The sequence below is a fragment of the Pleurodeles waltl genome, chromosome 10 (genome assembly GCF_031143425.1).
Source record: "Pleurodeles waltl isolate 20211129_DDA chromosome 10, aPleWal1.hap1.20221129, whole genome shotgun sequence".
Taxonomy (NCBI): domain Eukaryota; kingdom Metazoa; phylum Chordata; class Amphibia; order Caudata; family Salamandridae; genus Pleurodeles; species Pleurodeles waltl.
The window spans coordinates 157,717,422-157,861,600 of record NC_090449.1 but is presented as its reverse complement, the minus strand read 5'-3'; the positions used below and the strand labels follow the sequence as shown (position 1 = coordinate 157,861,600).

The 144,179-nt window shown below is 44.5% G+C and overlaps 1 protein-coding gene across 1 annotated transcript; it reads right to left on the bottom strand.

Moving 5' to 3' along the window:
• Nucleotides 1–26,474: 26,474 nt before the first annotated feature.
• Nucleotides 26,475–137,964, bottom strand: DRG2 (developmentally regulated GTP binding protein 2). The gene is made up of 13 exons (XM_069210093.1): nt 137,759–137,964; nt 125,318–125,478; nt 116,472–116,561; nt 115,399–115,459; nt 103,271–103,361; nt 100,045–100,117; nt 73,341–73,431; nt 67,966–68,063; nt 62,594–62,670; nt 60,011–60,099; nt 42,628–42,686; nt 27,314–27,367; nt 26,475–27,227 (listed from the first exon to the last, which is right to left on the bottom strand). The coding sequence occupies exons 1-13, from the start codon at nt 137,820–137,822 to the stop codon at nt 27,141–27,143; spliced, it is 1,095 nt and encodes a 364-aa protein (XP_069066194.1). The 5' UTR covers nt 137,823–137,964; the 3' UTR covers nt 26,475–27,140.
• Nucleotides 137,965–144,179: the final 6,215 nt, after the last annotated feature.

The following is a 144,179-nucleotide window of genomic DNA, read 5'->3' as shown; positions in this document are numbered from 1 at the left end:
TATATCAATCCAAAGCCGTAATACTGTGCCTGGAGTGGTGAAAGGCTTTTGTCTTTTTACAGCTTAGCAAGGATGGCACTGTGCCATTCCTTTCTTAAAGATTATGCTCTACAAATGGCAAAATACTGTGTCCTTTCTAGCTCTTGTGGATGGCACTGTGCTAATCCTATGCTATAAAAACATTGCTAGAAAATCAGACATTTGATGTGAGCAAATCTAGAGTGTTGCTGGTGTTGTAGGGTGCTCTTTGGTGGAGCTGTTCTCCACCTAAACTTGGGAACTACCTAGCGTTCTCTCTTATTTCTTGCATAATTTATGCATCACTCTAACCCTGAAAGGGTTTTGTTTTGACTTATGCTGGGTGCTCCATTGTGTATGGACAAAGTAAACCTCTCTGATGAGCTATAACAATAGCAAAATGGTCGCCTTTGCTCATTCTAGGTTTGCTTGGATGGTATAATACCAATCGAAAGCTGTAATACTGCACCTGGAGTGGTGAAAGTCTTTTGTCATTTTACAGCTCGCAAAGGATGGCATTGTGCCAATCCTATGCTTAAAGATTTTGCTGTACAAATGGCAAAATTCTGTCTTTTTCTAGCTCAGCGTGGATGGCACTGTGCTAACCCTATGCTTAAAAACTTTGCTAGAAAAACATACATTTGAGGTGAGCATATCTAGAGTGTCGCTGCTGTTGCAGGGTGCTCCTTACTGGAGCTGCTCTCCACCTAAACTTGGGAACTACCCAGAGTTCTCTCTAACCATTGAAGGGTTTTAAAAAATATATACATATATATATTTTAAAAAAGGTAGTTCTAGTTAGAACCATATTTCCATAGAAAAAGAGTGTTTTGACTTGCTAATATCTTTGGCACTGTTTTAGGAATCTTCATCAAAATTTTCCAAAAAAGTGCCCCGCTGATTCTTATTACGCTTGGAAAGTTTCGGGATGATCCATCAATCGGGAGCCAAGAAAAAGAGGGTGTCAAAAAAGTTGCATTTGCCATGTTAATTCCCATAGGACCTTTAGACACGACTACAGCCCAAACAGCTAGATGGAATTACAGCACATTTGGCAAAAAGCAAGCTGTCAGTACACAGATTATACTTTATTTGGTGTAAATCCATTCAGTAGTTCACGAGAAATTAAGGAAAATCCAAATTTGTATATCTCTGTCCACTATTAAATTGTGAATATTCGCGAGTGTGTGCGAATAGAAGTGCTGTAATTGGCTGGCCACAACCTCACTAGAAAGTTGGGGCATCATTTTATGTTACCAGAGAGGAGTCCCCAGGCTGGAAATAGAAATGATGAGTGGTATAAGGGGTCAGGGTAGAGGTAACCTGACGTCAGGGGTGTGGTAGGGTGTTTTAGGGTCAAATTATGGGTTTCATATTTTTTCACCATGCGCGATATTCGCGATTAATCACGAATAAGCAAAAAAAAATGTTTTTTAAATTCACACTCATTCATACACTAATTAATTCACTCATACATGCACCCAGAGACTCGTGCACCCACTCACAGACCCACTCAGACACTAATGCAGCCACTCAGACCCACTCAGACTCACACATCCACTTTCAGAACCACTCAGACACTCACGCACCCATTCACAGATCCACTGACAGACAGGCCATGTGGCCAACCCACACCGAGCATTGACAAAGGCCGTGCGCAGCGCGGGGTTGGGTGGTTATAGGGGTTTGCTTGCAGGCCCTGAGGCAAATCCCCACTGCGCAAAGACGAAGGCGGTGGTTGGATTAATTTATAATAATTAAATTTACTTTATATTAAAAAAAACATAGAAATTGACTGAAAAAAACATAGGTTACAGGGACTATATAGTTTGGCTCTGAATTACTCCTACAACACCATAGGAATTCAGCAGTTATTATATAGTTTGGCTCTGAATTACTCCTACAACACCATAGGAATTCAGCAGTTATAGAGTTATTTAAATTAACCATAACTTGCGCCCTAAGGTAACTATAACTCACGCCTTCATTATGAACAGCTAATTACTCCACATAATATATCATTGATGGCATCTTTGATATTATCACTGCAACGTTTGCAGTAAAAGTATTGATAAGAAAAGTGTGCATGGCAAGGGCTTGAAATAACTAACTATAACTGCTAAATTTCTATGGTTTTGTATGAGTAAATTCAGAACCTAACTATAATGTCCCTGTGACCTTTGTTTTTTTCAGTGAAGATAGATAGATATATAGATAGATAGATGGTTGATTTTATATCAATTTTAGCTTTTGGCTTTAACTGAACATTTTCTAGGAAGGACCCTGGTCATCTGAAACATTTTTCTTTGATATCTTTGCTGTGCTGCTTGCTACATAGCATTAAAAACAAATTGGACTTTATGCTTCCTGGCATGTTGTGTGTATTTATAACAGTAGAAAACCAGCAACTCTTTTCATTGAAGGGAAAACCCTGCATGTCTCGCTAGTAAAAGGTCTCTACCATGTGACAGGAGCAGATTTGCATTTTTTATATGCACTGTAATTCTCAGTCTTTGTTGTATCTGTATCGTTATGTCTACTATCTAGGGGTACAAGGCGCAAGCTTAATCAGCCATTTGTCCAAAAGTGGCTTAACAGAGTTCCCTCTCCTGAGACGCCCTGCCACCACTGAAGACATTTTGCACTTTAAATATAAAATGTAGCAGTATCTTTCTTTTGGTTTTCACAAATGCAGAACAACAAACACCACTCATTCCTTTCCTTTTATGCTCTCTCTTGTTCATTTTCAGAAGCAACTCCAAAGCTTCCTTGATAGAACAAACATTTGGCTATAGCTTTCATCTGTTGGTGGGATAAGTCTGAGGGCCAGGTGTACAGAGCATTTTTCCGGTCGGAAATGGCCCTTCGGGTTTGCATCCAGAAAAATGCTTTTTGGCATGTACCAAAGGCAAAATGCAACTCAGTAACTTGTTACTGAATCATATTTTGCGATTCAGTATTAGGAAGGGGCATGTTTAGGGCATCCCCTTCTTAATACCGAATCGTACTGGTATGTATGAATGTTCTGCAACCAGAATGTGGTTGAAATACATTCATTTTTTAAAATGGCCTCTCTGAAGGGTCACCCCAAACTTTTTGCCTTCCTACCTCTTCTTTTTCTGACCTATTTTTTGCTGGCTTTAGGACCCTGGACACTTTACCACTGCTAACCAGGGCTAAAGTGAATGTGCTCTTGCCCTAAAAACATGGTAACATTGGCTCATACCCAACTGGCATATTTAATTTACTTGTAAGTCCCTAGTAAAGTGCACTACATGGGCCCAGGGCCTATTAACTAAATGCTACTAGTGGGCCGCATTGATTGTGCCACCCCATAAGTAGCCCCCTTAACCACGTCTCAGGCCTGCCATTGCTAGGCCTGTGATTGCAGTTTCACTGCCACTTCAACTTGGCAATTAAAACTACTTGCCAAGCCTTAAAATCCCCTATTTCTACATACAAGTTACCCCTAAGGCAGGCCCTAGGTAACCCATAGGGCAGGGTGCTATGTACGTAAAAGGCAGGACATGTACTCATGTGTTTTACATGTCCTGGTAGTGAAAAACTCATAAATTTGTTTTCCACTACGGTGAGGCCTACTCCTCTCGTAGACTAGCATTAAGAACTGCACGCATATACTCTTTAAGTGGTAGAAGAAGGAGACATGTTGTGTTTGGTTTTGACAGAATAGTAATTGAAAATCCTGTTTACTGGTGAAGTTGGATTTAATATTACTATTTTAGAAATGGCACTTTTAAAAAGTGACCATTTCTCGGCACTTACTGCCATATCTGCCTTACAGCCTGTCTCCAATCCACATCTGGTCATGCTGGTTGATACTCCCCTTGTGCATTCCACCCAGCCAACCACAAACACAGGACACTCAGTCACATCTGCATACTGAATGGGTCTTCATGGACAGGAAGGGCGAGGGGCTCACACTTACATTTCAAAGGCCGGTGGTCTGTCCTCACACAAAGGACTGATAACCCCCTACAGGGACCACAGCAGGAGGACTGGGCTGAAAGGGGAACTTGTGCACTTCAAAACCACTCTTTGAAGTTTCCCCACTTCGAAAGGCATTTTGGGTATATAAGCTGGGTCTCTGAACCCCACCAAAACAGAAGTTCTGGACCTACACCTGCACTCTGTTAGAGGAACTGCCTGGCTTCCCAAACGACTCATCTGGACTGCTTTGCTGAGGACTGTTGCCCTGCTTGTTGCCCTGCTGGCCTCGGACTCTTCTGGAAGGATTCTGCCTTCCTCCTGAAGTGCTCACCAAGGGCATGGATTGAGCTTGCCTCCTGTGTCTGAAGTCTCAAGGCCAACAAAGTCTTCATCTCTTCAAGATAATCTTTGTGCGTCGAAAATCAACCCACCGCCTGTAGAAATCAACACAACGCCTGCATCGCGGCTGAGGAATCACAGCACCGTTGACCGGAACGACGCAGCACTGACTTCACTACTGGCAATTCGACGCAGTGCCTACCTTGCGACAGGAAGTTCAACACATCACCTACCAGATCTGCTCCTTCTACCGGCGCGTCATGGATTTTCAACGCATCCTCCCCGGGTGTCAAAATATCACCGCATCGCAGTGAGGAACCAAGACTGCGTGCCTGAAAAACAACGCAACCCTTTGTAGCGTGGAGAAAAAACGATCATTGTCTGTGCTGCGCCGGAAAATCTGACTCAACAACGTATTTTTCTATGAATCTCCTCCTATGCGGTCTCTCTGCATCGTTATTTTTGATGCATTCCAGGTACTGTGTGTAACAAAGAAACAACAATTGATTTTTAAGGACTGAGACTCTTTTAAACCTTTTAAAAGTGATATTTCAACTTGTGCTTATTGGATCTTTGTTGTTTTTACCCTATTTTATTGAGATAAACATTATCTATTTTTCTAAACCTGTGAGGTGTATTTTTGTGGTATTTTTCACTGTGTTATTGTATGATTCATTGCACAAATACTTTACACGTTGCCTTCTAAGTTAAGCCTGACTGCTCAGAGCCAAGCTACCAGAAGATGGGCACAGGATAATGGGATTGTGTTGTGACTTACCCTGACAAGGACTGTGGTCCATACTTGGACAAGGGTGTATACCTCTGCCAACTAGACACCCAATTTCTAACAGAGGTAGTAACCATTTGCAAATAGGAAAGGGAGTACCTCATGGACCAGCTTGGATTCCAAAAAGCCACACTCTGCTGCTTAGTTGCTTTGGATTTTTTTCTTGGTTTCTTTTTTTTTTGTTTTGTTAATTGTATTCGGGGTGTCATCTACTTTAGTGCAATCATGAATTCTATTAAAACAATATATAGTCTCTGGGATGGCTGGTTAGACTTCGTAGTTCTGGAGTAGACATGGGTTTCTTTTTACCTTTAACATATAGCCTCTGGGACATGTAGCTTTGTAGAAGGCTTTGAAGTCTTCTTCAATTTCTTAATTTGAAAAATGTTAGGCCATTATGCTTAATAAACTGTATTGAAGTGGAGCAGAAAAAGGTGTGTTGTTCTTCTTTACTGAAAGGACTAATGGATTCCACATTCTTCTGAACATGCCAAGGCAAGTTTTATGTAAAAGACTTTCGGCATCGGCATAGTCTGAATTAATCTATTGACTGAAATAAACGCTGGCTTATTCCCACCTCACTTAACTTTGACGAAGTGGGCTTGTATTTCAGACATTCTACTCTTGGGTCCATGATATTACCATTGATAGATGCATGATTTTTCAACCATGTTCAATCAATCAATCAATAGTTTATTCGGTCCAAATTTAGGCCATTTTTAAAAGTAAACATACATACATAGAAATAAAAACCATAAACCAATGTATAGTAAAAGAAAGGATAAAAAAGGGGTCGTATAGCTAAAATATTTCCATAAATAGTTGTAAAAAGAAGAATACTCGGGGTGGTCTCCGGATCTTGCCCTGTACATAATGCTGGACACTAAAATAATACTAATCAATTATTAAAAAGATAAAAACTGTTCTAGAACCAATCTAATCGATTATTAAAAAGATAAAAACTGTTCTAAGACCAATCACTATATAAAATCAGACATTAAAACTCCAGAAAATAGCACAGATAAAAAAAAAAAGAAAGTTAAGAGGTCGGGCCATAAGGAATGGTACCCATGATTGGTCAGTTCTATTAAATAGATTGGTCAGAATAGGATATAACTTAGCATTTATAAAATTATAGAGTTGTGGTAACCCACTAAACAGCATACTCGGGGATACAATCTAATATCCATGATAGGTCTCGGTTTTCGTTAGAGTCCCAGACTAATATGATCGAATGCTGGTTTACTGGCTGCTAGACCGCTCTTCAACTGATGGATTGGGATCTGAAATAATCCTGCTGCGAATTTTCCATGCTGCTGCCAAATATTTGGAAACAGAGCACACTGTCAGTATGGAAGTATCATATTTACATATTCTGAGTACACTATTGCGAGATGGCGAGGGCAGTGTTCTGCACAGAGGGGTAATCCACTTCCCTCGAGGACATTTATACAGAGGGCAAAAAAATAGAACGTGTTCATAAGTTTCCTTACATAGGTGACAGTTTATACATTTGTCCGATGGAGAACTGTTGGTCGACCAGCCGGCCGTGAAACTGTTGACTGCCAATGTTCCGTACCTAAGTTGGAGTAATAAGGAGCGAGCGTGGGCTGGTATAGGGAGGTCCAGGAAGCTTTCAGACAAAGGAACATGCTTTACCAGCAGGAACTCTGCTGTCAGCCGACCTGAACTATTTGAGCCGAGGGATTCCTCATAGATCTTTTCCCAATAGTGGTCTTTGATCAGGCGTTTAGCATTGCCAGGAATCATCTCGGGATTCTCCCAATAATGAGATAGACTCAGTTTGGTCCATGCTGCTTTCATCTCCCTAAGCCACCGTATTTTTTCCCATCCATGACGAGGTGGCAGTAGTTCTTTAACTGCTGCCCTGTAGGGTTCGAGTTCATCCGTTTTCCATAGTCTGACCCAGTACAGGAGTGGTCTTAGATATGCTATGTCTTTGATACTGTGTAGACCCAGGTTCAGTCTGAGGGGGAGCATTGGTGTGCCCCTCCCCAGTCTGGCTATGTGTCTGAAGAAGTTATTTTCTTTGGTTTGAAGAGTATCCATTTGTCTGTGGGATCCCCAAAGTTCTGCTCCATACAGGGCCGCAGCACGGATTTGTACTTTGTATATTTCGGAGATGAGGATCAGAGGGGGGCTTGTTGCGGTGCTAGCTTTACGTCCTATTACTCCACATCTTTGGCTGATTGTTAATGCCCCTTTCCTTATAGCTGGATCCCAACCGCCCTTGTCAGATAGTCTGATGCCCAGATAATCATATTCCGTTACTCTCTCCACAAGGATTGAATCCATCTTTGTGTTTGCGCTGAGCTTCTTTTTCCTGGCGCTGTATATCATGAGTTTGGTTTTCTTAAGATTAATGTCTAACCCAAAGTCTCTGCAGTATGCACCGAACTGGTTGACCAGATTTTGTATTCCCATAGATGATTTAGACAGAAGAATAGTGTCGTCTGCATAGAGTAAGCAAGGGACTTTGGTTCCAGCCTGCATGGGGGAGTCATTTGTGCAATTTACTAAGTACTTGATACAGTTATTAATATATAAAAGAAAAAGAGTTGGGGCCAACACACACCCCTGTCTGACTCCTCTCTCGATAGCCACTGGTTCAGTAAGATCACCATTCTTGCCATTCCTAATTTGGGCATAGGTATTCTCATGTAGTCGGGCGATAAGTTTCAAAAGGCCGTGCGGGACACCCATGTTGGCTAGTGTCAGCCATAACTGATTTCTAGGGACCAGATCAAACGCGGCTCTAAGATCGATAAAAACTACATAAAGGTTGCCCCCTCCTACTTCTACAGTATTCCATTTTATTGTTAGAAATCTTAGTACTTGATCTATGGTACTGATTGCTGGTCTGAACCCTGCTTGTAGATCAGAAATGGCATTGTTTTCCAAAATCCATTCCTCTAGACAAGACAAAGTTTGCTTTGCAAAACTTTTTTGGAAGTTGTCGAGTAAGGAGATTGGGCGGTAGTTAGCAGGGTTAGAGGGGATGCCTTTCTTAAAAATGGGAACTATCTCTGCTCCTAACCAGGAGCTCGGAACAGGTGCTCCTGCAGCTATCACATTAGAGATGAGGTTTAAATATGGAGCCCAAACATCTGGGTCAGTCTTGTAGAGATCACCTGGTATTTTGTCAAGGCCGGGGGCCTTTCCCCATTTAAGTGAGACAATCGCAGCCTTGGTTTCTGCCAGGGAAAATTCAATTTTGGGGGTCTCAGTGGTCATGATGTGGGTCAGTTCCCTGGCGGTGGCACCAATGGTCCCAAGATATAATCGGGAAAAATGATCGGTCCACTCTACAGGGAGTATTGAGGCGCCAGGCAAACAGTTAGGTTCATCGCTGGCATCAGCCACCAATTTCCAAAATTTAGAGGTGTCGTTTATTTTAGCAGATTCCAGAAGGGAGACCCATCTTGATTCGTCCCATTTCCTACGGGCTCTAGCTTGTTCCAGTTTATAGGCTTTCCTAGTTTCCCTTATAAAGTCTATCTGACCTCCTCTTAGAGCTCTCAGCAATTTGTGCTGTGCTTCTCTACATGCGGCGTTGAACCATCTTGCATTACATTTCTTTTTAGGTTCTCTCACCGACTCTTTGGTAAATAGATTTTTTAAGGAGTTAAAAAATTGTGTGTGGGCTGCTATAAGCCCACCACTATCTTCTGGAAATTGAGATATATGGTCCATATGATCTGCCAGCTGCCTATACGCCGTTGTCAAAATGGTTGTGTCAGTGTTCAGGGATTCCCATCTAACATTACGTCTATTATTGGACAGTGCGAGCTGTTGTCCGTAGGTCTTGGGACAAGAGACTTCAGGAAGGGGTAATAAATTCCTAAGAGATAAAATCAGTGGTTCGTGGTCACTTTCCTCATGTTCTACAATGTTCATGTCGACCATATGGCCCCACAAGCGGATATCGAGCAAGATATAATCTATTTGGCTCTTCTGTGACCCGCGCCTAAATGTAGGGTGGAGATTAGGGTCCGAACGGGAGCGACCATTACAGGCCTGCAAGCCATGTGCCAGTGTAATGTCCATGACCTGGTGAGATAATCTATTAATTTTTGGTCTTTTCCTTGACACCAGCTGGGGAATACCCCAATAAGCGTCTTCATCTTTATATAATTCCTGGGCCAGCGAGTAGGGTTCAAAAGTGGCGTTAAAATCTCCAGCAATGAGAATAAAATGAGAAGGTGATTTATAAGTGAGAAAACTATCCAAAATAGTCAGTGCGTCGGACTCATACTTGCTGCCCAGACTTCTATTGTAAATATTAATTATTAAAAATGGTTTCTCTCTAAGGGATGGTATTAATAAACCCATTAAATCAGGGCAGCCCAAGTCAATTATTTCAATCCGACATTTAAAAGAGCAACTGAGCCATATTAGCAGGCCGCCTGAGGGCCTCCCTGAATTCGTCTTAATTGCTGGGACCCAGTAGCTTTTATAGCCAATTCTATATTTGGGTTCCAGTGCCCATGTTTCTTGGAAAAGACATAGATTGTGTTCGTCTATAAATTTGCCCCATTCAGGGTTATTCATTTTGTTCTCCAAGCCTGCAATATTCCAACTAAGGATGGTAACTAGGCCGTCTATTTTGTCATGGGGAGCTTCAGCCACAGAGTTCTCTCTTGGAGATCGGGTACCGTGGGGAAATTTTATACCCTTTTCAATCGAATTTGGAATTCCTACTACGTTAATGCCCGGGGTGTTTCTTGCCCCATCTGAATCGGAGAGTAACCTGAGCTGTTCGGATGCCTGGAGTGGGGGCGGGTCTCTGTGTTTGCTACAATCTGGTAAGTCTGTGACTAAGTTAATCTCAGTCACCATACGCTCCTTGTCTGCACCCCCGATAAGGATTTCAGAACTCTTGGATGGATCTAACTGAGCAAGTGCGGGAATTGGGATAGGGTCACTAGTGTCGATGGTAAAAGTATGTTCAGCCGCATGATTGTTTTGCCCAACTTCATAAGTTTCAATTTTCCCAGCTATAGGAGACTTTTTATCCCGGTTGTTTGGGCCTTGGGAGTAGGGTAAACTGTACATAGTGCTTACTTTTAGTCAGTCGTTTTCAGAAAGTGTGGGCGAAGAAGCATTGCAACTTGGCCGAAAATCAGGTGACGTCTGTGCCCTAGAAGGACCTCTGGGTGAGATTGTCACCCCCTTAGTGCTTGGTACAGCTAAATGAGGGTAGAAAGCCTGGAGCCTACAGAGTGAGATTACCCCCCCTAGGGGGTTAGAATGACACGCATTTAGAGAAAGCTGTTGGACAAGGGAAGGCGTATCAAAATTAATAACGATACAATCCCCTGTACCAGGGTTTTTGAGTGGGCCCACCCAACCCACCCTCCTCACCATCAGTATTGAGGGTATCATATGAAAGGCGAATCTAGCGTGTCTGTGTAACCAATGGATGACCTTGTTTTTCAGTTCTGTGAATGATTCGGAAATGTTGGACTTGAGCTTAGGAACATTCGTAATAACTAGTACATAGGGGCAAGCTTCTGGTGGTAGATGTAAAGTTCTCAGGTTAGTTCCTGGATCCCTACACGTCTGGTCTGCTGGAATATTGGAATGGTTCCTGTGCAGTTTAGTGCCCATGTTTATGGAAGAGGCAATTTCACCTGGCCGCCTTGGGTAAAGGGGGTCACTTTTTGGGTGCCAAGTTTTAGGGGGATTGGCCAGGTTAGGTGTGGAAAGCTTCGCTGGTAGGTGGAGAGAGTCAGAGCAAGGTGGTTGAGGCTTATGAGCCGTACTTGGGGGTAAAAGAGGAATACTGGCACTGTTAACAGGGGGACATGGGAGAGAGTGATATTGCAAATAATGCAGGTCCGATGAGGAGGAGGCGATTGGCTGGTTAAATTTGATGAGAGCGTCGAGTTTCTCCTCAATGGCTGATAAACGGGTTATTATAGGGTGTAATTTTTTTGAGAGCTCATCCTTTATAAAGTCTGTAATGAAAGCTGTGTCCAGTTTGCCGTAGCAAGTAGTTTCGTCAGGTGTGAAATCCTTAGATCGAGTAGACACAGGATGATTGGGGGAGTCCAAAACTCGGGGCCGTTTGTTCTTTAGGTTCACCTCCCCTCGTTTCCTTTTACCCTTTGAGCTATGTTTTGGGGAGGATACGGGCCTGTTTGACATAGGCTGGGTAGTTTCTGAAGGGTGCATAGCTCTGCCCGGGGGTTCTGTATTGGGTGTTCGGGCAGTTAGGATGGTTAATGGTGGTGACGCTGCCGGGGTAGGCTGGGGAGCTGGTGGATAAAAAGATTGTAATGAGGTTTTCAGGGGAGCGTCAATTGATGGTGGAGCGGTAAGACGGCGCTCAACCAGTTCAATTTCTTTTTCTAATGCCCCTACCGCTTTTTGGAGGAAGCCGTCTAAAGTCTTGTTGTTGGCTACTTCTTCCAAAGGCTTCCCCCCCTTCCGTCTACCCATCTTGATTTGGTAAGGTACTCAGGACCAACCCCAAAGTTTAACAATCTATTTCCAGAGATGCTCTTCCTCGCCCTTTCTCACCCTATCTTGCTCTACTGGAGTTTTTATTAGGAGAGACTGAGAAGCCTGAAGGGCCTAGAGAACTGCTCACCTATATTACAAGAGTGACCGGGTGGGTAAAAGAAGGTCGTCCGCTGGTCAGCTGCCTTGGGGAGTCCGGGTGAGAATAGTGTGGCCCGGCCCGGGCTCCTCAAATCATGCGTTTGGTTTAGTAGGGTTTCTGACCTTCGAGACCTCCCGGGTGGTCTTGGCAGCAGCGTGCTTCCTGTATGTGAAAGAGGGGTGGCCCAGCCCAGCCTCTTTCGGGCGATGACGGGCAAGGACGGGCTTCGCCCGGGCGCCGCCCGCGCGCGTCCCGCGACGGCGGGAGCGCGACTCAAGTTTTAAAGGGCTCCTGCCCTGGCTGGACGGCTCGCGTCACTCCCGGGGCTTCCCTGGCCCCAATCAGCGCTTCCCGCGACGGCGGGAGCGCGACTCAAGTTTTAAAGGGCTCCTGCCCTGGCTGGACGGCTCGCGTCACTCCCGGGGCTTCCCTGGCCCCAACCATGTTGTTTAGTCACTTAAATACTGAATGTAACTTTGAGTGAACTACATGGATGAGTTGTACGCGATGCAGAGACCTGAAACTACGTTGGCGTGTCTAAATTGGATTGTATGGACTGAGAAAAAAAGAGGTAAGGAATAACATTGAAGCAGTATGTGACAGCCTTGAATACAATGTTCAAGGTGTCTTACAGGAAATTTATGACCAAAATGTTTCTGCCCTCTCCTAAAGCCGAAAACGGTCTGGGGCATTCGTAAGGGTCAAGGATCCCTAATTTATATGTGGCTAGCTAAATATGTTAGATCGTGAGCATAAGCATATGTGGAGTGAGTTCTCACATGCACTATACACATCACAGTTTGATATTCTATTAACTTTGTTTTCCCTTGTAGGCCTCCCTCTGACACTTCAATCAGGTAGGCACCGTATGCACGCCAATGCTTATGGTCATACTTTTCCTGTAAGATACCTTGAACCATTGTATTCAAGGCTGTCATATACTGTTTTTAATCTCACCAACAAACACCTTCATTAAAGTATCATATCTCATAGGTGACTTGTGAGGTAATTTTAAGTATCTATTTTCCCGTCAACTGGATCCGCGATTTATCCAGAAAGATAAAATCTCAGCACTCCCTCAGAGTTCATTTAACGAGGTTGAGTCCGCCCAGGTGGTATCATCTTACCTGGGTGGGGCTAGGTGGTCAAATGATGAAGCATGACACTATAATGTTTGCAAGACCACCTAGTCCGTAAAGGGAACTCCCCCACTCGCCCCTCAAACACTCAAATGTCACTACCACTTTCCATGTCCTTGATGTAGACCTCCTAACCAGAGACCTACTTACTTCTGAAACAGGCCAGACCTGTCCGAAATATCCCCCACACTCGTTGTGTCATAACTTCCTTGAGAATGTCCATATATTCTGCAGGCAAGCCTAGGTAGCCAAACTCTATAACCTCAGGAGCCATACTGCAAGGTTCAGTTACTTAGGGTCTAGATGCCTGATTTGTCCTTGATTCTGGGTGAAAAGGCACAACTTGTTGAGGAGCTTCTAATGTGGGACTACTGAAAGATCCAGGAGTGTGGTGAACTAAGGCTTGCCTGCTCAAGTGGGAGCCACAAGGGTCATGGTCAGAGATGTTTGCCTACATTTCCAAACCAGAAAGGGAATGAGAGGGAGAGGCGGAAAAGCATAAGCAAATATCCCAGAGTAACTCATCCATGGAGCGTTGCCCTTGGATAGTGGGTGTGGGTACCTGGAGGAGAAACTTGGGTATTTTGCGTTTTCTGGTGTGGCAAAAAGATCTATGTGAGGGCCACCTTCTGAAGTATGTGCGGAGGACTTGCGAGTGGACTTCCCACTTGCAGACTTGTTGCTGTATCCTGCTGAGCATATCTTCAAAGTTGTTGTCTGTTCCCGGCAGATACTCCGCCAGCAGGTGAACGCGCTGGTGAAGGTCCAAATTCCATATGGTCTGAGACAGGTGCGATAGTTGTGAAGACTGTGCCCTCCCCCCTGTTTTTGTAAGTAATACATGGCATTTATTTGTCCATCTGAACTAGGACAACCCTGTGAGACAGGTGAGCATGGAAAGCATCCCAGGCTAGAAATACCACAAAGACAAATATGTATAAAGGCCGGTACTTGGCATTCCAGAGACATTGCACTGTCAAGTCTTTGAGGTGAGCACTTTAACCTGTCTGTGGTCAATGTGATGTGAGGCACAGGGTCCAGAAAAGGCCACCCCATCCGGAGGTTGCTGGTGTTCTATCATTGCTGAGAATGGTGAGATTGGTGGTCTAACACTGGATCTTCCTTATGACCCTGTGACTGAGACCATTGGCGAGACAGACACTGCTGTAGGGGATGCATGTGCAGCTGACATGGGGAACTAGGGCAATGCAAGAAGCCATCATCCCCAAAAGACGTATAATGGTCCTTACTGTGTAGGACTGGTGTTAGAAGTGGGGTCTAGTTGGCAGTGGTTTGCACCCTGTCCAAGCAGCGTCCCTCACTCTACTCAGAGTAAGGGAGCCACACAGCTAAGATAACCCTGCTCACCCCCTTGGTAGCTTGGCTCAAGCAGTCTGGCTTATCTCAGAGGCAATGTGTAAAGTATTTGTATATACACACACACACACAGTTACAGTGGAAACACAACAAAAGTACTCCACAACAGTTTAGAAAAATAGCCAATATTTATTAGTGCTATTGGAGTAAATCAAGACCAAAATGCCAAAAGTCCAACAAAAATAAGTCAAAATAACACTTTTTAAAAGTTTAAGCAAGTCTTAAGTCATAGGAATCAGAGGATGTATCTCTTTAGCACAAAGTACCAGGGAATGCATAAAAAACTAAGACGACGTGGGCCACAGGGGAGGTGAGGCATCGGAAAAAAACAAAGCAATGAGTTGGTTCCTTACTGCATAGAAGATGTGATGCACCAGTTTTTTCCTTGTAGGTGAGACGATGCTTCGGTTCCTTACTGGCAGGAGAGGGGATGTGTCAATTTTTTCCTTGCAGAAAAGATAATTGATTCCCGAACATGCAGCCTCGGTTCCTTTCTGCAGTGCGCAGGATTGGTTCGATGGAAAAATAGAGCTCGGGACGATGCATGGAAAATTGAGACACACTGTGTTGATGGGATTGTGGTGAAACAGGTGCTGTGTCGATTCCGCGACCGAGAGATAGGCATTGCATCAGTTCTCTAGCCGTAAGACAGGCGATGTGTTGATCCTTCAGCCACGGGCAGACGCTGTCTCATTCCTCAGCCACGTGCAGGCACTGTGTCGATTCTTCAGGTGCCGCACGCTGATGAGTGTTTTTTTGTTTTTTTCCTTTAGATCACTAGCTTGCACTTCCAAGGGCCCTGGGACTGGAGTTGACACCACTTGGCAAGTTAATACTCTCAGCAGAAGAGCCCACACACTGGCAGATGAAGTCTTTGATGTCCCTGAGACTTCTTAACAGGAGGTAAGCTCAGTCCAAGCCCTTGGAGAACCTTTGGAAGCAAAATGTAGAAAGCAAAGTCCAGTCCATTCCCTCCAAAGACAGAAGCAGCAAGCATCAGGCTAGTACAATAAGGCAACAGGCAGAGTGGCTGTCCCTTCTAAAACATCCAGCTCTTCTCCCTGGCAGAATTTACTCAGTCCAGAGAGATTCTAACTGTGTGGTGTCAGAGGTCCAGTACTTATTTGTCTTTAAAGTAGACAACTTCAAAGAAAAGCCTTTGTGCTGCACAAGACCATGCCTTTCCTTGCCCTGGCCCCAGACACACTCCCGGGGGTTGGAGACTGCATTGTGCGAGGACAGGCACAGCCCTATTCAGGTGCAAGTGTCACCTACTCCCACCACTCTAGCTCAGGAAGAACCATCAGTCTGGTGATGGCCCATCAGGATTTGCAAGGCACACCTCAGCTCCCTTTGTGTGACTGTCTATGCACAAGAGTCCAAATGTCAGCCAACCCAGATGTGTCTTCTACAGACAGGCAGAGGCACAGAATGGTTAAGCAAGAAAATGTCCACTTTCTAAAAAAGTGGCATTTTCAAACTCACATTTCAAAAAACTACTTCACCAAAATATGTATTTTTAAATTGTGAATTCAGAGACCCCAAACTCCATATCTCTGCTCCGAATAGGCTACTACACTTAAAAGATATTTCAATGTAAATCCCATGTTACACTATGGGAGAGATAGTCCCTGCAATAGTGAAATACTGCTAAAGTGGGTTTTCACTATCAGGATGTGTAAAACACACCAGTACATTCCCTACGTTTTTAATATACTGCATCCGGTCCATGGGGCTGTCTTAGGCCTATTTTAGGGGTGACCTACATGTAGTTAAAGGAAAGGTTAGGGCATGGCAACTAGCTGCACTTGCCAGGTTGAAATGGCAACTTAAAACTGCACAAACAGGCACTGCAATGGCAGGCCTATGACTAGGTTGCATGGCTACTCACGTGGGTGGCACAATCAGTGCTGCATGGCCACTAGAGCAATTGGTTCACAGGCTCTGGGCACACCTTGTACAACACAGTAGTAAATCAAATATGCCAGTCACAGAGAAACCAATCACTAATACAGTTTTGACAGAGGGCATAAGCACTTTAGCACTAGTTAGAAATAGTAAAGTGCCCAGAGTCCTAACGTCAACAAAAACAGGTCAGGAAAAAATAGGAGGACAAAAGCAAAAGGTTTGGAGATAACCCTGCAAAAAAGGACCAGGCCCAACAACTGGTTTTCCTGAAACTGAGTGAAGTGTCTGAAAACTTTGGATGCAAGCTGGAATGGGGTAACCCCAATCCTAACTTTGCGTTCAAAATTGTCCCAAGATAAGGGTGAAATTGTAGTAGCTGGAGATGAGATTTGGGAATGTTGAGAGTGAATCCCAGTTTGTGAAGGAGATCTGCTGTCATCGGAGTGTGTTCTGGCTTTGATGAGCCAGTCGTCCAGGTAAGGAAACACATGGACATTCGGCCTTTGCAGGTGTGCTGCGACTACTGCTAAACATTTTGTGAATACCCTGGAGCCATAGTGACTCCGAAGGGAAGGACTATGAACTGATGTTTGCCTTTGGTGTGCAGGGTGAACAGGTATGTGAAAGTAGGCGTCCTTTAGATGTAGAGTTGTCATAAAGTTGCCTTGCTGTAGATGCTGAATGGCATCCTGAATAGTGACCATGTGGGAGTCTTCTGAGAGGATGTATTTTTTTAGAGGTCGGAGGTCTAGTACTGCTCTGAGGGACCCGTCCTTTTTGGGAATCAGGAAGAATAGTGTGCATACTCCTCAGCCTCGATGTTGCAGAGGAAAAGGTTCGATGGCCCCTTTGAGAAGGGCTTGGACATCTTGCTTGAGAATAATTAAAAGTTGCTGTGAGAGCCTGTGAGTGCGAGGGGGAAATATTGGAAGGCGTGGTAAGGAGGTCCAGATAATAGCCATTTTGGACAATGGCAAGGAGTCACTGATGATGGTTTCCCAAATGGTGTGAAAATGTTGAAGTCTTCCCCCAACAGGTGTTAGATGTTCGGGGGGAGGTGTAGGTAGTCACTGCTTGTAATTAGAGGATCCACGTGTAGCTGTACTCTTTCCTCTTCCCGTGTTATTGGATTTCCTGTAATAGCCTCCGAAGTAGACTCTAATCTAGTTGAGCATTATCTCTACCTCACTCTGGATATATTTTTAATCTTGGCCATCACCCCAAACAGATAAATAAAAATAGTATTTAGTAGGGGCCCTGCGCCAATTTTAGTGCTTGATCTCTTCTCCCCTTATTTTTTCCTCACTCACTTGTGGGGCATTAGCGGCATCATCGATAAAAGATCTCCGGCAGAGAGCCCCCCTACGGGGGGTGCCCGTCAGACATTGCAGCGCCGGTCTGACAAGGAGCCCGTCCAATGATGAAGCATGACACCCATTAAGGTGTGTGAGGACTCTTGCTCCTAATAATTAGGACTCCCTAGTGTTCACCCTGTCTTTTCTTTCTATCCTTGGAACAGTGTATTTCATTATAAAATAACTTTCATCGGAGGGTATACACTGGACCATTAATCCTCCGGATTCCCTTTATCTTTTTGCAGTAGCAATTATTCGGCCTGTGCCTTCTTGAATCTGGAGTTTGCGCTGTCTATCGTCCATTTTTCCAGTACAGGATTCACCTGAGAACGGCTGGTGAAGGACTGGCCTGACTCCCTGGATTTCAAAGTTTTTGGTTCCGAAGTCTTCAGCTCTGAAGTTTTGTGCTTTGGGAACTTGGTCAGTGCCAAGGTTGACGCTGCCAGCTGCTGGATGGGTCCCAAGGTTCAGATCTACACCGAAACGATCTCTCGGTCTGAGGTTGAAGCCGATGATATGGCTTTAGCCTTCGCAGCTATTTTTGGCACTAAGCCGGAAGGCAGGGTGGCCGAATCAGTTTTTCAGTACCGACCATGCCGGACAGTAGTGGTGGACCAGCGACCTCTATAATAGGCAGTAGGGCCTTTTTGGAGGGTTTCTGTGGGAAAGCAGGGGCCACAATACTAACGCACTGGGCAGAGGAGGATTCTTGGCTCACGATGTCAGACTCCCCATCCGACTCGGCGGTGTCTTGGATTGAAAAAGCTGCCTCTTCCTGTGTTGTCGGTTCCTCCTGAGCGTGCTCTTACCCAAAAAGGTCCTGAGTGTCTTCTGAGTCATTTCTAGTTGACGAGCCCTTCGTTTCCAAAAGGGGTTTTTCAAACGAAAAGACTTGCAGGTGTCGCAGTCGGCCTAACGGTGGTCTGGAGAGAGGCAAAAGTTGCACCCAAGGTGTTGATCGGTGTGCTGGAGCTTAGCATAACACTGAGGACAGAAGCGGAATGGAGTTTATTCCATCAGGTAACAATTCCTTTCAACATTAGAGCCACATGGATGGCAGGTGAGAGACGGGCACCCCAAACGGCAGTCAGTCGAAGCCCGAACCAACAAAAGCAGAGAGAGTGCCAAGATAGGAGAAGAGCGATCAAATACAATACCATTGGAACAGAAAAATAGAGACTGAAAACCAAACAGAGCCTAAAGATGGAACGTAGGCACACACATCAAAACAAGCCGGCGGAGAGAAAACAATCTAACAAAGGAGTCGATACCCGTGAGCAATATCACCGAGAGTAGACACTTGAACTTGTGATTCGAAACACTTCACTTGCACGACTCCAGACCCAACACTAGGTGGCAGGATTATGCAGAGAAAGTATCTACCACCACATATATGCTATTGAACATATATTTTAGTTCAAAAGGACACTGGGTGGGTGATGAGGACTGGCAGTTCTGGGAATGGATTAAACCTCATATTGTAAAAATTGTGATGAAGAAGAATGAGAATGTGTAAATTAATAATATCAGTACTCAATCAAAGCACTTAATTACCTTCTGGAACCTACTACAGGGTATAATTATTGAGCCAAGCAATAGCTTACAGAATACTCGGGGCCCAGATATAACACCTGTTTGCCATTTGGAGATGTACAAATTACACAGACTGGTTTACCAACAGGGATGCAATCTGCGATGCAACGCATCTCCTAACTGACTAAACAAATTATTGCAATTGATTAATTTGCCGGTAGGAATTTGAAATCCCCTATGATTAACTGCTAATAGAGGGTGGGGAGACGGGGACAGAGACCTTCTGTATTTGCATTCCCTAACGAAAGCATTGAAAAAAAAATAAAAAAAAAAATAAAGGAATTAAAGAAGCACGCAGATTTTCTTTTAAATCCCATATGGGAAGAGCAAGCAGTCTGCTTCTCTCCCAAGGTCGCAGACATGATTGTCAAAGGAAATAAGCTTCTCTTTGCAAACCAGTTATCACTCAAACTGAGAGAAGTAACTGCAGTGATAAACCATTGATTCACACCATTCCAAATTGTGAAGAAGAGGGGGATGCCCCATCCACTCTCCCTATTTGCGTTTTCAAAATGGTTGCAAGAGTCCCTGTGTATTGGTCTTTTACAACTCCTAAATAAGCTTTTTTACATTGTAAAAATCCCTGTTGCACTTATAAACCATATGATTTTGAGAAACAAAAGGTTTGCAGCTGCAAAAGGCCTTTGAACATTTTTACAATAGATAAAAATACAAACAGTGGTATGTTTTTACAGAGACTAAAACACATTCCAAATAGCAAACATCAACTGTTATTTTAGGACAGGGAACAAGCGGGCCCTATTTAATATGAAAAACGGCATGTTGAAGTAAGGCATTCAATTTCTACCAATCAGACTGTAAAACATTTTTTTTGCTTTCCAGCGATCACCACCTTGAAATCTACATCTGAATAAAACTGAAAATCCCCATAGGTTGAGTTGTCTAGATTGTGAAAATCTGCAAGCGACATGTAAAACTAACTCCAGTTCAGTGATTCCAATCATCAGATGTACATTTGCATGATGAACACACATCTGGATTGACACCAATATTAAACAAAATGCTCAACTGCTATGTAATATCAAGCAGTTCGACACCTTCCACTGAAAATTAAAACGCTAAAGTATTCCAGGTCCGGAAAGATTTAGCCATATTGCCACCTAAGGAACACGCTACTTATCCTGTATTTCCACACGTAATGCTGCAGATTCACATGTTCAGCATACTAATGCCATCTAGTGTTAGGCTTGGATGTTTGCAACTTGTTTTTCTTTGAAGAAGTCTTTTGGGTCATAAGGTATAGTGCCTTCTCTCTTAGCTGGGAATGCGCATGGGTCATCTCCATTGTTAGTTTTCCATAGAGAAGGGGAAATTAGTATGGGGTGGAGGGTGAAAAAGATTATATGATGCACATATGCGTTTCATGAAAGAAGATTATAAAGAGGTCTGATGTTACATTCAGACATGCCTGGGGTGGTGGGTGGGCACATGTGAATATACAGCACTACACAGTACGATTAGATGCCTACAAGGTAAGCGTTTATAACGTGTTGATGTAGACACACATGCTCTGCACAGACTTTAAAGCAGTACCTCCTCATAAGCGGTGGCTAGCATGGGAATGCCAGATGTCTGGAATAATGTCAGAAGGACAGTCTGGCCGACCATTGCTTGTTGTCTAACAAGTACACACAATAATGTTTACTAAATGTGTGATGGGTTGACCAAGTAGCGCCTTACATATTTCGGAAAATGGGCTGTTACCGAAGAAGGGCATAGATGCTGCCTTCTTTCTCAATTACAATTTGGAAAGCTTTAACCACTGGAATTTGGAAAAGGGAGGAATGTTGTCAGTTCTGCATTCACGTCACTATTGCTGCTAAAGGAAGACGCATAGAGGTATACGCTAATCCTGTGTCTTAAAGGGCAGCGATAAGCAAATCAATGTTTTTGCGGAGTAGTGGTGGACAAACCGTTTTCACTTGGCAGCGTAGCAAGCACGTGTAATGGGTCTACAAGACTCCCCCCCTCAGGATGTCAAAACATTCTTGGGATAAACTGAAGTAGCCAAACTCAACACCACAGGTGCCAAACTGCAAGATTCAGCTTTTTGGGATCTGGGTGCCTCACCTGACCTTGGGCTCTGGTGAGGAAGTCAACTCTGTTGGGGAGCTTAATGTGTGGGCTGATGGACATTTCAAATAGGGCAGAGGTCGAAGGCTGTCTCGCCCAGGTGGGCACCACTAGTACAAGTGTTTGTGAAGTTTGCAACATCTTACACAGCACTTCTGGGAAAAATAGGAGAGGTGGAAAAGCATAGGGAAATCCCCGACCAATTAAACCATACAGCACTGCCCAGGAAATGTGAGTGTAGGTAGCAGGATGTTAAATTTGGGCATTTTTCTTTTTCGGGGGTGTCAAATAGATCAATGTTAGGAGTGCCCTAGAGTTCAAAATACCATTGCAGTATCTATAGGTGGAGTTCCTACTCGTGAACTTGTTGATGCATCCTGGTTAACAGGTTCATAAAGTCATTGTCCAGCCCCGGGAACGTATTCTACAAGCAAGAGAATACAGTGAATGGTCCAGCCCCAAAGTGACTGTGCTAGGAGACAGAGGGAGCGAGTGGATAAACCCATGCTTTCAGTAGATAGTATATTGCAGTCATGTCGTAAGTCTTGACAAGGGCTACTTTATTGAAAATAAGTGGTAGGAAGGCTTTGAGAGTAAGTTAGACTGCCAGACGACCCAAGTAGCTGATGAACTTGCAGGCTGCAATCCATAAACCTTGAACTGTGCTGTGAATGAGGTGAGCTGCCCACCTGCGGTAATGGTCAGCTGCAGAATAGGGTCAGAAAATGCCTTCCTCATAATTAATTGTTACTGTTTCACCACTGCAGCTAGCAATGGTCGTTGACTATTACCAACACTAGATCCTCCATGTGACCCACCACTTATGACCGTTGTGCTGCTAGCCACCGTTGTAAAGGACACGTGTGCAGCGCAGACGGGTGTGTGGAACAATTGTGATACAAGAAGCCATTATGTCTAATCGGCCCATTTTGGTTATGACTGTGAGGTGAAGTGTCTGAAACAGAGGTACAAGCTCTCCAAAGGCTTTGTGGGCTGGGGTAAGTTCTACCTAAGATTTTAAGTTTAGACCCAACCAAAAAAGTTTTGTATGTGGAGTTGTTGTAGGTGGGATTGTGGAGAAGTGAAATGGTCTATACAATAGCAAATGTGACGTTTACAAAAATGAGCCTCTCTACTCAAAAACTCAACACTTCGAAGTCGTGGTTAGCATGAGTCCAGTACTTGCCATCATAGTGTCTATCTAGGGCGTCCCAATAAAGGATACTAGAACACTCACACTCCTAAGTTGCATGATTCATCATCGGGTCGGGCTCCATGGTTATTCACAAGGATCCCAACAAAGATTAAAAACAATAAAGAGGTCCACTAGAACACAATTAATTCAGAGGTTCCTCTGCGTCAGTCGACAGGCTTCACACCTATGTATGCCCAGTGAGGTCAACTGGTGTTTCATCAGGACTAAATCCTATTTTCACCCTACCCTAAGGGGGGCGGCAACTAATCGATGCATGCGAACCTTCCCTCCTTGGTGTTGAGTAGAGGCTCATTTTTTGGAAGATCACATTTCCTGTTGTTTAGTTGCAATTGGGAGAACATGGGACATACCAATCTAAATCTCTTTGTGCACCTCGTTTTTCCCCGTCTAGAGGGTGTTGGTATATCGAAGTGAAATGGTCACCTGTGTATAGGTTAAGGCACTGTTGGCACCTTGACATCTTGACCTGCCAGTTGTCAAGGTGGGGAAATACATGAATTTCCTTATTCCTTAGGTGTGCCACCATCACTGCCAGTCACTTGGTGAAGGCCTTTGGGGCAGTGGTGACACCGAAAGGAAGTTCTCTGAACTGGTAATGCTTGCCACTTACCACAACCACAGATAACGCTGGTGGTCGGGATGGACGGGTATATGAAAGTAGGCATCCCTACCTACGTCCACATCCCCTTGTTACAGTAGAGGTATTACATTCTATAGTATAACAATGTGAAAATTCTGATTTAATGTACCTGTTGAGGAGTAGCCTGTGGTCCATAATGAATCTGAGTGTAGAAGGATGACCTGAAATTCTTCCAGAGGCATACATTGGTGATTAATGCTAAGTCTGTGTTTGAGTGGGTAGGCGTTTGGCAGTATTGGTGTCAGATCTCGTCGATATCCCTGCAGAACTGTGCCTAGTATCCAAACTGTCTGTTAGGATTTCCTGCCTGTCGGCTAGGAAATCTTGTAGCACGTCCCAGACAAGTGTTAGATGATACACGGGAAGGCAAGAGCAGTCACTGTTTGTTCGTGGAGGCTCCAATTCCAGTTCCTCCTTTACCTCTGCACCTGTTGGTATTTCTATATGTCCCTCTAGAATAACCTCTTTAAAAAACTGTTGATGGTAGCTCTGTTATTTCTCTGGTAGGATGAGGGGTGTCTGGAGAAGTGGTTGTAGCACCGGCCCTATACTGAAGTCTGTGAAGGGAGTCCTTAGAGGGGCTGTTTGCACAGCACCCATTACTTTTGCTGTGTCTATTTCTTTCTTTTTAACTTCTTCAAAATGTGGCAAACTTTGGTTCTAAAGAGGTGTTCGCCACTGAACGGCAAGTTCTGCGAATGGTGACTAACTTCTATCTTAAAACCAGAAACATGTAATCAAACATGTCATCTAATCAGTACATGTATATTCATACCACTTACAGGATTAGCGGTGTTGGGGGCACTGTGCTTAGTTGTGTCATTTTTTTTTTCTTTCCACTACAAGTTCCTCATCCTCTGTTTATACTGTTTTCGGAGATGTTTGAGAAGATAGTGTAACTCATTCCAATGTGCCATGTCGCATCTTGAGAGCAAACCAACAGAACTTGCAATTCTCCCATGCGTAGCTGCTGGGATTGCACCCCTCTTTCCTTCCCCATCTATCTTTTTGTTCTCTGTATCTGGAGGGGGAGGGACTCTTGTGCGGTTTGCTTTTCGTGGTATGAGCTAATAATTAATTCACTGGTAACTGTTCCGGGATGTAGTGTGGATCATTTGGAAAGGCTTTATGTTGGCATCTGAGGGGTAACAATCCTAGCTCTAACAGGCTCTTTTAAGGTCTCTGTTGATGTTTTTAGCATTCCCTTGAACATGAGAAGGAACTGGATGCAATATGATTCAGAGAAAGGCTCCAAAAGAAGTCATCAGCTTCCTCAACAAAGTTGGAGGTTGATGTGTATCAAGTTAAGCCATACCCACCAGATAACACAGAGAGTCTTTCCCAGGGGATCACTAGTACATAGATAGGGGTCTAAAAGGTAGCTTGGACTCCGCCACCCCAAGTGAAGATTAAAGTGAACCCCTCAAGAGAATGCATAGAAGGTAGTGGTTTTAAAGAAGGTATGGGATCAGTGTTGCCACGATCACAATATTGGGCAGTGTAAAGATTCTCATCCTATCCTTGTATTTTCTCTGCTTTTGTGAGGTGAGTAAATTCAATCTCCTCTTCAAATATTGGCCTTCTCTTTCTAAGCAGTGTCTGTGGGCTTTGCCGGAGCCTTGGTTCCTATTCTCCCTGTTTTCTGTTAATCAAGAGCTACTGTCCGGTATCAAGCCCACCGTGCAGATGCTGAAGAATATGCTGTTTAGAATTGTCCAATGCAGTAGATGAGGCCCAAACACGGCTCCAAGGCATTGATGGTCTAGCTGAAAGTCTGTGAGGTCTGGGATTTAAAGCTTGGCCTTCATGGTGGGGGTGATCGCCCTCGGCTTGAAGCTGCTGAGCTGGGTCAAGGTGACCCTCAGAGGACCCAGTAGTCACTGTAAAAGTCTTTGATGTCATATGGATGACAGCAAACTCTTCCTGCTGTTTTTCCTCAGACTCTGAGGATAACCCCCTCAACATGCGAAAGCCACTGAGTAGTGTCTAGTTCGGATAGCCCAGGCTGTTCCTCCTGCTGTGCTTTGATGTTCTGCTGACCGAAAGTATCAATGATGTCGGATTCCTGGGGTTGCATGCTTGGGCCCACTTGCACTTCTACTGGTACAAAGGGTTTTCTTGGACCGAAAGACAAAACACGTCAAATGCGTGGTGGTGGTGTGTTCTCGTGAGAGCTAAAGGTTGAACAGTTGATACTGATCAATCCAATAGTGTTCAGAGTGGCAATGAGGACAATATTGAAAAAGCGTCCTTTCCATCACTCCAGCTGCATTATCAGCGAGAAAGTTTGAGGAAAGGGGTGAAATACCCCAAGAGGGCCCCAGTTGGGGGCCAGGAGTTTTAGCTTTCTAGTACAGTGATTTGCAATGAAAATTGGATAATTGGTTGTCGAAGAGTTTTGCGATACAACTGGGGTTGATAAGATGCAAAGAGAAGGCCCAAAATATGGAGCCCCACTGATACACGTCTGGATTTGATGGTGAAAAAACCTCAAAACAATCTAACAATGGAGTTGATGCCCAGGGGTGGAGTCACTTTACCTCATAACGTCAAAGACGTTTTAGAAGAAAAACAAGTTGCAAACATTCGAGCCCAACACTAGATGGCAGGAGTAGCAAAGCATATGTATTCACAGCAACAGATGCTACGAAAGTGAGCATTTCAAATGCCCAAAACTAAGAATGGAAACCGGTACCAAATATCAGCATTTTTACTAATTTCTAGGTCGAGAAAATAGCATGCAGAACTAGAGGGACATCGTTTTAAATGTTGTCAAGTTACACTCCTCATACAAAATGAAATAATTTGGGACTAGTGTGTTCTAGTCAACAGCATGCTTAGAAGAAACCTTAGAATATTCTTTGCAGAGTGACATGTAAAAGTAGGTAACAATTGATTTATTTTAAGCTAAAGAATTGCTACTTATTGATGGCTTGATCTTTCTTTCAATTCATAGTAAAAGATGTAGCAAGTTTCAGCTATTCGTTTGCATTTAGGGTGGAGTTGTGTGGCAATAGAGTTTCTGGGACCCAATCCTCTCCGCCCTCACATCTGAGATTTGTGGTACTGAGTTACAGCTGAAAGTGGTGTGACTGGTTGATTTCTTTGAGAAGTCAATAGGATCCCATGGTAAGTTTCTTAAGGCGAGAACTTAGGTCACATGACGTACAGCAGGTTGTGTGAGCAGTACCAAAATGCGATAAGTAGACTGCATTAAGTGAACTGAATGAAATACACTTAAGTGTACTTGTTAGCTGTATATTGTAAAGCATCACCACTGGATACTGTAAAATATATATGGTATAATAGAATCGCATAGCTCTCTCTTGCTTGAAGTTCCACTGTATCACCTCCATCAGTTTTACAGAGCTTAATGTTAAGTTGAGGTATTGGGATGTATGCTAGAAAGCAAATACAAATATTAAAACAATGTTCATGTTTGCTGCAAGATTTATTTCTTTACAATAACTGTAGTGACCAATGGCACTGCCACGGGGGGAGGGGAGGGCATGCCAACTAGTCACCTCTGAGGTGTTTATTGCTTTTGTCAGATAACCCCACTAACAGTTCTTAAGGCCTGAAGCATAACACATTTGAACTAAAACCAAACGGATGCAAATACCGTCTCCCACAAGCACATTTTTCAACAATGAAATGCATGCACAAAAATAGGCAGCACATTTTGAACAGTTTGAGCCACTGACTGGCAGGTTTAATGTAAAGGCCAGCAGAGTGCAGATTTGCTTGTGAAGCCATCAGCACTTAAGAGGCTGCTGGGCCAACTGGTTTTCTTTCCAAACTGTTTAATTAAAGGGAGAAAGCTGTGGGTCTGCTCCCATGTAAGATGCAGTGTAAATGAATTGTCTTTTGAGAAGTAAAAGTTTCACAACTTTTTGCTTATCTCTCCCACCATCCTTGAGACTAGAGCATCATTGTTGGTTATTTATCTTTTCCTTGGGCTTCATGGAAGCATATACTGATTTGTGGCTCCCCTCCTCCTTTTCTCAAGGAGGAGCTCCCTTTCTGCAGCAGGTCAGATTGGCTTGGTTACAGCAGAGTAGGGGACGTTAGGCACCAGTGATCAGCAGCAGTGGTAGATTACTTCTTCACAATCTGGATAACGTCTTCGTGTTCTATAACATGTGTCAGTCCAACTCTCTGAGGGCTGTACTTTGTGCTCGTGCCCTAAGAATGAACAGGCAAAAAGGAAGAATCAGCTAAGGAAATTTTCCTTACAAAACACCAACATCCTTGGCTTTTTAAATACTCACCCAGACCAAGGCATATTTGAACTGGTTGGCAAGTGTTCTGTGAATTCGGTGGCACTAAGGGGAAAAAATAAAAATTTAGATTCTGCGGTCACCCCTTCATTTATAGCACTTCAACATGGGAAATACCATTTTCTACAATTAAGTTGTTTCTCATAAGTTGTAATTACCTTTAAATATGTTGAAATGTTTTAGAAGTATGAGCAGGAGCATGGCAAACCGCTTCAGAGAACTACTTTAAATATCTGCTGTCTTGTTTACATTCCTTTTGCTATTTTTAGTGCTCTAGGTTGACTCATAATTTTCAAAACTATTTTTCCACTCACTCCAGTTTCCGTTATTAAGGTTTTAGCTGTAATTCGTCAAGCGGGTGTTGAAAAAAAGTTGGGGGGTCCCAAAACATGTTTTCCCTACGCAATTTCCTATTGGGATTTTAGACATGATAAAAGTCCGAACCACTGAGCGGAATTACACAAAATTTGGCAGAAAGCTAGATCTTGGTCCAGAAAGATATTCCATTCAGTAGTTTTTGAGTTATTAAAGAAAAAGATGTACATATATCTAGAAACACGAATATACTGTGGATCCACATGCCAACAGCAATGCTGTGATTGGCTGCCATCACTTCAACCAGGAAATGGTGGCAGCCATCTTGGGACTCAGGAGTCAACCTGACTCCCAAGAAAAATGCACAAAAACACACACGTGGGGAGGGTAGCAATACCCTGACCCCTATGGCCTGGAGTTGGTGTCATACCCCTGCCAGGCACAGATTTCTCATCTATAATTTCAATGTTGCAGAGATATTATCAATGATTTCATAGAAGATGCCATAATTGATGTAATATGTGGGGTAATTAGCTATGCATGGCGAGGGGGCAAGTTATAGTTACCTTAGGGCATAAGTTATAGTTACTTGGGATACCTATAACTGCTGAATTTCTATGGTTTTGTGTGCGTGTAAAATCTGAACCTAACTATTACGTCCCTGTGGATGGCCAAGAAGGCGATCGAGTGAGATGTGCTATTCATGACTCTGCGGCCTTTAGGCCCAAATAAAGTATCCTGACTTGATGAAGACTACTCTTCGCCACCCCTAATGAAAGCAGCAAAACTCCAACCTCCCGGGGACACATACCTGAGGCCTGCCACCACCGTCCAGGAGCCTGGGACGCCACCAAAGAGCTGGCCGGGAGCGGCACCTGCCGGGAGAGGATGAGGCCAGACTGCGATGATCACTGTGAATGACCTGAGCGCTACAGCTGGACACACAGACAGCTACTATACCTGCACAGACTGCTGTAGAGCAAGGGCAGCCAGCACCATACTTACAGCAATTCCTGCAGGCGTCTCAGATGCAGCACAGTGATCAGCCCTGCCTCCCCTCCTGCAATTGCCTGGTACGGCCGCACAGCGCTGTCAGAGATGTGGTAAACAGAAGGCCTTCTGCCGGTACCCTCATCTTCCACAGCACAGAAATCTGATGGTGTCCATTCAGGCCACTGACTTTGTGCTATACCCCCGTTGCCTCCCCCTAACAAAACACCACCACCCGTGGCAGGGATTCCACAGCATCCGCCTCCCCCCGCCCCCCCCCCCTCCCACCACCACCCCAAGGCAGTGAATCCACAGCTCCCACCCCCCACCAGAGATCAACCGCCGGGACACCGCAGGCCATGTGAAGGCCAGATTCCACCCTTCCTGAGCCTGGGACTGGAGCACAACGACTGCGCCGAACCCTGCAAGCAAAGTTCCTCTCCCCCCCCCCCCCCTCCACCTGTGTGGGGGGCCGTCGCACATTCAATGAATGCCCAGAGGGACACCGTCCTGAGTACCACAGCCATGATTCAACCTCCTGGGCCCATGGGAGAGCAATCGCACCCCCTAGGGAACATGACTTGGGGCCTGCCGTACCAGCTTTTACCTGCACACAGGGCGGGGGAGGACACAAAAAGCCCAAACATCACTCCCCATGACATCGGCAGGCCACTAAACACTGCAGGGCCCAGATTGCTGAAACCCTAGGAGCTGCAGGCAAGGGGGAAGTGTGGGTGAACAACAAGGGGGTGGGGAAGTGGAGGGGCAAGGGGAGCTTGTACATCGCCCAATTATATCTCCTATGGAGGCCCAGTGCACATGCGCACTGGAGTGGACAGGCCCACACTGGCCTCATCCGGGGGACATCGAGTGATACTGTAAGACTCATCCAAGTCGTCCCCTCAAGGGGGTGGGGTAGAGACAACAGACCATGGTCCATATGAAACATGACAGGAACGAGATAGTGGCACCTGGAGCAATGGCTGATGTGAAGGAGAGCGATTCACAACGTTCTGCAAAAGGGTAACTTGAGGAAACTCTAGCCGCACAGTCTCTGAGGTTTGAGGAGATCTGGACAGCGGTGATGAGACGTCAAGGCTACACTGAGATCAAGCCCTTGCAAACTGACATGGGCATCGCTCAATAGGACCACAAAAATACAAAAGAGCGGGTTACAAGCACGGAATCAACGCCATCGACCCTTTAACAGACGGTTATGGATGCCACTGCCCATATAACGACCCTGCAAAGCAAAGTGAACTACCTTAGACAATGCTGCAATAATCAAGCGGGACAGTCCCAGGCGCAATAATGTATGGATAGTGGGCCTTAGAGAAAAGGATGAAGGCCCAAACATGGAACTGTACTTGGCGGACTCGTTCTCAACGATGATCCTACAAGGCAAACACTCAACTTTTGTCTCTGTGCCGAGATTCCTGCCGCACCTGGTGGTCGCTCGCCTGCCCATCTACAGAGAGAGACCATATCCTGCAAGTAATATCAGAAAAGGGCCCTTGAACAGTGGAGGACGCGCAAGTCAACATCTTCCCCAACTTTACCATGGAGGTGCTAGGCCATAGGTCCTCCTCCTTCTCAGCGAAGAGAGGTCTATGCAACCATAACCTAAAATACACCCTGCAAATCTGGGACACACTCAGTATCATATAGGGCGACAATGCAGCCTTCTGCACTACACCGGAGGAGGCCTGGCACTGGATAGAACGGAAGGGGATAGCCACTAATTCTCGAGAAACGGCTGACGTCCCAAACAGATGGAAGGAGCAGAAATGCTGCAAGCCCAACATGGCATGGCCTCAACTGGGCCCCCACATAGCACGTCCTCAACTGGGCCCCACAAAAGAACAGGCAGCCGTAGAGAGGGTGCAGGTGGTCATAGAACAGGAACAGAGGAAACTGCCCCTCTCCCCACTGGATCAGAGGCCACAGATCTGAGGATGGCCTAGTAGACAATCCCCACACACTGGTAGAGACATTACTCAGGGGAGACCCGGAGGTTACCTCCCAAATAGCAGAAGACGTGATGTGACTGTATGCCCTTCCTTGTTGCACCAAATCATCAGAACACAACTTTGGGCCAGACGCACAGCACACAAAGGGCAGAGAGCGCTAGACAGTAGACCAGGCTGGGAGCCGTGCAACCCCAACACAATGTACCTGAAAACACTTGCTACCCACCACCCAACACACGGACAGTGTCATCACCACTGATTGACTCAAACTTTGGTTTCTTTGCTGTTGGCCAGGCACCCATTGGCATGCCGACCTAGTACTCAAAGACTGTTCTTCACTGAACTTCATATTTAATAATGTTTCCTTCTTAATTGTTTATGGAAACGCAAGTGATCCCTCAATGGAATGGGTGGGTGGGATTGGGACAGGGGGGACAAGGAGAACGCAACTCCATATTTTTCCAAAGTGCATGGCCACATTAGTAGCTAGATCAGGAACACAACAATCTACTGCTGACCTGGAATGCGAGGGGACTAGCAAGCTACATGAAGCGTTACTAAGTACACCAATATCTGCGTAGGTGGCATCTACAAGTAGCACTCCTACAGGGGACTCATCTGACCGCACCGGATTTAGACAGCATGCACAGGAGATGGCGAGGGACATTAGTGGGTACTACTTATTCCAGCTACGCAAGGGGTGCGCTTATTTGGGTTGCCCCAGGACTCCGCTAGAAGGGATACATACCAAGATAGACCCTGAGTGGAGGTACGCAATACTGGAGGGAATCTTAGATGGTTTTCCTGTTGCTTTTATTTCCCTGTATGCTCCCAACGCCAACTTCGTACATTCTCTCACCCCAGCCCTCATTCATAATGCTGTGGTGCCTTGTTCCTGGATGGGTTGGGCGGATTACAACTGCATACCTGGTTTAACCTCCGATCGCTCCCGCCCACCGGTACTGGGTGCACAATCGACCATCCTCTCCCACCACCTCACACATGCACAAGTTACAGATGCATGATGCAGTCTACAGCCAGTTCTCAGAGAATAATCTTATTACTCTGGGCTGCATAACCTACACACAAGGATAGACCTTATCTACTGCAGATGGGAGGCATTTGTGACAGTCACCCGTGCTGAATTCTTGGGGTGTACCACATCAGACCACTGCCCGCTCTAACTTCTTGGTATGGAGCATGGGTACCCCTGCATACCCACCTGGCGCCTCCCAGCAGAGGCCCTATGTGACGGACCCTCTTAGGATGCAAAATCAGCACATATCACCACATACTTCACAGACAATGAGGGCAAAGTGCCACTCCCAGGCAGAGAATGGGATACCTTTAAGGCGGTCTTGCGGGGGACACATGGTCAAAAAGGTATACCGCTCCAAAACAGTTTTGAGTCAGGAGTTACACTCTCTGAAAACTAACATCTGCATCTATTAAAAACAACTTCCAGGCGACCAGAAGGCAGCTGCCTCACTAGTGCAAACACATCTGGCCTACAAGGATATCAGAGAAACTGCGAAGAATAGATTATGAACAATACTTGGCAAAAAAAAAAAAAGACACACACCGAGATAAGACTGGCTCTGACACACCGAGGGTCCCTATCACGGCCATTCATGACAAGACAGGGCTCACACTGAACACTCAGGAGGCCACTAACGCAGCCTTCCACACCTATTACGCCAAGCTCTACTCGGTCCCACATCTGGCACAAAATTTCCTGATCTGATCTAAACGTTACTATATACCCTTCAACAACTACACCTCGAGGAGATGCACCAGGCAGCCCTTGAAGCCCCTTTATCTGTAACGGAGATTGCTGACACGATAAAACAGATGACGCAGGTCAAAATGCCAGGAACAGAGGGCTGGCCAGTAGAATTCTATGCAGCGTTCCGGCCTGCACTAGCTACATGCTTGTTGAAGGTGTTTAACTCAGCACTCCAAACCGGACCGGGATGCACTACTGATAGGATCATTTCACCCCTCTCTTTACTTAATACGGATTATAAGATCCTGGAGAAGGTATTGGCTAATCAATAGATCCCCATAGCCCAACATATAGTACATCTGGACCAGAACAGATTTATACTTGGAAGAAACACCTTCAATTTACAACGCTTATTAATGCTCCTGGACTGAGCACAGTCCTCAGGCACCTACCCATGCGTTGCCTCAATAGATTTGAAGAAGGCATTTGACACCCTTGGGTGGAACTATTTGATGGCAGTTCTCGAAAAGATTGGAACAGGAGGGAGATACCTCAAATGGATCCCCTTACTCTATAATTCTCCATTGGGACAAGTGAAAACAGGCAGTCATATCACACCCACTCGACACAGAATGCGGCACTCAATAGGATTGCCTCTTATACCCAGTCATCTTCGCCCTTGGGACAGAGCCGCTTGCATGAATGCTTCACATGTGCATCTCAGAGTGGGGCATCCGGACAGGAGACTGATTGCACATTGTCTCGCTCTGCATAGACGACACACTAGCGTACTTGAGGAGCGATGTCTCCGTGTTAACCAGACTCATGGACCTCTTACAGCAATTCGGACTGGCGTCCAGGCTAAAAGGTGAACTGGGTTAAATAACAACTGTTCCCTTTGACAGCTCAGTCAGACCCTCAGCGCATCGAGCTCCCACATGTCCCACTTCCTTGGACATACGACATAGTTAAGTACCTGGGTGTCAAGGTGTATCACGCTACTGAAGACCTGAATAATGGCAATGTAGGCAGGGCCCTTAAAAGCACAAGGACATCCCTCTGGTTCAGGACATCCATGCTGCTCTCACCAGCAGAAACAATAGCTATCGCTAAGATGCTTATCCTGCCCCTCTTGTTATACTACTTATCCGCTCTACCGGTGCTGCTACTGACCAGAATTTTTGCAAATATGCTTTTGCTCCTCACCGCACTGAAATGGGGCAAGGGCAGACAAAGGACAGTACTCAAAAAACTCTATGCTCCACTTGATCGAGGAGGACGCAGCGCCCCAAACTATAAACATTATTACACAGCTGCCTAATTCCAAGGGCCCATGAAATGGCTTGCAGGCCGCCACATGGCTGAACTGGGATACTAGCAGGATGTCCTTGCAAGTCCCCAGGTGCTTCAGTGGCTGATGGACTCAAAGAGGGAGCTACCTGGGAGCGAGAGAATCGCCCTGAAGAGGGTGGCCAAAGCCTGCTTAACTACATATGTGACCAAAGAACATGCTACAGTCCGATATGCACCAGAACTGCCACTGTGAGCAATGCCTGGTGCTGTAACATATAGACACGACTGATGCGACGGCATGGGTGAACGCAGACCTTACTGTCTGGGACGACCTGTTCACAGAAAAGATCCTCAACACGTTCGTGAGTTTAGCTGCTGGCTACGAGATACCACAGGGCTCTTTCCGGATATATACCATTCTCACTAGACACCTACACAAGATATGGCACAAAACACATGACAAACCAGTGATCTCCATATTAACACAGGTATTACTGACACAATGAGATGGCCACAGGGCTGTAACACATGTATATACCTCCATGCGTTCGGATAGGAAGTCCTGCCCTTTCATCAACTCTGAGCCTACTGGGGCACAGCCCTCACAACAACACTAACAATGGCGACAGTGCCTGGAAATGACAAAACCTAACTCCACCAATGCTAGGATCAAGTACACTCAATACAATTACCTAATCCCACACAGGTATCAAGGAACACCGGATATCTGCCCTCACTGCTGCACCACCACAGCTGATTTTGTGCATTTGGTCTGGGACTGCCCACAACTGGTCCCCTACTGGAAAGCAATCACAGGATCCACATCAGAAGCTTCGGGTTCCACCATGTGGAGGGAGGGTGTCTACTGCTTGCTAGGAGTAACTACCCGCACCGCTGTGCATAAACCTGTCAATGTATTTATAGACTCCCCCTGATATTAGTGAAGAGCAGAACACCTAAGTGCTGGAAGTCGCCACTGCTCCGTCAATCCAGCTGGGGCTCTCGGACCTCCAATCCAGCATACTGGTGGAACAACAAACACTGCGTGATGTGGGACCGAGGTGCACTAAACTGGCCACACCCACAGACTGGCAGACATATTTAGAGAATGTTGAAGGTAAATCTGATGCTAGGCCACTGTAACTGGCTGCGGTCTCCCCCGCCACTACTGGCATGAGCAGTGCGAATTCATCACATGCTTACAATACCTCGGTTATACAATATTGTGCATGCCCACTACCACCGGGCGACCCCAGATACTGACCCTGCTCATGAGTGCGACAGTGGGGCCGGGGGCTAGACTGTCCTGCCCCACAGCATTGCAACCCCACCCTCCTACCACACATGTATACTCCAACAAAGGCGAAGAAATATGTGCTGCAGGTTAATGTTCCAGATACACTTTTATATTAAGTTGGTTATAGAGTCGGAATGGTTACTGTGAGGTGCTAAGACTAATGTTGTACTCTCCTCAATCGCATTTCTACCAGCGTCCTCCATTGGTACCTCTTATGGAATGTGAGTAACCAGGCGACTGTAAAGCAATGTAACCCCAAACTTTACAAAACTGCAAGGCTACTGTAGGTATTACGATTGTTGAAAAATTAATAAAGAATTATCCACAAAAAAAAGTAACTGTATGCAAGTAACAGTTGACTTGTATGTATTATGCTCCACAGTTTGGTTCTGCAGAAAAAGTTTCCAACAGGAAAAAGATTCTACATAGTAGATACTAACTTTTGAAAGCAACGTTGAGTTATTAGAGAAAATCGTGCCAGCACGATAATGTATACTTAACATGAAAGTTTCTGCGCACCAGGTGATAACCTATGTACGGAAGCTTGTTCTGCTTCTGTAACGTTTTCATCACAGAATGAAGGGTGGAGGTAGTATGATCTTCAGCCCCTTCAGATCTAGGTTATTTTTAGCAACAGTGTTTTTTTAAACCACTGTTGCATAAAATAAACAATGTTGTTGGTAGATTCGTTTGAATACTCTGTGGTGTATTTCTCATGGTTTCACTGTTTGAAAACAGTGTGGTACAGAATTAACTCTCTCCATAGAGTAAACACTGTTTACAGTACTTAGTTCTCTACTGATATCAACCTCGTTCCTTAATGTAGGTTTGGTGCGTGTCAGGGGTTTCATACAGATAAAAGCTACCCATAAGCAGGGCATTTGTTTTGGAATTGGCATTAACTATTTCAGCGAACAGTTGTATACAGACTGAACACCATACTCAATGAGAGTTTCCCATATATCTGTGGCTGATGTTAATGAGAACTATGCTACGTGTAAAGCCATAGCAATTCATACAGAAATATGCGAGAAAACAAAGCTTGGGTGATGTCATCAATGATCTGATTTGAGATGTTATCAGTGATGTCATAAATGATGTCATAGATCACGTCATGAGTGATGTCATATGTGAGGTCATAAGCAGTGCATAACAGGGGCACAAATTATGTTTAGTGCTGCAAACTATAACTGGTGAACTTCTGTGTTTTTTTTAGTTCTACAGAGAGCGACCATATCCTGCAAGTAATATCAGAAAAGGGCCCTTGACAAACTCATCTAATTATAACCTTTAACTTTAAACTTTGGATTTTTAGTGAATTTCTAAGGTTTTTAAAATTAATAAAATACAAGGATCCTTTTATCACACTTAACTATAACACTGCATTATCCTTATTTTTTTTTTGGTGAATTTCTTGGCTTTTTGTAGCGTAAAGTAATATTTAATCACCATACATAAATGTAATCCATGGCTGCGCATGACCGAAGGCCAAGCCCTGCAGTCAACACACCCCCAATACAGGACATGGGTTAGCCATAGAGCCTAGCCCTGGGGCCCCATCCCACAGGGCTGTATTTTTTTTTTTTTTAAGTTAATGGGGAGAGGTGCATCTCAGCCCTGCTCCTCAAGCTGTTATCGGCTTGCAGACCTTATCCCTCAGGCCACTTATTTAAATGAATGGGAGTGGGCCAAGTGGCCCTCCTCTCCAAGCCTTGTTAAGGCCCGGGGAGCCCACATGCCACAGCCACTCTTATCCCCATCCCCAGGGGCCTGGCATGCTTGTTTTTGGGAGGGAAGTTTGCAGCCCCCCTCCCAGGGCCAAATTGGACCCCATTTTCCGGGGCCAAGTGCAATTTTTGCGGGGAGATGGGCAGGTGGCCCACCCCGCTCCAGGCAAGTTTTGGCCCCGTGGTCTGATATTTTTAGGGAAACAGAAGTATGTGCCCCCACCTTCCAGAGCAGATTTAAGACCCAGTGATACACCGCTCAGGGCCCCAGTACAATATTGAAGGGGGGCCGCTGGCCGATTTTGGCCCCAGCGACCCGTAGCCCGGCATCATTTTGAAGGGGGAGGAGGGCATGCGGCCCCCCCCTCCTCAGGGACCCCCACCAGAATGGTGAAGGAAAGCGGGGACGCAGCCCACATCCTGAGGGCCCGGATGTATTTTAAAGGGGGAGGGGGGCACATAACTCCTATCCCCAGGCCAATTTCGGCACAGGGATTTCATCCTGGGAGCCCGGCTCAACAAAAAGTGGGTGCTCACACATGACACCCACCATATTCTCATTGGGAGCCATGGGGGGGGTGGGCCTCATGGCACCCGCGGGCCCCAGTTGGCTTGCTGCATCGAGCCAGATCTCGCATTGCTCCTGCTCAGAGCGAGCAGCTAATAATGGTTCTCCTTGTGGGCGGTGGCAATATTTAGATCTGTTTCCCTGCCTGCATCACTGTGGGCAAGGAAACAGATCTCAAGTCTGCTCCGGAAGGTCGAAGCATTTTTGAAGGTCTGCCAGCTGAGGGTACTTGGTGTTTGCTCCAGCTTGCCAGAGATTCAAAAATGCTCTCACCAAGCGAGATCAAACACGGGATTCCCTGCCACTGCTATGCCCTAGGGGAGGGTGCACGGGACATAGCTGCTGAGCCAGTCCCGGGGTGGGCTCCCCAGGGCTATTAATGACTCTGGGAGGGGGCTGTGCAGCACCCTCCTTTAAAAGTATTGGCCCGGGAGGTGGGCTCCCGGGGCATTTTCAGGCTTGGGAAGGGGGCTGCAAGGCCCGGCCCATTTTCTGAATTTTCAGGCCCAGGAGATGGGCTCCCCAGGGCCTTCAGAGGCTATGGGAAGGGGCTCTTTTCATCCCCTTATAAAAATTGACACCCCCTGGGGTGCACTCTCCAGGGCATCTTGAGGCTCAGGGAGGGGGGCTGCATGCCCACCTCCGCACTGACCATTCTGCTAGGGGATAGGGTCCCCGGGGCCAAAACTGGACGGGGGGGATGCGTGCCTATCCCTTCCTGACCAAAATAGTGCAGGGTTACTGAAGCCAACAGCGCACAATTATTTGACCGTTAATTTCGCGCAAACTACTGAATGGAATTACACCATATCAAGATCTAGCTTCCTACTGCATTTGGTCTAATTCGGTTCAGCATTTTCTGCTGCAAACAGTCTTAAAGAAGTCTATAGAAATGGTGATGATGCGTTTTGGGACACCCCTCCCCCTCACACTTTTTTCCCCCTCAGTCACCACTTGACGGACCGCCCCAAAACTTTCCAGAAACATGCTGAGGTTGATAAGCCTTTTTTTCTGAAAAAATCGTGAAGAATCATCTTACGGGCCAAAGTTATTAGCAAACCAACAAAACACTCTTTCTATGGAAAAGCACACCTAACTATAACTACCTAATGGCAATCGCTTTTATGTATAATTTATGCGTCACTATAACACTGATGATATAGATGAAAAATGTCACTTACCCAGTGTACATCTGTTCGTGGCATGTAGGGCTGCAGATTCACATGCTATGAATATCCCTTCCGACATCTAGTGTTGGGCTCGGAATGTCATAAGTTGTTTTTCTTCGAAGAAGTCTTTTCGGAGTCACGGGATCGAGTGACTACTCCTCTCGATTCCATTGCGCATGGGCATCGACTCCATTGTTAGATGTTTTCCCGCAGAGGGTGAAGAAAGGAGTGATAAAGTATAGAGATACAAAGAGATGTCCATACAAATGTAAATATATTTACATATGTACAAATGTTAGTAACTTAAACTACTACAGGCTTCCAGGGAGGAGAGAGGGTGCATGTGAATCTGCAGCACTATATGCCACGAACAGATGTACACTGGGTTAGTGAAATTTTCCGTTCAATGGCATGTGTAGCTGCAGATACACATGCTATGCGTAGACTACAAAGCAGTTAGTCCTCCCAAAAAGTGGTGGCTACCCTGTAGGAGTTGAAGTTGTTTGGAATAAAGTCTTTAAGACAGTTTGGCCTACAGTGGCTTGTTGCTGTGAGAATACATCAACACAGTAGTGTTTTGTAAATGTATGAGGGGTTGACTATGTAGCTGCTTTACATATGTCAACCATTGGTATGTTTCCTAAAAGAAAAGCCATTGTTGCACCCTTCTTTGTTGTAGAAGGTGCTTTAGGAGTGATCAAAAGTTGTCTTTTTGCTTTGATATAACGTGTTTGTATACATCTAACAATCCATCTTGCTATACCTTGTATTGATATAGGATTGCCTGTATATGGTTGTTGGAAAGCAACAAAAAGTTGTTTTGTTTTCCTAAAATCTTTAGTTCTGTCTATGTGGCACATAAGAGCTCTGTTGAGATTCAGGGTATGAAGAGCTCTTTCTGCCACATAATCTGGCTGTGAAAAGAAGACTGGCAATTCCAATGTTTGATTGATGTGAAAAGGAGATACTACTTTTGGTAGAACTTTTGGATTTGTTCTTAGTACAACCTTATGTTTGTGCACTTGGTTAAAAAGGTTCTTCAAGAGTGAATGCTTGTATTTCACTAACTCTTCTTAAAGATGTAATGGCCACAAGGAAGGCAACCTTCCATGTTAAAAATTGAATTTGGCAAGAGTGCATGGGTTCAAAAGGTGGTCCTGTGGGCTGGTTAAGCACAATATTTAAATTCCATGATGGAACAGGTGGTGTTCTGGGTGGAATGATGCGTTTTAATCTTTCCATGAAGGCTTTGATAACAGGAACTCTGAATAAAGAAGTAGTTTGTAAGTATGTAGATATTGCAGTATGGTGTATTTTTATGAATGAAAAAGACAAATTTTATTTCTGTAAATGAAGTAAATAGCATACAATATCTTGTTCAGATGCTGTGAGTGGATCTACGGTCTTAGACTGACAATAGTAGACACATAATTTCCACTTGTTTGCGTAGCACTGTCTAGTAGTAGGTTTTTTTGCTTGTTTAATTACTTTCATACACTCAGATGGAAGATTTAAATAATCAAATTCTATGGCTTCAGGAGCCAAATAGCTAGATTGAGAGCATTGGGGTTTGGATGCCCAATTTGACCTTTGTTATGTGTTAACAAATCTGGTCTGTTTGGGAGTTTGGAAAGAGGTACTACAGATAGGTCTAATAGTGTTGTGTACCATGGCTGGCATGCCCATGGTGGTGCTATGAGTATCATGTTGAGTGACGTTTGACATAACTTGTTGACTAGAAATGAAAGGAGTTGGAGAGGGGGAAAAGCGTAAGCAAATATCCCTGACCGATTGACCATAGAGCATTGCCCCTGGATAGGGGATGTGGGTGTCTGGATGAGAAGTTTTGGCATTTTGTGTTTTCGCTTGTTGCAAATAGATCTATGTCTGGTGTTCCCCACCTTTGAAAAGTACTTTTGAAGTATTTGAGAGTGAATCTCCCATTCATGTGTCTGTTGGTGATTTCTGCTGAGGAGATCTGCCAACTCATTGTCTATTCCTGGAATGTATTGTGCTAGTAGATGAATTTGATTGTGAATTGCCCATTTCCAAATTGTTTGGGCTAGAAGGGACAGCTGACATGAATGCGTCCCTCCCTGTTTGTGGAGATAATACATGGTTGTCGTGTTGTCTGTTTTTATGAGAACATTCTTCTGTTCGATAAGAGGTTGAAATGCTTTTAGGGCAAGGAAAACATTTAATAATTCTAAGTGGTTTTTGTGTAGCTGTTTCTGTTTGACATCCCATTGCCCTTGAATGGTCTGATTGTTTAGGTGAGCTCCCGAACCAATCACTGATGCATCTGTTGTAATTATGGTCTGAGGCACAGGGTCTTGAAACGACTGCCCCTTCATTAAATTGCTGCGATTCCACCATTGAAGGGACATATGTGTTTGGCGGTCCATCAACACTAGATCTTGAAGTTGACCGTGTGCTTGTGACCATTATTGTGCAAGGCACTGTTGTAAGGGCCTCATGTTTAATCTTGCATGTGGGACTATTGCTATGCAAGATGCCATCATTCCTAGAATCTTCATGATAAATCTTACAGTGTATTGTTGATTTGGCTGTCTGAGTGATATTCAATTTTGGAAAGCTTGTATCCTTTTGGATACACTAGAACTAGTTGAGTATTTAGGATAGCACCTAGGTACGGTTGTACTTGTGCTGGTTGAAGGTGTGACTTTTGGTAGTTTATAGAAAACCCTAGTGTGTGCAGAGTTTTTAATCACAAAACGAGTATGTTTTTGGCATTGTGAAAGATTGCTTGATTTTATTAGCCAATCAACTAGATACGGAATGACATGAATGTGTTGTCTTCTCAAGGATGCGGCTACTACAGCTAGAAACTTTGTGAACACCCTTGGAGCTGTTATGCCAAATGGCAACATTTTGGACTGGTAGCGTTTTCCTGTTATGGCAAACCAGAGGTATTTTCTGTGTGCTGGGTGGATGGGTATATGGAAATTCGCATCTTTGAGGTCTAGAGCAGTCATAAAGTGTTGTTTTTGTAGTAGTGGAATAACATCTTGTAGAGTTACCATGTGAAAATGCTCTGACAAGATGTATAGATTGAGGGGCCTGAGGTCTAATATGGTCCTGAGGGTGCCATCTTTTTTGGGAATTAGGAAGTATAGTGAGTATACTCCTGTTCCTTGTTGGGACTGTGGAACTAATTCTATTGCTTGTTTTAACAGCAGAGATTGTTCTTCTTGTTGTAACAGAACTGTATGTTCGGGGACAGATTGTGATATCTTGGCGGAATGTTTCGAAGGGGTGGATATCAATTCTAGGCAATGCCATTGCGGATAATTGATAATACCCAGTTGCCTGTGGTTATATATTTTGCCAATGAGAGTGGAACTGCTGTAGTCTTCCCTCCATAGGAGATGTGTGGAATGGAAGGAAGGGAAGGAAGTCACTGTTTAGGTTGTGTTGATGCTTGTTTAGAGCATGTGCAATGGAACCGAGAGGAGGAGTCACTCGACCCTGTGACTCTGAAAAGACGTCTTCGAAGAAAAACAACTTGTAACACTCCGAGCCCAACACTAGATGTCGGAAGGGATAGGCATAGCATGTGTATTTGCAGCTGTAGATACCCACATACATACATACACACACACGTACACACACACACCCACATACACATAAAACCAGGTATGTGTGTGTGTAAATATTTATACACTGAAAGATATACTGCGCACATTTTGCTTTACTTGGTGCGTTTTATTTCAAGCTTTTGCACCACACAGTCGTGTTTGTGCTTTGTGGAAACAATATTATTCAAAATAAAGTCCCCTGCTTGGCACTTCACTGATAAGAATACTATCCCGAAAACGCTGTACATCTCAATGACTTAGAAACCTGGAGACAAATTTGCAACTTGTTTAAGGTTGGTTTGCAACAGTTAACCGCTGGACAAGGAACTGTGATTTTCCATGCAGAGTTTTTGCTAAATATCTAGAACCGAACAGACTATAAAGTGTGTGAAAAATTAGCCAAGTCAATAATTATGCAAATTATCACATGGTCACAGACGAACATAAGGACACATACCATCGACAACGATAAGTGGATAAACTAGTCGCAGTGATAGGACTACGGATGAAGTGGAATGATGTGTAAAATTAGCAGACAAAATAAGGCCATGTCACCACAAGTGAAGCCAGGTTTGAATATTGTGACAAGGTTATAAAGTAAGATATGGAATGTCTTCTTAACCTGAATAAAACAGAGCAACAGAGCCTTACCACGTGTTCAACAGTAGCTCCTTTCCGCAGAATGATGGCATCTGCAAAGTCCGGTCTTTCTGCATAGAAACAGGAAATGGAACTCAGTAAGATGACTGTTATTGAGACAAAAGGCTACTCTTCTAGAAATGCAATTATTGAATATTTGGTAGGCTCTAGTACAAGGCTTGCCAGTTATTGAAAAATTACTTTAGAAACTTTTCATAATTTTATACTTTTCAAACAAAAACACAGATGCTTAATTCTATTTTACAAATACATTTATAGAAAAAGAAGAACACAGTTCAAATAAAAGTCGAAGATAGCGACCAATTCACACCTTCTAATTTCAGAATAGTTAAGTAACTGGAGAGAAATAAGCAGACTACTATAAACCAACAACTACTTTAATATCATGAATTTGCTAAACCAAGCCACAAAATTATAAATAGCATACAGAAGGACAGGCAACAGTACACGTGGCAATAAGTACCTTTTCTGGTCTTAAACTTAGTGGACATAAAACCGAGATACTTCTAATTGGCAAACAATCTCTGGTGTGGACACGATCTCTGGTGTGGACTCCACAGTCTTTCTCTATCGAAATCAATTGTGTGGCCCCTGCCCGTTTTAATTTACTTTGAATGCTGTCCAATATTTTTTCACTCCTCCCAACTTTACACATGTAAAACAGTGATTATAAGCTATCATCACCTTGAAGACTGACTAGGGGAATTATTTTTATCCTGCAGCACCACATTACCTTCTCCAACGTCTAAAGGTGATGCAGCACATGACAGCCTAGCTTATGTCAAATATTCCCATAGAGGTCTCCATCAAAGGTCATAAGGATGCTTTGCACTGGGGTCCAGTATATATATGCACCATTTTAAAGGATTCTGTTTCATCCACAAAGCTATGCATAATATAGATCCTGCCTATATGACAGAAAAAAAAATATCACATATGATTTGCTCTCTCACCCCTTCACTCTACCTCAAATGGTGGTTCCTAAGATCAAGTCATACACACAAGGAGGTAGCTCATTTTCCTATTTGTCAACCAAACTATGGAAATCTTTTTTATTACATATTCGAAAAACAACTAGCCACAAGTTATTTAGGAGAAACATTAAAACATCTACTTTGCCTTAAATTGCCATATGCTTTTTTTTTGGGGTGGTATTGAGTCTGGTAGCTCAAGGATGCTGGCTAAGTAACAATCATGCTATAATCCAACCCAAATTGGAGCAGCGAGCTATACCTTCAACTGCACCACCCCCTTGTCCCAAAGAGTCTTTAGGTAGTGCCGCTCCCAAGGTGCAATCCCCAAGTGCCAAAGTTTGCTCAAGCCAATTGGTGGTGCATCGATGGAGTATTAAGTTAATTTACTTTTAGAGTTGTTATGATCCAACTAGTTCTTTATTAGTTTCATGTTTAAAACAGAAGATAGCCAATTTATATGGGTCAATTGGCCTTTGAGTCAATTGTCCTTGACTCAGTGACCTGGAGGGGCATTTGCCCCTTTCTGTGCTCTGCGAGGCTGTTGAAGCTTGCAGCCTCCATTTTGCTCAGTCCTTGCACGAGTGCCTTAGGAAAGAGAAAAATGGAGCTGTGAAACTTGACTGACAAACGGCCCAGAACCAGCAAGACAATTTTATAATTTCTGAATAATGCAGTGGGTGTGCTTACTGAAGAGATCTCCCATGTAGAGGTGCAGTTGTTGCAAACCCGGCATGACTTGTCTAAGAGGCTACTGGTCAATACCTGCAGGTACAATTCAGAAATAAATTGAAAGGACATATGTAGCATCATGCTCGGTTCAGACACCTAGGCAATGCAGGATAAGGATAAATCCATAATATCAGAAGACCAGCCTGAACCTTTGAATTGGATGGTGAAGCGGGGGTGGCACCAGGACCAGATGTAAAATAAGGGGTGTCACCGCACAAAATTCGTTCAGGTAATAAATCAAGGGCAAAAAGGGGGGGGGCTGGGGGGGTAACCTGTGGCACGAGGGATGCAAGTATTGGGATTTTTCTCTAAACTGAATTCTAAAATGTAATTTGCATTTGAAGCCCTCAATGCACAAATGAGAGGTTGGAGGAAGTTGCAAGTAAAATGGGTGTAACAGTGGGGTTCACTTGTGATTGTGCTGCAAATATTCTTAGTAAAATGACTTTGTCTGCTCCACTTCACCCTGCTGTTACTAACAATTTGTCTCAGGGGGGAGCCCATTTCAATTCCTCTCCTCTCTCTACAGCACTGCGTGATAGGGGTGAGAGGAACCCTGGGAATGAAAAAAGAAATTCCATAAGCACCACAACTCATGAGACCCTGCCATTAACTTAAGAGGAATCTGCAGGGGTGGATGAGGGTGGGGCCCTAACCACCCATCTAAGCACATATCCAACAGAAGGCAATAATGGTCAGATTACTGGCATTGCAGGAAAGTCCTCTTTGGGTCTGGCCCCGTGTGAAGTGACCATTTAGCTTCCTCCCCACAAGTCTGAGCCCTGGCTAAGGTTCCCCTGTCAAACAGAATGAATTGGAAAGTCACCAGCAATAAAAAAAAATAGATCGTGCACTGGCTGTCAGGGAGGGCCAATCCTAACCTCAAACAGTGCCTCTTTGATGAGATCATATTGATGCGGAATGGGTTGGATTGGGAACTGCCCAAAAAAGTGTGAAAGCAACTGTATTGTGGTGAATTTTCGTAATGCCAGGAAGCTGGGCTTTATATTGAACGATCTTATGTCCAACTCTGCCATGCCCAGCAGAATCACATTGCATTATGTTTTTGTTTTTTTGTTCTTTTAAATTAACTTTTTTACAAACCTTTGAACCGAGGTGGGGGCGCAGGCAAATACAGCAGCTGGTTGAACTTCCAAGGGCAGTCATTAAACTTAGCACTGAGCAATCGCTTTGAAAACCTGAGTAGACTCGATGATCAAGATTGACTGGGACATGAGATAGGCATCTCAGATTACACTGGAGCTACTAGTCATGCTACAAATTTGAAAATTATAAAATAGAATATCACAGGGGTTAATAGGAAAATCTGTGACGATGGAAGGGTCACAATGCTTAGCTGTTTTGATATTGTTAGTCTTCAGGAGATGTGCAAGACTGACGAGATCATACATTTGGATAGGCATCAGCTCTAAGGCTATCCCCTCTACTAGGGGGAGAGCAGGAGTTAGTTTTGCAATTCTAGTGATGCTGAACATTAAGTGTAACATGGAGATGATTGCAAACAATTCGTCTTTTTACTCAGTTTCCTTTGAGAATAAGTTTAGGATTTTGTTTATTAACATCTATAATGCTACTTTTGGACAGGAGTAAAATGAAGTGTTTAGGTATTGCAGTACGCTTTTACACGATTACTTCTTTGCCTGCCACGCTCCAAATCTAGCTCCGATAGTGATGCAGGATTTCAACTTGCTCCCCTGCTTGGATGTATTATTTGTATGACTCGTCTGATGAGGAGTGCGCTTTTAGTGACCAAGTACATTTTAGGCATACCATGCAGGGCGACATGCTACACAATTTAGTCCTAAACTTTAATCTAGTCAACCTAATGAACAGAAAATATGCTAATGCCAAAGAGGGTGCACCGACCTTTAAAGGTGCAGGGCTCGGTCCATCATTGGTTATATCTGTGTCCGCTGGATTGGAACATCCTCAGTGATCATAACCCCATCTCAGCAATCTTTCGGTGAGGTGTGAAGCCAGTAGAATCTTGTTTACATTACTCAGAGCGCGCCATTTTTTAAGACCAGGGGCGTAGACTAAAGAGGGCAAAGATTATATCAGAGGTCTTCAACTCTGAATTGCTGTCTATTTGTCAGTTGGCTAACCAGACCAGTCTGGATGAGGATGCCTTGGACCACGGCATCTTGGCAGCCTACGATTGGTTGTCCAGGTACATTAAATCTGCTCTTACAAAATCAGGGTCTGTTCCACCTCCTTCTCTTTATAGATGGCTCGATAGGAATTGATCAAGGGCACGAAAAGAGTTTGTAGTAGCCCTTAACGAGAAACCTAGAATAGAAATGAGGTAAAAACATTCAGGATGTTATACCGGAGGTTCCTAAAGGACAGGAAGATGTGGGAGAATTTGTTGGTGGCCACTGCCCAGCGGGATAGTGCTGTCTTCTGGAGAGGGGTGAACCACTTTTTTTTTTTTTTTTTTTTTTAGTTCGGAGTAGGGTTCGGATCAGGCCCTCACAGTTCTACCTCAGGCCTGGTTTAATTATTTTTCATCTTTATAAGAATGCTATCCTTTCTTTTCCAGCAGGCAAGGTGCTGGGCCCCAACGGGGACCCTGGGAACCTGTTTATCTGGGCCCCAACGGGGATCCTGGGGACCTGTTTAAATCCTGAAGTCAATCTGAGGGCTCCTAGCCTTACACAAAAATGCTGCTATGAGCGGCTCTCTGCCAGCGGGCTGGCCCATTCACTGATAGTGCCAGTGTTTAAGAAGGGGATTAGAGTGAACCCTGCCTGTTATAGGCCAATTTCAGAGTTCATGTGGAGGCTAAACTCTTAGGACAGTGATCCTGGAGAGACTTACTACATGGGCTAATTAGCATAATATTTGATCTGACATCCAGTATGGGTTCAGGCAGAGGTACACTGGAGCAGAATTTTAATTTACATCTACTAATAACTAAATATACATGAGCGGGACGCTTGGTGTATCTGGCTTTCATGGATCTCATTTCGCCCATTGATAGTGTAGGAAGTTGGCTCTGTATGTGCTATTTCAAAGTAAGGAATAGCATGTACAGAGTCCAAGGGTTCCCCTTAGAGGTAAAATAGTGGTAAAAAGAGATAATACTAATGCTCTATTTTGTGGTAGTGTGGTCGAGCAGTAGGCTTATCCAAGGAGTAGTGTTAAGCATTTGTTGTACATACACATAGACAATAAATGAGGTACACACACTCAGAGACAAATCCAGCCAATAGGTTTTGTTATAGAAAAATATATTTTCTTAGTTTATTTTAAGAACCACAGGTTCAAATTTGACATGTAATATCTCATTTGAAAGGTATTTCAGGTAAGTTCTCTAGGAACTTTGAATCATTACTTTAGCATGTATACTTTTTACATAAAACACAATAAGCTGTTTTAAAAGTGGACACAGTGCAATTTTCACAGTTCCTGGGGGAGGTAAGTTATTGTTAGTTTTAACAGGTAAGTAAGTCACTTACAGGTTTCAGTTTTTGGTCCAAGGTAGCCCACCGTTGGGGGTTCAGAGCAACCCCAAAGTTATCACACCAGCAGCTTAGGGCCGGTCAGGTGCAAAGGTCAAAGAGGTGCCCAAAACGCATAGGCTTCAATGGAGAGAAGGGGGTGCCCCGGTTCCAGTCTGCCAGCAGGTAAGTACCCGCGTCTTCGGAGGGCAGACCAGGGGGGTTTTGTAGGGCACCGGGGGGGACACAAGTCAGCACAGAAAGCACACCCTCAGCAGCACGGGTGGCGGCCGGGTGCAAACACGCGTCGGGTTTCCAATAGGAGTCAATGGGAGACCAAGGGATCTCTTCAGCGATGCAGGCAGGCAAGGGGGGGGGCTCCTCGGGGTAGCCGCCACCTGGGCAAGGGAGAGGGCCTCCTGGGGGTCACTCCTGCACAGAAGTTCCGTTTCTTTGGGGGATGGGGGCTGCGGGTGCAGGGTCTTTTCCAGCCGTCGGGAAATGGAGTTCAGACAGTCGCGGTCAGGGGGAGCCTGGGGATTCCCTCTGCAGGCGTCGCTGTGGGGACTCAGGGGGGACAACTTTGGTTACTCACAGTCGTAGAGTCGCCGGAGGGTCCTCCCTGAGTTGGTTGTTCTCCACCAGTCGAGTCGGGGTCGCCGGGTGCAGTGTTGCAAGTCTCACGCTTCTTGCGGGGAGTTGCAGGGGTCTTTAAATCTGCTCCTTGTAACAAAGTTGCAGTTCTTTTGGAGCAGTGCCGCTGTCCTCTGGAGTTTCTTGTCTTTTTCGAAGCAGGGCAGTCCTCAGAGGATTCAGAGGTCGCTGGTCCCTTGGAAAGCGTCGCTGGAGCAGGTTTCTTTGGAAGGCAGGAGACAGGCCGGTAAGTCTGGGGCCAAGGCAGTTGGTGTCTTCTGGTCTTCCTCTGCAGGGGTTTTTCAGCTCAGCAGTCCTTCTTCTTGTTAGTTGCAGGAATCTAAATTCTTAGGTTCAGGGGAGCCCTTAAATACTAAATTTAAGGGCGTGTTTAGGTCTGGGGGGTTAGTAGCCAATGGCTACTAGCCCTGAGGGTGGGTACACCCTCTTTGTGCCTCCTCCCAAGGGGAGGGGGTCACATTCCTATCCCTATTGGGGGAATCCTCCTTCTACAAGATGGAGGATTTCTAAAAGTCAGAGTCACCTCAGCTCAGGACACCTTAGGGGCTGTCCTGACTGGCCAGTGACTCCTCCTTGTTTTTCTCATTATCTCTCCTGGACTTGCCGCCAAAAGTGGGGGCTGGGTCCAGGAGGCGGGCATCTCCACTAGCTGGAGTGCCCTGGGGCATTGTAACACGAAGCTTGAGCCTTTGAAGCTCACTGCTAGGTGTTACAGTTCCTGCAGGGGGGAGGTGTGAAGCACCTCCACCCAGAGCAGGCTTTGTTTCTGTCCTCAGAGAGCACAAAGGCTCTCACCGCATGAGGTCAGAAACTCGTCTCTCAGCAGCAGGCTGGCACAGACCAGTCAGTCCTGCACTGAACAATTGGGTAAAATACAGGGGGTATCTCTAAGATGCCCTCTGTGTGCATTTTTTAATAAATCCAACACTGGCATCAGTGTGGGTTTATTATTCTGAGAAGTTTGATACTAAACTTCCCAGTATTCAGTGTAGCCATTATGGAGCTGTGGAGTTCGTTTTTGACAGACTCCCAGACCATATTCTCTTATGGCTACCCTGCACTTACAATGTCTAAGGTTTTGCTTAGACACTGTAGGGGCATAGTGCTCATGCACCTATGCCCTCACCTGTGGTATAGTGCACCCTGCCTTAGGGCTGTAAGGCCTGCTAGAGGGGTGACTTACCTATGCCACAGGCAGTGTGAGGTTGGCATGGCACCCTGAGGGGAGTGCCATGTCGACTTAGTCATTTTCTCCCCACCAGCACACACAAGCTGGCAAGCAGTGCGTCTGTGCTGAGTGAGGGGTCCCTAGGGTGGCATAAAACATGCTGCAGCCCTTCGAGACATTCCCTGGCATCAGGGCCCTTGGGACCAGGGGTACCAGTTACAAGGGACTTACCTGGATGCCAGGGTTGTGCCAATTGTGGAGACAATGGTACATTTTAGGTGAAAGAACACTGGTGCTGGGGCCTGGTTAGCAGGGTCCCAGCACACTTCTCAGCCAAGTCAGCATCAGTATCAGGCAAAAAATGGGGGGTAACTGCAACAGGGAGCCATTTCTTTACACAAGCCCCCCCCAGCCCACAGGCCAGGAGACTCAGCCAAAGCTGGGAGAGTCTTCCTAGTCTGTCAGGCGAGGAAGAGTAGAGGAAATAGGCTGGTTTGTTGCAGGGCCTACTCTGCCTTACATCCTCCTGTCCAGGTCATTCCCTCTGGGGAACTGACCCACTTCCACAGTGATAGGACCTAATCTGAACTGCCTCTTGTCTGTGCTTTTAATGTCTTCACCCATTCTCTCTATTTTGGGGTTAGAGGTATCCACCTCTGCTAATCTTATCTTAGCCAGGGTCACACCTAGCTTACCCAAAGAGGTTACCCAGAGCTGGAGTAACCCCACCATGACCAACAGGGTCAGGGGGCCTGTAGGAAGTTGGCTCTGTATGTGCTATTTCAAAGTAAGGAATAGCATGCACAGAGTCCAAGGGTTCCCCTTAGAGGTAAAATAGTGGTAAAAATAGATAATACTAATGCTCTATTTTGTGGTAGTGTGGTCGAGCAGTAGGCTTATCCAAGGAGTAGTGTTAAGCATTTGTTGTACATACACATAGACAATAAATGAGGTACACACACTCAGAGACAAATCCAGCCAATAGGTTTTTATATAGAAAAATATATTTTCTTAGTTTATTTTAAGAACCACAGGTTCAAATTCTACATGTAATATCTCATTTGAAAGGTATTGCAGGTAAGTACTTTAGGAACTTTAAATCATAAAAATTGCATGTATACTTTTCAAGTTATTGACAAATAGCTGTTTTAAAAGTGGACACTTAGTGCAATTTTCACAGTTCCTAGGGGAGGTAAGTATTTGTTAGGTTAACCAGGTAAGTAAGACACTTACAGGGCTTAGTTCTTGGTCCAAGGTAGCCCACCGTTGGGGGTTCAGAGCAACCCCAAAGTCACCACACCAGCAGCTCAGGGCCGGTCAGGTGCAGAGTTCAAAGTGGTGCCCCAAAACGCATAGGCTAGAATGGAGAGAAGGGGGTGCCCCGATTCCGGTCTGCTTGCAGGTAAGTACCCGCGTCTTCGGAGGGCAGACCAGGGGGGTTTTGTAGGGCACCGGGGGGGACACAAGCCCACACAGAAATTTCACCCTCAGCGGCGCGGGGGCGGCCGGGTGCAGTGTAGAAACAGGCGTCGGGTTCGCAATGTTAGTCTATGAGAGATCTCGGGATCTCTTCAGCGCTGCAGGCAGGCAAGGGGGGGGTTCCTCGGGGAAACCTCCACTTGGACAAGGGAGAGGGACTCCTGGGGGTCACTTCTCCAGTGAAAGTCCGGTCCTTCAGGTCCTGGGGGCTGCGGGTGCAGGGTCTCTCCCAGGCGTCGGGACTTTGGATTCGAAGAGTCGCGGTCAGGGGAAGCCTCGGGATTCCCTCTGCAGGCGGCGCTGTGGGGGTTCAGGGGGGACAGGTTTTGGTACTCACAGTATCAGAGTAGTCCTGGGGTCCCTCCTGAGGTGTCGGATCTCCACCAGCCGAGTCGGGGTCGCCGGGTGCAGTGTTGCAAGTCTCACGCTTCTTGCGGGGAGCTTGCAGGGTTCTTTGAAGCTGCTGGAAACAAAGTTGCAGCTTTTCTTGGAGCAGGTCCGCTGTCCTCGGGAGTTTCTTGTCTTTTTGAAGCAGGGGCAGTCCTCAGAGGAGGTCGAGGTCGCTGGTCCCTTTGGAAGGCGTCGCTGGAGCAGGATCTTTGGAAGGCAGGAGACAGGCCGGTGAGTTTCTGGAGCCAAGGCAGTTGTCGTCTTCTGGTCTTCCGCTGCAGGGGTTTTCAGCTAGGCAGTCCTTCTTCTTGTAGTTGCAGGAATCTAATTTTCTAGGGTTCAGGGTAGCCCTTAAATACTAAATTTAAGGGCGTGTTTAGGTCTGGGGGGTTAGTAGCCAATGGCTACTAGCCCTGAGGGTGGGTACACCCTCTTTGTGCCTCCTCCCAAGGGGAGGGGGTCACAATCCTAACCCTATTGGGGGAATCCTCCATCTGCAAGATGGAGGATTTCTAAAAGTTAGAGTCACTTCAGCTCAGGACACCTTAGGGGCTGTCCTGACTGGCCAGTGACTCCTCCTTGTTGCTTTCTTTGTTCCCTCCAGCCTTGCCGCCAAAAGTGGGGGCCGTGGCCGGAGGGGGCGGGCAACTCCACTAAGCTGGAGTGCCCTGCTGGGCTGTGACAAAGGGGTGAGCCTTTGAGGCTCACCGCCAGGTGTCACAGCTCCTGCCTGGGGGAGGTGTTAGCATCTCCCCCCAGTGCAGGCTTTGTTACTGGCCTCAGAGTGACAAAGGCACTCTCCCCATGGGGCCAGCAACATGTCTCTGGTGTGGCAGGCTGCTGGAACTAGTCAGCCTACACAGACAGTCGGTTAAGTTTCAGGGGGCACCTCTAAGGTGCCCTCTGGGGTGTGTTTTGCAATAAAATGTACACTGGCATCAGTGTGCATTTATTGTGCTGAGAAGTTTGATACCAAACTTCCCAGTTTTCAGTGTAGCCATTATGGTGCTGTGGAGTTCGTGTAAAACAGACTCCCAGACCATATACTCTTATGGCTACCCTGCACTTACAATGTCTAAGGTTTTGTTAAGACACTGTAGGGGCACAGTGCTCATGCACTGGTACCCTCACCTATGGTATAGTGCACCCTGCCTTAGGGCTGTAAGGCCTGCTAGAGGGGTGTCTTACCTATACTGCATAGGCAGTGAGAGGCTGGCATGGCACCCTGAGGGGAGTGCCATGTCGACTTACTCATTTTGTTCTCACTAGCACACACAGGCTTGTAAGCAGTGTGTCTGTGCTGAGTGAGGGGTCTCTAGGGTGGCATAAGACATGCTGCAGCCCTTAGAGACCTTCCTTGGCATCAGGGCCCTTGGTACTTAGAAGTACCAGTTACAAGGGACTTATCTGAATGCCAGGGTGTGCCAATTGTGGATACAATGGTACATTTTAGGTGAAGGAACACTGGTGCTGGGGCCTGGTTAGCAGGGTCCCAGCACTCTTCTCAGTCAAGTCAGCATCAGTATCAGGCAAAAAGTGGGGGGTAACTGCAACAGGGAGCCATTTCTTTACAGGGCCTAACTTGCTATTTGGCATGGGGTCTGACCACCATGCCAAGGATAGGGCAGCCATAAAGGCTAACACCCAGCAGAGGCCACTGACAGCTGTCAGTGCCCAGAACCACACCTTTAGCTCTTCACCTACAAGGGAAGGGGCTAAGTTACAGGCTTCTTTGGGTTCCGGGTGCCTGTCTGCTGTATTAGAGTGGGGGGTTACCACATCTTGTAGTAAACACCATTCTTCCACTCTTTCTTCTGTTAGCTGAGGAGCCACCCACTCAGGCTTAACAGTTGCCTGACTAGCCAGGACTTCTTGTGGGTCAAGTTGGACTGTACCAGTGCCACTTTTGGAGTTCTCCCCTTCTGGAGCAGAATCTCCTTGGCTTGCTGGAACCTTGGCTAAAGGTTGTCCACCTTTCCTACTCTGTTTTCTTTTCCTTCTGGGGCCTACTTGCAGTTACTGCAGTGGCAGCACTTCCAGAATCCTTGGGCGAGGACTGGCACTGGACCAGTTCCTCTCTTGGGCTCTGTCTAACCTCTGGGTAGTCATTTCCAAGGAGACAATCAAGGGGGAGGTCTGTACTGACTACCACCCTTCTCCAGCTAAAAGTCCCACCCACTTCTATGGGCACAAAAGCCACAGGCCTATCAGTGACCCTGTCTGGGCTAACTCTTACTCTGGCAGTCTCACCTGGGATGTACTGGTTTGAGAACACCAGCCTGTCATGCACAATGGTGTGACTGGCACAAGTGTCTCTCAGGGCAGTGGCTGGGATTCCATTCACCAGTAGGTGGTGGAAGTGTCTACTTCCCTCTGGAATCTCCAACTCACCTGTTGGGCCCTTTTTCCAGTTGAAGGCTATGAAGACCTCCTCATCTGAGGAGTCATCCCCAATGGCTACACTGGTCACCCCTGGGATTTTGCTAGGGGGTTTGTTTTTGGGACAAGAAGTGTCCTTAGTGTGGTGCCCTGTCTGTCTACAGTTATGGCACCATGCCTTAGTGGCATCCCAGTTCTTACCCTGGTACCCACCTTTGTTTTGAGTTGTGTCTCGGGGCCCACCTACCTGGTCTGGTTTTTGGGGGCCTACAGAGGACTCTTTTTCTTTGTTTCTAGTGTCACCCACTTTCTCCTGAGGAGGTTTTGTAACCCCTTTCTTTTGGTCACCCCCAGTGGAAGTTTTGGTTACCCTAGTCTTGACCCAGTGGTCTGCCTTCTTTCCCAATTCTTGGGGAGAAATTGGACCTAGGTCTACCAGATACTGATGCAACTTTTCATTGAAGCAGTTACTTAAAATGTGTTCTTTCATAAACAAATTATAAAGCCCAACATAGTCATGCACTTCATTTCCAGTTACCCAACCATCCAGTGTTTTCACTGAGTAGTCTACAAAATCAACCCAGGTCTGGCTCGAGGATTTTTGAGCCCCCCCTGAATCTAATTCTATACTCCTCAGTGGAGAATCCAAAGCCCTCAATCAGGGTACCCTTCATGAGTTCATAGGATTCTACATCTTTTCCAGAGAGTGTGAGGAGTCTATCCCTACACTTTCCAGTGAACATTTCCCAAAGGAGAGCCCCCCAGTGAGATTTGCTTACTTTTCTGGTTACACAAGCCCTCTCAAAAGCTGTGAACCATTTGGTGATGTCATCACCATCTTCATATTTAGTTACAATCCCTTTAGGGATTTTCAACATGTCAGGAGAATCTCTGACCCTATTTATGTTGCTGCCACCATTGATGGGTCCTAGGCCCATCTCTTGTCTTTCCCTTTCTATGGCTAGGATCTGTTTTTCCAAAGCCAATCTTTTGGCCATCCTGGCTAACTGGATGTCCTCTTCACTGGAGTTATCCTCAGTGATTTCAGAGGTGTTGGTCCCTCCTGTGAGGGAACCAGCATCTCTGACTATTATTTTTGGAGTCAGGCCTTGAGAGGCCCTGTCCTCCCTAGATAGGACTGGTAGGGGGGAATCACCCTCCAAGTCACTATACTCATCCTCTGAGTTGCCATCCTCAGAGGGGTTGGCTCTTTCAAACTCTGCCAACAGCTCCTGGAGCTGTAGTTTGGAAGGTCTGGAGCCCATTGCTATTTTCTTTAGTTTACAGAGTGACCTTCGCTCTCTCATCTGAAAGGTATTTCAGGTAAGTTCTCTAGGAACTTTGAATCATTACTTTAGCATGTATACTTTTTACATAAAACACAATAAGCTGTTTTAAAAGTGGACACAGTGCAATTTTCACAGTTCCTGGGGGAGGTAAGTTATTGTTAGTTTTAACAGGTAAGTAAGTCACTTACAGGTTTCAGTTTTTGGTCCAAGGTAGCCCACCGTTGGGGGTTCAGAGCAACCCCAAAGTTATCACACCAGCAGCTTAGGGCCGGTCAGGTGCAAAGGTCAAAGAGGTGCCCAAAACGCATAGGCTTCAATGGAGAGAAGGGGGTGCCCCGGTTCCAGTCTGCCAGCAGGTAAGTACCCGCGTCTTCGGAGGGCAGACCAGGGGGGTTTTGTAGGGCACCGGGGGGGACACAAGTCAGCACAGAAAGTACACCCTCAGCAGCGCGGGTGGCGGCCGGGTGCAGTGTGCAAACACGCGTCGGGTTTCCAATAGGAGTCAATGGGAGACCAAGGGGTCTCTTCAGCGATGCAGGCAGGCAAGGGGGGGGCTCCTCGGGGTAGCCACCACCTGGGCAAGGGAGAGGGCCTCCTGGGGGTCACTCCTGCACAGAAGTTCCGTTTCTTTGGGGGATGGGGGCTGCGGGTGCAGGGTCTTTTCCAGCCGTCGGGAAATGGAGTTCAGACAGTCGCGGTCAGGGGGAGCCTGGGGATTCCCTCTGCAGGCGTCGCTGTGGGGGCTCAGGGGGGACAACTTTGGTTACTCACAGTCGTAGAGTCGCCGGAGGGTCCTCCCTGAGTTGGTTGTTCTCCACCAGTCGAGTCGGGGTCGCCGGGTGCAGTGTTGCAAGTCTCACGCTTCTTGCGGGGAGTTGCAGGGGTCTTTAAATCTGCTCCTTGTAACAAAGTTGCAGTTCTTTTGGAGCAGTGCCGCTGTCCTCGGGAGTTTCTTGTCTTTTTCGAAGCAGGGCAGTCCTCAGAGGATTCAGAGGTCGCTGGTCCCTTGGAAAGCGTCGCTGGAGCAGGTTTCTTTGGAAGGCAGGAGACAGGCCGGTAAGTCTGGGGCCAAGGCAGTTGGTGTCTTCTGGTCTTCCTCTGCAGGGGTTTTTCAGCTCAGCAGTCCTTCTTCTTGTTAGTTGCAGGAATCTAAATTCTTAGGTTCAGGGGAGCCCTTAAATACTAAATTTAAGGGCGTGTTTAGGTCTGGGGGGTTAGTAGCCAATGGCTACTAGCCCTGAGGGTGGGTACACCCTCTTTGTGCCTCCTCCCAAGGGGAGGGGGTCACATTCCTATCCCTATTGGGGGAATCCTCCTTCTACAAGATGGAGGATTTCTAAAAGTCAGAGTCACCTCAGCTCAGGACACCTTAGGGGCTGTCCTGACTGGCCAGTGACTCCTCCTTGTTTTTCTCATTATCTCTCCTGGACTTGCCGCCAAAAGTGGGGGCTGGGTCCAGGAGGCGGGCATCTCCACTAGCTGGAGTGCCCTGGGGCATTGTAACACGAAGCTTGAGCCTTTGAAGCTCACTGCTAGGTGTTACAGTTCCTGCAGGGGGGAGGTGTGAAGCACCTCCACCCAGAGCAGGCTTTGTTTCTGTCCTCAGAGAGCACAAAGGCTCTCACCGCATGAGGTCAGAAACTCGTCTCTCAGCAGCAGGCTGGCACAGACCAGTCAGTCCTGCACTGAACAATTGGGTAAAGTACAGGGGGTATCTCTAAGATGCCCTCTGTGTGCATTTTTTAATAAATCCAACACTGGCATCAGTGTGGGTTTATTATTCTGAGAAGTTTGATACTAAACTTCCCAGTATTCAGTGTAGCCATTATGGAGCTGTGGAGTTTGTTTTTGACAGACTCCCAGACCATATTCTCTTATGGCTACCCTGCACTTACAATGTCTAAGGTTTTGCTTAGACACTGTAGGGGCATAGTGCTCATGCACCTATGCCCTCACCTGTGGTATAGTGCACCCTGCCTTAGGGCTGTAAGGCCTGCTAGAGGGGTGACTTACCTATGCCACAGGCAGTGTGAGGTTGGCATGGCACCCTGAGGGGAGTGCCATGTCGACTTAGTCATTTTCTCCCCACCAGCACACACAAGCTGGCAAGCAGTGTGTCTGTGCTGAGTGAGGGGTCCCTAGGGTGGCATAAAACATGCTGCAGCCCTTAGAGACCTTCCCTGGCATCAGGGCCCTTGGTACCAGGGGTACCAGTTACAAGGCACTTACCTGGATGCCAGGGTTGTGCCAATTGTGGAGACAATGGTACATTTTAGGTGAAAGAACACTGGTGCTGGGGCCTGGTTAGCAGGGTCCCAGCACACTTCTCAGCCAAGTCAGCATCAGTATCAGGCAAAAAGTGGGGGGTAACTGCAACAGGGAGCCATTTCTTTACAGATAGGATGAATAGATCCAAGCTTTGGGATGAACCTGGATACACGTTAGGGGGGGGGGGGGGGGGGGGGGGAAATCGATCCAGCTCTCCTTGTGCTTCTGAGGGATCTTTACACTGGTCTCTTGGCATCGATAAGGTATGGCCCCTCCGGTGAATGCATGCAACACTTTAAATTGAAGAGAGGCAGGCGCTAGGGTTGCATCCTGGCTCCCTTCCTTTTTGTTTTGTATATTAACTATCTGGAACAGGTTTTAGGTGAGCAAGGGTGTGATGTCCCATGGGTGGGAGAAAGACCACTCCCTGCCCTTCTATATGAGGACGATGTGGTCATGACAGCATGCACGGCTGAGATCCTCCAGCACCTTTTAGATCTTTTTATTTATTTTATGCATTCCATGGATTTTGCAAACAATTTTATGTCCCATATTATGGTGGTGGGCCCCAGGAACACCAAATCATATGGATTTTCAGCCAGTGGTCATAGCTTAAGTAAGGCTGACAACTTTTGTTATATGGGCAACTTACTAGATTGAGACCTTAACTGGCATTCTCTGATTAGGAGGAATACGGTCATCTTTAAGAGAGCTACACTTAGCCTACAGGATTTCCTGCAGTGCTTGGGACAAAAGCCTATAAAGATTCTCTTAAATATATATAAAACAAAGTACATCCCCATTGCTAGTTCTGGATCTGAAATCTGGGGATATACTGGAACTACCCCACATGGGGTAGCTGAAAACACCTTTATGAGAGGCCTCTTTAGTGTTGCGCAGGGTATCCCATCAAGGATTATATAGGAACAGTTGGGAATGGGTTATGTTTTAAATTTCATATGTCTCTGTCCACTTTTACTTTGGCTCGCAGTCTGGTTGAGTGGGGAGCTAAAGTTAAGCAGGCTCATCATCTGGGAATCTTTGGGCCTTGATACAATGCTGCATATTCCATGGTTGCACTATATTAAGTATAATTTCAAGGGCCTAGGGAGAACTGAGCTTTTTTCTAACCCTGGCTGCATTGTCAAAAAAAGCTTATATTTTCTCTCTGAGTGGCAGCAGAGTGTGAGGCCTCTGCATAACTAAGCAGTCAGTAACGTAATAGCATACAGTACAAAAGCTAACATTTACCAGCATACGTCTGTGACAATTCCTCAGTTTGTGACACTATGTACATTGTTCTCATCTGTCCGAGATTGAACTCTCCCCGTCACAAACGTATCAGGCCCCTGTTACTTCCTATGCATTGTTAGATTTGCAGCTTTTACCCTCAACCAATATGTTTCTATGTGACACGGTTTTTAGCTGGAGTCTTGAGCTCAAGCCAATAAAACCTTCATAGTATAAATACATGTGCAACAAATTATGCCTCAAACTATCTGGAAAAGCCCTTTATAGTGCTTATCCTGTACTCCCATTACGTCTTTATTTGATCTGACTAACTAGCAATTATTTTATCAATTGATTCACTGTAGGTTTTATTATATTATAGGTTGTATTTTTATTATGCATGAATTTGGACTTGTACACTTTTATGACTTGTATTGAAAAATCAGACTGATTGATTGATTAACGTCCAACTAATTGTAGAGGCCAACTGGACAGGCTTGACGCTACAGGACACTAAATACTGATAATAAATTAGAATGGTACTGGTACAGCGCTTACTGCTGTAGTTATCTTTGAATTCACTGGCACTCGTGGATTCCAAGACTGCACATCACAAGGACTAAATGAGTTGCTTGCTGACCTAGGTTATGTCACCTGCCGGAATGAATATTGCAAACGATGGTCTGTTAAAAAATATTTCAGTTCTAATGGGCAGCCGTTGTCCTCATAATAACACCTCTACCACGCGAATTACCTTTGTTTGAATGAACTATTTAAGTGAAACTTACTCCCGGCACTAGAAGACTGTCCTTAGACAAGTGGAAGATGACCTGAAGCAGCCTACCTAGGAAGCCGCAAAGTTTAAGGGATGATGAGGAAGGGAGATAGAGGAACCGTTGGGTTGGTGCCCAATCCACAGTCAATGTTTTCCCCGCAGCGATCTGGCCTATCCTTACACTTTAGCATTTGTGACAGCATTTCAGGCCAGGTGAGGCTCTCCTAGGTCATTACTGTTGGCCTTTGGGAGGGTGGTTAGATGACTTTGGAAAGGACCTCTTTAGATTTTGCCTCTACAGTTGTTATACACGACAAAAAGTAAAATCCAGATGCTACACCTGAAAATGGGGTACATGTGAAAGGGAGGAGTACAAGTGGAAGGGAGGGGAGCAAAGATGGTACTCCCTAAAACTCACAAAGGGCAATACGAGGTTGGAGAGAAACAGGTCTTGTAGAGTTCTGGCTCCTTTAAAGGGAAAGGAAAATGACAGACTGTAGTTGCTTTGTGGCTGGGCCGCTTTCTTCAGCAAAAATCAATCTAAAGATTACCAATTAGGCAATCCTCTTAATTACCTCCACGCTTTTTAGTGTAGATACAGGTCAATGCCAGGTCTTCCCACAGCATCTCCAGTAGGAAATCCAAGTTCAACTTCATACCGCAGCTGAAAGAACAATTAACAACAGGTCAGGATTTTAATAAATCAGAAAAGCTGCCTAGCACCAACACCAAATCCTCCATCACTGACAAACAGCAGAATAAATCTATAACCTGCTTCAAAATCTAACATATTAGTAATGCAGGCCAAATCATACAGTATGTTGTGCTGCTACAGCAGGAAACAAAGTGCAGTGAAATAACAGAACTATTAAGTTTTCAGTTTAGGAAAGTCTTCACAATGCAGATGTTTGTAGTTATTTGCATCTAATTTGCCTTAGCCAACTCCACATATGATATTCAGTACACGTACCCATCCTCCTCGGTTCATTAATCTCCTGGTAATGCCCACATCTTTTAAGGCAAATGGTGTCCACAAGCACTAATGCTCAATGTTTTCAGGACGTAATTACCAATATTAGAAAACCAAAATCCAAAACCTCTGAGGAAAATTCTGCATGTCTTCAGAGACCTGCACATGGATTTAACATGCAAAAAGGCACGAACGTTAGTGTATTTAGTTGCAGTAACACATGGTGCACAAGGAATTACACGGGTTGACATAGCCTTTTTTCCGCCTGACAGTCTATTCTGAAGCCTGGATTGTTTTCTTGCTAGATATTACTACAGTGACTATCGACTACTATGATAACTTTATTGCTGGATTTCTTAAAATCATTACAATATACGATGCAAATCAGAGGAGATAAGACTTGTAATACAATAGCAATTTCAAGATAGTGTACAAGGAAATTATACACGTTTAAAAACACTAACACTTGGTAATTAAATAAAAAAGAAGGTTGTGCAGCAGTTTTGACCAGGATCCGCATGCAGAGGACCCTGTGTTGGATGGCCAGGGATATGGCCTTACGCTTGGACCACAGGGGATTTTGTGGCAATGGCAAGGGTCAGGGGCCCGCTCAGATATTACTACAGTGGAAATTGAAGGGTGGGACTATTACCCATTTTTCCAATTGCAAAATATAGGAGCAATAGATGTGGTGTGCCACATTGTTATATGTAATGTGACCTCCTGCCAAAATATGGCTCTATTACAGTATACATACTAATCAAGAATACGGGAAATTGTTTGAACCACAAGCTCTTGACTGTTGATGTATATTTCTGATTAGAAGTATTTAATAAGGCTCCAATTTGTACGATTGTGAAATCTATTTTTGATTTCAATGCATTTTTGTTATCTTCACTAAACCTTAAGTAAATGCTGTACAAGGGTTTGAATCTCCAATGATGCTTTACAATAATTTAATTATTCGAATTGCATGTTTTAAGGAAAGTAGCCGTTAGTGTTTGGTGGGTTGAAACATCAACACTTAGAACAAATTCTCTTCGTGTGGTTGTTTGAATAAGGAATCAATTGTGCTGCATGTCTCAAGATGTTATATTGGAATATATAGATATTTTCCGATATTGTATTATATTGTAACACATTGGCCAATGAACTAAACTATAGTTGTATTTCAAGCTAACCACCAGTTCCACAGTATAGAACGGGCATGTTCCTACTCTTTATACTTTGGACAATCAAATATCTTTAAATGACCAGGACACTTATTTCAATTATTTCGTGGTTTTTATTTTTTTACTTACTCTCTATTTAAATGATATCAAAGGTTATAAATATTCTTGCACTGGATTTCTAAATTGTATGGCCTCTTTATTGAGCTTTCTGTTTGGCGCAGGTTTCTTCTGGCTAACTGAATATAAACTTCAAGCTGAACTTTGGTCTACTCCCACAATAACTAGGTTGACATAAGTAGCTGCCAAAACAAAATATTTGATTTTACAGTACCTGTTGGAGCCAAACATACCAATGAGCAAGCAAACTACTCTTTAATAATCTCTTACTCACTGGTAAAAAGAGATACCCAAGTGAAGTTTTTGATGGAATCTAGTCAAAGTGGATACATTTTTTTAAAGTATCATTGGAGTACATTTAGGGTGACAAGATATTAAAAACTAAAAAGCAGGACCTTTCATAAACACAGAAGTAGGACTGCAACTTTTGAATTGACCGAGGCCCACAGAAAGACACATTATGGAGTATACATTAAATACAATTTTTAAACACAGAATCACAAGTATTAATTAATGTGATTTCTGAAAGGGCTTAACACTAATTGTGCATTGGAACACATAAAAGCATGCCTTATTCTTTGTTGAAATCAGATGATGAAAAACTGGGACCGTCCCTGCAAAACAGGGACGTCTGGTCACCGCAAGTACATTTCACAGAACTCTCTGTGAACCAAACTGCCACTCACTGTAGGTAAGAAGCCCCTCTTACAAAGTGGAGAACACTGAAATTAAAATAGATGGGCATCAACTCTCAGCTAGTAAATTATATTTTTCATTTTTCTTTGTACACAAATGCTGCTCTTTGTAGAGAATTGTTGCATTAACCAAACATTCACATGTTCCAAAGCAAAGTGCTATGCTCCACCTGTGCACACTCTCCTAGGGGTTTAGCAGCTCACCTTATCACAACACTATTCGGCCTTCGAGCCAGGCGGTCCACATCTTCCATGGAGACCTGATCAATTTTGTTATAAACCTAGGGTAGATTAAGTAAAAAATAATTATGTATCATTTTTAACAACGCCATGTTTCATAAACAATTCATTCAAGCCATTCAAAAGGAAACGCATCTCAGAACAGAACTAATAGATCCACTCAGTCATCAGAATTTTCCCATAAGGATATAAGTCAGCCTCTGCACTCCCTACCTGTCACATATACAATCTATGTATTACAAATCTTCAGACAAGGGCAACAGCAAGAACTGTCACAAAAGGAGAATAGTAAAAAGAACAAACAGTAACTACACATGAACACCAAAGAAACCAACAGATGAACCTGAATTTAGGGTCAGAGACAACAGAACAATCTCTACTGTAGACGCAATTCAGTAAATTAAACATTTGGCAATTTAGCTCACAGGACATCCTTCCCAAAATATTTTGTGTAGCAAGTGTTATGGAGGTGTGCAAAAACTGGATTTTAAAGTTTAAATTGTACAACTTAACTTATGGAATTAATAAATGTGGATTTATACATGTAGAAATTCCATTATCAGTTTCAGACAATTGGCTATTATGATGTATTTGTCATAAGGCAAGGAAAGGGATGGGAGCAGAAGTGTTTGCGATGGGACCAGGTGCTGATTACAGGGAAAGATGGGGAAACCCAAAAAGCTATAACTTTCTGGACATTCACAAACCTCCCAAATTACTTTTCACACCCATTTTGTGCATGTACTCATGGTGGAAAGGCTTCTAGGGTGCATGACAGGTATGAAACAACATCTCAACCCACCTTATTTGTTAGGGGTTAAGAGGAAGGGGTACTGTGGTGCGTTGTCCTTAGTGCTTGGGTTGGAGACCCTTCCTTTAGCATTAGGCTCGCAGCCTGTGTCTTTTACTTAGACACGTTTTTATTAATTTCAAATGTTTTAGCACAGACAGCTATCAGCTTGTTGTTTTCATGTTTTAATCGGCTGCAGGGGGCGCAGAGGGCATTCCAGTCATGGACGTCCTGCAACATACAACATCCCATTAACAGCTCTGCTGATCCTGGCACTGACTCTTCAGCCAACCAAGAGGATTGCCATCCAGACAACAGGCAGACCTTAGGCATAGGGCATATGTCAGAATCATTTAGGATCATACAAAAACAGTGGGGCTGTTAATCTTCTTTGACCTAATCGTAATGATGATCACGGTTTCATGTTTCATCTGCTGTATTATCGCAGCACACGCTTTGTATAATAGGATGCAATTGCTTCAATAAATGTAGTAAAATCCATTTTGCATCTCTTATTCTGCCTTGGCATGTGTGAGTCTTGGTAACTGAGCGAAAAGGGTATGATCTGTTCATCACATCTTCCTTGAGGAGTCACAGTGTCATGTTTAGACTGCCACAAATCATCTTTACTTTCTAAGTTTGGGTGAGGCACTGCAGGCTAGCCAGGAATCAGGCTGACAGCTTCTAGACAGTGTGGGATTGACTTGGTCACCCACACGCAGTGGTGCTTCCGCCCTAAAACACGCAGTCTTATTACCATAGTAGGAATTGCATGACAGTATCTCCACAAGCAAAATATCTTCTATGTAGGGAAAGCCCAAATAAAAGTTATGGTAACACCATCACTTCTCCCACAAACTGGTTAAATCATTAGCGAAAAATATATTCAAAGGTTTGCACAGAAAGGGCTGTACAGCGTTGTAATGTGCCCAAAAGATTTTGTAATGGTCCATAACTGGACACAATGCGTTGACACCACTCAAGCATCAATGCAAAACCTTTATAAATAAACTCTTTGGTGTCTTTATCTGTCACATGAAAGATAGCGCTCATGCAGACATGAAGTATAACAGCAGAATCTGCTGAGCAAAATGAATCACACCAAAAATCAGTTACTAATCTGTTTCAAAAAGATATCAGAATCAAGTCAACATGTCAGCCTAATGAGAACAGTAACTCAGAATAATTGCAGAGAGATGCTATTGTCTACAAAATGACATGCAATATGGAACAAAATAAACATGTTGCCATAACTATCTCCTTTCTGTTGATCACTGTTCATTTGAGAAAAACAGACCACAAGAAGTAAAAGCCACTTCCCGTTTTTGCTGCAACTGTAATTTTGCTCTGTGACCTGCCCTTCACCTTGGCTGCAGGCAGCAGGAATTATGAGGTCACAAGTCAACTATAATAACTTATTACAGTTTAACAGCGACGTCATTTCGTTATTACAGGTAGCTAAACTAGTTGCAACTCGAATAATAAGGGAAGCAGAGATGGTCTTTTACGCAGGGATTGTACGCGCCGATGTATTAAGAAAAATGTTGACTGAAAGACAGTAGCGTCATTTTATTACACTCAAAAGGAAAATAACATCACAAGCCTTTAGATCTCACCCATCAGAAGACATCACAGAAACTGCTGAGCCAAGCTATCTGATCCTCCAACACATCATAAAGTAACATCAGATCACCTTTGGTCCAGAGTAAACCATATTAATTTGCAGAAACAAAGCAGAAAAATCATATAGCCTGTGCAAAAGTAATACAATTACTTTAAAATATCTACTCACAAAAGCTGATAAAAGGGACGATCTGTCACCATAAACAAGCACAAAGAACAGTCGCATTGCAATCTGTGGAAAACCCTACTCTGATGATGCCCATGCCATCCTTTACAGCTAGGCATATTTCTGGACCACCAGCCTCTTGCGTTTTTAGCTGGAAGTTTGTGAATTAAGGGATGGCTCATCCACAAGTTCACAAATTGTTAAACAGACTAGCAAAGGTTGCTAAAGAATTAAGGGTTTTAAATCCGGCCCCTACATGATACCCTGGTTGGCTGCTCCATGACATATTGCTTATATCAATCCTTTTGTCGCATCAACAACAAACTATGTTTTACAGCAAAAGTACGGTCTCCGCCTATGCCATTAGTCACCATCTCTTACAATAAAAGGCTGAAAGGACGGACATTGGTTTATATTCAGTCTATTTTAAAGTACAGTACTGAAGGGTATAACATGTGTCTGTGTCCGGATGACTGAATAATGGGAAGGAGAGGAAGTGTTCAAAATGGGAAGAAGTGAATCATGTTTCTTTTATGATGGACCATGGTTAGTCAAAGCCTGGAAGGCCAGCCCAACCACTCCAGTCTATCAGTTCCCGTTCAGTTTGTACTATTTGTTTGTTTTAAATCGCAGTCATTGTAAAAGAAACATTTCACAATTAAAGCGAATCATTGATGTATAAAAACAAACTTCAAAGTAGTTGGGAATCAAACTTAAAAGAAATTCAATTTGGGGCAGAAAAAGCATTACATATAAAACAACAAATTATAAGAAGTCATGGTTACTTTTCCATTTCAGGTACTTTAGCTGGTTACCTGCAGAAGTGTAAGACATTCGATCTTTATAACATGAAGGACAAATAAAAAAGCACGTCCCTCTATGGCCCAAGTCCAAACAATTTTCCAAATTAAAGATTAGATGACTAAACGGTACATATGGAAAGCTGACAAATGCCTGCCACTTAACATAGTGTTGCTCATAGATTCTAAGTCGTAGGATTCTTCTTAGTGGCCATAAGCACAGTATAAACATCGACAACATTTCTGTAAGAAGTACATTCTTTTTTTCAAATTAAAATAAAAGCACTAATGCAATAAATCAGCTAACGTACATCTATCTACCTGTTAACACCAATGTGTAAATAGCTTTTAGAAAATGAAGCACTGGCAAAGCCAATAAGTCTGACTTGCTTTTTGAGTCCTGACTAAAACATTGTAAAATGTTTAAAATATTTTAATAAGTGTACTTGGAGATGTAGAACAGTCCCACTTGCATTGTAGTGCAAGTACTCTCTTGAAGGTGGAAGGATAAACTAAACAGCCAGTAGAACAAAGGCTAAGGAAATTCTCCTACGAGGAGAGCTACAACCCACTGTATATTTGAAAGCATTGAACACGATCCCCAAACATACCTTCTGTTAAAGGTTGCTATGTTTGAGACTAAACCCATTTTCTGTTTCACTCAACAACTCAAGACCTAGTTACTTCATGTACCCTTTTTGCAAATGAAAGCATATTTTTCTTTTTCAATTATGTGTTCATTCTCCACACCGTGCTCTACCTGAAACTATGCCAGCTCTCTTTGACAGGTGTCACTTTTGTGGATAGAAGCAATCTTGGAAGGATGATCATGAGGCTGCGTCATAGGTCTTACAAATGTATTCTTTTAAGTGCAGAATCTCTTGGGTGATGCCAAATAACAAACAAGAAGGATGTTTGCTTCAGGGTGAAAAAGAAAGTTAGTTGAGCACCTTCTGGGCCTCTCTGATTATAGCACATCAAGGAAGTAATAATCCTCTCTTGTAACCTGCTCCTTCATCTACTGCCATCAGTGTTCAGCACTCCAGTAAAAGGCAGTAATATCAACTCCTTTCATGACAGAAGATAAGACGACAATGAGTATGCAGAATCAGATTCAACTGTCCTCCACCCAACAGTCCATGATGGTGTCAAAATAAATTCTCTGGGGCCTACTGGCACATACATGTTATCTCTTTTACAAAAGAAACTGGTGGGGACTGTTCCAACAAACCAAGCAATAAGCACATCTCCAGCGTCCTAGTAGTAAAAAAAAAAAAAAAATGTTTGGGATATCATCCAATTCTGGACCTTAAAGGAGCACACAGACAGGTCAAAAAACGGAAGCTGTTAATGAGGCATTTCTCCAGCACATGTAAACTCCATAGCAGTTTTTCACCAGAGTATGTGCTCCACAGAAGTGAACTTTCACATTCCTACTACTGAAAGCAGATTTATTTAGATTTAAATTTGGAAAAAGACACCACCAACACCAAGTTCTTCTGTTCGGCTCTAAACTCATGGCAGTGGCAACTGCTTTGTCTCAGAAGAAGCACGTGTTCTTCTATCCTTACTTAGGACAACTATGTGCACAAAGGTGATTCCGAAAATAAGGTGCTAAAGAATGTGCAGACAGCAATAAGCCTACTTCAAGACTTGGCACTGCAGATCTATTTGAAAAGACTATGCTCCAGCCTTTTCAAGTCATTCAGTATTAGGGGGCAAAGATGACTGGGCATAACGATTGCAAAAATGTTTCCTTCTGTGTTATTCAGAACAAGTGTAACTCGGGGGGAACAAATACTCCCTATTCATTGTACTGGTTGGAATAAATTCTGTGAGAATCATAAAAAAAAACAAAGACATCGTAATACAATAGTACAATGAGATCCACAATGAAAATGTCTGGCATTGTTTAAATTAGTAAAATGTGAGGTTAAAGTTCCTAAGTGGTACCCACATATAAACAAGGCATGTAGACCCGGTTTCCTACAATCACATCAATAAAATCATCTGGGGTGGCATCTTCTCGAAACAGGATTTCAGCATTGAATATTTCTAAGTTATGTATTGTTAAGGAGTCTATCTCATATGCCACAGACACACAGCAATTTACAGTTCAGAGTAGGGTTGTCACTATTCTTTGAATTCGGACACGTACCTGTTTTACACACAAAGCACATAAGACCAACTTCTGAAGTTAGAGCATACGGGCAGAAGAATGTGCAATTGGTAGAGGACTAGGAAATACACAACGATTCACATAATGCAAAGAACCCATAAAACTGGAGTTACATGTAGTTGTACCCGGAACAGCGGTCAAGTACTCATTCTATCAAATCTAAATGAAACACATCAAGGAAAAGCATGTCTTTAATCCAGTGGTGTTTGGTGTCATGATGAGCTCTCACTTTGACTGCACCAATGAACTCTATGTTGTCCCATCAATTCATTCGACTATACAGAGATCAGAATGCCCCTGAAAGGCTGATTTCCAGATTTAAGACATTCCAACCATTCTCTTCTCCTCTAAGAAGGATTCACAAGCTATCCAAGGTAATGTTATTTTTAAGATTACGAGCCTCGCATTCAAATGCTCGATTAGCCTAGCCGCTATCTACCTCCACGTAGGAAAGTCCCTCTTTTTGGCATGGTTAACCCACGTTTTGCCTGCTGGCAGTGTACTTTGACTGCTTTTACTGGGATCCTGCTAACCAGGACCCCAGTGATCGTGCTCTCTCCCATAAATGTGGTTAGCTTGGTACCTTTTACACCACAATTGGCCTACTGGTGTACCCCTGTAAGTGCCAAGTGTATGGTACTTAGGTACCCAGGGCATTGGTACACCAGGCGTCCCTAGTGGGCTGCAGCTTGTATAATGCCACCCATCGGAGCCCATGCAAACTGTCTGCATGCCTGCCATTTGCAGCTTGCGTGAAAAGATGCATGCAAGCTTTCACTGCTGATCACTACACCAGGTCACTGTAAGTCACCCCTATGGTAGGCCCTTTCGGCCCTAAGGGCAGAATTCAGCTCCTTGTGTGTACGGGCACCCCTGCAAGAGCAGAGGTGCCCCTTGAACTCCAGTTCTAATTCCCTGGACTTCGTAAGTGTGGGGAAGCCATTTTAGCTATGTACTGGCCTTAGGTTTAGCTATGTACTAGACCTATGGTCCAGCTACATAATGGTAACTCCGAACCTAGGCATGTTTGGTATCAAACATGTCGGAATCATACCCAAATACTGATACCTGTGTTGGTGGCATGATTCCAGGCACTCTAGAGGCTCCTTAGAGGAACCCTCCCCCAGTATTGCTCCTACCAGTCTTCCAGGGTCTTCAAACAGCCCACGCTGCTGCAGGCCCTCAGACAGGATTCTGCTCCCCTGCTGCTTGACCAGCTCAAGCAGTGGAAGGCAGAACAAAGACTTTCCTGTGGGAGAGGGGTGCAACCTCCTCTCCCTTGGAAATAGGCGTTACAAGGCTGGGCCTCCACAGACCAACGGCTTGCTTAGATGGGCACATTTGGTGCCCTTTCTGCATAATCCGGTTTGCACAAGTCCAAGGACCTCCGGTCTCTGCTCTGGAGCGAAACTGCACAAAGGAAAGCAGAGTGACATTCCCCTGTCCATCATCTCCTTCCCCCCCCAAATGTGGTGCCCACAGCTCCTCCAGGTGACCACTTGATTCTGTCATCTTAAAACCAAGATGGACAGAGGTCCCTGGGAGCATCTGACCGGTCAGGTTAGGCAGATTACATCAGTGGCCCCCTCTGATATGTGCTCACCTTGCAAAGTGACCAAGCCTCTTTTTGGGCTATTGGGGACTCTCTTGCAGGTGGGTCCCCAAATTCGGTGTGCAAGACTCCACCAGGACTCCTCTGCTCATGGCCCCCGGAACTGCTGCTGGACTCCACAGGACCCAAACAAGACAACAACACTGAGACGACCTCTCCTTGCAACATTGTTTCCACAGCTCCTGTCAGCTCTGTGCAACATTTCCATGGCTGTGCATCGTCTGGAGTTGGCATGACTTCAGCTGCACCAAAGAAGCAAAAAGGAATTTCCTTTGGAGTGAAGGAGTCATTCCCCTGCATCTGCAGGTATCTAAGATCTGCTGTCCTCTGGACCTGCGAAGATTCTCCAACACAGGTGGTGGTTCTGAGGGGTCTTCTGGGTCCTCCTTGCCTTCTGTCCAACCTGAGACACGGTGAGTTCTTGCCTCTTCCTCCAAGACAGAATCCCTGTGGAAGGCCACTGTTGCAGCAACCAAGGCTTGTTGACTCTTGCTCCGACGGATCTTCAGGCTTCAAGTAGTCCCGGCTCCTAGCACTCTACCTCTGCAAGGACAGACTCCTCTCTGCTGCTTTAGCGACGTGGGACTCCTCTTCAGGTGTGAAGCCAGGGCCTCACCGCAACGTACTATGCCTGCTGCCAGTGGGTTGCTTGTCGGGGCTCAGACTTCTTCTACTGGCTCTCCTGTCTTCTTAGGGTCAGCCCAGACTCCCCTCCACGGGTCGAGTCCCCAGGACCTTGCTGGTACTCTTCAGCTCTGCAAATCTCCAACAGCTCCAGTTACATTTGCTTGTGCTTTTTTGGTGGTCCCCCTGACCACTGTCCCATCTGCAATTCAGCGACCATCGAGGGACAGCTCCTATGTGACATCAGGGACGCCTCTGCAGCTCCAGGACTCCATAGCTGGACTTCATCCATGACCATCGACCCGGATCTTCACTCACAGAAGGGTGGGCATTGCCTCCTGCCCTGCCTGGACACTCCTCTGTGGACTGAACTCTATCTGCTTCTTTTGCAGGTCCTCTTCATCCTGAATCCACCGTTGGGTTCCACCGGCCTGGTCCTGTTCTTGCAATATTCCAATTCCAAGTCCCCATGTAACCCTATGGGACGACCAGGTAACTTACCTCTGCTCTCCTGGTCGCTGGGAGTCTTCTAGATACTTACATCTTGAGGTTCCATAACCTCGCAGCCCTTGGGTAACAACTCCATATCCTCTGGTCGGGGACCCATTCTCTCATTCCACTATTATAGTATTTGGTTTGGCCCCTTTATAGGGTCTGTGCTATTTCTAGTGCTTTTATGCTAATCCCCATGACTTACCTGTGCATATTTTGTGTACTTACCTCCAGAAATGGGGATTGCCTATAGTATTTTAGTTCAGTGTTCCTATAATAATGTACCTTTACTTTTGCAACACTGTGTGGTTCATTTCATGTGTGATAAGCTACTGTGTGACTACTGTGGTATTTCAAGTGCTTCACACTCCTCCTAAACAAGTCATGGTTTCCCGCCACAGCTACCACTAGAAAGCCCTGGCTTCATAGACACTGTAACACTTACTAATAAGGGTTGCCTGGACCTAGTATAAGTGCCAACACCATAGGTGTCCCCAACACACCAAGCCAGTCTCCTACACTCCAGAAAGAGGTCAGGCAACCCAACCATTACACAACCTGTCATCACTACTTTTGCACTGCCAAAGGAAGACGGAAAAGAGGCTATCCATCGTTCTTTGCATTTGGAATGGTCTTTTTCTAGGCTTTCACAAAACCATCAGTGTCAAGAGAAAGAGGGGCAAACTGGAAACGCACACCTTACCGGTTATAGCGCTCCTCCCAAAATTTTGAACTTTGATACAGTGCATTTGGTGCCCACTTATGTAAATTCCACCACTATGCGCTATTAGGAACCATGCCTACACATGGGCCTAAGCACTAAAATTTCCACTATTGATTGTGGATAATCATATACAGACTATGGGCCTGATTCTAACTTTGGAGGACGGTGTTAAACCGTCCCAAAAGTGGCGGATATACCACCTACCGTATTACGAGTTCCATAGGATATAATGGACTCGTAATACGGTAGGTGGTATATCCACCACTTTTGGGACGGTTTAACACCGTCCTCCAAAGTTAGAATCAGGCCCTATATGTATTAACAAACTCATATTTCAGGCTAGATCAATCTAACTAGGATCGGCCTCAACAAATCACTATAACCAAGAAGAGTTCAATGCTGCAGGAATAATAATTAGGCTGTGCAGTGTGCACTTTACAAAAATAGTGTTAACTATTCCTTTCCAGTGCCTCAGCTGGAGGGAGCCATCAGTGGGAGGAAAGTCATCATTGCAGTGGAAACACATACTGGAAAAGCCAATTGATATTTTATTGCAAGTATATGTTCCAAAACTAAACAGAAGACAACAATATGCCATTACGTAACCGTTGTGGCCAGATAAGTGCATATTACATGATAAGCAAGTTACGTTTTAAACAATAGTGATTACAGATTATTTCAGCAGAACAAAACAGGTGCCTTCCAGCAGGCATGTGTACTTCGAACACTTATACAGAAACCTGTTTTACATCTAATGACCAACAAAGTGAAATTATGGTTCTCACTGGAGCAAAGAAAATATATTATTAATTTTGATATACTGTAACCTAAATACCTAGTTTAAACACAAAAGAATATCTATTCAAAAAGGGTTATGACCATAAACAAAAAAGCAGTGGCAGAGTAAAGTATTGGCCCATCTGCTCTGGCACTAAATTGTACTTTTTTATCCAGATGTGGACATATGATCAGGCAAATTGCTGTCACTCACAATCATGTGAGCCAATGACTGAAATGGGCTTACACATTGTGCCATGGTGTATGCTGTGTGGGTAGCAAAATGGGTAAGAAAGTTGAATGAAGAGAGTAAAACCAAAGCCATTCTATGCATCTATAAACCTATGTATATGTTTTTTAATTTACAAATTATTTTAATGATATCAAGCTGGTGAAACAAGCAAAATTGTCTCAACACCAGACCTAAAACCTCAGTGAAAACTGCAATAAAGTACAGTCATTGTGGACGTTGTTGAAGACCTCCTCATTTTGCCCACAGTCTAAATGTAGAAAGTCCTTAGATGTGACTTCTGGGTTTTAAGTATTCTATATATAAACAATGAAACGGGCCAAACATTTTACCCAAACCAACTCCTGCTCCAGAAAAATTATTTAGCAAATCATTTGTAGGTAGCAAAACTAAACACATTTGGGGATCGAATGCAGTTTAACAGAACAGGCACTAACATGTATTTTTTGACCGCCAGCATTAGTGAACATGAGGTAAAAGTGCCCCTCAAAGGTGCTGAAATCCACCTAAAAAAAGAAAAAATTTGATCCCCACTAGGTCATTTTACCAGCCGTAGTGATTAATAGATGCTAAAATAATTCACATTGCAATCACTGGAAAAGTAAACCTAAAGGTAGCACCCTCTGTTCAGCACTCTAGATACATTCTGTATACAGAGCTTGTTGAAAGGATACTGTATTCATGGAGGATGAGTTGCACCAACTTTTCAGAACACTGCGTCAGGGGAACTGTTGAATTGAAGGAGATACCGCCACCTTTCTTTGGCTGCAAAATTAAGAGAAAATAATTATTTGGATGGTTACTGCTTCATATGTGACTTGATGCCAGTATAACCTATGTTCAATAAATAACGATAAATAAATAAAGATAGTCACCAGTTTATAAAGCACGCAAGTCACGGAGTATAATTAGCTTTGGCTGGAGGGCACCGGGCTGCATTCAGGGCAATAATTAATGCTTATCAGTAGGCTGGCCGGCTGGCTGGCTGGGGTGATCGCTTGCTAGGTAAAATGTTTATTTTGTCACAGAGGGCATTGTGTTCTCTCCAGTGCGTAATATGTAAATAAAAAAATAAAAAACTTGCTGGTGCCCAAAGCCCTCTTCTTAAACATGCTGCTGCAATTAAAAGTGCAAACACAGAATACTAAGGCAGTAATACTGAAGCCATTGTGGGTCTCTTCAATCCATTTAAAGCCAGTCCCTGGCCCTTCAGCTCACTCTTTCAGCTTTCTGTTTTCTCACATTGCGACGCTTTTTTGTTTTTCTTTTCCTCCGTCTTTCCCATATGTGTCTTTTACTCCCAGTAAATGCTTGAGTCACATGAAGACACGCAGTGGAAGGCTGTTCTGGTCACCTTTCTGTTGCTTGCTGTGAGTGCATGTGCTAGTGCCTGCGTCTTGCTTGGGAGACTCTGTTGTGCACAGTAAAGGGCTTGGAGCCTGCCTGTCACGTACTATTCGTTGGCTTGCGCAGAACTCTTCTCTACAGTCTTGTAATTCATCACTGGAAGCCAAGCATCATTTCCGTTCCTCTGTGTGGAGTACCAAGCACTGATTGATTCAGCTTAATCTGTGCCCCTCCGCTGCTCCTGACATGAATGAGAAACTACTTTTTTTTTTTTAACTTCTAATGCCCTGCCTTTTTTGCTTTAGTGGTAAAACAAAGCTATGGAGAGGCAAATGCCAATGATCTTGATAGTTATGCGCTGCGCTTGCGTGAATGGTCAAATTTCTTGGCGCACGTATCCTTGGCTGCAGCGCACAGAGACCTTACACTGCTGCACACAGTGAAAAAAAATAGAGGGAACATTGGTCACCATCATCAAATGGTCTTCAATCCGTTAAAATAAAGTAACCATAAAAGATCCATAAACTACAAATACATAATCAATGAAACTATTGAGAATATATGGCTCCAGCTAGTACATTCCACAATTCCATAAAATACACTGAGTATCAAAAATAAAAATAATAGACACAACATCACAAACCAGTATATAAAACATTACAAAATATAGTCGGTCAAACATCCGCCCTGGCTGGATGTATCAATTATCAAATGTCCTACTGAGGTTAACTGCTAAAATTAAAAAGCGAGCCACTTAGCCTGAAAATTCATCAGGCTGTAACTGTAAAAAACACAAAAGAGCAGGATAAATCTGCCTTAAATTACTACCCCTCATGAGAAGCAGAATAAAAGCAACCACTAGGACCCAAATTTCTTATGTCACTCCGTACATTAGGGACCATCAACATCATAGGTGATAAGTTCAACCTAAAGCTTGTTAGCAAGAATCGGTGTGAACAACTGACAACAGGTATGGTTCAATGCCAGTGCACGTTTTCAAGAGGATATACCCAAGAACAAAGGGATTTAAGAGTTCCTCTTCTGATATAAAAGACGGTCGCCAAGTAAGAAATGCTTGTGGGTCCAAGCCAGGTCTGATTTGGTGATAGAACTATCTTCCCATTTTGGAAGAAGCATCCCTAACGTATTTCAACCATGGAAAAGTCTGCTTTTTAGCTAAGGTAAAACAATCACTTAAGTCATAGTACACTCCAATAGCAACCCATCTGAAGAGGGGTACAAAGTCCTATAAGATCACAGAGAGAAGTAAGAGCCAGTACCTGGTGCACAATATAGGAAGAGATGGACAGAGGAACACTCAGAAGCCTTCAACAGAATTTACTTCTCACAAGTTGCAAGATATACATAGCCACATATCGCCAGATGTCACAACCAAAGGCAACCACGGACACACACTTCACCTGATACACTTTCAATATGACACCTATCGGCTTCTTGTCACACCTAGAAGAAAAAGCAGAAACAAATGCGGTAGCCCTTCAAAATGCAATCTTTTAGGGGAGGAGACTAGGTACCAACAGTCCAAAATTACCCATAATTATGGAAAGGAACTGACCCAAGTAAGTTTGTGACCTTGCATGCAAAGGTTTCGTGTCCTGATGTTCTTAGGTTCTGCCACCAAAACAAAGAATTTATTAAAATTGGTAGGCCTGTCTAATGCATCCATAAAAGCCACTAACTAATCCATTAGCTTTTGGAGGTCAGGTGCAGTGATCAGCATACAGAAGTGAGGGAATGAGACAGTTATCAAATTTAGGGAGGTCTATGAGGTTTGCTAAAAAATAAATGTCAGTATTATTTATATATAACAAATGAAAATGGAGTTAAAACAACCCAGATTAGCCCCTTTCTGGATTCCAAATGCGCTCATACATGAGCTGTCATTATTGTAACAGATGACTGCTGACATTCATGTGCATTACTCAGAAAATACACTATATCACTATATCGGGGTCCATGCCCACGAACAAGAGGGTGTTCCACAATTTCACCCAGTTAACCAGGTTGAAGGCCGATGTAAGGTCCATGAAGGCCATATGGATGAAATTAGGTCTGGCCTCGGAGTACTTATTAACAATTAAATACAAATTCATACACTGATCTACTGTGCCCAGGCCGGGTCTGAAGCCATATTGCAGGCTGAATAGAATCTGGCTCTCCTAACCTATTAAGGAGTCTATTAACAACAATAAGGAGCGTTCCTATAACCCATTTTTTTGCTAGTAGTCTTTTTATTGAAGATTTTACAGAACAAGACAGCATGGAATATAACTTGTTGATAAAATATAAAGATATCCAACATTTTGCAGTCCACTGTAATATCACTTTAATGCAGACAATCTTGAACTGTGAACATGTGGTAATCCAGGCAATGCTGGAAAATAAATCTAACAAAGGGACACGACAAGTGTGTAATCTGCACACAAATTTGCAAATAACATACAAGAAAATGGCACAGTGGTGCAGATGATAATATTGGAGTCTGGCCGATTCTACGATGCAAGTCTATTTTGCATTGCTAGAAGGTCTTAATGGTCTTCCCCGTGAATAAGTCGCTAAGGGTGCAACAGTCTCCCTTCCCCTAGCTGAGAAATGAATGAGCCTGTAAGGCCGGCGTAAAGTCTGGGTTGCAAGCAAGCAGAGTACTAGGGGAAGGAAAGGTGATAAGACCCTGTTTGAGAGCAATCCTGACTCAAACCTAGAGGACCGTCTTGGTGGGGGTTGCTATGTTGGCGCTTCGTGACCGCCGCTCTTCCTTTCCCCCTCCCCCAAGGAAGGTGTGTATGACCCACTGGAGGCAAACAATATCGTCCTCGGGAAGGGGCATAGGCAGAGTTCGGAAAGGGTAAAGGACTTTCAGGAGGATAGACATTTTGACAGCATTATCCCAGCCCAGACAGGACACGTGTAGTGACCACCACCGGCAGAAGTCTTCCAGAACAGGATATTGGATCGATCTCAGGCACACTGGAAGAGAGCGAGAGACTGTAAAATGGGGAGATCCGGCTCAGAGACTGTAAGGTTCAGGGTGTGATATTTAGTTGTGCTAATCCTGAAGCTGGAGACCCGTCCAAAGGCTGTTAGGACATTAACAACAGCAGGAAGTGAAGTGGCTGGTTGGTTGGTTTAGGGTCAGCAAGAGGTCATCTGCAAAAATAGGGCAAGTTTGTGGGCATGTCCACCAAAGGGAATGCCCTGAATGGCCTCTGTCTGGTGAATGGTGAAAGCGGGCATCCCTACCTAGTACCCCTTGCCAGATAAACTGGCTGTGAAGGTTGGCCATTAACGTGAATTGTGGCCGCAGGAGAGACATAGGAGGCCTTAGATATCATACCCGGGCAAAGACAATTCTTCTGAAGAGCTGCCCTCAAAAATGGCCAACTGACCCTATAAAAGCCTTTCTCTACGTCATGTGGAGGAAGACAGGAGAGAATGTTGTGGCTGTGGGATTTTTCAACCAGGTGTGCGATTCAACGGATATTGTCAGCCCCCTGCGATGGTGAATAAAACTGACCTGGTCCGGTTCGATTAGGCCAGGTAGGTATAGCTCCAATCCATTAGCCAGGATCTTACTGAAGATCTTAGCATCTATGTTTAGGAGGGCAACTGGGGGATAGGAGGCGCAAAGGGAAAGATCGTTATCAGGCATGGGAATGAGAACAATCTCTGCCATTGTAGGGGTGCGGCCTTTGTCTGACGTAAGCGTATTAAAAAGTGTCAACATGTGATCCGGGAGGAGGTGGAGGAATGTTCGGTAAAAAAGCTACAGGGAGCCCATCAAGACTTGGTGTTTTGCTCGTAGGTAGCTCCTTCTGGGCTCAGTGTAGTTCGGCCAGGGTAATGGGGGCTTCCAAAAGTTCTGTATATAGGGTGTTGAGGGGGTCCCAGCGACAGGCACTGAGGTAAGAATCAATAAGGTCTTGGGGTGGATCTTCCCCTCTGTACAGGGCTCCGTAGAATCTGTGTAAAGCTTGCTGTTTTGCCTGCTCAGTGGTGACCCAGGTCGCATCACCAGCCCTAATCTTAAATATGTGGATGCCTGCATGCTGTTGTCGGAGCTTGCAGGCAAGGAGACCCCACCTTGTCCCCTCCCTCATAATACTGTTGTTTCAGGGCGAGCAAAGATCATTTAACCTTATTACTTTGGTGGACCCTTAGCTAGCCCCGCACCAGGGTTAGTTGTCTTTTGTTGTGTCTTGATGGGACGGACCGGTAGAGGCACTCCAGAGTCTTAATCTCAGTAGCTAAGCCAGATTCAACCGGTCTAGATTCCCTCGTCGGGCCATGGCTATAGAGAATATAACTCTCCTGATGGTGGCTTTGAAGCCATCCCAGAGTGTATGTCCCGAGAACCCTGACTGGGTGTTTAGATCAAAATAATCTGTGAGTCCTTTGTGGATCTTGCCAACATCAACAGGATAATTAAGCAGATGTGGGCGGAAGCGCCATTGTGAGCAGACTCAATTTGGGCCTTCACTCCTAGTCCATACTAATTCTAAGTGGGTATGATCTGAGATGGATATGTTTGAAATGGTGGCAGTGCCTGGGCAACCAGGGCAGCAAGGGTCAAAGTGTAACAGAATAGTAACATGTCACGTGTGATAGGGTGGTGGGTAAAGAGTCTCCCCGGAATATCAGTCGACCTAGAGAAAATGAAAGGCAGGTTAGAAAAACAAAAAAAGCCCAACACAGCCTGGCTACTCGATGCAAGTCCCGAGACAGCCAGTGCACTAGCAAGCCGACCATGTAGGAGAAGTCACTCTCCTAAGGTGTGAATCCAGGAGGAGCATTTGGCATTGGTATTAGTCCTTTGTACAATCTAGAACTCCGCCTCCAGCGAGAGCTGAAGTGGATGTTGGTTCAGAGGCACCAATAGGTTGAACAGGGCTCAGAACATCTTGTGCCAGGTAAGCCACCAGATGGAGACCCAACAGATGGAGACCCAACAGGATAAGGTGTGGATAAGTCCACAGGGGAGAATCAGGCGTCAAGAACTCTGACCAGTAGGCGGGGGCTCATCTACTCCCTGTGAAGGAGGCAAACACAACAGGACCAACGCCTGCCTCAGGTGACCGGAGTCACCGAGGGAGCTGGCGAGGGGCCCATTTCCATGTTGCAGAGATGTTTGATGATGTCCCTCTTGATTTCATGAGAACAGAGTTATCTCACCATGCTCAAGATGGGGTACAATGATTTGCGAGGGGGAGAGCGAGGTGGGGATGGACTCCTATTCTGCGAGCTGTCTTTGACTTAAGAGCTGTTCGCCCATTAATATCAGATGTTAAGTTCCTGCAGCTTGTAGGTGACAGGTCTGAAGTCCCTGCAGCGGCGCAGAGTGATAAGTGAGAGATATTGAAAGAGCTGAACACTGTAACCCCAAAAAGACAAATCAGCTTTACACCGTGAAGCCTTTAAGATAGCCTCCTTTTCAGTAAAACAGTGAAGAGTTAGGATATCCGGGGCTGAGTCAGGGCGCCCTGGGGTAGATGCCACTCAGTGAGCTTTGTCCAGTGCAGAAAGAGGCATCATAATCTCCGGGGATCAAGCATAGGAGATCGGCAGTGAAGGCCATTATGTCACTGTCCTCCACTCCCTAGGGGACTCCTCTAATGCAAATATTGTTCCTTTGGCTTCTCCTTTTATGGTCTTCCTGCTTCATCTGTAGTTCAATTTGCTGTTCAATGCCGTGACTTTGCGCCATAATGCTTCTTGGTCTTCTGATCGGGCGTCAACAGTGTGTCCTAGATTATCCACTTGCCCACCCAAATCATTGACATTACAGTTAAGATCATGAATACAGGACTTGAATTCCGGTTTAAGTGAGCTGATTTCAGATCTGAGTTCCTGCAAGAAGTTGTCCATATAGGCCTGAGATATAGGTACTGGGGTTGCGTCTCCAGATGTGTTAACAGATGGGGAGTCAAAAAGAGTCCATGACCGTTGAGGGTGTTTTATGCCACAGCAAAATAACCGAGTTGCTCTTAGGTGACCCACTGGATGCGTCCTTTGTAGACTTGCCGCATGGCATAACAAGATTCAGGAGGGGAGGGGTATCAGGAAAGTCACTGGACACGGCACAAATGGCTTGTTGGATAGACAGTCAGTGGCTATCTCCAGGGTGGCAAGAATGCAGTGCAAGGTACCCAACGATCAAAATCGGTTTCGGGTTTCAATGAGAAAAAGGACCCCACACTCCTAATAAAGCAAATGCAGGGTAAGGCCGGGACAGCTGTGACCCAGGGTAATCTCAGGGTTGGGTTTGGGGAACAATATGGCAGAACACCCAGTTTCCAGGGGCACATGTTAGAATTGTTGGGCCCACCTCAAATGGTTCAGTGATGACAGTTAAAGGCAGTGCGCAGTCCAAGTGTTATCCAGGGAGGGCATCGTCACCCAATGCGTAGCGTGAGAGGCAGTTCTAGTCCATGGGAGCAATGCAGCGGTCTCAAAAGGCACCCATTTAGGGGCCCACAAGCATTTGGTCGGAGGCAGGCCAGGAGCACACACCCAGTTTACTACAGGGAAATTGGAGCACAAAGATCCTGTCTCGAGGCCACATCAGTTGCCGGATGGGGTCTGACATATCAAAGCTTTACAGCCCCCTGCATCACACAGGGACTTCCCTGCTAACGGAGCAGCAAGAGTGAGGATGGCAAGAATCCTAAAGATAGCACCGCGGGTGCTGCCAACAGGTAGGAGTTCAATAAAAAAGGCAAGGGGGCTGTCTCTCCCTCCTAGCGGGCCCCCATCCCAGAGCTAAATCCAAGCATGAGGTAAAAGTGAGTTCCAGCAGGGATGAGGAGCCCCTCAGTCCGCAGCACCCACCCAGCGCTGGGACTGGGGAGACAGCTGCAAAAGGCCAGGCGTTGCCTCTGGGAATGTCTTTGCCTCGTCCAGCACTTACCCAGCGTAAAAAGTCTCACAGTTCAGGCCAGCCTCCAGGTCTCAGGCTTGAGGCACTCACGACATGTGATGATCAGAGGAGGTATGCCGGGGCACGGTCAGCACAGGCCCCAAGTAGGCTGAGGAGCCTGTCCTGATGCAAAGGGCAAGAGAAGACATGTAGATTGAGAAGGTCTCAGAGGCAGGTCACAATATTGGTGCTCCAAAGGCGCTGTGCAGGCCTAAGATGACCAGGATATCCACGTTTCACAGGCAGTCCACACTCCAAGAGTTGCTCCTCCATGATGGAACTCTCTCCCAAGGCCAGCTGGAGGGGGGGAGGGGGGGGCGTTGTCATGCAGTTGCCCAGGGGCACCATTTATAACTAGGCTGCAGCCGGATGGGGGGAGAAGGAAGGAAGAGGGTCCCCCACCAATTCCCATGGCTCACTTTCCAACCGTCAGGAATCCAATCTAGCCGCTCTGCATTATGGCGCTTCAAGGACCCAAAACAGAATCAGATAAGCTCACCCGCATGTGTACTTCACAGCGCCATCTGGACTGACAAAGATGGGGCGCTGCACAGTCAATGCTGCTGCATGAGACTTCGTATTGTCCTGAGGGAAGTGGCAGTGCAGGAAACAAGGCCACAGCAGTGGGTCCATAGAGCCCTCTTCGGAGTGCCGGGGCAGGAGTTTGCAGGCTACTTTGCACCCTCACACTCTTTGTTATGGACTCCAGGGGGTTCCCAGGCTGATCACAAGGCTGCCGACTCCGGCCTTGGCAGCGAGCCTCCGCTGCTGGTCGCCCCCAACAGGCAAGGCGCTGAACCATGGGGTACCCTTCAACAAGCTGGGACGCCTCTCCTCAAAAGATGGCAGCCCGAGGCAACAGGTCACGTCTATGGGGTCCCAGGGGCAGTTAGGAGCAAGGTCATTCAGGCCTCCCTTGCCAGCAGCTTCCAGCTCCTCTTGGAATACATCCAAGGGCTCCAGGCCATGCAGTCTCATACCTCTGTCCACGGTGCTGAGAAGCACGGCACACAGGTCTGCAAGATGGTGGCTCTGGCCCGGCAAGGGGCCGCAAAGCTATCACCAGGACCTCACTTGCAGGAACAATATAGCTTCCCCCGGGTGCAGGGGCCAGCACAAATGTCCTGTCACCACTGGGGCCTCGTTGCTGCTGTCCCTCTGCTGAGATGGTGCTGGAAGGCCTAAGTGGGCCCGAGGGACAAACTAGACACGTCTCACTCCGTTCCTTGCTTGGCCACGCTCTTCTTATTACCCTTTTCAAAGACCAGTATAATAATGGGGGTGAACCAAGATTTGGGGGTAGGGATCAAACAATCCTTACAGCAGGATTAAAAGTCTGGGTCAGCAAAGGGGACCACAAATCTGCTTCACTGATATACAGAATGGGTGGGATCCTATCCGTACCTGGGGCTTTGTCTTCTGACAACCACATGATAGCAGCAGTCACTACCTCCAGCGTGAAAACCAGATTAGAGCAACCCAGGCGCTGAGGCAACACCTGTTGTTATAAACCTCAGGTGTTACATTTATAAATACCTTCAAATCACCTAACCCAGAGGTCAGGGAATATGTGACGACAAATCAAACCACTGTCAGAACCAGAAACAATAGAGCAAGTGATAATTTCCCACAATTGATGGCTATTGGCCAGAAAACTGGCTTGTAAAAGTTGTTCCCATGCCTCAACCCTAATAAATTTCTTTCACCTTTGAAGATATATTTTATAGTTCGACGACAGAATGCGATTAGGCTTTATCTCTTGAGTGTGAACTAGTGGCCTTTTTTACATTTCTAAGCTCTTTGTAACAGCTTTTGTAAAACCACCGCTTGAAAAGAGGTAAAGAAGTCTGATCACCAATGTTCAGAAGATCCAAAGCATTCTTAGCAATCATGTCATAGGCACACAACATATCATGATAAAAAGAATCTTTCGTCAGCCATGGAAATGACCCTTGAACACCTCAGGCCCTGGAACTAACGACCCTATGAAGGTCCCTAGCTAGCGATGATTCCAGTCTCAGTGAGAGACATGCAGGGTAGTGGTCACTGTATCCTTTGGATTCTATCTTGATGCTGCTAGTTGAACAAAAACATGAAAACGAAAGAAAAATAAAGTCAATTATTGAGGAGAAGCCACATCCTGTGAATGTGAGTGTTGAGGAACCAATTAAGTCAAGCACCAATTTCTCCAAAGAGCATATTGAGTTACATTCATACAACTTGGGGTTCAGGAGATCCCCAAATTTGGTATTTCTCAAACGAAAGGACTCCTCAAATATACACCTAGATTTTGCCTTAATAGAAGGTAACGCCCCAAACAGAGATGTATGTTTAATTTTCACAATAACATAAGCCAACATATTGTTTCACAGCTCTCCTCAAGGTCTTCTAACAGTGAGCTTAATGAGTGAACATGCTGTGTATTATTCTGCAGGATTGGCATCACAAAAAATTATCAACATTATTTTAGACCAAATAGAAAAGATCATCAGTACAGCCTGAATAAAAGGAGACCCTGTATGATACTCTTTCTACAAACACTCAAGAGAGAATGATATCAATGTTAGCATCCCTATTGTAGATCTAGAAGACGGAGAAGGAATCGCAGGCAAGGAAAAAGAAATAACCATTCAAATGGAAGGTTTTAGGTATGTCCCAAGTTTCCTGCAAACAGATCACTTGAAATTGGCTAATAAACGTGATCCACGACTCATCACATTTTTGGCTATTGAAGACAGCAACATTCCAGCTCCAAAATTCTTTGCTATGATGCATATAATCAACACACTTAAAGGGCAAGCAAGCCAGGGGGATCAGATGCGCTTGAAAAAATCAATGATACATTCCCAAAGGTTCAATGACTCGCATTGGTTAGGAATAGGATTGTTCAGCATGTATGATTTTGACGTGGAAGCACTCTGGGGGAGGGAGGCCTACCTCAAGGCAGAACGCCTTAAAGCTTGACAGGTATTTATAGAAAAAGCCAAGCGCTAACACGGAGATAAAGTGGGAGTATCAAATGGCCTGGAAACCTACTACAAGAACCATAATGCCACCTCCTGTTAGCTAAAACTGACAACCACAGTCTTCCCCCAAAGCACTTCTGACCCATACCTACCAAACTAACTAGACTCCCAGTGATAATATGGTGACCAATGGGCCCCACCACCCTCAACAGGAGTGCTTAGCAGATGTTTGACCTGATTCCTCAACTGTGAACAGTCTTCTCTCATCTGCTCCAATAGACGTGGTACATTACCTAGAACTGCAAAATCCAGAGTAGCGTCTAGTGGCAAATTAAAAAACTGCATTATCAGGTGCAGCATACAGACCTCTAGATCCAAATTCTAAAAAAGCCCGTGAAACATTAGCTGCAGAAATCTGGTTAGGAAGGAGCAGCCCAAGGGGCCACCAGGAACAGGCTTATTAGACATATAGCACTCATTTCACTTGTTTTATTAATTTATATGCTGCATTTCATTATAAGAAATATAAATAATTCTTAAGCATTGGGTGATTTATTTGTCTTATCTTATGTGTTCCTCTCTTTTTTTGATGCTGTACAATACATTAATAAGGTATTGCAAGAATTATGAAGTATGATTTCTAATGATACCTGATAGGACATTTTTGCATTTAAATATCTCATACGCTAGTACTTTTGGGTCTAAGGGTGGCTCCTATGGATTATGATGACACAATGCTAAACAATATTTGACTTCTCATCAAGGTACTGGTTTCACTGGACAATTGAGCACCATTTTTGCAGCATCCCGAAGTTCATATATGCATCTACAGTTCTTAATTTTTCATGTCTGCAGGATTTTTGCTTTCCAAGTCTATGAAATATTGTGATTCTAACCTATCAGAGAAAAGGTAGAATCTCATATGCCAGAGGGATTTCTTAGAATACAATCTATTCCAAAATGTACTTAATAATTCTTGTTTAGTAGGATGGCTTTTTCTGAAATGATGGACAACTGGGTATGTTGAACTATTTGACTATGCATTTCTTCAGTGAATCCTTTAAGACAGGGCAATAAATGTCATTGAATACATTTTAAACAAGCAAGACCGTGACACTAAGATACATTTTTGGGTAGCATGTGCGAAAACTGATCCTTTAAAGGATTTATTTTATGTAGATGACTGTTTCTACAAACAACTTCAGGGTACCTGTGTTGGAGCAACCTGCAGTGAATTACAGTGAATTTATACAAGGTACCATTTGGGCAGGAACATTTCTAATAAGGTAATCCACCCCCCCCCCCCTCAGCCATAATGAGAATGTGATTTCCTGGTCTAGACTTACAGATGACATTTTCTTATCTTGACCGGTGATACTGAGATAATTAATTTCTGTTTTTTCTTAGCTTGTGTATAATGGCCTTAAACTTACCACAAACTAAGTAGGAATGCATTTTTAGACATCTGGACACATGAGGTTGAATTCAGACTGAAAGTAGAAGTATCCACCAAACCTACAGACTGAAAAACTAGTTACTATACACTAAAATTCATCCTAAAGCTCAAAAGAAGAATCTTCCATTAGGACAGTTACTCTGCCTCACAAGGAACTAAAGCTTATGCAGGAGAAATAGAGGATATCTCAGTTATTTTGTCAATATAAAAGAGCTCAATACTACAACTGTGATGTTATGTTTGTATCCAAGACCAAAAGAGAAATGCAAGATAAAATAATTTGTGTAGGTCATTTTTCCAGATCATTAATACATTAAGAAATCAGATAAATTCTAACTGGTATATTCTGAACACACATTTAACTCAGCAGATGGAAAGACCACCAATTTGCATTATGCAGAACCAAGTACAGAGGAGATAAACTTGTCCACACTACCAAAAATCAAAGGGTCACCCAAACCGCACCTTGGACTTCACCCACTGGAAAAATGCAAATTTCTCTATGGTTCCTGCCATGCTTGTGAGGAAGTACTGGCCAGTTATTTTATGGAGCCAGGTGAACAAAGAAATTCCTGACTTAAATGCCTTTTACAACAAAGAACGTTATATAATAAATTATTTGTCCATGTAATACAGGCTGACAGTTCATACAACAATGTAGGTGTACGACAAGTAACCTAGCGGATATATACATCTGTAGTAGCACTACCTCTCTCTGACACTCTACAAATAGAGGTCTGTTTGCGCAAATTTCTTTCGATCACCATACACCCTAGAGAAAATTTGCTTTGCCTGCAAGCAGAGTCTTATTTTGCTCAACTACAAAAAGAGTGGATTTATCTTCTCATCTTAATGGGATCATTCTATCACCGTTTTGGAATGGGAGCTTCATAATATGGAAGAAAACATGAATAACATTTTCTAACAGCTGTAAAGAAATTCTTTTTGTAAGACATCCTTAAATACCTTAAAATATGAACAACTATGTATAAGGGTTGGATTAATGGATCATTTTATTAGATCTGCAAGAGAGATTTATTAAAATGACATTTTTTAATACGTTGAGGTAAAACAAGCATTTACAAGGCAATAGGTCTCACCTTTGCAAGAGTTAGAGCTATTGGCATTATAAATGACAATGGGGGTCATTACAACATTGGCGGGCGGCGGTTGTAACCGCCGTGCGGCCGCACTCCCGCAGTGCCCATAATGACAATCCCGCTGGGCCGGCGGGGATGTGGGCCGCAACATGGGAGCCGGCTCCAAATGGAGCCGGCGGTGTTGCGGCCGTGCGACGGGTGCAGTTGCACCCGTCGCGCTTTTCACTGTCTGATAAGCAGACAGTGAAAAGCTGCACGGGCCCTGTCAGGGGGACCCGCGACTCCCCGTACCGCCAGCCTTTTCCTGGCGGTTCAAACCGCCAGGAAAAGGCTGGCGGTAGGGGGCTCGTAATCCCAAGCAGCGCTGCCCTGGCGGATTATCACCGCCAGGGCAAATGTGGTGGGAAACCGCCGGCCCCGGCTGTGCGACCGCGGCGAACCGCCGCGGTCGTAATCCCCTCTGAAGCTCTGCCAGCCTGTTGGAGGTGCTTCAGCCAAAACAGCCCTGGCGGTCTTGGACCGCCAGGGTTGTTATGAGGGCCAATATCTTTTAGCTATGTGTTGTTCGTTACCTATGTCATCGCTTCTGTGCCAATACATTAGCGAATCGCGGAGCGCTGCCTCCATGCCAGCATGACTTAATGGCCAAAGGAAGTGTGAAAGTGTGAGGCATCACGTGACCTCAGCTCAGGATAATATGGCGAAAAACGAAAAAGCTGACCTCGTGCGACACAAGTAGAGTAATTTAAAGGAGGATCATATTGAGCATGTGCCACACCAAGACAAGGAGAAAAGACTGTGCTGCACATGCGCATATATTTGTGGACCACAGGACCTGTGTGTGTGGAAATGCACGGTCTGGATTAGTAAAAAATTAAGCAGTTGCCATGTGGTAGGTAGCTGTATAATAAAGTGCACTAAATATGAAAACAAAACATGAGCACTAATCGGAAGTGCTCATCCCAATTTACAACAAGAGTCCGCGATGCTGTGTTATAAAAGCACAGAGGCCATGAAGCGGCTGAGAGCGAGCTTGTGAATTAAACCCTAGGGCAGAGGCAGTTGGGGGGGGTAAGAAGAAATAGTACCTGATCAAAGCTGATGGCCACTAATTAAAGGGAATTAATCTGTAGTTGCGCCGTGCTCCTCAGCTACAAACGGAAGTGATGTATCTGGTGCACCAATCAATAAGGAGCCAGCAAAGAAGAGCAATGCTGGAGTGGACCTATGGGAAACAGCCGGCGGATTCAAAGTCCTTTAAGTAAACACACCATGCCTTGCAGAAATCGCATGCACGCTGCCAGGCTCGAGCTAAAAACAACCTCTTTCAGGTAATGTGGAGGGTTTCCTGTTACCATAACAATGGAATGATGTTGGATGCATAAGCAATGAGTAAATATTCTCTGGCAGGGCTCTTGGACCACAAAATCACAACTCATTGAACATGATCCGGCCAACCAACCACTGACATTATAACCAGAACTTATCATTGCAGGATGTCCCAAACTTTAAGCAGGGATGAAAAATGGTCTACCTGTGATTTTGAAAGTTTACCTGCATTGGGAGTGAGGAATTAATGGATGTTGGATGGATACATTTGTGGTGTGGCATTAACCGTGGAGGGTTAGCAGTATGATGTGTCAGGGAGTGCAGGTTACAGTGTGTTGAGGCAATAATAGTGGATGATTTTTGTACTTTGTTCAGTGATGGCAGTGGACCCCTATGGGTGTAGTGTAAGTAATGGCTTAACGTGAAACGGGGTACGTAATGGCCATGTTCTTTAAATGGTAATTGTAAGGAAGCAGACTTTTCTCTCTGCTCCACAGACGTTTGGCTAACCACGTGCTGTGTAGGACTGCCAGATGTCTGGGTCTAATCAGAACAAACTGGAATTTAAGCTAAGAGGAAACATCCAGGCTTAAGGACCATTAAGCACAGATTAAGGACATTTATGCTGTTTGGTCTAGATAATTCTTTGGTTGCTTAGAGGAAACATTGTTGGCACTGAGGCTTCTATTATACTCCAGTTTTGTGAACATTTTATGCAGCACTGTTCAAGAGAAATTATGAAACACATAATTGAACATGCAGTAAGCATATATATATATTTTCTGCATCGTTTAAGACAGTTTGAAAGTTAAAAATGAAGGCAACTAAAATAACACTTAAAAGTATTGTTAACAGAATTTAAAAAATGTGACAAATATATTCGCCTTGAACTTTGATGTTTTACATTTACAATTTTAACTGTAGGTTTCCCTGGGTTCATTTTAACTCAAACATATGTGGTAATTATTAAAACACATCATTTATTTGTAGAGCAAATATGTGGCAAGCCTAGTCTAGAGTAAAGCGAAGGATGTGCAGCTTGTAATGAGATCCGCCTTAGGACACACATGCTGTGGTAACTGATGCCAAATTATTAGCTGTGTATATAGTGTCCTCCATGGTGGCCAACTTATTCCGTGTCAACAGGCACACTGTTTCCAGTAATGGACTTTTGTGTTACAAATCCATTGATATCTGGTGTGTTACTGTAATTTGGTCAATGAAATACACCACAATGGAACACAACACCAAGTTGTGTAAAAATACACTCTATTGCACAAAACATAATTAGGCCAAACGTAACATGTCAGTAATATCCTGCTACCTAAGCAGTTGTCAGAACATCATATGGTACTCTGTGGAATAAGCAGTAGTCATAATAAAACACATAAGTTACTTATCATTCTGAAACATAAGCAGTAATCAGGAATCACATTACTAAAGAAATGCACATATCCTAAATGCCCATGTCAGGAACATTAGACAGCGTATGGCAGATCCAGAACACCTTTTGACATAAAATGAACTTACAAGCAACATCAACACATGTATGGCACATCCACAAAAGAAACAGGTTAGCATATCAGTCCCAGCAGGCCCAATAAAGGAGCAGGGGCAAAGCATACATCAAATAAAAGTACCTGGGGTTGCTGGAGGGGCACCTCTAGTGACCTGAAGCATACAAGGCAGCCCCTGGCGCTCAACATGGGCCTCGGGGTAATGTTTGGAAGGAGGGGGGCAGCACGTACCCCCTCCGGCACTTATATTGGGCCTCTCCTGCGATCCACGATCTCCTGAGGCCCACCCATGCCACTCCAGGCCCTTCAAGTGGGGGGTGGAGGGGGGGGGGGGGTGGGGGGGGGGGGGGGGATGAATGAAATGAATGAATAAAAACCCAGCCAAGGGGGAACAAACAGAGACCTGACGGTGCGGGGACCTCCGATGAGGCTTCCGCCCGTCCGCGATCTCCGCCAGTGGAGAGGGGGCCCGGTGGGGAGGCCTCCTTCGACACCCAAGCTCCTTGCTGAAATGGGGCCTGATGGAGCAGGGGGCCTCCAATGAGGCTTCCACCCTGCTCGGGGAACAGCGGCACCCGACGAGGTGCGTGTGCTGCTCTTCAATCCTTCCCCGGCTGCCGTGGTGAAGCAGCACCAAAGTGGGTGCCTGCCAGTGTCCTGGGGGCACCTCTCTTGGCGCGTTTTACCCCAGAGGCACTTTGAGGAGCACACCAGCCCTAGCAATCATTCCTTCATGCCCCGGCCCCAGGTACAGTGCATCTCCAACATGCTCAGATTTCCAGGGAGCCCAGGTCGTGGCGGTGATCCTTTCACTTGGCGATGCACTTACAAGCGCTGAGGGCCAATTAAAGCGCTCTTGAGGCGCTAGTGGCCCAAAAATAAAGCGTTTTACACAGAACGCTTGCCAGGAAAGGATAGCGCTCACAGGAGAATCCGGCCAAAGCACTTCTTTATGGCCAAACAAATAGGTGTTTTGGGGGGGGGGGGGGCAGCACCCAGCCCCTGGAGACAGAAAAGAGGGAGCACAGGGTTGCAAGACCCAACAAACAGACCAGCACAAAGGTTTGCAGTCAATGGCAGTTCCTCTTAGTGACCCAGCAGGTCACAGTCAGCACAACAGCAGCAGTCCAAGGCATTTCTTGGGGGGGGGGGGGGGTTCTTCCAGCAGCGTTCTGTATATAGTATCCAAGTATGTTTCTTGTCTCAAATGTGGCGAAAAATCCCCTGTACTTATACTCAGTTTTGCAAAGCATTCCCAATGAGGAGAGGAGGGGGTTTCAACCAGTTACAACTGGCTCTAGGAGTGTTCCATCTCTCCTTCAGCACAGGCTCCAAACATCAGTTGGGGGTAAATGACCCTTTTGTGGAGGCCAGGGCACAGCCTTTACAGATGCATGTTTGCCCTGCCTCCCCCTTCTCTCAGCCCAGGAAGACCATTCAAAATGTAGATGCACCTCTGTGACACCTCCACCCTCCCTGTGTACAGGCTGCCTGAGAAGTATGCCCAAGGCCCAACTGTAACTCTGCCCAGACGTGGATTGGAGTCAAGCTCCAAAACATCATTCATAAGCACAGAGAAATGCTCACTTTCTAGAAGTGGCATCTCTGTGATAGTAATAAAAAATCCACTTACACCAATAAGCAGCATTTCTCACCACCGTTACAACCATATCAAACATGCCTACGCTACCCCTCATAAATCAGACACTACCCCCTAGACACAAGGCAGGGCATTTCCAATGCAATCCTATGAGAAGGCAGCACTCACAGCAGTGAGAAATCAAATAGGCTGTTTGTCACTACCAGGACAGGCCACGCTACAGGCACATGTCCTGCCTTCTACATACATAGCACCCTGCACTTAGGGCTATCTAGGCCCTACCTTAGGGGTGATTTACATGTAGTAAAAGGGGAGTTCTGAGCCTGGCAAGTAAATTTAGATGCCAGGTCCCTTTGGCAGCAAACTGTGCACGCAGGTCCTGCGCTAGCAGACCTGAGACCGGTTTGAAAGGCTGCTTCAGTGGGTGGCGCAATCAGCGCTGCCAGCCCACTAGTAGTATTTAATTTACAGGCCCTCTGTATAGAGAAACCACTGTACAAGGGACTTAGAGGTAAATTAAATGTGCCAATCAGGTAGAAGTCAATTATACCAAGTTTACAAGGGAAAGCACCTGCTCTTTAACACTGATTAGGAGTGGTAAAGTGCTCCGTCATAACGTCAGCCAAAAAGGGACAGAAAAATATGAAGGCAAAAGGTTTGGGAAATGACACTGTGAAAAGGGTCAGGTCCAACAGAAAGCAAAGCAAAGCAAAACTACAGCACCCAGACCGCCAGTTTGTCACATAAAATCCCACAACTATGAATTGTGTCTGTGGTCACTTGAACTGAGCAATACCAAATTGTCACTGAGCCGCCACACCTCAATTGCTGGGGTTTCATTTAATATATCAATGCAGTTTAGTGATAGCATTTAGGCAGCTTAGCTACACTCATCAGAACAACGTCCCTAAAAGAATGATTTGTGACAATTGTTAAGGTGTAGCATCGGTACAATGGACTCAGCAAGTCCATGTGGGCAAGTGGGCAGTAGCAGCGACAGACACTAACCTGTGTACTATGGATTTTGACGGGATGGTTATTGCTGTGAGTTTGCCCAACTGGAGTAGGTTATACGTGTTCTCTGATTATGTAATGAGCAGACCCAGATACTCGTTTACACACTTTAAATGTTGTAACTAAAGCTCCACGACAGAATATAAAAAAACGTCAAATTTGTTAAAATATTCTTTTATGTAATGATACAATAGGAAGCCGGCCTCCCAGGCTGTAGGAAGTTGGCTCTGTATGCACTATTTCAAAGTAAGGAATAGTATGCACAGAGTCCAAGGGTTCCCCTTAGAGGTAAGATAGTGGCAAAAAGAGATAATTCTAATGCTCTATTTTGTGGTAGTATGGTCGTGCAGTAGGCTCATCAAAGGAGTAGTGTGAAGCATTTGTTGTACATACACAAGCAATAAATGAGGAACACACACTCAGACAATTCCAGGCCAATAGGTTTTTGTATAGAAAAATATATTTTCTTAGTTTATTTTAAGAACCACAGGTTCAAGATTTACAAGTAATACTTCAAATGAAAGGTATTGCAGGTAGGAACTTTAGGAACTTTGAATTAGCAAAATAGCATATACAGTTTTCACATAAATGAAATAGCTATTTTAAAACTAAACAGTGCACTTTTCAACAGTTCCTGGGGGAGGTAAGTGTTTGTTAGTTTTTGCAGGTAAGTAAACCACCTACAAGGTTCACGTATTTTAGGAACTTCGAATCATCACAATAGCATGTACAGTTTTGGCAAAAATGGCAATAAGCTATTTTAAAAATGGACACAGTGCAAAAATCAACAGTTCCTGGGGGAGGTAAGTATTTGTTAGTGTCACAGGTAAGTAAAACACTTACAGGGTTCAAAGCTGGGTCCAAGGTAGCCCACCGTTAGGGGTTCAAGGCAACCCCAAAGTTACCACACCAGCAGCTCAGGGCCGGTCAGGTGCAGAGGTCAAAGTGGTGCCCAAAACGCATAGGCTTGAATGGAGAAAGGGGTGCCCCGGTTCCAGTCTGCCAGCAGGTAAGTACCTGCGTCTTTGGAAGGCAGACCAGGGGGGTTTTGTAGGGCACGGGGGGGGGGACACACACAAGTCCACACAGAAAGTACACCCTCAGCGGCACGGGGGCGGCCAGGTGCAAACAAGCGCCGGGTTCGCAATAGGATTCAATGGGAGACCAAGGGGTCTCTTCAACGATGCAGGCAGGCAAGGGTGGGGGCTCCTCGGGGTAGCCACCACCTGGGCAAGGGAGAGGGCCACCTGGGGGTCGCTCCTGCACCGGAGGTTGGATCCTTCAGGTCCTGGGGGCTGCGGATGCAGAGCCTTTACCAGGTGTCGGGTCTTTGAAGCAGGCAGTCGTGGTCAGGGGGAGCCTCAGGATTCCCTCTGCAGGTGTCGCTGTGGGGGCTCAGGGGGGTCAACTCTGGCTACTCACGGTCTCGTAGTCGCTGGGGAGTCCTCCCTGTGGTGTTTTGTTCTCCACCAGTCGAGCCAGGGGCGTCGGGTGCAGAGTGCAAAGTCTCACGCTTCCGGCGGGAAACGTGTGTTGTTTCAAAGTTGCTTCTTTGTTGCAAAGTTGCAGTCTTTGGGGAACAGAGCCGCCGTCCTCGGGAGTTCTTGGTCCTTCTAGATGCAGGGTAGTCCTCTGAGGCTTCAGAGGTTGCTGGACCCTGGGAACGCGTCGCTGGAGCAGTGTCTTTTGAAGTGGGGAGACAGGCCAGTAAAGCTGGGGCCAAAGCAGTTGGTGTCTCCATCTTCTCTTCAGGGTTTTTCAGCTCAGCAGTCCTTCTTCGTCTTAGGTTGCAGGAATCTAGTTTCCTAGGTTCTGGGAAGCCCCTAAATACTGAATTTAGGGGTGTGTTTAGGTCTAGGAGGGCAGTAGCCAATGGCTACTGTCCTTGAGGGTGCCTACACCCTCTTTGTGCCTCCTCCCTGAGGGGAGGGGGGCACATCCCTATTCCTATTGGGGGAATCCTCCAAAACCAAGATGGAGGATTTCTAAAAGTCAGAGTCACCTCAGCTCAGGACACCTTAGGGGCTGTCCTGACTGGCCAGTGACTCCGCCAAAAGTGGGGGCTGTGTCCAGGGGGCGGGCATCTCCACTAGCTGGAGTGCCCTGGGGCATTGTAACACGAAGCCTGAGCCTTTGAGGCTCACTGCTAGGTGTTACAGTTCCTGCAGGGGGGAGGTGTGAAGCACCTCCACCCAGAGCAGGCTTTTGTTTCTGTCCTCAGAGAGCACAAGGGCCCTCACCACATGGGGTCACAAACTCGTCTCTCAGCAGCAGGCTGGCACAGACCAGTCAATCCTGCACTGAACAATTGGGTAAAGTACAGGGGGCATCTCTATGATGCCCTCTGTGTGCATTATTTAATAAATCCAACACTGGCATCAGTGAGGGTTTATTATTCTGAGAAGTTTGATACCAAACTTCCCAGTATTCAGTGTAGCCATTATGGAGCTGTGGAGTTCGTTTTTGACAGACTCCCAGACCATATACTCTTATGGCTACCCAGCACTTACAATGTCTATGGTTTGGCTTAGACACTGTAGGGGCATAGTGCTCATGCACCTATGCCCTCACCTGTGGTATAGTGCACCCTGCCTTAGGGCTGTAAGGCCTATCTAGAGGGGTGAGTTACCTATGCCACAGGCAGTGAAAGGTGGGCATGGCACCCTGAGGGGAGTGCCATGTCGACTTAGTCATTTTCTCTCCACCAGCACACACAAGCTGGCAAGCAGTGTGTCTGTGCTGAGTGAGGGGTCCCTAGGGTGGCATAAGACATGCTGCAGCCCTTAGAGACCTTCCCTGGCATCAGGGCCCTTGGTACCAGTTACAAGGGACTTACCTGGGTGCCAGGGTTGTGCCAATTGTGGAAACAATGGTACATTTTAGGTGAAAGAACACTGGTGCTGGGGCCTGGTTAGCAGGGTCCCAGCACACTTCTCAGTCAAGTCAGAATCAGTATCAGGCAAAAAGTGGGGGGTAACTGCAACAGGGAGCCATTTCTTTACACAGGCCATATTTACTTAACGTTGTTTTGGCTCAAGAAAACATTAGTCTGGCCGACGTTCATTAAATTCACATGCAATATTAGGGGAAGAGGAATGCAAAGCGCTGGAATTTCTGGAGATTAAACAGGCTTTTTGCATATACTACCTTTCAAGACAGCGCACACATTATTATTCCTCCTGAGTTAATAACGTGTGCATCAAGTTCAAATGGACCGGCGCTCCGGGAAGAACATTACACATCGCCTTATATTTCAGCTGCGGATACAGCTGCCTCGTGCGTGAGTTACATGACGGCACCATGGATGCTGGAGGCAGCAACAGAGAGGTTTTACCTGTTACCTAGCTTGTCTAGAGAGGTCTTACCAGTGACATGACTCATCTACCAATAGAGAGGTCTTACCAGTGGGTGTTCAGTAACAGTTAAAAAAAAAAAAAAAAAAAAAAAAAAAAAAAAAAAACTTACATTTGAACATGAAGCATGGCGCCAAGCCGCGAGGATCATGGCTGGGCTTAAAGGGCAAACCGATACCAGAGGGGAAGAGAGGCCATAACACACTGAAGCATGAAGTAGTGTGAGGGCCAATAAAAATGTTCTCCTAGTAAAATCCCCTCAGGGGTAACTTAGCACGCAAAAAGTGACATTTAGCAAAATGCTCCAATAAAAATTAAGTATTTAAGACACACACAACAAAGAACAAATGGCAAGAGTGGGCGTGGTTAAAAGCCCATACTGAATAGAAATGGTCTTGTAGACAGCGCTGTACACTGTCAAGCTCAACCTAAGAAGATAGTTCTGCATGAGCCTCGCAATGAATAGAAATACTGTGTGGGATTGTTCGACCACTCTACAGAGTAGATGTTGACCTTCGATGCAACTGAGAGGAATGCAATATTTAACTATGTGACATTTGCAAGCACAAATAATGTGCTACTGCAACAATTTCTATGCAACTGCCTGTGCTTGCCTGAAATTAATCTAAATAAGATGTATGGGCACAGTTTATTTATATCAGAGTTTTCGGTCCTTTAAACTAAGAACTGCTTTATGGAACACAAAGAGCATTTAGGTGCACATTAATACGATTAATCTGTATATATGGTTTACAGACTGTCCCATGATTATGTTTATTTTTATTTTATTTCTGTGTGTTTACATAACCCTATTTGACAATACTGGACATCACTATAACCACCTGCCGAAAACAATGTATGTCCTGAAGAACGTTGTGCTTAACATCTACAGTCTACCTGTTTGTGGGGCACTGTTTGTGATAACCTACTTACTGCCTCATGGCCTAAACTTCTATGAAGATACAGTTGGGATCCCTTTGGATGATAGGTGTAGGAAGTTGGCTCTGTATGTGCTATTTCAAAGTAAGGAATAGCATGCACAGAGTCCAAGGGTTCCCCTTAGAGGTAAGATAGTGGCAAAAAGAGATAATACTAATGCTCTATTTTGTGGTAGTGTGGTCGAGCAGTAGGCTTATCAAAGGAGTAGTGTTAAGCATTTGTTGTACATACACACCGGCAATAAATGAGGAACACATACTCAGAGACAAATCCAGCCAATAGGTTTTGTTATAGAAAAATATCTTTTCTTAGTTTATTTTAAGAACCACAGGTTCAAATTACATGTAATATCTCATTTGAAAGGTATTGCAGGTAAGTACTCTAGGAACTTTGAATCATTACTTTAGCATGTATACTTTTTACATAAAACACAATAAGCTGTTTTAAAAGTGGACACAGTGCAATTTTCACAGTTCCTGGGGGAGGTAAAGTAATGTTAGTTTTCACAGGTAAGTAAGTCACTTACAGGTTTTAGTTTTTGGACCAAGGTAGCCCACCGTTGGGGGTTCAGAGCAACCCCAAAGTTATCACACCAGCAGCTCAGGGCCGGTCAGGTGCAAAGGTCAAAGAGGTGCCCAAAACACATAGGCTTCAATGGAGAGAAGGGGGTGCCCTGGTTCCAGTCTGTCAGCAGGTAAGTACCCGCGTCTTCGGAGGGCAGACCAGGGGGGTTTTGTAGGGCACCGGGGGGGACACAAGTCCACACAAAGTACACCCTCAGCAGCGCGGGGGCGGCCGTGTGCAGTGTGCAAACAAGCGTCGGGTTTCCTTTAGTTTTCAATGGGAGACCAAGGGGTCTCTTCAGCGGTGCAGGCAGGCAAGGGGGGGGCTTCTCGGGGTAGCCACCACCTGGGCAAGGGAGAGGGCCTCCTGGGGGTCACTCCTGCACAGAAGTTCTGTTTCTTTAGGGGCTGGGGGCTGCGGGTGCAGGGTCTTTTCCAGCTGTCGGGAAATGGAGTTCAGACAGTCGCGGTCAGGGGGAGCCTGGGGATTTCCTCTGCAGGCGTCGCTGTGGGGGCTCAGGGGGGACAACTTTGGTTACTCACAGTCGTAGGGTCGCTGGAGGGTCCTCCCCGAGTTGGTTGTTCTCCACCAGTCGAGTCGGGGTCGCCGGGTGCAGTGTTGCAAGTCTCACGCTTCTTGCGGGGAGTTGCAGGGGTCTTTAAATCTGCTCCTTGTAACAAAGTTGCAGTTCTTTTGGAGCAGTGCCGCTGTCCTCTGGAGTTTCTTGTCTTTTTCGAAGCAGGGCAGTCCTCAGAGGATTCAGAGGTCGCTGGTCCCTTGGAAAGCGTCGCTGGAGCAGGTTTCTTTGGAAGGCAGGAGACAGGCCGGTAAGTCTGGGGCCAAGGCAGTTGGTGTCTTCTGTTCTTCCTCTGCAGGGGTTTTTCAGCTCAGCAGTCCTTCTTCTTGTTAGTTGCAGGAATCTAAATTCTTAGGTTCAGGGGAGCCCTTAAATACTAAATTTAAGGGCGTGTTTAGGTCTGGGGGGTTAGTAGCCAATGGCTAGTAGCCCTGAGGGTGGGTACACCCTCTTTGTGCCTCCTCCCAAGGGGAGGGGGGTCACATTCCTATCCCTATTGGGGGAATCCTCCTTCTACAAGATGGAGGATTTCTAAAAGTCAGTCACCTCAGCTCAGGACACCTTAGGGGCTGTCCTGACTGGCCAGTGACTCCTCCTTGTTTTTCTCATTATCTCTCCTGGACTTGCCGCCAAAAGTGGGGGCTGGGTCCAGGGGGCGGGCATCTCCACTAGCTGGAGTGCCCTGGGGAATTGTAACACGAAGCTTGAGCCTTTGAAGCTCACTGCTAGGTGTTACAGTTCCTGCAGGGGGGAGGTGTGAAGCACCTCCACCCAGAGCAGGCTTTGTTTCTGTCCTCAGAGAGCACAAAGGCTCTCACCGCATGAGGTCAGACACTCGTCTCTCAGCAGCAGGCTGGCACAGACCAGTCAGTCCTGCACTGATGCCCTCTGTGTGCATTTTTTAATAAATCCAACACTGGCATCAGCGTGGGTTTATTATTCTGAGAAGTTTGATACTAAACTTCCCAGTATTCAGAGTAGCCATTATGGAGCTGTGGAGTTCGTTTTTGACAGACTCCCAGCCCATATACTCTTAGGGCTAACCTGCACTTACAATGTCTAAGGTTTTGCTTAGACACTGTAGGGGCATAGTGCTCATGCACATATGCCCTCACCTGTGGTATAGTGCACCCTGCCTTAGGGCTGTAAGGCCTACTAGAGGGGTGACTTATCTATGCCACAGGCAGTGGGAGGTTGGCATGGCACCCTGAGGGGAGTGCCATGTCGACTTAGTCATTTTCTCCCCATCAGCACACACAAGCTGGCAAGCAGTGTGTCTGTGCTGAGTGAGGGGTCCCTAGGGTGGCATAAGACATGCTGCAGCCCTTAGAGACCTTCCCTGGCATCAGGGCCCTTGGTACCAGGGGTACCAGTTACAAGGGACTTACCTAGGTGCCAGGGTTGTGCCAATTGTAGAAATAATGGTACATTTTAGGTGAAAGAACACTGGTGCTGGGGCCTGGTTAGCAGGGTCCCAGCACACTTCTCAGTCAAGTCAGCATCAGTATCAGGCAAAAAGTGGGGGGTAACTGCAACAGGGAGCCATTTCTTTACAATAGGCTATTGTCGAAGCAGAAATATAAATAATTTAATGTGTGATGTTTCACTTTTTTTAAAATAATGATTAATGGGATTTCAACGTGTGTATGCAATTCTTTCCAATACAAACTGGATTAATAAATGATTAACTTGTTACAGACCATTCAAAAAATTGTAAAAGCAAGATTTTCTGTTTCTGTCCTCGCAATTACTACGGTATAAAAATTAGCTCGCAAAGGTGTGTTTTATAGTATCTGTGTTTTGATAATTCCTTGCAGAGTTTTTCTGTATTTCTTTATATTCTGGCTCTCCTTTTGTGGTTGTTGAATGAATATTCACCAGTCCTGATTTGATTACTCAAGTTGGTGTGCCTGGGATGGGTCAATACCTATGATGCAAGGATCTCTGGAGCCTGAAGGGGAGCTACGTGTATAATATGTATCAAAGAGAGATCCAGAGTTAGAAGTGAAATGAGATAAAATAAATACTGTACACAGAGTCCATATTCCTACTGTTTAAACTCTATCACCTCTTTCAGAAGATGTAGCATATCAATTTTTGATTGTCCCTTTTCTTATTTATATCTATAATAATAATAATTGCACACAACTGCTTGAAAAACAATTTTGTGTAACTTTTAAATTATTTAATATTTGTTATTACAAACATAGAAGAGCCATATAAAAACTCGTAATCTATCTTTCAACCATTAAATGTAAAATGTAAATTTGTACTTGTAAAGCGCACTCCGACCCTAAGGTATCAAGGCGCTGAACGCATACCACTGTGGAACCCCTCCTGGCTTTTCCCTGTGAGGTGCCCACTCCTGGGAAACCCCCAAGGTGAAGCCAGGCATCCCAGCGCTGTTAGGGCCGTTGTGGAGATTAAGCAAACTATTGCCCAGAGTTGCAGAGTGAGACCCATGAATTAGATTAGGCGAGAAATATCCTGTCCAGGGAAATTGAGCTCAAGAATCACCGAGGTGGGAATTGAACCCTGGTCCCGTGCTACATCTCTGCATCAGGGTCTGTCTCTCTAACCACTGTGCCACACTTCTCCATTAACTCGTCAGACAAAACATATTTATTTCCTAGTGAAACAGAAAACAGTTGCTACTCAAAAGGTACCAGACAATATGTTTACCTTGTAATAGATGTTCGGTTTCAATTTGTTCAGTCGAATTCCTACAGATTCCAACTCTTTTTCCAGTAAATCCCTGCAGAGAAAGAAAGTGAATTTGAGCTTAAGGTGTGATAGGAGCAAAAAGACAAAAGCTTCTCTACACAATGGGAAAAGTTCAGATGTGAAATAAATGAGGTTTATTGCGAACACTGGAATAAGGAAAGCCTCGCTACAGGACAAGAGCCTACTGTTAGAATCTGTAACTGTAAAGTAAATGTATTTATGCAATGTCTCAGCGAATGCTATTAGCTTACTCTTCACTGCACTCACACCTGTGGTGGCTAGTCTCAGCTTGAACATTTTGCCAACTCTTCCACTTTCATGAACCCACATTTTAATTAGGGGATTAAGTTGATAAAATTTGCATTAATCATCTCAATGATATAGTCCCTTCTTACAACTTTTACTCGCTCTTAAGGTCTACACTTTTTGTCTGGACACTGAGGACCCCAAGTGCTGTACACTTCATAATTGCTCAACTTCTGAGGTCATTCATCCAAGCTGAGACCCTATGGCATTTGCAGATTTCCATGCCATGGCAAGTTCAGATTTTGACAACAGTACTACGATTAGGTCAATACTTTGTACCCCTCTCTCACATTCCTGGAATGCCAGAGTAGCTCAAAGAGACACATTTCTAAACGGCGTCCAAGTTCGATGTCCCTTACATGAAAGAGACCTAGTCTTCCAGGCTCGACCAGAAAGACTGAATAACATGCCACTCCTACTCCTCTTCACATCCCGAGCTTCTCCTAGTATAGCAAAGTTACTGCCTTTGACATGCGCCCAGGATTAAAAGTGTATACTTTGCCCCATGTGTTTCTAGTTTCAGACCAAACTGTGCTATGCTATCGCTGTCTCCCCGGGGCATTAAAAGTCTGCCTGAAGACATCAAATATGTGGAGGATTCGAGAGTAAAACAGACTTACCAGACAAGGCACATGTCAGTCCATTTTGTCCTACCAATACCATGGATTCTTAAGTAATTTAGACAGACACCAAATAGGATCTCTGGGTGCATACCGAGCAACAGGATCAGAAAGAAGCGCTGCATCAGAGTGGCAAACCCTCAGCCCCAATTATTTAGATGCCTATTGTCAAGCAGCACCCAATTTACAGGCAGCATCTTCAGGGAATCACACTCATAGGGGAAATAAGCATACTTCCTTTGGATCACATGGAGTCTGGATAGCAGGCAAAAGACGTAAACCATTGCAATGTAGAGTGGACCATCATGGAATCTCAGATTTAGATAGAATAGTACATCACAGACATAGTGAGAAGTTACATTGACCATCCACATCTTTAACCCCCTTCCAAAACCCTATGTCCGAGCCAGAAAAAAACAGTTACTCCCTGGGCAACAGGAATCCCCGTTATGTGCTGCAGTTTAGGCCACACTGGGGCAAAATCATCCAAACACCAGATCCATGTACACAGGATACATCCAGTTCATGACCTCTGGTCCATAGTTGATAGTAGGTAACACAAGACGAAAGGGCTTTTAATCCAGCATGTCAAAGGCCTTTTCCATACTGAGAGAGGACACCAGAGACCTTAGATTATTCGCTGGCACATTTGCGCATAAGTGAAAAAGGCATCTTAGTTTTGGGGTGGGGGTGGTGAGTCTTAAGACTTTAGACTGTACCATGCGGGTCAGCACTGCCCTGGCCTTAATGGAAGGGTTATGGGCCAAGAGTCCCAATAGGACCTTGTAGTGAGTTATAACGCTGTGTACAAAGGGAGGGGCGGGGGAGTATCTACAGGTTTTTAAATTATTACCAATATTATGTCATCTTGATGTAGGGAGTAGTTTCCTACTGGCACAAGCAAAGTTTTACACGGAAAGCAGTCACAAGATAAGCAACCCCATATATATATTTTTTTTATTTATTGGGAGTGCAATCAAGCTAGGTACCCTGCTTTCATCCAGCAATTGGAGAGCCGCCCTGATGGCAACCACAATTATAAGGGGCTTCCAACAGTTCTAGAGATTACCTAGGCATGTGGTTTACATCAAGAAAGGCATGCACCGCTGACTTGATGTGAGGCTTGGGAGTAGGGACAACTTCTATACAGTTGTGCTGGGGGCTGCCTAACTCTACCCATGTGGTCATGCATCTCAGGGCAAGATAAATGAGAGGATTTGACAGGGTGCGGCACAACACAGTCAGCCCAAAGCAAGCAGTTTCAGTTCAGCTGCCAGCGACACCATCACACGTCACCCTCTAAAACCTTCCAGTTCTTTTAGAGCAGACTAAGCAATATAAATTGGCAGGTACCTCACAGTTAAGACGGACTGCTGTCCAAAACCTTTGACCTCGGTTGTACACTCTGGTACCGAGGCTTTGTGAACAGGGTGTGTGCTATGTCAAGACTGAAATAAATAACTAAGTTAAAAAATAGGGCAATCGGTGTAAGCAATAAATACAAATAGGGTTCAAATAAAATCACACCTCATGATGCAATCAAGCTATCCACACAAAAGAAGGCAGAGAGTTTCTTTCTTTTCACTGGGAAGAGAGGTCTGAGAAACATTAGATCAAAGAAAATATGCCTTCAATTTTAATTTCAAATTAAGATCCAGTCAAACCTGTTGCCGAGCAAAACATTTGTTTTTCCATTCTACTCAGTGAAAGAATGGCTAAAAAGTGTGATTCAATACAATTGCTGATCAGGAATCGTTTGCCGCAGTGGGAATAGTGACGGTTCACAGGAGGTGTATTCTCACCTCTGGAACCTGGCTAACCACAGTAAAAGCAGCTTGCACGCTTTCCTTTCAACACACACTGACCCAGTGTTCCAATGTCATCAATATTTTCAGAGGAGGGTATTGTGCCCTTTTTTCATTGTTAGGTTTCCTTATTACTACTGTTAAAATAGTAAACTGCAGCAACACCATTTTATTGCTATCTGAAATTAAACGAAATCAACACTGCTCTTGATTCTCTAGACTCTAAACACCGTTCTTGTACCATGAAAAGGACTGTTGTCACTTATCGATGTTCATTTGTGCAGTTTTAATTGCTTCAATTGGCAACAATTGTGCCACAAACTTTGCTGTAAGCCTTAGTCTCGGTCACGCGCACAGCTCCACATCATGCCAATGTCTTCGCCCAAGCTCCACAGGAGCGCTCCGCGTGGAAACAACGGCTCCAGAACAATCGCACCCTTTTCAGACACTGACCTTTGTACTTCTCCTTTGGTGGCATCCAGCATCATGATGACCACATCCGCAGTTCTAGCCACAGCTATTACCTGGCGTCCTCTGCCTTTGCCTGAAAACAAGGATAACCATCAGTGGCACTGCACGAAGACATAGTATGTGATTATTAACTGACAAACTGCAGAGAAGGGACAAGTGTGTATCACAAAGACAAACAGAAAGGAAATGCTAAAGTTTCTAATTATGGATTCAAATAGAGGAGATAAAGAACTCTTGTAACCATCAGTCCCAACTACCTGCAGCTGAAACTGAAAAATCGGTAGGACAGGCCACTGCTAAAAATACAAGTGAAGGTATGCTCGACTTCATGCCGTTTATGCAACATGCCTCAGAACTCAACATGTGATTGTAGGAAGATGGCTATCTAGCAGTGTACCAATGTAGGGGTACACTATGCAGATATTACAGGGAACCTATATTGGCTGACAGAGGCTAAAATAACAAACCTCTCTTTTGTAGTAGTGTAGGCAAGCATTTTAGAATTATCAGAGGGTAGTGCTAAGAATTTGTTGAACAGATCCAATAAATGAGACACACTCAAGAAGAAACTTGAGACCTATTTTAGAACGAGCATTGGCTAAGCCAATAGGTCTCTTCTATACAAGAGCAATTAACTTTGGCAGTGTTTTCACATATTGTACATCAGCATGGCTATAACCACTGTCGTAGAGTGGAGTGGGGGCAGTGGTGTTGGGGAGTGGATTTGCTGGAGTAGTGTAAAATGGATTAGGGGACTTAGAATGTCAGAGTTGAATAGCGTAAAGCAGAGTTCAATGGTTCAGTGACAGAGTATATCATAGAGTGGGTTGGAGTGGATTGTGGTAGTGGGATGGATTGGACCGGGGTTCAGTGGAGTGGATTGGATTAGGGTAGGATGGTGTGGATTGAGAGGAGCGAGGTGGATTGGGTGGACTGAATGGGGTGAATTGGAGTGGGATGGTTTGGAGTGTGGAGGACTGGAGTGGAGTGTGGAGGACTGGAGTGGAGTGAAGAGGACTGGAGTGGAGTGAAGAGGACTGGAGTGGAGTGAAGAGGACTGGAGTGGAGTGAAGAGGACTGGAGTGGAGTGAAGAGGACTGGAGTGGAGTGAAGAGGACTGGAGTGGAGTGAAGAGGACTGGAGTGGAGTGAAGAGGACTGGAGTGGAGTGAAGAGGACTGGAGTGGAGTGAAGAGGACTGGAGTGGGGTGGGGTGGATTGTATGAGAGCTGGTTGGAATGGATTTGAGCGGCCTGGGCTGGATTGGGGTGGGCAGGGTAGATTGCATTGAAGTGGGGTGGGGTGGGGTGGACTGAACTGGGGTTGACTGGATTGGCAGGTGTGAAATTTAAGGTCCATGGGACAGGTTGCTTCTTAAATCTACTCGTCCCTTTGGTGCCATGTAGACATGTAAGAGCTTTGATAATAGACTCTCTGATTATGACAGGACTACTAGTATAGTAGGGCTTGAATACTTGCAATTCCAATCCCTACCATTCGCACTTTCATTATTTTGCTACCTTTCCACGGAGCTACGTAGTGGAGCTGCAGGAAGCAGGAAGCAATTGTTCAAGGGCTGGAATGCCTTTGAACCTACTAACTTGCATATTTTAAGGACCTTCACCAGCTCTTCTCTAATATTTTCCCATAATGATAAAGGTTGGATATTTACTCCTGACCGTGGCAGAAGTAGAAGTTCTTCCAGGGTTAGGAAAAAAAAGTGGTTGGAAGTAAAGTGAACTTGTAAACGCTCAACAGATTTTAACATGAGCAAATCTACACACACATCTGCTCATGCTACAATACAGTTCACAAATATTTTCTAGGAGTACAATTTCCTGGTCTACTTCTGTAAGTTCTTGTGAATTAATGAAAGCCACTAATTCAAAGATCTATACCATGGGTGCACTTTTGTGATTTTCTTTAAGAATTGGGTCCCTAATTAGGTCTAGCGTTAACAGAGAAATTCAGTTTTTTTAAAACTTCTATTACTCTCTCTATCTATCGGCTGGCTTTACTGTAAGTGATCACATTCTGCTACTCCACACAGAGCGTATTGGCACACAAAGTAGTTTAGTTCAGTGCCAGGAACTACTGTGGCAATCAGATGCATAACGGAACTGGAGGGAGCCCACCTGCAAAGGACATGGATCCCCTTCCCCAGACTGAATGAGGGCAGGTGCTGTGCTGAGTGGGGCTGCAGGTCCTTTGTTAGGCCACTGGTGGTAATGTGTGCCACCAGTGAGACCAAAACCTTTTTTTTTCTTTTTGCCAGTGTTTGTTACCATGGCGAGGGTCTGGCAGCTCCCACAACAATAAAGTGTTACAAAAGCCGTGTCAAAACAAGACATGCATTGATGAAACCAAAAGTCTCAAGAAAAAAAAATGTTGGATCGGTTGGCTTTGCCAGTGCTTGTTTATTTTCATGCATCCGATAATTTGTTGATGGTTACACTGATTTTCCATTAGGAATATATATTTTTTTAGAAATATTAGCATGCATCAACACATTTTACTAAATGATGCTTCAAAGAAATAGCACCTAAAATGTCATAGTAGCGAAATGTTTTTTTCCTACTTGCATTTTATTCTGAATATTTTATTTTGAAAGCAAAGCATCATCACTCTTGCTTACAAGCTTCTGCAAACATCTGCATCTCATCAGAGAGCATTCTGGGAGCAATATACTAAGCCTCATATTGTTAAACTTTTCAAACGTGTGTACACTTTTTTTTTTTTTTACCTGGAAACACCATCAGTAGTGCAACGTGACCTTAAAATGTTTATTTACAGCGCTCACCCTAATGATGAAGGTTTTTCATTAATCAACCATAAATACAACTTCGAACAGCATTAACATGTGGACACACGTTAACTCAAATGCAGTAAATGGCAGTCAATAGGTTTGTGCTGCAGGGGTTGGGCCTACTTGTCCCATGGACAGAATAAATGAAAACTTGTTGCCCTTGACCTCAAACAATATGTCCTGAATTCCACATCCCTGGATTTGGGTAGAGTCGAGTAGATCAGAGAAGACTGGATTGGGGTGGAGTGGGTGGACTGGAAAGCGATAGATTGGAGTGGGGTGGATTGAAATCAGTTGGATTGGACTGGAGTGGGGTGTGAAGGATTGGATTGAGGTGGATTGGATTGAAGTAGGGATCAGAGTAGGTTGTACTGGATTGGAGAGGGGTAGACAGGAGTGGGGTGTGGTTGACTGTATGGGAGAGGGGTGGATTGGATTAGATGGGGAGTGGGGTGCATTGGAGTGGTGTGGGCTGATAGATTGGATTAGAGTGGGGTGTACTGAACTGGGGTGTGTTGGATTGGATTTGGGTAGAGTTAGGTGAATCGAAGTGGGGTGGATTAGAGTGGGTTGAATCGAATTGGGGTGGGGGGGCTACATTGAGATAGGGTGAGTTGGAGAGTTCGGATAATTAGATTGAGTGTTATGTTAAGAACATTTATAGAGCGCATAGCTACCCAAAGGCCTCCCAGCGCTATACAGAAATCCTCAAAAACACAACCTTGGGTACCGGCAACTAAAACAGGCAAGTTTTCAAAAGCTTCCTAACCCCTTCTGTGCCATGGACATAATGGTTACGTCCTGCGGCACAGTGCTCGTGTGCCCAGGACGTAACCATTACGTCCTGGGCACAGAGCCCAGAGGGAGTGCTGGAGAAGGCCCGGAGAGGCTTCAAAGGGAAGGAAATGTATTTCCTTCCTTTTGAAGTTTCTCTGAGCATTTCAAAAGCTGGATTGCAAAGCTTTTGAAATGCCCACTAGACACCAGGGATGTTTTTGGCCTAAGGGAGCTCCCCCTTGGGCAAGGGTCGCTCCCAGGGGGGGGCATTTTTTTTTAAAGGCATTTTCTGCACCTCCCCCCCCCCCCCCCCCCCCCCCTGTTTTCTGTGAAAAATTTTGATGTGTCCACGTTGTGTTTTGGGACATTTCCTTTCTTGGGCGCTAGGCCTACCCACACAAGTGAGGTACCATTTTTATCGGGAAACTTGGGGGAACGCTGGGCGGAAGTAAATTTGTGTCTCCTCTCAGATTCCAGAACTTTCTGTCACCGAAATGAGAGTAAAAAGTGTTTTTTTGGTCAAATTTTGAGGTTTGCAAAGGATTCTGGGTAACAGAACCTGGTCAGAGCCCCATAGGTCACCCCATCTTGGATTCCCCTAGGTGTCTAGTTTTCAAAAATGCGCTGGTTTGCTAGGTTTCCCCAGGTGCCGGCTGAGCTAGAGGCCAAAATCCACAGGTAGGAACTTTGTAAAAAAACACCTCTGTTTTCAGTGAAAAAATGTGATGTGTCCACGTTGTGTTTTGGGCCAATTCCTTTCGTGGGCGCTAGGCCTACCCACACAAGTGAGGTATCATTTTTATCGGGAGACTTGGGGGAACACAGAATAGCAAAACAAGTGTTATTGCCCCTTGTCTTTCTCTACATTTTTTCCTTCCAAATGTAAGGCAGTGTGTAAAAAAGATGTCTATTTGAGAAATGCCCTGTAATTCACATGCTAGTATGGGCACCCCGGAATACAGAGATGTGCAAATAACCACTGCTTCTCAACACCTTATCTTGTGGCCATTTTGGAAATACAAAGGTTTTCTTGATACCTATTTTTCACTTTTTATATTTCAGCAAATGAATTGCTGTATACCCGGTATAGAATAAAAACCCATTGCAAGGTGCAGCTCATTTATTGGCTCTGGGTACCTAGAGTTCTTGATGAACCTACAAGCCCTATATATCCCCGCAACCAGAAGAGTCCAGCTGACGTAACGGTATATTGCTTTAAAAAATATGACATCGCAGAAAAAAGTTACAGAGTAAAACGTGGAGAAAAATGGCTGGGTTTTTTCCACCTCAATCTCAATATTTTTTTATTTCAGCTGTTATTTTCTGTAGGAAACACTTGTAGGATCTACACAAATGACCCCTTGCTGAATTCAGAATTTTGTCTACTTTTCAGAAATGTTTAGCTTTCTGGGATCCAGCATTGGTTTCTCACCCATTTTGGTCACTAACTGGAAGGAGGCTGAAATTCTTTTTAAAAATGGGGTATGTCCCAGTAAAATGTCAAAACTGTATTGAAAAATTGGGTTTTCCAGTTCAAGTCTGCCTGTCCCTGAAAGCTGGGAAGATGGTGATCTTGCCACTGCAAACCCTTTGTTGGTGCAATTTTCAGTGAAAAAAACACGAGCTGCCTTCTGCAGCCTTTTTTTCCCTGTTAAAAAAAAAAAAAAAATAACTGTATTTTGGCTAATTTCTTGGTCTCCTTCAGGGGAACCCACAAAGTCTGGGTACCTCTAGAATCCCTAGGATGTTGGGAAAAAAGGACGCAAATTTGGCGTGGGTAGCTTATGTGAACAAAAAGTTATGAGGGCCTAAGCGCAAACTGCCCCAAATAGCCAAAAAAAGGCTCAGCACAGGAGGGGGAAAAGGCCTGGCAGCGAAGGGGCTAAATGGAAGTTATTGACTAGTTTGTCATAGATTCAGTGGTAATGAGTTCCACAGTTTGGCCCCAAGATAGGACAACGATCTTCCTCCCCATTTAGCTTTTTTGATTCGGGTATATGGATGCAAGGGCAGTGGAGGATGATCTAAGATGTCTTGTAGGGACATGGAAAGAGGCTAGGGTTTTCAAAAAAGGTGGGCCTTTGCCTTGCAGGGCTCTATGAATGTAGCATAGATATTTACATTTTATCCTTTGCTCCATGTGGAGCCAATGCAGAGGAAACAGAGCCAAGCTGGCTGATTCATGGCTTGGTATTTTAAAGAGAAGGAGAGCAGCAGCATTCTGAACCATCTGCAATTTTTTCACCACATATTTCGGTGCTCCGAGAAACAAAGCGTTCCCATAGTCCAATCACGATATTATTAGAGCCTGTATGATAATCCTTTTTGCGATGAACGGAAGTATTTAAAGAATTTTCCTGAAGCATCCGAGTATGCCAAAGCACAAAGAGGATATTATTTTTGCCTGATGCTCCATGGTCAGCCCAGGATCTAGCCATACACCTAGATAGACTCTTGATGTTAGCCGGCGAGCAGCGGAGGTAAGGTTTGGATTGGCCTGGGAACCCAAAAACATAACCTCTGTCTTCTCTCTGTTCAGCTTCAGTTTAGAATCTAACATCCACTAGCCTGAAGGCAAGTAGGTTACATATCGCCTGAAGGCAAGTAGTAAGTAAAGAATTGAGGGAGTTCTGGGCGGTGGAAAAGGAAACAAAAAGGTGAGTGTCATCGGCATAAAACACTAAAGAGACCAAAGGGGCCCACTACTTTAGCCAATGGACTCATGTACATATTAGTTGATTAGGGCGAAATGGCGTGGAGTGGACTGGAGTGGACAGGAATGGGTTGGATTGCAGTGGACTGGATTGGTTTGGAATTGGGTGGATTGGATGGGGTGGAATGAATTTGGTGAGGTGGATTGAAGTGGTGTGAGGTGGGGTGGATTGGATTGAGCTAGGGTGGATTAAGGTGGTTTGGAGTGGGTTAGATTGGACTGGAGGGGTGGATTAAGGTAGACTGGATTGGACTCGCGTAGGGTGGATTAAGGTGTACTGGAATGGCGTGGGACGGATTAGAGTAGTGTGGACTGGTCTGGGGTGGATTTGACTGGACTAGAGTGATAAGGGCTGGAATGGAATGGGGTGTATCGGACTGGAGTGTGGTCGGTTGGGTTGGAGTGGGATTGATTAGACTGGAGTGGGTTGGATTGGTGTGGGGTGGATTGGACTGGAGTGGGGTGGGTTGGAGTAGGGCAAACTGGAGTGGGCCAGACTGTTTTGGATTGGAGTGAGGCGGACTGAAGTGAGGCGTATTAGAGTGGGCCAGACTGTTTTGGATTGGAGTGAGGCGGACTGAAGTGAGGCGTATTAGAGTGGGCCAGACTGTTTTGGATTGGAGTAAGGCGGACTGAAGTGAGGCGTATTAGAGTGGGCCAGACTGTTTTGGATTGGAGTGAGGCGGACTGAAGTGAGGCGTATTAGAGTGGGCCAGACTGTTTTGGATTGGAGTGGGACAGATTGTTTTGGATTGACGGGGCAGATTGGAGTGAGAGATTATTTTAGAATGGAGTGGTTTGGACTGATGTGAGGCAGATCATTTTGGACTGGAGTGGGGCAGATCATTTTGGACTGGAGTGGGGCAGATCATTTTGGACTGGAGTGGGGCAGATCATTTTGGACTGGAGTGGGGCAGATTGGTGTTGGGCAGATTGTTTTGTATTGGAACGGAGTTGATTCAGGTGGGCTGGAGCGAGGGGAGTTGTGTTGCATGGTGGATTGGACCGGAGTTGTGTACACTGGATTGGGCTGGCCGGGATTTGTGTGGGGTGGACTAGATGCTAGTTGGGTGGATTGGGATGGAATGGGTGGATTAGATTGGGGTGAGGTGGATTGTAGTAGGGTGAATTGGAGTGGGACAGACTGTTTTGGATTGAGTAGGGCAGAGTGGGGCAGACTGGAGTGTGGTGGATTGTTTTGAATTTGATTTGGTGTCAAAGTGGATTGGATTAGAATGAGGTGAATTGAAGTGGGGTAGATTGGACTGGGGTGGATTAGAGTGGGGTGGACTGGACTGGACTGTGGTATGGTGGATTGGAGTGGGGCTCATTGAAGTGGGGCATATTGTTTTGTACAGGAGTGGGGCAGATTGTTTTGGATTGGAGAGGGGCAGATTGTTTTGGATTGCAGTGGGGCAGATTGTTTTGGATTGCAGTGGGGCAGATTAGAGAGGGGAAGATTGTTGTGGACTGGAGTAAGGAAAACTGGAGTGGGGCAGACTGGCTGGGACAGACTGGATAGAGGGAGATTGGTTTGGACTGGAGAGGGGCAGATTGGAGTGGGCAGCAGGATTGCAGTGTGGTAAATCTGGATTGGGGTGAGTGGTTTGAATTGGAATGATTTTGATATGATTGGGGTGTATTTGGTTGGTCTGGAGTGGATTGGATTGATTAGGGTGGATTGAAGTGTACTGTACAACTATGCATTAAAGCATAATTTTGGAAATTACACATTAGAAAGAAACAATGTCACTTTGCAATATTTAAAACAAGATGATTGTCATGAGAACAGTGCCCATGAGCAAATACAAAAGAAAACATGAGTGCAAAGTGAGAAAAGAAGGCTTTGCAAACCAAAAGAAAAGAGTTGAATATAGAACATAAAACTTTACAATTTAGTTTGTCCTGCTAAGCACGTTTTTGCCAGCCACACACCTTTTGTTTGCAAGGCACTAGAAGTTAACAGAACAAAATTGTCCCTCAATCACATTGGGAGCAGCGGATGGGAGCTGATTAAGTTGAATCAATTAGTGCTTAGTCCCTGCTCCACGGACAGGAACAGAAATCATACTAGTCCTGCAGTGATGAATTATGAGGCTGTAAAGAAGAGTGCCATGCAAGCCAACAAATGGTGAGCAAGAGGCGGGCTCCAAGCCCTTTTCTGCTTACAAGAGTGTCTCGAAGCTAGATGAATGCGCTACCGCAGACTCAACCTTACAAATATAACAGTTTTATACTACCCTTAGACACCAAAAATATTCAGCATAAGGTAAGTACTGTTCAAGGTATTACTTTGCAGAGTGAGGTAAGTAATATACACAAATGCACTTTTACGTGGTAATGCTGGTCAATGGAGAAGAAACATGTACTGCATACAGGTAATTGCAATAAGATTCCGGGGATCCCCCTTTAAGTCTTAGGATGCTAGGGGGTCAAGGTCACGAGAAAAACCAGCAGTTCAGGTTTACCTGCCCCAGAGTGTCCAGGTGCAGAGGTGCTGTTCAGGTCAGGTGCCTTGCGCACTGCAGTTGACGAAGGGAGGTGGGGGAAACTGGGAACAGGCTGCAGAGGGGGACTTGCGGAATACGTCTGGGAGCTCCCAATTGGGGGGGGATGTTTGTGAGGGTCCTGCGAGCAAGGGGGCAAAGTTGATAGTCTCTGACCCAGGACGGGGTGCTTGATTGCAGAGGGTCTTGGTCGGCTGTTCCTCCGCATCACAGGTGCGCACGTTTCTTGGTTAGACTTGCAGAAGAGGAAGTAAAATAGACAGTTGGGGACACTCCCATGGGCAGCCTCATCGAGCTGTCATCCCTCATGGGCAGGTCGACTTTTTGCCACAGTGGTGTCTGGTCCAGACACAAACAAGCCTTGGTTCTTGCAACTGCTTTGATACCCCAGGTATTGGTGTGGGACTACTCCTGGTGGGATTAGCACCTCCAAACTTGGTGAGGGGACTGGGTTGTCATCCTGGAGCACTGTGGCCTCCTCCTTTGTGACTGCTGCGCCAGTGATACTGGAGGGCAGCAGATCCTTGGACAGGCCATTACGGTCAGTGCCTGAAGGTTGCAGGGAAGTCACTCCTCCACTCCAAGGGAGATGTTGTCTGACTTGCTAAGTGCTGGCAGCCCTCCAAGGCTTTTGGGAGATGCAGAATGTGTCGTGTCTGGGCAGTTGTCAAACATCAGCAGGTAGGCAGGGTTTGGTGCCAAAAGTTCACGCTGGTCCACAGTTCTTGCGTTGGTCGGCTCTTCTTTGTCCTCTTTCCTCAGTCAGATGACTAAGTTCCTGGTGTCAAGTGAGGCACCTAACTACTCAATTTAGAGATGTTTATAGCAGTGCAGAGTAGTAGCCAATAGGCTACTTCCCCCTGGATTGACTACACCCCCTACATGACTACTTCCTATAGGCAGTAGGCATAACCTGTCCCATAATTCCTAATTCCACCAAAACCAAGATGGTGAAACCCTTCCTTCGTGAAGAACACCAGGTTGCCCACCTTAGGGGTGTGATTAGCCTGGTAGTGCAACACGCCTTCATGCATAGCTAATTTCCCACATGTCCTGATTACAAATGGGCCTCAAAGAAGGAGGTGGCATTCCCCAGGTCTGGGGGAAGCAAGGGTTGCATATCAAAGGACAGCAGAGGCTTTCAAACCTCCAGCCCAGATATGCTTATTTACTTGCCATCCTGCTCCTCCGGAGCATGCATTGTTTCTGGCCTCTTGAGAGCATGGGCTCACCTTCAGGGGATCAAAAACGTTTCTGTGGTGGCAAGCTGACTGATACCAGTCAGCTAGCACACTACGAGTCTGATAGCTTTTAGGGGCATCTCTAAGGTGCCCTCTGGGTGCATGTTATAATAAATCAAATAGAGGCATCAGTATGGATTTATTAATGAGGAATTTGATACCCAACACCATAGGTTTCAGTGAAGCCATTATGTAGCTGAGTACCTCATAATGATGAGAGTCCAGTACATACTTTAAGAAGGTTCACTGCTCACTTGCAATATCTAGGAAGCAAACAAGACATCAAAGGGGCATATCTGCTCATGCAGATATGTCCTCACATCAAATATAATGCACCCGGCCTTACGGCTCTACATCCTGCTGTATGGGGGACTTACATAACAGATGCAGTCATTTGAAGCCTGGCACATAAAAAGTGAGCCATGTTGTGTTTTTACTCATGGCTTGCACCATGACATGCAGTCTGCGATGGCAGGGTTGTGAAATTTGTAGGAGGGTCCTATAGGGTGGCACAATATGTGCTGCAGCCCTTAGGGACTCTCTTTAGTGCTCATGCCCTAGGTACCAAGCATACCATGTACTAGGGACTCACAGAAGTACTAAAGTGTGTGCCAGTTGTACATAATTAGCCTGTTATCTTGTTTTATTGAGAGAGCACTGGCACTGGGGAACTGGTTAGAAGGACTCCAGTACACCTTCAGTCGAAAACTCTCAGTACCAGTGGTACAAAAGAGGGAGTTACTTTGTCAAAAGGGGCACTTTCCTAAAGTGAACATTCCTGTTTTTTGACAAAATTGTATATCCCTCGGCTATTTTACTGTTTGAGATTTATTTGAAATGAGTATCCTTTTATAATACTTTACATAGCAGCAAACAATTGTTCAAGCAATATTATGTAGTAATTCAGGAGGGTATTGAATAATGGAGGGAGAAGAAATTACAAGGTAGCGGAGGAAGATGAAGTAGCTGAAGTTGGAGGATGCCCTAGGTGCTTTAGGTTACAAAGATCACGAAGGATAATAACACACTGCATGTGTGAATTTAAATGGTGTTTCTGAGAAATACATTGGGTACGGCCATGCATCATGATGAACACAAGTATCAGATGGTTATAACAGGCAGTGTTGTTCAAGGCCTTCCAAACAGCCTGGTGTTAGAAGGTGGAAGTGGGGGTTGGCATGTAGAGATTCATTAGAATACCTGTGGTAAAGTTAATGACATGGCCAAAGGGCAACTCATGGGGTAGGATGAATAGTAGACTGTTGAGGTAGGTGATTTACTCACGACAAAACTACACATGAGGTATACAACAGGAGAAGAAGGTGGGCACATTTGCTCAAATGCTTAAGGAGGAATGACTAGAACAAGGTTCCAAGTGCAGCCTAGTTGCTCCTGAAAATAAAATCTCTTTTGTAGCTGAATTTCGCTGAGGACAATGGTCAGCAAGTCAAAATAAGAAGACAAACTGAGGAGGAGACAAAGAAAGTAATAATAAATGTATTTCTATGGCTATCATATAAATGATATAAAAAACCGAAGAGTAGATATTATTGAGATATAGTGTATAAAGTGAAAATGGATAGACCATATTCTTGGTGGGGGGAGGAAGTTATAGTTACAGGTTTGGGAAGTATAGAGGTAGGTGGTGAGAGGGACGAGTGCCAGAAAACAAAAATGTGAATTATTTAAGATGCCAGAAGATAAATATTGCACAATAAAGTCAGAGACTCAGTGACTGGCAAGAATTGAGAAAGGAATGGAAGAATTGATTGGAAATGCTGCACATAAATCCTGGAGTATAAGGAAAGGCAATTGTGGTGCACCAAGGTAACAAAGTGGGATTTATTGTAGACTGCAGTTTCGGTAGGGTGGCTACCTCAGAAACCAGACTGAAGTGATGATTGTACATGGCAAGGGAAGACATATGGCAACTGGAAAGTCAATGTTTGTGTCCATTAAAAGTGAAGCTTAGAAATAGCAAAAACTGAGGCGATGTTGTGCAACCTATTACCTTTTTTTTTAATAGTGGCAGAGAAGAAAAAGAGGGATCCAACTCTATAAACTAACCTTGTGAAGCGCCTTCAATGATTCCTGGAAGATCGAGAAGCTGAATATTCGCCCCTTTGTACTGAAATAAAGAGATGAGAACCCATGTTAGCAAATATTTATAACCTATTCTTCCAATAACAATCTCTGGAGTACTTGGCAGCACTGGCTGGATGATTTACAACCACATATCAAGAAGCAAGAAATAAACAACCTTCAATGGGATTTCTGCTCTCATTTATAAACTAGAAGCTATATAGCTGGTGCGAAATATTTGCCATATTCTACAAGTACTACTTTTTTTATCACTCCTCTTTCTTGAAAGCCCCTTCCACTATGGCGATCCCATATGCAATAACGGTGACTGCTGCTGTACCTTTTTGAAATCTCTATTTCCCATTTCAAAACCACCAAAACAAAATGTATATATATATATATATTTTTTTTTATTATTTTTTTTCCCCTCCAAAAGGCCTCCATCAAAGCGCGCTCTATTAAGTCAGTGCTCAATGTCAGGGACGGGCCAACCCTGTAAAATATTTGTCCACCGGACACAAGGTCAAACACGTCCCACCCAGGAAACCTTGTGTTTGTTGATTTATTCTTACAAAAGAGATGAATATCCCAAACTACACCAACGCATTTCAACCACCAAAGGTCTTGATCACGGTCTCCTGTGTGTGACCTCGTGTCATTTGGTGGAGAGAGAGAGAGAGAGTGTGTGTGTGTGCAGTGTTTGACCTCGTGTCATTTGGTGGGGGGGGGGGGAAGAGGGAGAGAAAAACTACAGGCTTAATGTGCTCGCATCTCTCTATAAATATAGTTCTCAACTGAGCATTTTTCGACCATAACAAACTGTTGAATACAGGTCTACTGCTGACAGACACTCATTACACTCCCTTCCTCGCTTCCCCCTGGTGTTCATTGTTCACACCCAGTGTTACATTTTTTTGTATTCGGGGCGCAACAGTGTTGACTCTTCAATACAAATACTATGTTCTCCATACAGTTGTCACAACCCTCCTTTGCTTTATTCTACAGAGAATTTTGGAAGGTGTACTTTGAATGTTAAAACACAGACGATTCCTGCTTACCTCAATTACTCCTGGAATACAAGTGAGTGTTGTGAACTCATAAGAGGCTGCCTCACTGGCCGTGGAGGTCATCAAGCTGAGGAACGTGGACTGAAACACAAAACAGTGTGCCCCTTATTAACATACAAATGTGAAATGGGACAGGACATAAGAGAAATCAAACACCTATCACAGTGGTAAATGCACTTAAAGTAAAGCACGTGAGCAGAGGTCAAAGACCCTTGTGTCAACAGTAGATGTACGCATTAAGGACAATTTAAATTTACAAAAGAAAATTATTAAAGGGCACTGCTTTGTATTTTTTCAATACAATGTGGCATACAACTATTTTATGTATTTTATTGAACTTTTTCCTTACCACAAGGTTACAAGCATAACTAGGTATGAAACAGAACATGGTACAGTTTATACAGCCAGTCAGGGCTGGGCCAAAAAACACCATAGCAGGCAACGAAGTAGTGAAACAGTACGATCTAAAGGAGTGTGTTTAAAGAGGTACATGATAAAAGTAAAATTACGTAGGTCCCATGCAAAGCATTTGTCCTCCGATCGGGAGGGGTGGGGGGAGGTCAGGCAGAGGCATGAAAGGAAAGGCCTGTCCTTTCATGTCTGAGCATTTCTGCAGCCCGACCATGAAGCGATCAGGCTGCAGAAATGCCCACTGGACACCAGGGAGGTTTGGTTTTTTTGTACTTACATATTAGGGAAGCGACCCCTTGAACAAGGGTCGTTTCCTGGGGGGGGTGGGAGGGGGGGAGGTGATTGGGGGGCATTGTTTTATAAGGCCTTTTCTGCCCCAGGAGGCAGAAACCTCTAGACACCTGGGATATATATATATATATTTTTTTTTTTACTTTTTACACGTGGGAGCGACCCCTTAGGCATGGGTTGCTCCCCTGGGGGGCAAGTTGTTTTCAGGCCATTTCTGACCCCCTTGCTTTAGAATTTCTCCACAGATCATTTGCAGGGGGCAAGAGATGCATCAAAGGAGAGGAAAGGCCTTTCTCAGCATTTGTGCTGCCCGATCGCGATGCAATCGGGCAGCAGAAATGCCCACTAGACACCAGGGACTTTTTTTTTGCTCATCTGTAAGGGGAGCGGCCCCTTGAGCAAGGGACGCTCCCCAGGGGGCCAAACAACTTTTAGTCCTTTTCTGTCCCCCTTGAGGGAAGATCTGCCTAATCTAATTAGGCAGATCTCTAGAAACCAGGGATTTTATTTTTTAGGTCAATTTCACGCAAGAGAGCCACCCCTCAAGCAAGGGTCGCTTCCCTGAGGGCAATTATATTTTAGGCCATTTCTGCCCAACTTGAGGGCAGATCGGCCAATTTCACACAGGGGGAGCGACCCCTTAGGCAAGGTTCGCTCCCCTGGGGAGCAATTTTATTTTAGGCCATTTCTGCCACCCTATTTTAATTAGGTCCCACAAAATTCCTACCACCCAGCACTGTCGCATCTATACCGATAAAACTTCTGCCCCACTTGTCAGACTAAATCCACAGGTTGGCATTTTGCAAAAAACTGTTCAGTTTTCTTTGGGAAAATGCGATGTGTCTATGTTGTGTTTTGGGGCATTTCCTATCGCGGGCACTAGGCCTACTCACACAAGTGGGATACCATTTTTATCAGTAGGCTTGGGGGAATGCTGGGTGGAAGTATATTTGTGGCCCCTCTCAGATTCCAGAACTTTTTACCACCGAAATGAAAGGAAAAAGGTTTTTTTGCCAAATTTTGAGTTTTGCTAAGGATTCCAGGTAACAGAACCTGGTGAGAGCCCCACAAGTCACACCATCCTGGATTCCCCTAGGTGTCTAGTTTTCAAAAATGCACAGGTTTGGTAGGTTTCCCTAGGTGCCGGCTGAGCTAGAGGTCAAACTCCACAGCTAGGCACTTTCCAAAAAACACGTCAGATTTCAATGTAAAAATGTGATGTATCCATGTTATGTTTCCTGTCTCGAGCATTAGGCCTACCCACGCAAGTGAGGTACCATTTTTAATCGGGAGACTTAGGGGAACACAGAATGGAAGAATAAGTGTTATTGCCCCTTGTCTTTCTCTACATTTTTTCCTTCCAAATGTAAGACATTGTGTAAAAAAGAGAAATGGCCTGTAATTCACATGCTAGTATGGAGACCCCGGAATTCAGAGATGTGCAAATAACCAATGCTTCTCAACAGCTTATCTTGTGCCCATTTTGGAAATACAAAGGTTTCCTTGATACCTATTTTTCACTCTTTATATTTCACCAAATGAATTGCTGTATACCCTTTATACAATGAAAACCCATTTCAAGGTGCAGCTCCTTTATTGGCTCTGGGTATCTAGGTTTCTTGATAAACCTACAAGCCCTATATCTCCCCGCAACAAGAAGAATCCAGTAGACATAACTGTATTTTGCTTTCAAAAATCTGCCATAGATAGAAAAAGTCATAGAAGAAAACGAGGAGAGAAATGGCTCTATTTCACCTCAATTTAAATATTTGTTTTTTATTTTAGCTGTTACTTTCTGTAGGAAAACCTTGAAGGATCTATACAAAATTACCCCTTGTTGATTTCAGATTTGTGTCTACTTTCCAGAAATGTCTAGATGTCTGGATCCAGCACTGGTTTCACACCCATTTCTGTCACTAAGTGGAAGGAGGCTAAAAGCACAAAACCACATTTTTCAACAGAATTTTGGCATTTTACTAGGACATACCCCATTTCTGCCCAGCCTTTAAATAGCTTAATATTTATTGGGGAGGGACCGTGTGGGGACCCCCACCCCCCACATACACCTCCCTGGGCAGATTTCAGCTCTGGGGACCCCATCCTCCAGACTTAACATATATTATTTGGAGGAGGGGGCGCCACAGCCGCCCACCCTGGGTTGATCTCGTCCCCAGGGACCCCATCCCCCAAGGTCCGGCCACTGTCTTGGGTGCCCCCCAGTGCACCCAGTATGCAATGGGACAATGGTGGGAGCCTCAAAGCCTAGCTCCACGCCTCCTGCGGGAGTCGACAATGTTGTCTCTGACAGGGAACTACTAAACATGCAGCTCCCTGTCTGCAAGAGGGATCATTTTCTCTATTTCGCTGCCCGCAAAGAGCTATTTCCAGGGACATAGCAGTAGCCAGCCCAGGGTGTGGTGACCCACAGGGCCATTACTGCCAACATTTTAACTCCGCCATGGAAATTTGATGGTCCCCGGGGCTGGGGGTCCGCAACAGACTGCCTTCATTATTTAATCTCAGCTCCGGGGAGGTGGTGGTCCCCGGGGTTTGTAGGGCGGAGGGGGTTTCACATGCCCCCCGCATAAATTGATTTAGCCCCAGGGAGGTGGTTGTGCTTGGGGCTGTGAGAGAGGCCTTACGGGCCTCCCCCTTTTTAAATAAAGATTTTGCCCTGGGGAGGTGGTGCACCCTGGGGTACGGGGAGACCCACGCTGCCCGCCTGCACATTTCTCCATCATAGCCCAGGGGATGTGGTGGTCCCCGGGGCCAACAGAAGCCCTAGGAAGGAGTGGGGGGGTTGGGGGGGAGGAGCGATGTGTGTCCTCTCCTCTTTCAATCTCCTAGTGCCCTTGGGTCCTGTCCCACCATAAAAAAACCATAAAAAATAAAAATAGCTCTTCCTATGGAAACTAGGTCTTAACTATAACTGCCTACTGGTTACTACCAGTAGATAAATATATAAGGTACCTATATGTGGGGGTTTCAAATAGAACATCTTCATATATACTTTCATGAGAATGTATTAGTCAATATTCTGGATTTGATAGTTTAGCATAACTCAGTATTGTGACATACATCTGGGGTGCCACTACTAGTAATCTTGCAAAGTGTGCCACTGCTGCAACTGTATCTGATGTGTCCACTACTGTAACAAATGTCAAAATCATTAGTAGCTGGGCACTAGTTTCATCAATCAGAAGTAGCATTTAATATAGAGAAGGCTGGAGACTCTGGTTTGAATGTGACAGGCAGAAATCCTCATTCTCTCTCAATTCCCTGCTTTGCAAATATGAAAAAGACATCAATCTAGGTCTTGATAAGTGAATATCATTTGGGTTGCCAAGAAGAGTTATTGTTCCACAAGATCTGGATTTTCCTCAAGACCAGATTGTAGGTGGGAAGTTGCCATCTTAAGTAGGCTGTTGTCGACAGGTGTGGTCAGGGGCTAAACCTATGTCATCATGACTAGTCCTGTAATATGATCTGTGTAGGACCTTCAACTGTATTAGACCTGTGCTGGCCTGTATGACCAACTCTCTAATTCCCACTTGTACCTCTGTTTCCCCATATAGTCTTTCATGTTGTCTGAAGTTCCCCCTGCCCCTACAATCAACACCACGGAAGGCACTTAAGTCTTCAGCAGGGGGCAAGCTGTGCTTGCAGTTAACTGTGCGACTAGCCATAGTGTCCAATCAGTAGATATTGAGATCTCTCATTAGAGGTTTATACAGAGCATAGTGGTTATGGCTTCCCATCTGACATTAGGCCCTAATCTCAAGATACCAATGAGGTTCCCTCTTTGAAAGTCCTTGACCTGAGCAAATTCAGCACTTTAGGTTGGAGTATCCCTGGTGAATTTGTCCTTCCAGACTGGCAACACCTTGATGGCTTTCCACAGTTAGAATTACAGACATCGTCAAATAATGTGCCTAGGTTGTGTCCCTGTGGCAATTACTTTTACACTTACCAAGGGGTCAACCTTCAAATGTTTCGTACACATAAAAAAAAAAAAGTGGGGGTGTCAGATCATTCTAAAAATCATAGCACGCCCCAGCAGTGACAGGGCAACTTCCTCCTGTGTCCGATGTCATTTTGGAACATGATCCACCACTTGTTTTTGTGTCCAAGCAATTTCAAGCCTCTGGTATCAGAAACCGACAAAGCCAGCAGGGGTGAGGCATTTAATAAAATATCTAATTGTCTGTGGGACAGGTTGCTTCATAAATCAACCTGCCAACTACAAAAAACATCAACGTGTGCCATGTAGTGCAGCGACAAATTATGGCAGCAGTCTCACTATATCAGAGCTCTGGTAATAGCTTCTGATTCTGCCAGGGTTAATACTATAGTAGGGCTTGAATACTAGCAGTTTCCTTATTTTGCCACCTTTCTGCAGATCTATATACTGGAGCTGGGGGAAGTAGTATGCAATAGTTCCAGGGTTGGAATGCCTTTGAGTCTGTTCAAACCTACTAACTTGTATGTTTTAAGGATTTTCACCAGCTTTTTTCTAATTTTTTCCCATACTGAGAAAGGCTGGAAATGTACTCCTGACCAGGGCAGAAGTAAAAATTATTCGAGGGTTGGGAAAAAAGTGGTTGGAGGGAAAATGAACTTGTAAACAATCAATACATGTTTGCATATGCAAATCTACATGTGCACATTTGCTCATGCTAAAATACAGTTCAGAAATATGTTCTAGGTGTACGATTTCCTGATCTTCTTCTGTAAATTCACGAAAGCCATAATTCTGCAAGAATGCAAAGACATAGACCATGGGTGCACTTTTGTGACTTTCTTTAAGAATTTGGCCCCTAATTAGGTCTGGTGTTAACCAAGACCTTTTGTTTTTATTAAAATTCAATTTTCTCCGTACCCATCTATCATCTGGCTTTACTGTGAGTGATATATAATATTCTTCTCTTTCACAAAGAGCACATTGGCACACAAAGTAGTTTTGTTTAGTGCCTGGAACTTATGTGGCAATGTCTGCTTTTTGAGAACAAGCAAAAAATGTTTAGCTTTTGCCAATGCTTGTTGCGATGGCCTGGCAGATCCCACAACAATGTTTTTGTTTTAAATCCATGTCAAAACAAAACGCGCAGTGATAAAACCAAAAGACTAAACACCAATGTTGCATCGGTTGGCTTTGCCAATGCTTGTTTATTTTCATTTCCCCCCATAATCTTGTTGAAACTGGTTACACTGGTTTTCCATTATGCAAATGTTTTTTGAAAATACCAGCATGCATCATGTTTTACTAAATCATGCTTCAAAAATACTGGTACCTAAAATTTCCGGGTAATTTAGCAAAATGTTTTTTTCCTAGTTGCCTTTTTTTTTTTGCTAAACATTTTATTTTCAAATCAAATAATCATCAATCTTGATTACAAGCCTCTGCGTCTAATCAGATAGCATTCTGGGAGCATAATACATAGCCAGCCTCACAATGTTAAACTCTTCAAACGTGTGTGTATATTTTTTCCCTGGAACCACTGCCAGTTGTGCAGTCTGAGTTTACCACATTTATTGAAAGTGCTCACCCTAATATTAAAGGCTTTGCATTATTGAACCATAAATACAAGTTCAAACAGCATTAACACATGGACATAAAAATTACCTCAACTGCAGACAGTTCCCTTTAAACTGGCAGCCAAAGAGTTTGTGCTGCAGGCGTTTGGGCCTACTTGTCCCTAGGACACGTGGTTAAGGCACAGAAGAAGGGAGTCGGCTGAGGATGACGACGTGATCAGGTAGGTGGGGCTGGGACTGGGGCTGTTTTAGGGGCGGACGGGTGGGGGTATTTTTAGTTTTAGGGGTGGGGTGGTTTAGGGGTGGGGGTTGGAGCATCTTTAGTTTTAGGGGGTGGGGGGGTCGGGCGTTTTTAGTTTTTGGGGCAGGGGTGGGGGGTCTGGGGTACTTTTACTTTTTGGGGTACTTTAGGTTTTAGGGGTGCGGTGTCGCTGTAATTTTAGGGGCGGGTCGCGGTAATTTTAGGGGCGGGCTGGGGTAATTTTTAAGGGTGGGGGACGGGGGGCACATTCTGGAACCATGCATGCCGTTCACTAATGCCTTTGCCAGGAATGCCTTTACAACGAAAAATCGTTGTTAAGGCATTCGTGGTAAAGGCATTAGAGGTAACAACACGGTTCTTGTTCCATCTGCGCTGCCACATAAATTAGTCAACCCTGCCTCATAATTTTGTCTTTTCCTGCTATAAAATTCCAGTGACCCTGTACATAACTAAAGCACTTCCATTTATTTGTTTCCTCTATCTGCAGCAAAAAATTAATATGTTGCCATTTAGCATCCTAATTTAACTCTGCCATGCTAATTCCATTACAATACCACTTTCGTCACCCCACCATCAGAGTTGCTGCCTGGTTAACACAATTTCCCAATAAAAGACACAAAACAGCCACAGAGGAGAAATAAGCTAGAAGGGACACCCAAACATATCACGAGTGTTCATGTTCAAACAGACATTGTGTAATAAGGATGTTAAGTTGACCTGAATTATGGTCATAACCGTAATAAGGAGAGATTATTAAAAAATATACATTATATAAACCTTTACAAGAAATAAACGTTTGGCATTAGACTATAATGCTCAAAACAGCCCCTAGAGGGCACCATAACAAAAATATAATTTGCTAGAAACATGGTCATGTGACCATATTTTTGGCCCCTAGAGGGGATGACCCTATGAAAAACACAGTATAAATTTATTGTAGTGTAACCATATACTTAGCCCTACAGGGCGTTTTTAGGGCAAGCAAGGCTACTGCAATGAAAGTACAAACAATGCCTTTAAAACAAAACTTCTCCCTGCTGTAGAACAAAGGTTGTAGCCATGAGAAATCTTAAAACACTGAATGGTGGGAGGGGTTATTATTTTGGGGTCCCCACTAACCTAAGTTATGAGCAAAAACGTTTAGTAAAAGTAATGCCCTGCAAAGCATTACAGGGCAGGTTTTTGTTCTGCGAATATTATAGCATATTGACTGCAATGCTCAGAACAGCCCCCAGAGGGCACCACAATAAAAATAACATTTGGAAGAAACATAATCATGTTACCATACAGCCAGCCCTTAGAGACCATGACCACATAAAAAACAGAATGGAAGAAAGTAATGCAGTGTAACCATATATTTGGCCTTTAGAGAACATAGTGCATTATACATGTTCAAGGCTAGCAGGACTACTGCAATTGTATTACAAACAAAGCCCATAACACATAACTTCTCCCAGCTGTAAAACAAAAGTTCCAGCCATGAGAAAGCTTAAAAAGATAATGAATGGTGGTAGGGGGTTATTATTTTGGAGTCCCCACTAACATCCTGGGGACCAAGAGATGATCTGGACAGAAAGAGCACATTGTGGTCAAAGTTTTGAAGATGGTCCCATTGTCCTAGGACCACCACAGGCCGAGTTAGGAGCAACAATGTTTTGTAAATGTAATGCCCTGCAAAGCATTATGAGTCACGTTTTCCAGAGTGCAGTGAATATTGTAGTATCGTCTCTCCAGCTGTGCAGGGAGAGCCGCTTTTGCTTTGAGGATTTCTATTTTACATAAAGCATTCACCAGTTTCAAGCGTCTTAAGGTGAGAGCCACAAGAAATGGCTCTGATTTGGTAACTGAACAATGTGACCAGTGCTCCAATACTGCCGATCAAGTTCACGCTATTGTGCCTGTTCGTGCTCTGAGCGCCATAGCCGCCAGGCAGCACGAAGGGGAGAGACCAAAAAAAAAAAACAGTTTGACCATGTTGAAGTATATCGGCAGTCATGCAATAATCTATGTAACAGGGGCAGTCTGCAAGGCGTGACATAAACAGCCTCAAGGCGGGACAAACATAAATCATTCAGTCATGACATCAAGTGGTTTTTGAAAGGCAAGTCCATAAACGAGTTAAAGTGATAGGTATGAGGTGGGCGTGGTTAAAAGCCTACAATACTTACAACAGGTCAAATCGCTTGCACTTGATCTGATAAGGTTCTGTCACAAGGAGGCCTGCACCAACCAAGAATGATTTCTGTGATACAACACTCAGTGAAGAAACATTTTAACATTAAAATGCAACATTCAACTCATGGTTGACTAGAAAGAAAGAGCAAAACTGATCACCGACCTTACCCACAGAAGGGAAGCCAATCAATGCCACCCGGGCATCTCCAGATTTCATCACATCAAATCCTTCTCCTTTGGCTGCTGCGGATTTAGAGGGCTCAAGAAGCTGGGCACGGTACTTGGCAAGCTTGGCCTTCAGCAAACCAAGATGGTATTCAGTGGCTTAAAAACAAAATATGCATATGATTAATGATTTCTTGTTCCTCGCTTCAGGCATAAGTTTTACTGGAAAAACTCTTTTCTAAGTCATCGTGAAAAATACACCGCTTCAGACTGTTTGAATTAAGCACCATTTAAAGCACACAATCAACTGCATACTATTTTGCATGCCTCTTCAAGCAGCCGAGAGGCTTCCAGGTATTCCAGATCTCAGGAACTCGAAGTAATCCGTGGTTTTAATGTTTGACTGAACAGTGATGAAGGGCTGCTCAGATATGATCTAAATTACAGTGAATGTCTCAGGCTCTGAATCAATTAGTGCAGCAGTCACTTCCTTTTCAAAACTTCTCTGTCCCAGTTATTACTTCGTAAGCTGCGACTGCATACTAAGTAAGACAAGCAATCACATGCCTTCCTAAAAAAAATCATCCTTTAGAAAGCATCCTCGCTATAGAATTTCAAATGAGAAGGCTTCTAATGTTCACAATCTTCTTATTTGTTTCCGTGTGGCATCTATCAGTACAACGACGCATGCGATGGTGCCCGAACTAGCCGGAACACCTAAATAAAGCAATGGGTTTCCGCCACAGTGACAGAGAATGTTCTCATCACTGTATTCTGCTATGTGGCCTACACGATACACTTGCAAAAGGCGACATGCATAGGTTCCTGGCTACCTATATTAATTCACGTGAAATTACATCGGCGATGAAACGTAAAAACGTCTGGTAAATCTCATCTAATTACAAGGTAAACATAAATCAGTAACGTTTGGAGGCAGATTCTAACCTGGAGCGCAGTGTGCTTTTGAAAGCATTTATACAAAACACCCCAACCTCATCGGTCAGTTTAGCTAGTACAGTGCATAGGTGGGACTTTGTGCATTTTTTAAAATCATAATTCATAGACTCACAAAGTTTATGCGGGGGAGCATTATTAAGATGGAACAAATTGCACTATTCTATAAATGTCAGATTAGTAATCTACATTTTCTGGCGATATTAAGAGATTAGCTGCCGCTCCTCGTGATCTATACGAATCTGATATGCGATCTATGGCTACATTATCAGTCTTGGACCCAGCTGCACAGGGTTCTAGTCAAAACGTTCCTAAAGATCATATAGTGTCTCGTTGAAGGGGCTACTTCATTTTCCTTCTTGCTTGATACCAATTTAAATCAAGTGCCAGGCTCAATGAATTCATTTCTATGAATCCGAATCAAGTGTTGGATTCAACAAAAGAAACAAACAAAACAATTTAAAAAAATGAAAGCCTCTGATAGGTCAGTGGATTGATGTTCTGCATGATGATCAAACAGTTCTTCCCCTTACTAACCCATGGGGTTCACAGCCTGATTAACGACTACTTCATATAGTTATGTGGTCCTGCCCTTCTGCAATAAGCAGTGATTACTCCACTGCTAACAAACCCTTTCGAAGATCCCAATGTCTGCCCAAGTCTTCTGTTCCTAAGCAAAATTATGGAAGGCAAGGATGCAAAGCGACTGAAGGAATCTACAAAAGACAACAACCTAATCCAAGATCGACAACTGGGCATCAGACCTTTGAGGGGCACGTAACCTGGGTGAACAAATATCCATGGGGGCCTTTCTCAATGGCAGAGACAAGGGTCAATCAGTGTTCTTGATCATCCTTGACCTTTTCACTACCTATGATGGGATGGACCACCAGATTCTATAAAGAAAGTCTACAGGAATGGACAGGTATGTTGTGCACAGCACTGGACAAATTACTTTCTCTCTATCCAAACTCAACCGAATCTAGGTAAAAAAAAAAAAAAAATCTACTGTGCGAGGCTCCTTGGGGATCTTCTTTATCTTACTGATGTTCAAAGTGTACATGCATCGTATTGGCAAGATTATCGATCTCTACCACCTATAGTTTCTGATGTATGCCAAGATCAACCGGACACACCCCTAAAATAATGTCATTAAGTGTTTCAGGGGCATATCCTCTAGAACGAACTGATTACACCTGCTTCATAGGAAGTAACTGCAATATCAACACGCTTTGTCTTTTGCATGGCATCCTTCACCAGGCCAAAATTCTTAAATAAAAAGCAAGAAATCTGCACGACCTATTTGATACCAATGTGTCCTTTGACCCCTGGATCAATTTTGGGCCCATTAAGTACAGACTACCAAGTTTCCCAGCTAAAAAATTCAATTTCGTCCTCTGCTACATGCCAACCACCTACCTGAACTAACAATAGCCTGGACTCATTGAGGGCGTACACATGCCTACTCAACATGTCCAATGTTGTTTTAAGGATTCACTGTTCGAGAACATGTTAGAGGCCTTGACTCTTCTACCTTGTCTCCATGTCATAGTGGTTACCTGATTTTCTGAGTCTTTTAATACAAGCTTTTCCAGCACCTGCTGATCACCCTAAGACAAGGGTAGAATCTAGCCAAGACAGTCAACAGTCAATTATATATTTTGTGATGTTCTTTCAATGGTAGACAGGGTTGGAGAGATCAGCCTTTCCAGCCTAAGGTACTTAGGTGTAGCTTCCGGACCTTCTACTCACTTGCAGGCCTGATACGGAGCATGACTGATAAGTAAAAGCGACAGCTCCTCGTAGAGCTGTTGTGCTTGGACCAGAGGGTGTTTCAGCTCTAGAAGACTGCCAGGTCACTTTTCCCTTCTTTCCTTCCTTCATTACAGAGTTTTCTGCAGGGTGCTGTAGAACTCAACAGTATCTTTCTAAGCCTGGCTTGACAGTTAAGCTGTCGCCAGAACGTATGTGATAAACTTAAATGAAGAGCATTCAGGAGTATTACAGTGAGGTATTTTTGTTCCACCCACAAGCTAGTGGACGGGGGTACATGTTTTGATTGGGCAGATGTTGTATGCTTCAACAAAAAAGTGCTTCCCCTCTTTTGTTTGTTTATCCAGCTACTTGAGACAGCAGCATTATGGCTTCCTTGACTTTACAGGGCAACATAGCACTGTGTTTAAGATACATATTTAATTTACAGTGTTTGTTTCCCTCTGGTGCCAGCATATTTGTGAGAAGGGTAATCATGTGGAATGGACTGCAGTTTCCAGTTCCAGCACCCTCCGCTTTCATCATTAACTTTAACACTTCAAAGCGCATGTGTGTCTGACAGCAGTTTGTGATGCCCAGGGCTACACTATTTGATTTTTAGGTTGGGCCTGGCAGCCCAGCTGTCACTTGACATTATGTGATCACCAAAAAAGGCCCTTTCAGAGTATTACTGAGAGAGAGGCTTAGGCTCCTCCCACTTGTTGGTTTTATGGTTTACAGGATCTGATTGGGCCACGTGTGTTCTCCCGCTAAAACAGTGCTTGTATTGGACATTTCAGTTTGTGGCAGAGTTTCTACTCAATAAAGGATGGCTACAATGGTTATTGTGGCAAGCCAGTGATCTTGGCTATAGGTCTAATTTGATTATTCTGAGGTGTTACAATAAAAAGTAGATGGCAGGCATATTTATTGCCATACGTACTTGTTAAAGTCAATAGGTATTTTAAGGGTGGATTGTTATCACTATACAATAAAGCCTACAGAAAGGTATATTGTTATATTGAATCTCACATATTACTGTTGTAGGCATTGCTTTTTTGTGTTGTTTACTACTTGTGACAAACTGTGAAGATGAAAGATTTGCTCTATAAGAATCCTTGTTAAGCCCTCTTAGGAGAGAATTGTACTCCACTAACTGTAATTTTTGTCTAGCTATATAACTTTATGTCTGTGTGCCTGATGGCCGCATTGAGGAAAAGCTTACATTCAGAAGAGTAGGCCTAATTTGGTTAAAGCGACAAGCTAGTGGGCCGACTGTTGTACTGGGAAACATTGTGCCTGATGCCACTGGTCTTGACTGCTAGTTATTAACCATAACAAAGGCATTTGTGAAATGCATTCGTTAAAACCAGAAGCATGTAACAGTTGGTTGAATCACATTGTGTTAATTAGAGGTTATAGACAGGTAGTTTTGCTACATGTAATCTCACAGGTTACCACAGCAGACAAGGGTTTTAGCGTTGGCCATCCACTCTGACAAATCCTGGGAATTTCACAGTGATGGAAATCTTGTTGGGCCCTACTGAGAGGGGTTGCAGGTCCTGAAAAATTATAAACATCGATACCAGGCCTGCAGGTCTGGTGACCTGCGTAACTTATTTGACCCAACTGTAATGAGGTTGAACTGGTCTTAAGTTGTGTGATACTTGGCAAATATTTTATTTAACTGAATTGCATTTATTTTTATTATCACATACGAAAGCACCTTCAAAATATGAGTTCAGCATGCCTGATGTACAAAAACTCCTGTTTGATTTTATATACTAAACAGTTGCTCCATTTTTAATAAGAATCGGGCCCACATATAGGTTACACAACTTGCTTCTTAGTTCACTAATGGCAATGTCATCAGGGAGGGGCAGGATTGTTTCTAAATTCATATCTAGCAACTCTCACTTTTCATAAATATATGACAAAAGCATGATGTGATAGCATGCTTTCATTTACAGATAGAACATTTTCCACTGAAATGGCGCAAACCATCTCACTAACATGTAGTTTTACTGATTAAACTATATAGTATAATAATAATATTGTATTTACTAGTAAATAGTATACAAACGATAATATGTGGAAATTGGGTTTCGGCAAATACTTATCATTTGCACGTCAACTAAAGTGATCTGATTTACTTAGATCCCATTAAAATCTTTCTTTCCATCACAACCCAGAACTGCAAAACATATGCTCCTGCTGATATATTTTGCATGGTTGTTGCTAGCTTATGTGCACTTGAAATAGGCCTGTGTTTGTTAAGGTAAAAAGTCAATGGTAACGGGTAGGCTTTATTGGGGAAAGGTCATGGGAGATTTTACAAGGTTCATATTAAACGATTTGACAAATCCAGTAGGCCTGTTCTACAATGTGTTTAAGGCAAAAGGCTTTTAAGGTTGAAATGTTATTATACTAGGCTAAAACCAGTAGCCATTTATTTAGATACAGCAAACATTAAATATTAACATAGTAGGCAAGGGATTAGTGACCTACCGAACAAAGCAAGGGGGATAGACGATTTACACTATGGCCGTCCCTATTAATCTTTATTAGTAGGGATTTAATACTGTTTGGTAACTGTAATTTTGTACAGATTGGTAATGTTATTTTTACATGTACCTGGTGATTGCCTTGTCGGAAAGCTTAAGAAGGCCCGAGTGTGTTATGCTGTCAAGCCAATTATTATAGCCAGAAACCTGACTGGTTCAATATGAAAGGGCATTTCAGATGCCACAGGTCTGATCTCTTTAGTAAGAAAAATTACTAGGACAAGAGTGGACATTACACCTTGTTTGTGAAAAACGTGCTAAAGTCAATAAGCATTTAAGGATGGAACATGATTAGTTGATTGTCAACATTTTGCTGTTTGTTATTGATTTTCCCTGGATCCTGCAATATCCCTTACAAAAAGGGCACTCAGACGAGTGGGTCTTGTGCTGCAGTGGATATAGTTTGTGCTGTGGTATGCACTATTCTGTAATGCTGGGATTACTGGATGGGAAGGGCTTTTTAATGTCACGTATACTAATGCTTTTGAGAAAATCTAATGAAGATATTTTTACAAAAAGTATGGGATGATATTTCTCTGTATTAAAGGCTTCAGACAGGCATTTTGTCACAATAAAGAGTCACAGATTCATACTTTATTAATCGTTGCTAGAATCTCTTTTTAAGGCCTGGCAGGATTAGCTGTCTGCAAGGATCTCATTATTTACCCCTTCGCTGCCAGGCCTTTTTCCCCTCAGGTGCCAGGCCTTTTTTTGGCTATTTGGGGCAGTTCACACTTAGGCACTCATAACGTTTTGTCCACATAAGTTACCCACTCCAATTTGCATCATTTTTTTCCAACATCCCAGGGATTCTAGGAGGTACCCAGAGTTTGTGGCTTCCCCTGGATGACACAAATAAATTAGCTAAAATACAGCAAAAAAATATATATTTTTTTAAATTAAAAAAAAAAATGGGAAAAAAGGGCTGCAAAAGAAGGCTTGTGGTTTTTTCTCTGAAAATGGCATCAACAAAGGGTTTTCTGTGCTAAAATCACCATCTTTCAGGAACAGACAGACTTGAATCAGAAAACCACATTTTTCAACACAATTTTGGCATGTTACTATTTTTTTGTGCATTTAGCCTCCTTCCAGTTAGTGACAGAAATGGGTGTGAAACCAATGCTGGAACCTGGACAGCGAAACATTTCTGAAAAGTAGACAATTCTGAATTCAGCAAGGGGTCATTTGTGTAGATTCTACAAGATTTTCCTACCGAAAATAACAGCTGAAATAAAAAAAACACTGAAATTGAGGTGAAAAAACTGCCATTTCATTTTTCTCCACGATTTACTCTAACTTTTTCCTGCGATGTCAGATTTTCAAAAGCAATATACCGTTACGTCTGCTGGACTCCTCAGGTTGCGGGAATATATGGGGCTTGTAGGTTCATCAAGAACCCAAGGTACCCAGAGCCAATAAAAGAGCTGTACATTTCAATGGGGTTTCATTGCATACCCGGTATACAGTAATTCATTTGGTGATATATATAAAGAGTGAAAATAGGTATCAGGGAAACCTTTGTATTTCCAAAATGGGCACAAGATAAGGTGTTGAGAAGGAGTGGTTATTTGCCCATCTCTGAATTATGGGACCCCCCATGCTAGCATGTGAATTACATGGCATTTCTCAAATAGTCGTCTTTTTTACACACTGTCTTACTTTTGGAAGGAAAACAGGTAGAGAAAGACATGGGGCAATAACACTTGTTCTTCTATTCTGTTTTTCCCCAAGTATCCCGATAAAAATGGTACCTCACTTGCGTGGGTAGGCCTAATTCCTGCGACAGGAAACGCAGCCAGCACCTAGGAAAACCTACCAAACCAGTGCATTTTTTGTTTTAGAACTAGACACCTAGAGGATTCCAAGATGGGGTGACTTGTGGGGTTCTCACCAGGTTCTGTTACCCAGAATCCTTTGCAAACCACAGAATTTGGCCCAAAAAAACATGTTTTCTTTATATTTCGGTGACAGAAAGTTCTGGAATCTAAGAAGAACCACAAATTTCCTTTCATTCAGCATTTCCCGAGGTGTTCCGATAAAAATGGTACCTCACTTGCGTGGTTAGACCTAGTGTCCCCGGCAGGAAATGCCCCAAAACACTGTGGGGACACATCAAAATTATCAAATACAAAACTACCTGTTTTTGCAGAGGGGGGTCACCTGTTTTTTTGGTCCTGGGCTCAGCAGCGGTCTAGAAAAACCTACCAAACCCAGACATTTCTGAAAACTAGACACCCAAGGGAGTCCAGGGAGGTGTGACTTGTGTGGATCCCCCAGTGTTTTCTTACACAGAATCCTCAGCAAACCTCAAATTTAGCTAAAAACAACAACAAAATAAAACACATTTACCTAACATTTCTGTCTATCATCCAACGTTCCCCTCAGCCTCCTGATAAAAATGATACCTCACTTGTGTAGGTGGGCCTAGTGCCTGTGACAGGGAAGAGGCAAAAGCAGGTCAACAATTAAGGAGAACCAAAGAGAGTCCAAAAGGCCAGTTTGAAAAAAAAAAGTTTTTAGGCTGACAAGTGGGGGAGAATTTTTAGTGGTACAGATGCGACAATGCTGGGTGGTAGGAATTTTATGGATTCCTGCGGATTCCGGAGATCCCATCACAAAAATGTGGGGAAAATGTGTGATTTTCAGCAAAGTTGGAGGTTTGCAGGGTATCGTGGGTAAGAAAATGGTGCGGGATGCATGTGAAGCACACCATCCTGGACTCACCCAGATGTTTAGTTTTCAGATGTGTCTAGATCTCATAGATTTTTATAGACGGGAGTGTTCCAATGTCCAAAAAGTGTAGCCCACTCTATTCCAAGTGGGACGATTTTGAGAGTTAGACAAGTTCTTATGGCCCAAATGTGGAACCAAAACCCCAAATAAGGGAGTGGATCCGGGGTATTTGCCCCATCTGCCCACCTGATGGGCAGAACAACTTTGTCCCCATTTATTTGGGGTGGGGGTATAGCCATACCCCACCCTGTTTTTTTGTTAGTTTTTTTTTAAATCTTCCCTAGTCTCTGTAGGCCGATCTGTCCCCAATGGGGGCAGAAATAGCCTAAAATAACCTCCCCCCGGGGAGCGTCCCTTGCATAAGGAGTCGCTCCCCTTGTGTGAAATTGGCACAAAAAAAAACCCTGGTGTCTAGTAGTGTCTTGGTGGCAGATTGGCCTAAGAAAAATAGGCTGATCTGCCCCCAAGGTGGGCAGAAATGGGGGGGGAAGCACTATCGCCGTGCCACCGGACGTAACCATTACGTCCTTGGCGACCAAGGGGTTAAAAAAGCATTCAATACATACATCCATAATTATAAATGCAAGTCCATATAAATATATAGAGGGCTTTTGGATGAGCTCTATTCTTCCACTGGTCTGTCTCTTTGTCATTTACACTCTGCTTCCATCCATGACAGCGTACTTCATGGGGGAAATGGTAATAAATCAATGGCTTTCTTGCCCTATGAATAAGGGCATTTTCTGATCTTAAGTGCACATTCACCTGAAAATAAGTGTGTTGTATATCTATTTTAGCCATATTTTATACACATTATTTTAGCTACCTAGGCCTGCCGCTGTGCACTTTCACCTAGATAAGTTTTCATCAGCATGGTTTTATTTTTCTAGCAACAGCCACTTTTGCGGTGCTGTTTTTATTATTTCTATTACATTGTCTTTTTGTCTACAACAACACTGCATTCCTAGCAGAAACTCTGTGCGCCTTCCAAGTTTGCAGACAGGCGTGGTATGCTTTGTCTTTAACATTCACAGAAAGACTGGACTATTTCTTAGAATGTTAGTAGCTTTATTATAAGAACATCTCTTTGTCCTAGACACGTTAGAGGGAGATTCCAGCCAGATGACCACAACTGTATGCTGATTGCTGCATGCTTTGCTACAGCTACTTGATTAGACGGCCGAACCCCTGACCCAGATCGGGATGGTGTCTCTCTAGACTTCAGGCCTCTTCTTCGGGTATGGGGGAGGATGTTCTCACACGGGGAAACTCAAAGGGCAGATTAGGCTTAGTATGCTGTGCTCATGCTTAGCGTAGGTGGGGGTTAAAGAGTTACTCCCCTGTTTAAACTGTTTTAGTGTTTTACACTTTTAATCACGCTTGCTCCTATTGTGCTTTATCATCCTCGTTATTACTATGCACATGCTCTAATCTAAGATGCAGATACTTTAATAAATACTTATTGAAGTATATTCTGCCTTCGTTGTCTTTGCCTGAATGAGACTCTGGTAACTGAGAGAAAGGGATGATATCTGGTGTACCATGATTCCCTGAGGATTCTATCTTGCCATGTGCCCGGTTGCCACAATCATATCGGTCCGAGATGAGGCGCTGCTAGTTAGCCGGAAACCCCGGATTAGGCCGACAGGTGTCACCTGGTGTGGAATCGTCCAGTAGCCTCATTATCATAATGAGAACCTACGGAACAAGTGAACTTCAGTGTCTGGAATGGTTGGCCAGCTCTTAGTTTTCAATTTCCTCTTTTTATAGTTTCCTGTTTATTTCTTTGCTTCTCCTCTTTATTTGACTTTTTCTTAAGAGGAACTCACAGCTCTCCAGCCATTACTAATGGGCCACTTGCTTGCAGCTCATTTCATCTACAGTGAGCTAAATCCCACGCGGCCACTTCCTTGAAACTTTGAGACCATTATTGAATGCTGGTGTCCACAGAGTATCACTGTTGTACCATTCCGACATAGCCAACATGTTGCTTCCAAACGTGTCACCCATGCTGGAACAGTAAAACAATACTCCATGTACAATGGTGAAAAAAAAGCTTACCTGTGGCAGAATGCGTTTGTGTCCCCTCTGTCCTCGTCCTGTTCCAAGGCTCCCAGCCAATCACGATGCTGCTGTCACCAGCAACAGCAGCATTGTGAGTAGTCTGAGCGGCCTGCTTTGCCGCTCAGAGTGCTAGACTGTGTATGTTCTCAACTCGGCTGTGCAATACAGCTGGGTAGAGAACATGCAAAGTTTGCATGTCTATTTGGCAGGCCCAACACAGCTGGCCAAACAGACATGCGCACTTAATAGTGCACACACCCCTCCTCCGGCCCCCTCCCGCCCAGTCCCACCCCTTTTCCCAGGAAAAATAAAATGATAATAATGTAGCGTTATCATCATTTTATTTTTCCTTTGCCACAATCCAGTGGGGTGACGCTCTTCCGATTTAGCGGAGGAGCCTCCCCTGCAGCATTAGCAAATGGACACAAATATTACCTCAACTGCAGATAGTTCCATTTCCTGCTCCATAATATGATACTGTAAGCTGGGGGCCAATAGGGTTGTGCTGCAGGGGGTTGCGTCTACTTGTCCCAAGGACAAAATACACATGAAAACTTGTTGTCCTTGACCCAAAACAATATGTCCTGGGCTATAGGAATACCACACCCCTGTTCTTTATCAGTGGCGTCACAGGGAAGGGGCGTGCCCAACACAACCAACGCTGCAGCCAGCAAAAACAGACACTGCCCTCTCCTGGGAACAGCAATGTTGTTCATGTTTACATGTCACATTTCACTTACTCTTGCACTCCCTAAAAGTATTTGCTTTTTTTTGATGATGGTATGTTTCCATATTTTTTCATACGAGATAGTTATTGCTTCCTTACAGTGAGGAGTGTGAAAAGAGTCATTCCTGTGTAGCTTTGGGAATTCCAGTTGTGGGTGAGCCACAAATGAGAGCTGTAGAGGTTAGGGCAAAGGCAGTGCAAATTTCTCTGTCAATGGGTCATAAAAGAGTTCAGAATAAATGCTCATCCATTCCTTATTCTCTCTCAAAGCACACAGACCAATTGTCAGGTGTGCCAATGGTGACAATATGCAAAAGTGTCTGAAGTAGGTACAGAGCTGTCAAAATATGGACAGACAGTGCATTGTACCGGTGAGTAGGTGCGTGGGTGAGTAGTGGGGTATTAGTGAAGTGAAAGAAAAGAAAGGAGTTACATGCAAAAGAAAGTGAAAAGAGGTGCTGAAGAGGAAAGAGATGAGGTGTGAGATATGCAGATTGAGTGTTTCAAAAAGGATTGAGGAAAAAAAGAACATAAATTTCAAACGAAAAGACTGCAGAAGAGAGTGGTGTAAAGAGGAGTGACAGGCACTTTAAAGACCTTTCCCCTTCCGTAGGCTACAGTCATCTTTAACTCGCAGTCGGCTTAAAAAGTTTAAATTGCTTCATGTGCACATATTTGCAAATACAACACACATGAGCAAATCATAATTGCCTGTGCATTCATGAAAACATGTTAGAAGAGATAAGTAGGAGTTAAAGAAACAAATAAAATGATAATAATTGGGAGAATGTATTTCCCCCATTGACTCCTACTGGAGCAGATGCAATTTCAGGCAGGAGACTGGGAAAATAAAGATTGTTTTTGCTTAAACAAAATCGGCAGTCTAACACCTGAATCTGGTCTAATTACATGCATGCCAGTTGTAGTGGCAGAGCCAGTTTAACTAAGGCCCCTGGTGTCCTCCCTGGAGATGCCACTGTTCGCTCTCCCAACTCGGCTTTTCGATTGCATCATTAAAGTCACCATTAAATGTGTACCAGCAACACATATATCTATATCTATATATATATATATATATATATATAGAGAGAGAGAGAGATATACATACATATTTTTTAACAGCAACTGAGGTATCAAGCGCTACATAAAAACAGTGTCTGGCTGGCCAATTGGGCTGCTCTAGTAAGCCAGTTTTTGGGCTGTGTGTGGGCCTGTTTTATGGTCTCCTAGACTGTTTTAATTGCTGCTTTCCTTTACATTAAACCAAAAACAGAAAATAGCCTGTAGTATTAAAAAATGCTAGCAGTCTTCAGTATCTTGCAAACAACGTGTCTTCACAAGTTTAAAATGCCCCAGTTTGCAAATTTTGGCCACTTTATTCACTACTGGGGCCACGTCTTTGATGCCCTGGTCTATTTTATGTCTCAGTCCTGCATAAAAAAAGTCAGTATTAGGCCTCCCCCCTTTACGCCTTCCTGTGCCCTTTTATCTATTTAACAATCTTGTGCTTCTCCTGTCGCCTCTTTATAGTGAATTGGTTTGGCCCTTCCTACACCTTGTCTTTTGCACTTTCCAGTTTATGCTCCCTTTTCACGTGTAAGCCACCATCCACACACTCTGCTCCCCTAGGTCCATCTCCCCGTACCCTTGTTCTTCTGCGTCCGTGCTATCTCCTTCTCAATCTCGGAGATCTTCTCCAGGATCCCCATGGCGGCTGCAGGGCAGGCAGACGAGCGAGTGTCAGGAAAGAAAAGCCGGTGTTAGGGCTGCCCAAGCCGCGAGATGCAAGTGTAAGGAGGATCCGGTGAGCCGTCAAGCAAACCGGAAACCTGCGCACAATGAGGCCCCCGATTCAGTGCTACACAGTAAAAGCCCCGTGCAAAAACCAGCGCTTCATAAAATGGTTCCGTTTTTTTTTTTGCTGACGCGCCTTCCCTCCCGTCGCAGAGTGGTCAACTCTTCAGTGCGAGAGCGCTGGTGTTTTTGTGCAACCGGAAGTGGCCTGCTCTGCCCAGATCGTATCCCGACTTCGACTCAACTTCTTGGGATTCTCAGACTTATTTTATCCGTGCTCGAATAAAACGAAAATATTTAACCCGAAGCTCGTAAAAACGCTTTACTGCCTTTGCTTCGTATTCGCGCCATATAAAAATACAAAACATTACGATATCGGATTTAGGGCCAAGATTGCAAACATTTTGTGCTGGGGTTAGTGGAAATTATTTTTTGGGATTTACTTTCCAGTGCAAAACTTATTTTGGGCTGAATTGTTACCTGAAAGCAACGCAACGCGCTGCATTACGTTACTCAGCAACATGGGGCGTTCCATGTTTGGTCAAGAACGTTCTCGTGCAAATTATCCATGTTATTTTTTAAGCAAAATGCTTTCTGCTAACAATAGTAGCCAGGCTTTTGCCCAAATAATTTTGCAACTTGAAAGCAACCATTAACAAGCATTTGTAATGCAATGGGTCTGGCATATTTCGAACAAGTCAATTGTCATCTTTTGGCAACAGCACCCACGAGCAAAAACAACCCAAAAACATGAGAAGCCCCCTCCAGAACCAGTGGAGAAGCCATCCATTCCAGAGACTGTGGCCTTGCACTCCCCAGGACCAAGCAGTGGGCAAACCACACACTTGAGAGACTGTGGCTTTCCACTCCCCAGGACCAAGTAGTGGGCAAACCACCCACTTGAGAGACTGTGGACTTCCACTCCACAGGACCAAGCAGTGGACATGGAGCCCCCTCCAGGCCAGTGGCGTTGTACCATCTTCTGGCTGCGGTGCCCCCCAGTCCCTGTCCCCCTGAGGTGTCCGTGTTTTTTCGACCTGATGCCCTTGCAGTGTTCTCTCCGTATAGGCAGGAGTCAAGTGTGGCCTTGGCCCATGTGTTATGCCCCCCTGGCCCACAAATATTTTGGATTCGGCATTGTCCCTCCTTTTGTATATATTGTAAATACTGTTTATTGATTTAAGTTCATATTTATCTACAATTGTACTATTACACTCATTTCAATCAATTCTTTTTGTGCTTGCGTTATTCCTGAGGTTTACGGGGTGTATATGTAATGTTGTTGCATCTGTTTGTGTGTATGGTGTTGGGGGTGAGTGTGGGGATGGGGGTGTTGCGTGTGTGTGTGTCACTCTCTTTATTCTCCCCCCTTCCCTTGTGTGCTAGGTGCAGTACTCACCGTTGTCGTCTTTGCCGACGTTCGTGTTCCTGGTGTATTAGGAGGTACACCAGCATTGGAAAAATTTGCAGTTTGTGCTCCATGGCGTCGTGGTTCTTCCTTGAGTGCCGAGAGGTGAGTCGTTCCCCTTCAGAGTACTGTTTCCGCCGTGCTTTTGATGGCGTTGGTTCCGCCCCGGAAAAGCTGGCAGATAGGCCTGTTGTAATGCTGTGGGCGGCACATTGTCTTCCGCCTAGCTGTTGGCGGTGTTAAAGTGGCTGCCTGTGTTGGCGGTTTCCGCCATGGTCATAATAAAAAAGTGTTTACCTCCGGCCTTTTGGCGGTATTACCACCGCTTTATCACCGACCGCCAGGGTAGTAATGAGGGCCTAAATCTTTCCACACAAAATTTTGCTTCAGCTTAAAATTCTGTCATCTTTATCTCTTTTACTCTTCGTTCCTTTTTCAAATTTTCCCTAAACAAATTTTCCCTTTTGATTTCTTCCCTCCTCTGATCATTTTTTATTTTCTTCAATTTAATCATTCTACTCAATTTACATATCCCCAAACTCCAATTATGCAAATCACAATAATCAATATCCCTTGCATGATTTTCAATATTATCCCTTTCCGAATGTTGCTGAACCAATTTCCCACTGAAACAAATCCTTTGCCAACTTTCTCCCAAATGCCTGGTTCCTTCAAATCTCTCAAGTCAGCACTTTCATTAGTCAGATTAGTAAACAAGCTTCTAATTTCTTTACTGTTATAGGGAATATATGAGCAGCAATGCCTAGAATTAAGCATTTTGCAAACTCCGCCATCCTTTGCTAAAAGAATGTCTAAAGCAAGGTGGTTCTGAAGAGCCATAGATCGTTTTGCAGCCAATTCTGTATCCATCAGGATCATGGCTCCTGAAAAATTTGTCAACATGTTATCCTCGATAGTAGACAACTTTCAAATCTTTATCAAATTCAGAACAACTCCTACTGAAGGAATCATTCCTCCAACTATATCTCCCACTATACCAGAAGGAGTCTCTCTCTTTTCTCTAATGTGATGTAATTCAGTAATTTTCGGAAATCTTTTTAAGTCCTCAAGTTGGAATATCTTTGGGAAAATTATCCCCAAATAACATGTACCATACTATCCTCTTGGAAGACAGTACTCAGCATTAGGTCCACAAATGTAATATGTACAGGAATCGCTGGATTCTGTCCATTCAAAATAAATGTCAGTTTGCTCTGAAACAAAAACACATCTACATTTACTCGTTCCCACAAATAAAGTGTCAATACTAGATTTTGGTCTATATAGACAAAGCTTTCCTACGTGTTGCTCATCTAAAGCTAATTTCCCTTGTGTCTTTATTCCACTAAAAGCATAATCATTTCTAAAAGTCCTTTTCTCTAAGCCTTTTTCTAATTTCTCCTTGAATGCCTTTCTCCTGTCATCTGTGTTATCTAAGAAGCTCTTTTCTAATGGTGTAAGTAAGCATGTCAAGTTATTCTTGTGCCCATATGCTGTGCCAAAAGTTAATGTACGCTCAAAGAAACCTCTCACTAATACTATGTCATTGTCTGTAGCTACTTTACTCAGGTATCTAATTAAGGGGACAAACAAAAACACTACGTCGTGGTTAGAATAGAAATACAATGTCTCGATCAAAACAAAAAGACAAAAATTATCTTTGCCACTTGTTTTTCTTGCATACGCCCATTCAGGACCTGAGTACCTTCGACTTGTTATTCTCTTTCTCTTCAACTTTCGGTCTCCATTCAATTCTCCTTCACTCAGGTCTCCTCTCCTTGTCGTGTCTACTTCTTCCTCTATTGTTGTCACAACAACTTCTTCTTTCCTCTTTGCTTGTGACTCCGGCCACTTATCTCCTTTCAGTGGATCCTTGGTCAACGCTCTTTTCAGTGTTGAACTTGAAACTTCTTCTTGCTCTGCAGGATTTTCTCTTGACGGATCTGTAACCGGTTCAGGAGGAATCAGACCACATTGGCTTTGATCTGCCTCAACACCTTCCCCTTTGAGGTCTTGTGTTTGCTCTCTTTGTCTCTCAAAATTGTCTACTGCAGGGGAATTCCTCCTCTGACTAGACTCTCATGCTGCCTCAATTGAGATTGGCTCACTGTCACTCTCCTGCAGGTCTTCTCTTTCGCCTCTCCCAGGAGTGACTGAATCGTTCTGAACGTGCTCAGATCTGGTCTTAGTTCCTCTTTCTTTTCTTCCCAGCTCTGAGGCTTGTCTGGTCGTTGTTGGTACTCTCACCAACTCCTCTTTATTGTCCAGAGGACATGCCACCTTTTTTGTGTGGCTGGCGTCTGGCGTGTATCCAGTTCAGAACTCCAGCGCACTTCACGGCTGTGGTAGTGATCAGAACTACCTGGAAAGGGCCTTTCCACAGAGGCTCCAAACATGTCTTCCTCACATGTTTTCGGACCACGACCCAGTCACCAGGTTCTGTCCTGGATCTTGGATCGGTGGCAGTGTGGTGGCTTCCACCTTCTGAGAGAAATAGCAAACCACATCAACTAGACCTTTGAAGTAGTCCAACATCATATCATCCGTTATGTTCACAAGAGCATTTGCAGGAACCGCTGGTAACCTCATTGCTCTCCCCATGAGGATTTCATGTGGTGACAATCCTGTCTTCCTGTCGGGTGTGTTTCTCATTGTCATGACAACTAAAAGCAGTGCATCTGGGCATTTCAGATTCATGGACGCACACATTTTCGCCATTCTTGATTTCACGATACCATTCATCTGTTCCACTAGTCCTGAGGCTTCAGGGCGGTAACTACAATGCAACTTCTGCTCAATGTTTAAGGCTGCACATTGTAATTTAGGGCCATATGTACGAAAACTTTTTCCCATAGACACAGAATGGGTAAAATCCTTTCGTACATCTGGCCCTTAATTACTTAATTGTTGAAGTGACTTCCCCTATCTAATTCTGAAGAGATCAGAAACCCAAACGTGGTATTAGTTCCCTAAGCAATAGTTTCACTACTGTGAGGCTGTTATTTCTTCGTGTAGGGTACACTTCAATCCAATGACTAAAGATGCAGACACTCACCAACACGTATCTCAAACCTCCACTGTGAGGCTGTCATTTCTTCGTGTAGGGTACGCTTCAATCCAATTACTAAAGATGCAGACTCTCACCAACACACATCTCAAACCTCCACACACAGGCATTTCAATAAAATCCATTTGCATTCTGCTGAATGGACCTCCTGTTCTTCCAATGTGGCTCAAATTGACTATGGTCCCTTTTCCCGCGTTTATTTGTTGACAAATGACTCAACAATGGCAAACTGCTTCAGCAACTGTCTAAACCTTGGATTGAACCAATGGTGTTTAAAAAGATGAATCATGGCATCCCTCCCAACATGTGCTTGACCATGACAATTCCTAGCCATTTGAGTCAACAAACTGTTCGGCAAAAACAATTGACCCTCTTCTGAAACCCGCAATTCATCCTGTCGCTGTACACATTTCATTTTGACCCATGATCATGTTTCTTCCCTCTCAATACTATCCTGCAGTGTTCTCAATTCTTCTGATGTATCTATTACATGCAATGCAAAACATGGACATGTTTCATCTTCTTCAGGTAACAATTCCCACTTATCTTTGAACGATATACAGTTCAATGCGCAAAACCTTGCGACTTGATCTGCATATCCATTTCCCATTGACACAAAATCTTGCGATTTCAGATGTGCACTTCATTTCACTACGGCAATCTTTTCAGGCATTTGGATAGCTTGCAACAATTCTCAGATTCTCTCATTATTTCTTACTGGTGAATCAGAAGAGGTCATGAAACCTATGTGTGACCACAACTCGCCAAAGTCATGGACTATTCCAAATCTATACTGGCTATCAGTATAGATGGTAATGTTAAGCTGAGCAGAAAGATGGCATGCTCTACTAAGGGCTACCAGTTCTGCTATTTGTGCAGAGTATACTCCTCGAAGCCAAGACGAATCCCGTATACCAGAATATGTGCACACAGCATATCCTGCTCTCAGTACTCCTGTGTTGTCCCTTAGATAGGAACCATCAACAAAGATAATTTGGTCATTTTCTTCCCATCAGGTGTCTCTAATGTCAGTTCATGGTTTTGTGCACAAATCAGTTACTTCAAGACAGTCATGCTCAATGTCTTCCACTTTTTCAATTTCAATATTTTCATTGGGAAGTAAGGTTGCCCAGGTAAGCACTGTACATCTCTTTAATGACACATTTGGTAACCCTAAAATATTTGTCTCAAAGCGAGTCAATCTTACACGTGTCAGGTACTGGGTTTTTGTTTTTGTAAGTAGGATCTCAATGGAGTGAGGAACCATAATAACCAATTGGTGTCCCATCACAATGCCTTCACACCATGTGAGGCTCTGTCCAACCGCTGCAACTGCAAGCAGACAGCCTGGTAAAGCTGCTGCAACTGGGTCCAAAGTAGCTGACAAATATGCTACTGGGCGGTTTATACTTCCATGAACCTGTGTCAAGACAAACAAAGAACATGCATCATGCTCATGAAAAAACAATGTGAAAGACTTTGTATAGTCAGGCATACCCAAAGCCAGAGCTTTGCACAGACTCTCTCTCAATCAGAAAACGCTTTCATACAAGCCTGATCTAACACTAGGGGATCAGTGACCTCTTTGTGAAATCAGCTTCTGCAAGGGCTTAGAAATGACTGAAAAGTTGTAAATCCATTGGCGACAGTCGCCTACCATCTCTAAAAACATCCTGAAATCTCTCTGTGTGGTTGGTGGACTCATATGCAATATGACTGTGACCCTCTCTGTGAATATTTTCCTTGTTCCCTTCTCAATCTGGTGACCCAAGTATTTTCCCTCTTTCTGACAGTACT

Coding starts and splice junctions, on each gene's coding strand:
- DRG2 (XM_069210093.1), bottom strand. CDS start 137,822: ATGGGGATCCTGGAGAAGATCTCCGAGATTGAGAAGGAGATAGCACGG. Junction 115,460..116,471: donor GTATTCCAGGAGTAATTGAG/GTAAGCAGGAAT, acceptor TCTTTATTTCAG/TACAAAGGGGCGAATATTCA. Junction 73,432..100,044: donor AACCGAACATCTATTACAAG/GTAAACATATTG, acceptor TTAATTTTGCAG/CCAAAGAAAGGTGGCGGTAT.